At 39.9% G+C, this 121,896-nt stretch overlaps 2 protein-coding genes across 8 annotated transcripts; both read right to left on the bottom strand.

The window, feature by feature from the left end:
• RUFY3 (RUN and FYVE domain containing 3) lies at positions 5,687-99,485 on the bottom strand. 7 transcript variants are annotated; one of them, XM_018049542.1, is made up of 20 exons: positions 78,338-78,791; positions 77,989-78,176; positions 60,520-60,573; positions 39,778-39,951; positions 38,892-39,009; positions 37,963-38,064; positions 32,928-33,051; positions 31,819-31,880; positions 30,501-30,566; positions 28,198-28,267; positions 24,017-24,109; positions 22,652-22,735; positions 20,579-20,746; positions 19,751-19,848; positions 15,267-15,386; positions 13,460-13,559; positions 12,415-12,479; positions 9,910-9,937; positions 9,068-9,139; positions 6,782-7,123 (listed from the first exon to the last, which is right to left on the bottom strand). In XM_018049542.1, the coding sequence occupies exons 2-20, from the start codon at positions 78,164-78,166 to the stop codon at positions 6,980-6,982; spliced, it is 1,920 nt and encodes a 639-aa protein (XP_017905031.1). In that variant the 5' UTR covers positions 78,167-78,176; positions 78,338-78,791; the 3' UTR covers positions 6,782-6,979. The 7 variants fall into 7 exon arrangements, with proteins under 7 accessions (XP_017905030.1, XP_017905033.1, XP_017905031.1 ...); XM_018049543.1 differs by having other exon boundaries at positions 78,407-78,791; XM_018049541.1 differs by lacking the exons at positions 60,520-60,573; positions 77,989-78,176; positions 78,338-78,791 and adding an exon at positions 98,949-99,480 and having other exon boundaries at positions 5,687-7,123.
• Positions 117,173-119,993, bottom strand: UTP3 (UTP3, small subunit processome component homolog (S. cerevisiae)). Its single transcript, XM_005681730.3, has one exon. It carries the CDS (start codon positions 118,661-118,663, stop codon positions 117,239-117,241), a length of 1,425 nt encoding a protein of 474 aa, XP_005681787.1. The 5' UTR covers positions 118,664-119,993; the 3' UTR covers positions 117,173-117,238.

Here is a 121,896-nt window from a genome sequence, read left to right as displayed (position 1 = left end):
CAAACTGCCAACATCCGCTGGATCATGGAAAAAGCAAGAGAGTTCCCGAAAAACATCTATTTCTGCTTTATTGACTATGCCAAAGCCTTTGACTGTGTGGATCACAATCAACTGGAAAATTCTGAAAGAGATGGGAATACCACCAGATCACCTAACCTGCCTCTTGAGAAATCTGTATGCAGGTCAGGAAGCAGCAGTTAGAACTGGACATGGAACAACAGACTGGTTCCAAATAGGAAAAGGAGTACGTCAAGACTGTATATTGTCACCCTGCACCCTGCTTATTTAACTTATATACCGAGTACATCATGAGAAATGCTGGACTGGAGAAACACAAGCTGGAATCAAGATTGCTGGGAGAAATATCAATAACCTCAGATATGCAGATGACACCACCCTTATGGCAGAAGAGGAACTAAAAAGCCTCTTGATGAAAGTGAAAGTGGAGAGTGAAAAAGTTGGCTCAACATTCAGAAAATGAAGATCATGGCATCTGGTCCCATCACTTCATGGGAAATAGATGGGGAAACGGTGGAAACAGTGTCAGACTTTATTTTGAGGGGCTCCAAAATCACTGCAGATGGTGATTGCAGCCATGAAATTGAAAGATGCTTACTCCTTGGAAGAAATGTTATGACCAACCTAGATAGTATATTCAAAAGCAGAGACATTACTTTGCCGACTAAGGTCCGCCTAGTCAAGGCTATGGTTTTTCCTGTGGTCATGTATGGATGTGAGAGTTGGACTGTGAAGAAGGCTGAGCGCCGAAGAATTGATGCTTTTGAACTGTGGTGTTGGAGAAGACTCTTGAGAGTCCCTTGGACTGCAAGGAGATCCAACCAGTCCATTCTGAAGGAGATCAGCCCTGGGATTTCTTTGGAAGGAATGATGCTAAAGCTGAAACTCCAGTACTTTGGCCACCTCATGCGAAGAGTTAACTCATTGGAAAAGACTCTGATGCTGGGAGGGATTGTGGGCAGGAGGAGAAGGGGACAACAGAGGATGAGATGGCTGGATGGCATCACGGACTCGATGGATGCGAGTCTGAGTGAACTCCTGGAATTGGTGATGGACAGGGAAGCCTGGCATGCTGCGATTCATGGGGTCGCAAAGAGTCGGACACAACTGAGCGACTGAACTGAACTGAACTGAACTGATTTAAAAGTACTTGTTTCAGGTATACAGTAAAGTGATTCAGTTATACATGTATATCTGTATGGATAAATAGTATATATCCTTTTTTCCTTATAGGTTATCACCAAGTATTGGGGATAGTTCCCTGTGCTATACAGTAGGCCCTTGTTGGTTACCTATTTTATATGTAGTAGTATATATATGTTAATCCCAAACTCCTAATTTTATCTCTCCCCGCTGCTTTCCCTTTTGATAATCATTGTCTTCTATGTCTGTGGGTCTATTTGTGTTGTATTTTGTATATATATATTTAAGTGTTTATTTGGCTGCATCAGGTGTTAGTTATGGCCTTCAGGGTCTTCGTTGCTCCATGTGGAATCTTTAGTTGTGGAGTGCAGGCTTAGTTGCTCTGTGGCATGTGGGATCTCATTTACAGTTCCCTGCATTGCAAGGTAGATTCTTAACCACTGTGCCACCAGCGAAGTCCCTGTAAGTTAAGTTTTATCCTTTTTTTTTAAGACTCCACAAATAAGCAGTGTCATATATTTGTCTTGTATTGGTGTAGCTTACTTCCTGAGTATGATAATCTCTAGGTCCATCCTTGTAGCTGCAAAATGGCATTATTTCATTCCTTTTTATAGCTGAGTAATTTTTCATTGTGTATATATACCACACCTTCTTTATCCTTGCATCTGTCAATGGAACATTTAGGTTACTTCCATGTCTTGGCTATTGTAAATAGTGCTGCAGTGAATATTGGGGTGCATGTATCTTTTCAAATTATCATTTTAATAACTTCACTAAACAAGAAAGAGCCATGTGCTGAACTACTGATCTGATTTAAAATCTTCATGCTGAGGAAAATCTTCAGATTCTATTTGGAAATAAACTGCATTTAGGGAGTTCCTTCAAGTTCTGTAAGGTCTGACCTATATTGTTGCTTGGAGTATGAAAGCACAATTTTTTAAATTTAAATAAACTTTATTTTGGAATAGAATAGTTTGAGATACACAAAAATGTTGTGAAAGCAGAATTCTTGTAAACACTGGCCTAATTTCCCTCTTTACATTTTATATTGCTACCACACGTTTGTCATGGTTAATGTTAATACATAACCATTGACTGAATTCCACACTTTGTTCAGACTCTGTTAGCTTTTCTCTAGTATCTTTCATTCCAGGATCCCACATTATGTTAGTCTTCCTGTCTCGTTAAACACAGTCTTTGTTTTTGATGACCTGATATTTTCAGAGTACTGGTCAGATATTTCACTGAATGTCCCTCAGAGTTTTCTAAGGTTTTCTCATGGTTAGACTAGGTTTATTGGTTTTGGGAGGAAGAATACAAAGGAATTATTCTCACTGCTTTCACATCAAGGATTCTTGTTATCAACATGACATCACCACCCATGTGAATTTGATCACATGGCCGAAACAGTATTTCCCTGGTTACTATAAAGCCCGTTTATTTCTCTTTCTATACTACTTCTCTGAAGCAAATTACTAAGCACAGCCCATATTCAAAAGGTGAGGAGGTAAGCTCCACTTCTTGAAGGAATAGTAGCTACCTAAATTTCTTTGTAGGAGACATGATACTTCTCTGTCATTTATTTAATCTCATATTAATATGGACTGATTTATTCTCTGGGTAATATTCCTACATCATTTTGCTTGCATTTTTTCAGCTTTACCCACTGGAAGCTTCTAGTTTTTTCCTGTATACCTTTGCTATGCCTTCCTCCTTTTTTTTTTCTTTTTCAATAGCACTTCCTTACTTTTTGGTGTTGCAAGATGTCCCAGACCTAGAATCAGCCATTTCTCCAATGAATCTTGGTTCCTTTTATTGAAGAATGGTATTATAAACCAAGCTATGGTTTCTGATGAAAGACTGGGCATTGGATGTGCCCATTGCTACTGGGGTGTCAGCTTCCAGACCCTCTCAGCAGATGGGGATATAGGTGTGTACCCACCCATATACACGTACATATCTATTTTCTGTATCCAATTGGTGTAAAAGTTGTAAAATATACAAACACATTTTACCATTTTAATCATTTTTAAGTGTACATTTCTGTGGCATTAAGTACATTCATATTGTATGAACACCACCACCACCATCCATCACCAGAACTTTTTCATTCCCTCCCCCCAGTTGAAACCCTATCCATTTCTCACTTCCCCAAGTCCTTGGTAACCTCTTTGTCTGTCTGTCTACTGTTTGTGAATTTAACTAGATACTTCACATAGGTGGAATCCTATTTGTCCTTTTGTGACTGGCTTATCTCACGTCAGGGTCCATCCATGTTGCAGTATGTGTCAGTTTCCTTGCTTTTTAAGGCTGAATTTATCTACCATATTTTGTTTATCCATTCACTGCATCAATGAACACTTGGGTGGCTTCACCATCTGGCTACTGTGAATGATGCTGCTATGAAAGTGGGTATAACCCTGCTTTCATTTCTGGATATATATCCAGAGGTGGAACTGCTGTATTACATGGAACTTTTAATTTCTTTAGGAACTGCCATTCTGTTTTCTGTAGTGGCTGTACCATTGTACATTGCCAACAACAGTGCACAAGGATTCCAGTTTCTTTGCAAGTTTTTTTTTATTTTGACAAAGCTAACCTATTTTCTTACGTTGCTTGCATTTTTGGTCCTATCCAAAAAAGTCACTGCCAGACCAAGTGTCATGAATCTTCCTCCTCTTTGTTCTAAGAATTTAATAGTTCTAGATCTATGTTCAGATCTTTGATCCATTTCAAGTTACTTTTGTATATGGTATAAAAGTCCATCTTAGTTTTTTTGGCATGTGCATATCTAGTTTTCCCAGTATCAGTTGTGAAAATACTGTCCTTTTTTCCATTGAATAGTCTGGCACCCTTGTCAGAAATCATTTGAGTGTAGATGTGAAGGTCTCCTCCTGTGCTCTTTACTCTGATGGGTCATTATGTCTGTATGCCATTACCATTCTGCCCTCAGCACTGTAGCTCTGTAAATTTTGAAATCAGGAAGTGTGAGACATTTAACTTTTTTTCAAGATTATTTTGGCTGTTTAGGCACCTCTTGAGGTTTCATATAAATGCTTCTATTTCTGCAAAAGATATTGGGATTTTTGATAGGGGTGGCCACCTCATGCGAAGAGATGACTCATTGGAAAAGACTCTGATGCTGGGAGGGATTGGGGGCAGGAGAAGAAGGGGACGAGAGGATGAGATGGCTGGATGGCATCACCGACTCGATGAACGTGAGTCTGAGTGAACTCTGGGAGATGGTGACAGACAGGGAGGCCTGGTGTGCTGCGATTCATGGGGTCGCAAAGAGTCGGACACGACTGAGCGACTGAACTGAACTGAACTGAACTGAACTGAACATTGAATCTGTAGATGGCTGAGGTAGTATTGACATTTAAAAGATATAAACTCATTATCAACTGAGGGAATTTTTCAGAAACTAAAGGCTGTGGTCAGCGATTTTTCTTTTGGCCAGCCCACAATTGTGTTATAACACTTTGTGGGTTATTACATTCAGTAGTTACACCTGACATACCTGTAAAGTCGTCTTCAGCACTGTGAGTCTCATTTTCACTTTGTGTATTTGAATCAGTCATTAAGGCTTTGTGTGTGTGTGTAACATTCACATCATCGGAATCAGCTATATTCTGAAGAATACCATCTTCTGAGACACTAGTATGTATGTCTCTTGGACAATCAAAAGTATCTGCATAAAACCACAGAAAAATTCTTATCTCAAAACTTCATAATATGTCATTTGTTAAAGTTTTATGCTAATAAACATGTTTGTAATATACACAAGGTAGGAACAAAAACCTAACAGTAAAATGTGAATGATAATGACAATCTTCAGCTGTATAATGAACCCTTGATCAATTTTACATTCTAAAAACTCTGCACAGTGATGTTAATTGTATCACTCTTTAAAAGTGTATTTATATGTCTCTGGTCAGTAACATTTGGGTAACAAAGATGTATTAATAGGTCTGGTCAATAATGTAAGTTTTCCAATTCATGAACACGAGGTGTCTTTCTGTGTACTGGTATCTTCTTTTGGAAGTGCTTTAGTTTTCAGCGTGCAAGTCATTTGCTTCTGTGGTTAAGTGTATTCCTAATATGTTATTCTTGGTGATAGTACTGTAAACAGTGGAAACCACAATTTTTAAGGAAAAAGGCCTATCATTAAGTCAAGGTATTCATGACTTGGTCCCCTTGCTTTGTGGGCATATGCACTAAATAACAAATCTCTGGAGCTTTGGTTTTAAAAAAATAACTGAAACACTAAACAGCTTATGTGCATTTCCAAAATAAATCTCAAGTGGCTAGTTATTCCTCCTTACATTCCATGTACAGAGTGGCCTCTTCAATTTAGTTCAAAACTAATTATAAAATAACTTTTGCTAATTTAGGATAACCACCCCCCCCCATTTTCTGTAGAACCTAGAACAGTGCTAACACATATATGTAGTCAAAAATAAGGAAGATGGAGAATCACAAGCAATAGGTATTATTTAAAGAGAAAAAATGACAACAAACGACCTTGGAATTACTAATTTTATTTTTCCCTAGGACTCTTAAAAATTATATCCACCAAGTAACAGGTCAGACTTTCCTGGGCTGTCACTCTTTTCAGGAAACAAGATTTATCAAATATCATAGTTCCAGGATGTTTCCACCCCATAACTCTAAACCAGTTAACAGAATCTTATCTTCTTAGGTTAATTGGAACCAAACAATCTATGTATATGCAACATAATCCAAAGAGCATAGACCATTTCCTGCCTTCCCCTGCTGAATGCACATCTCTTTTTTTTCCCAAAAGGGTTTGTTGCTAAGAACTGTTTTGAGTATCATACTTTCCAAAAAACCTGTCTACCAGTTCTGAATCTTGGCATGGAATAAGGAATCCCTTATTCACAAAAGAATTTAACAAATATTCTCAGCTAATTATTCTCAGCCATGGACAAATTAAATTTCTTCACTCTACACCTGACATGGCTTTGCTTTAGTACTTCCTGTTTGCGAAAGTCAAACCCTATCTTTAAAACCCCTTATAATTTCCATGACCCAGAGAGGAGGGAGACTGGGGAAGAGCTGGCTTGTTGCGCAGCAGATTCTGAAAAGGGCAGGTATTTACTTTTGAAGTCACTAAATGGAAAAACGGCAAACATTCTTCCTCTTTATTTTGATAGTTAAAACATGTAGGCCAGAACTAGAAAATTCTGGTCCTAAAACTAGAATACATTATAATATTGTTTTAAGTACATTCAAAATTTATATTACTCTTTAATTTCTTTTCCCTGAGTTTGGGTTCACAGTTTGGTAGAGATCTTTTAAAGAAGAGGTAGGTAGTAGGGGTAAAGAGGAAATAAATGTTTATGTCTAGCAGCACCTGAGAGAACATGTAACCTCCATCATTTCAATTTCGGTTAACAATGATCTTTCCCTCTTGAATCTCCATATATAATAAAGGGATGATCATTTTCTTTTTTATTTTCTTCACTAAGGACCCTCTCTCCTTTAACATGCAGCTCAGTATTAATATCACTATTCATAAAAATGAATAGCCCTTCCAAAGACAAGCTATAAGATCAATGCTTCAAAGTGAGGTTGTTTAGATTTAGCAGAGAGAGGCTCAAATGAGTAACTTTTATTCATACAGTCGTTAGAGAAAACACGCAAATTTCCAGCACTGCTAACCACTGCCTTTTCTTCCTGGACCTGGTTTATTTAAAGCATTCCTATCAACTCAAGTTGGTTCTAAAGTCTGCTCTAGGGGATTCTGACATCTAACGTGGGTGGATACATTCTGGTCCAGATCTTAGCCTCCATCTTATGATGGACTGGTGGAATATTGTTTCATCAGATGCTCGTGGCAGGGATTGCAAACTCTCTCAGGCTTGATACTTGAAGGAAGAGGCAGTTCATTTGTTGAGCAGATGTTACAGAAGGTTCCTCTGCAGTTCCTACATACATTCTACAAAGAGAAAGTGAGGTCAGGTGGGTAACAGAAGAGCAGGGCATAGGTATGCATGGGATGCAGGAGGCCAAATATGACGTATGCTCAATGTCCAATAAAATACTGGCTGAGTATGTGCTGTATGCCACACAGTATCGGACCAAACGACCTGTCTACAAAGTGTACGGTCTAGTTCTTAGATCTAAATGAAGAGAAGCATTTCCAGAGTTCACGTGAACAAATAATACACAAATTGTTTATCTTCAGAATATATATACTTCCATTTATATTCACTTTTAGGTGGGCTAGTTCTAAAATTAGTTTGCTGTTACCTAAGCATACTCCAAATAAGGCAGGCGATGACCTAGCCGTGGGTTTGGTAACCAGCGAAATACTTAGAAACTTTGCTGAGCATGAACTAAAAGCATAATTTCTAATACATGATGTGTTTAATGTTTTCCTGTGATGCTCTGCAAGCACATCTTTTGGGATATTAGTGCAGCAGAGCACAGCTGCCTGCCTCCTTTCTAACTGGGAAATTAATCTATTAAGCAAAGGCTTCCCTGATGGCTCAGCAGGTAAAGAATCTGCTTGCAGTGCAAGAGACACAAGGGATGCAGGTTCAATCCCTGGGTTGGGAATATCCTCTAGTGGAGGAAAATGGCAACCCACTTAAGTAAAATTCCCTGGACAGAGGAGCCTGGTGGGCTACAGTCCAAAGAGTCGGAGACGACTGAACGACTAAGCATTTGGAGTCTTTAGTAGCCAAACTCTGGGACAGGATGTGGGTCATTATGGCCGTGTCACAAAGAGTGACAGGACAGTGCACACACAGCTCCAAGGTTCCCTATATAAAGGCTGTGAAGAATAATTTTCCCCATAAATAATGCTCCTTTCCCCCTAAACAATTCATCTTTCTGAGGGTGCAGTGGAGGTAGGGGGGAATCAATCTTATTTGAAAGCCTGGGAGGAATGTTTCCTCTGACATATTGCAATTACTTTGCAAGTCTTAGACAGGAAAAGCCAGAATTAGATTAGCAGCCTCTTCTGTTTCGGAACACATTTCTCTTAACTACAGCTTCCAGTTCTATAAAGGCAGTCCATCTTTGTTTCTGCTAATTTAAGACTAGGTCATACTACAATTTTGCTTGTTAAAATTTTAGCATGATCACAGACGCTGGCATGTAGGTTGTAACGTAGAATTTGGGCACGTTTCCATCTCCTCTCTGCACTTGTTCCTGACACTCATTTTTCTGTAACATTTCTTGAGCATCTGCTATGAACTGGGCACATATTAGATACTGGGGGATCCTACTGTGAGCAAGGCACAGCTGTGGCCATCAAAGATGCTTACTCTTCCTTGCGTGCTTCCTTCACGCTGCTGACTCTAGAATGACAAGCTGGGAAGGTGCTCAGACAGAGACCCTGAGGATCCAACGGGAAAACAAGTGGTTTGGTGGAAAGAGAGCTTGTTTTCCTTTCAGAGGGTGTTTCCCCAACTAATTCAAAAAATTCCCTTCCCTAACCTGTCTTCTCTGTTGTAAACAGGATGGAGTACTGGAAGGACTGTAGACTTTGAAGCCGAAGTCAGGCTGCATCTGAGCTTTCAGTAACTGGGAAATGCATGCGACACCTCTGAGCCCAAGGCTCTTCATAAAATGATGGCACAAAGGACATAAGCTTAACGAGACCAGGACTTCATGTACACTTTGTTCATTATCCTTTTGTAATGAACAAATTTATACATTTGTTTATTTTAAATTCTGTAGTAAATTTTGTATTTAATATTCTAATGGGGATTTACTGACATGACTTAATAGGACTGAAAATAATAGGTGCACACCCACTGCCGTTCCTTTCACTTCCCCCCGACTCTGCACTCGACATGGCGAAGTTCCTGTCATCAGCAGCAGCTAGTCATGCAGTGGGCATCCCTATGAAGAACCTGTTTTTCACCATTACCTTTGTTAGGCCGCAGTCTTCCTGGCACAGCTGACAATGCTTCTGTGGCTTTTCGGAGGGCAACGGCTGATCCTAAACCACACAGTGAGCCAGTTAGTCTCCCTTAGCCCCAGAAATATCAGTATTTTCAGAATATGCATTTTTAGTTACATAATTAATATAATCACACTGCAGACTACTGGAAACTAGAAAAACAAGTTACATATATATATATATAGTCTTACCACCTTAATACAACTCTGATAATATCATTATCCTTGTTGACCCTCTTAATTTTTATAATAAAGTAACATGCAATTTTACTGATATATGAAATTCATGTATATAAATGTAAAAAGCTCCATCCCTTTTGTGTTATTCTGTCATGAGGAATGGAAGGGAGTAGGCTTCAGTATACCTAGTAAATAAAAGACCGTGGTAACTCAGACATAGTAGCATTTTTCATCTTTCTCGTGGAGTTACCACTATATATTGTAATGTATTTCTTAACTAATGATGTTTGCGTATTTCCAAGTGATCAAGAGGTATTTTTTCTCTTCCTTTTATTTAAGGGAAAGCTAAGGGCAAGGGAGGTCTGGTGAGCTCTCTGAGGTCTCACAGTAAGTCAAACAGAATCTAAAATAGGGAGTGAGCACTGCTGGTTTACTTAGTAAATTGCTCAACACTGTCCTACTTGCTGTGAGTGTCGGGGAAATGCATGTGTAGGACATTAAAAGGATGGGGCACAGAGACTTGTATGCATTCACCTACCTCCCTTGCTGCCCTGTTTACAGCTAGGCAGGGCCCAGCCAACTACCTACCTAATGTTTTACAAGACGTTTTAGGACAGGAGACTCAGTTACCTGTTGATCCACAGGGTGAGACTGCAGCCTATAACAGGAAAGTAAAAACAGTAACTAACAGTGGCTTATATTTCCTGTATCATTTTAAAAGTACGGAGAAAGCAATACCATGGTTCTATTATGTTGTTGGGACCAAAATAATTATTAATGTTGACCTCCGAGGAGAGGAAATTTTGGTTGTTAAATCTATTACTAGGATAAGATCCTATATTAGTCTAGGTTCCTGTTTAAAAATAGACTAGAGTTATATTTTGTTTCCTTCCTACTATCAAGAAAATAGTCTTCATGTTTCCCAACCTACAAAGCCCCAGTGGCTGAGGCCATGCATTTTAATAGCTTTTCTTCCTGTCTAGTATTATGGAAACCTGCCGATTCTCATATGTCATGTATTAGTCCCTTCTCCCAAGTTATCCATTTAGATTGAACTATTTCTTCATGATACCAGCTGAACTAACCCCAATTTTCCCAACTTGGAACAGAACTTATACAAGAGAAGCAAAGCCCACATTCAATTCTGGGGAAAATGGACCAGAGATCTATAATGATTCCAATTCTCTTCAGTCGAATGGCAGTGTGACATCAATATAACCAGGTTGGCAGCAGTTCCTTGGACCACAATCCAGGGAAACTTGGGTATGTTTTAAGATGGCAGTTTTCGCCAGGCGAGGCCCTGGAAGCAGCTATTATTTAGTGCAGAGACAAAGGAAGACATGATAAAGAGAGGCAACTTGGGTCTCTGTGTGCCTCATTTTTCTCACCTGTAAAGGAGTGGATGATTGAAATTTTTTAAGGAGAAGTAAATTTGTAAGGAGACAATGAACGTGACACATTTTTTAAGCTGCAGAGTACAATACATATATAAGGTAGTACACTCATGCCTCCCGGTTTTCAGGTTCCACATCTGCAGTTAGTTAAATCCCAGAGGCACAACCCACAGATACAGCCCATTATGTTCATTACACCAGGCCATTTTTTGTAAGAGACTTGAGCATCCATGGATTTTGATATCTGAAGGGGCTCCTGGAACCCTGGATACCAAGGGATAGTCATTGTATTGTCTCTTATTTCTAGGGCCTAAAATCAGAACCTGGCATGTAAGACACTCCTGAAAGTAAATGACTTGATTTTTGTCTGGCATGAGCTGACTCTGAAAGGCCCTTTTAAGCCTTGGTTAATTTTATGGTCTAATTCCTTCCCACAGCCCATGCTGATCTGTAATGTTAGATGGACTGGAGTTTAAGGCTGGTCCTGGATCAGAGCATGTTCTCTTGGGAGTAAAGCTTAAAGGTATTGGAATCACTCTGGCCTTGGAGGCAAGGAAGGACTGTTTAGGCTAAGCACCTGCAAAATCATCCTGCTGTTGGATTGTGTGATTTATCTTCTCCAGCAGCTAGTTTTGCTCCAGATGACATATTATCTCATTCTTAGGGCATCAAAGATTGGACAGATTCAGCTGCCAAAAATGTATACTGTATAGGTCTCTCAAAACTCCTCTGTGGTATCTTTCCTTGATAAGAATCTTTTGTTATTGTTGTCATTATAATTGACTTTAATTTTTGGTGCAGTGATAGGTTCACAGCAGAGCTGAGCAGAAAGGACACAGATTTCTTATATATTCTGTTGGACCTCCCACCTTTCCGCAATATCAACATTCCACGCCAGAATGGTACCCGATGCTAACAGTTACGGAACCTAAACTGACACATTGTGAGTCATAGTTTACCTTAGGGTTCTCCCTTGGTGGTGTACATTCTGTGGGTTTGGACAAATGTATAATGACATGTATCCATCATTACAGTGTCATAGAGTATTTTCACTGCCCTATAAAATCCTTTGTGCTCTACCAATTCATCTATCCATATCCCTTAATCCCTAGCAATCACTATCTCATGGTTTTGCCTTTTCCAGAAGGTCATATAGTTGGACCTCCTTCATTTTTTAATATAGTGGCCCTGTGTAATGTTTTGTTGTTAAAGTAATTTGTTAAAAGTCAACTTCCTGGAAGTGATCCCATGTTCTTCAGTGAGCAAATGAGATGAAGAGTTAAGAAAACTAAAATTAAACTGTTTTTCTCTTTAAGAGAAAAACAAGGGAAATCAGGGAATTTATTTGAAACACAGCTGCCATTCACTTAGCACAAGGGGGAAGCAGGTCATGCTCAAGTCCATTAAGAACCCAGGAAATGCTATGATTTGTCTTTCATTCACTTGTCCTACTGATCCAGTAGAGATCAGATTAGAGCTAATCTTTTAAGTGATAGTTTGGGCATTAACCGGGAAAGAATCAGAAGACAGCCTGATCACCTTTCTTTCTTCTGAAACTGACTAAATGGGTTTGGTTCAATATGTGTTATCTGGTTTATTCCTTATTCACTCTCCCTTTAAAATGTCTTTCTGGAATATTAATATTACAAGTCAGTATCTGATCTGAGTCACTGCCAATGTATAAGAAAAGTTCCCTCTGTCTCACCACCCCAAAAGAGCTTAGCACTTTATTAATAAACACCTGTGGCTTTCTTCCAGGGGCTTGTTTAGTTTAACATTTTCTTCTTGGATTTTGTGCTTCCCATCCTGCCAAAAGAAAACAGCCCAGTTTATTAGTTGTTCAGACTGCTAAACAAGTTTAACCATGCAGATATTTTCTTCTGTGTTGTCCTAGCTTGGTACAAAGCTAAGCAGCCTTTTTTTTCTTTTTTTTTAAGGTTAGGGGAGGAATTTAACTTTCAAGATATTTGTCTTTATGCTTTGTTCCAAGTAGTTTCTTAACAAATTATTTGGATAGGACTTACAACAAATGATTTTCAGAGTAGATACTTTCTTTAATTCTTGAGATTGAAATGAAATTCAGAATATATCCTATTTACTTACAAAATGGGCCCAAGGTATCAGTTACTTCTTAGGAGAAAACCCTGTTTCCTGGGTCCCAGGGATGATCCAATTTTGGCTCTCTCACCACTATAGGTGCTAGAGGTCTCTTTCCTAACACTATTCTCTAGAAGCTTCTACTCCTGCTCCTTAAACCACTCTGTTATTTCCCATTTCCCAAGCCTAATTCCCTCTTTTTAAAATTTTCCCCAGAGAAGCACCTTGAGTATGCTAAACTTGAAATCTTCACGACTTGGAAAAAGGTGTACAGAAGCAAATCAACATTTGAGACAATTCTGTTAAAGAGGAATTCAGGATTAGGGAGGGATGGCTACCATATTATTAAAAATATCAGATACTAAAATAATCTTAACAAATGGAAAGGATTAAGATGGTCACTGTAGGACAGAGAAGTAAAGGTCAGGGAAGCCTTAGTGACTGAACAACAATGAAAAGATGGCCACTGGAAATTATGGTTATCAATCTCCTTTTCCAAATGAATTCAAGTTAGAGTGTCCTAGAGGCAGACTTAGAATCAAGCCTCCATGTGTTTACCCCAGCACCTGCCTACCACCTAGGTACTCCAGGCCATAGTAATGAAACATGTTCCATAAGAGAAAACAGCCTGGTCCATCAGGGTAACCTTTAAAAATTAAGTAAAGGAACAAGGGAATAACAAGCATTACCATTTTGGGTTCTGGCTTCTGGGATCCCTTTCCTGGGATGCTCCTGCTGTTTTGTAACCTCCTTTCTCTTTCCTGTTTTAGCTCTAACTCAAGATGATTCCTGGGATGGGTAGGAGAAAAAAAATGATGAAAATCTGGATTTCTGTACTTGTTCCTAAAGAATGCCAAACCCTTTTCTTAGAATTCAGTAATTAAATTTTAATACTTGATTAACAGCATCACTGATGCAGTGGACATGAACTTGGGCAAATCCCGGGAGACAGTGAGGTACAGGGAGGCCTGGCATGCTGCAGTCCATGGGGTGGCAAAGAGTCAGACACGACTTAGCACTTAGCAACTGAACAACAACAATGAAAACAACCATGTATATATGGACAACCAGGTTTTAAAGTGCATGTGTGCAAACTTGCTTTAATAGTGTCCAACTCTGCGACCGTGTGGACCGTAGCCCACCAGGCTCCTCTGTCCATGGGATTCTCCAGGCAAGAATACTGGAGTGGGTTGCCGTGCCCTCCTCCAGGGGATCTTCCCAATCAAGGGGATTGAACCGGCGTCTCTTTATGTCTCCTGCATTGGCAGGTGGGTTCTTTACCACTGGCGCCACCTGTATACCGGGTATATATGGACAACCAGGTTTTAAAGTAAAATACAATACAATAAAACCAGTAGTACTAGAATACATTTGACGTATTTGAGCTTCCTGAGATGGTTAAGAATTACGTTAGGATCTCCCAGTGCCTGTGGGCACTACTCTGAGTATTGACAATTAATACTAACTCTTAACGAACAGTTGTGGTCAACTGAATGCTGGTAGGATTCACTATAACTGAAAGATAGTATTTCTAAAATTCAAGATACAGTATGAAAGCACTGATGCCGTAAGTCCCATTACATTTTAATTAGCTATCTCTTTACAGTTATGCAGTCAATCCCCAGTTACACCCTCAGCCACTAGTGTCCTTAGTAGCTGTGTACTTTTATATCCAACAACAGACTTATATTTGTTTGAAATCGGTGCCTTTGGCACAGAGTTGAGTCTCATTTGAGAGATGGTATGGAAGAATTGGCTTCCCAGGTGGTGCTAGTGGGAAAGAACCCACGGGCTAATGCAGGAGATGTAAAGAGATGTAGGTTTGATCCCTGGGTTGGGAAGATTCCCTGGAGGAGAGTGTGGCAAATCACTCCAGTATTCTTGCCTGGAGAATCCCATGGACAAAGGAGCCTGACATGCTACGGTCCATAGGGTCACAAAGAGTCGGACACGACTTAGCACCCACACACGATATGCTGACTTAGCATGCACGTGCATGGAAGAATGGTTAAGGGCTTGGAGTCAGAGAAATGCTTTTCGAATGTGGCTACACATTAGCTATGTGAATTTGGACAATTTAACCCCTCTAAGGTTCCATTTCATCTGAAAGTAGGGGAGATGAGATCACAAACAGGGTTGAAGGGAAGATGTTAGGAGAAAATGCATATAAAGTGCTTAGTAAAGTACCCAGCACACAGTAAGAATTCAGGAAATCCTGTTATTATTAGTGTTGTGTTGGCCATTACGGTCTCTTACGCCATCCTATTTATCTGGGATCTTGGGTTCTAATTTCCTATTTCTTTGGTAGCAAAAGATGCTGACAAGATGTGGGGAATGCTGGTGTACATGAAGCTTTCTGAATTCTAGTTCTGGAGAAAGGACATGGCAGAAGCAGAATGGAAATGGCTGGAGCAGGAGACGCCCCCCTACCCCCTGGCTGTCTAGCATCAGTACTTCCCACGACCGCCCTGGCCAGCAAAGCTGCGCTTTCTTCACCGCTGCCTGGTGAGCGCCTCCACTTCCAGCTGCAGACTGTTGATCTTGTCTCCGAAGTCCTGCTTGAAGAGCCGGTTGTCCAGTTCAGCAGACTGGCGGCCTCGCTCAGCCTGGCGCAATCTGGATGTGAGCCATATGAACGTGTGATAAAAAAACAAAAGCCATGGCGGGGAGGAAGACCAAGTTCACAACACAAAATAAAACAACCCAAGGAAGAAGGCATGGAGATACAGAGAGAGGAAAATAAACTCTGCAGGACATGGGAAGAAATTACGGGGGGAAAAAAGATGGAGGAGGAACAAATTCTTTAAGGAAAAAAGCAAGATGAAGGTGAACCAGGCAGAGGAAAAGCTGATTTTCCATTTTTTTTTTATTCTAGTACTACAGTTTACAGCCATTAGATGATAAACAATAAAACATCACTTTTTAGAAAATCCATACCAAAGCCAACTTCAAGTACACAGTAATTAAAGTTAAATCCACTTTTTTTTTGTTTTTATTTCCTAATAGGTTTGGTACTTTATATTTCTGTTTTACACTCATAACTGGAACTTGCAAATGGGCAACTACCTTCTTACGATATGGAATTAGAACATCTTCCTTGTCCCTTTCCTTAACCACAAAGTATATTAAATCACTGGACACTATACATCAACCTTTACCCAGGCTTCGGGTTTTTACATAATGAAAAGCCTTTGTCAGAGTCTGGCCATCTCTTTCCTTTTCCATATCTACCACATAGTGTGTGACTAAGTGGACATGGATTTCAGCACTGGGCCTGCCTAAGATTCCTGACCATATTCTCTGGAAGATTCTGATCAATGTTTTCTCCCATATATCCTATAACTTTGCACCTATAAAAAGTATGTTTAGGTGAAGTATCTGGGGCTGTCTCTAATAGAATTTGGAAGCATGCTATGTGTAGTCTTTAAAATGGTTTATGTTGGTGTTTGAGCACTCCTTCCAAATACTCATAGAAAAGGCAACTCATCACCATAAAAGGTTGATGAAGATAAGAGTAGATGCAAAATTATAAGAAATAAACTAAGTTCAAAAGCACAGGAGCTTCCATGAGGTTGGCCATAGGCTTTTTGACTTGACTTTGGCTCAAGTCTTCAAGGACCTATAAAAACACACCTATAAAAATCTATCTTACCCTCTTAATTCTGGTTTTTCTAAGGTGATAAAGAATTTCAACAGCTGGAAACAAAGGGGTTATCTTTGTCCCCACTTAAGCAGCTGAAATGCTGCAAATCCCAACAGAATGAGAAAAAAGAGGAAAACAAAAAATTCGCCAAGCCTTTTTTGAAGGAATAAAGGCTTATGTAATGCCTGTCCCCCCAAATCAAGTCATTATAAAAATCAAAGTATTTATAGGATTATTACAATGTAAAGTCTAGGAAGGATTAGATCTGTGGTCACTTAGAAAAAGAAGCCCTGCTAATTACTGTTTATGAATACCTACTGGGAATCTTTATTTTTAGACTAAATAATAACAAATACAAGTTTATTTAGATTTGTCTGTTTCCTACTCTGAAATGGTTTTCTAATAGATTGTTATTTTTCTGAAAACTTAAGCAAATTCCCTTCTGAACAAAAAGTAATAGAAACTCTTAAGTAGAGGTTGTCAGCAAGAAACAAGAGGCAGGGAACCATTACTTGGATCCATGCCTTGTCATCTTTACTTCAAAAGGAAAAGCAGAATAGATTTGAAAAGTGTGTAGCATATTTTTTTATATAGGAGAGGAGTGTCTGTATTAAAATTGTTTTCTCTGAGCTACCTAAATAGGAAGTGGAATTGCAGGAAAATGGCAGAGGTAGAAGATGACAAATACTAGGAGGGTTTTCCCAAGCTTCCATATTATTATGTTATCATAAGTTACCTAATCACTAAATTTATCTCTATGACTTTAAAGAACTGGAAGGATGCTGTTTTTTTAACCCCCTGAAGTCACTAAGGCAAAAAAGTTGCAAGCAATCTCGGTTATGGAGAAGAGGACTGTAGTGAAATATTAAGTACTTATCCTTGGCTTGGGGATTAAACCTAGATAACCAAAGTGAAAAGGGGTCATGGCCTAAGAGATACAGAACTACTTTAGGAGAGTCCAAAACCGTGTGGTCGTCACCTCTACTTCATTACATCGCAACGGCAGAACAGGCTCACTGACACAGACATTGTACCTAGAAACTGGTATTACTGGGGACTGGGTTGTAAAGGCATCAATCATGTATGTACAGAGCTTCCATTCCCTAGGATTTTTTTTTTAATGGGGTGTTTATATATTGGTCAACTCAGAAGTAATTTCTCAAAGTTTATTCGGTATTTAATTAAGAACTTATACTAAATTTGCTACCTCTGGGGAGAAAATAAAGAAGAAGGAAAAAACACAGCCTATATATCAAACTGGTTTTTTTTTTTAAAGTCCAGCAAATTCAAAGTCAATTTTTGGTGACATTTTATGTAGAATCAGAGTGTAAATGCAATAGCTTTTAGATTTCTTCCTTTTACAATGAAGTCGTGATATCCAACTTGTGAGGTGACCAGCTGTAAAATGCCTAATGATGTTTTGGGATCAGTTTGTTTGCTGCACTATTTAAGGTCTTTGCCTGTTTCACCAAATCCTTTTCACTATGTTAATACAAATAGAAATAAAAATGGAGTGAAAGGGGAATGAGAAAATGAATAAATAGGAAAGACAAAAACAGCAAGAGAATAAGTCAGCTTAATATCTGAAGAGATAAGTCATTATTTCAGTTTTGTCTGCTTTAAATACCAAACCAAAAATCCACTGAAAATAATCTGACACATTTCAAAAACACAATTTACGAACACGGATATTGATTTGTTAAATCATAAACATACAAATTTTATGAGCAAGTACCTAGACAACTTTTGAGACAGCCTGATAACTGTTTCATTTACAATCAGCCAAGCCAGAGGTTTCAAGCTTATTTATTAATTTCCAATTAACTTCTGAGTCAATAATATGCAGTGCTGTTCAGGACCTACCCTGGTCAAGAACCACTTGAATAAAAGAAGTCATCTATTCCTATTCATTCACATGTCTACTCAATGAATGCTTTGGCCACTTGGCACTGTGATAGATCCAACAAGGGTCTAAAAGGATCTAAAAGGTACAGTTAACTAGCTTCAGGGAACTCACATTCTCATCAGAAGATAAGCTACATATATAAAGGTTTATAAGGTAAGACAGGAAGTGAGAAGTGCTATGAGCAGTATGGCTAGGTATAGATATAAGGCTACAGGAATTCCAACAAGGACAAACTGACAGTTTATTTCTAGCTGGGAAGAAGTATCAGAGGAAGCTTTGGATAAGTGGCATTTTAGCCTGAACATAAAAAATGTATCTGAAGAACAAGGGAGTGAAAAGAGGAAGGACATTTCTATTTGATGAAACTATTAGAAAGCACAGTCAATTCTAAAGGAAATCAACCCTGAATATTCATTGAAAGGACTGATGCTGAAGCTGAAGTTCCAGTACTTTGGCCACCTGATGTGAAGAGCCAACATTGGCTCTTCCAATGAAAAGACCCTGATTCTGGGAAAGATTGAGGGCAGGAGGAGAAGGGGACAACAGAGGAGGAGATGGTTGGATGGCATCATCGACTCGAAGGACATGAGTTTGGGCAAACTCCGGGAGATAGTGAAGGACAGGCAAGTCTGACATGCTGCAGTCCACGGGGTTTCAAAGAGCTGGATACCACTTAGTGACTGAACAACAACAACAATTAGGAAAGACATGGATGGGGAAAATGGGAAGTGGGTCCAGGGGCCAGTTAGTAGTGTAGTTTTGCTCAAGTGCAAGAAGGGTGATCAGTGGGTGTTACAGGTAGCAAAGTTTTCATGACCATAGGTACTGTGGCTCATTCAATCTTGAAGCCTTAGCCATTTCTCCTGGCAGCTGAGTCACTAGCAAGAATGTGGTGATTTCAGACAGAAAGACAAAAGAATATCATAGGAAGAAGACGTACTTTGGGCAGACTGAGTTGTAGGTACTAGTGGGAAATAGCTGATCAGGGGATGAAAATACAGAAGGAAGACAGAACTAGAGACCAACAGATCTAAGCATTGTGGGCAGGAGGTGACAGCGGAAGCTACAGAACTGTTGAGGAGAAAGCAGAGAGAATAGGGAGATGAAAAAGGAGGGAAAGAGGTTCACAGTACCCCTCCATCACCTAGCACTAAAGTCTTCAAAGACCTCAGTAATAAACAGAAACAGAATCACACACAGATTTAAAGGTCCTTTCATCCTTGTACGTATCCCTCCTCTAACACATGACACTGAAATGGTTTTTAGTCACATCTTAAAAAACAACATTTAATTGGCTTTCTTTCTACTAAGATGCCTGGTGTTAAGCAGGGTGATTTCCACATACTCTCTGTTTCTCAAATCCATAGCACGTTCTCTTCACTTCCAGGACTGAATGGGCTAAGTGTTTTACTAGAGAAACAGAAATTTTACCTTTGTTCCAGTTGTTTAATGGTAGCAGCCATCTGATTAGTCTTCTCTTCTAAGCGACTGTTCAGTTCACTTTTCTGTTTTACTCCCAAGTCCGAACTCTGTTACAGAAAAGAATTATGAGTGATATTTACATTGATATAGAACGTAAAATCCTGAAACAAGTCACACGTGCCTTTTGAACCAAATGATAAATGGGAAGTAAAGAAATAGAAATGCTTTATATTAATATCTGTCTATCAGTTAATTCCCAAACAGAGAAAAGCAGGAAGCAACATTTAATTTTAGTGTTGTTATCTGCAGTTTTGTCTCAAAAATCAACATCAGAAAGTACATCAATTTATCTATAGAACTCAGTTGGTAGGTCAGACTTGAGAGGAGGTGTGGCAATGTGAAAAGCGGCTGTGGCTTTCCAGAATAAGCACACAGGGTCCTGTGATGGTCTGATTCCTAAAGTGGCTTATTGGCAGCTAGGACTTCCCTGGTGGCTTAGACGGTAAAGCACCTGCCTGTAATGCAGGAGACCCAGGTTCAGTCCCTGGGTTGGGAAGATCCCCTGGAGAAGGAAATGGCTACCCACTTCAGTATTCTTGCTTGGAGAATCCCATGGACAGAGGAGCCCGGCGGGCTACAGTCCACTCAGACATGACTGAGTGACTAACACTTTCACTTTTCAGCCTCAAAGTGACACCACTCTTTCCTCCTGTATTTAAAGTGCGATTCTAGAGAAGAAGAGGGACAGAGGGAAGCCCTGGGATTTAGGGAGCCACTGAGCCCATTCCTTGTACGAGCCCATTCCTTGTACGAGCCCATTCCTTGTACTTCTCGTACCTGCAGCTTGAAGGCAAGTTCATGCTTAAGAGCCCTAAGATCGTCCAGCTGCTGCCGCAGAGACACCAGGGCGTCCTGCTTCTCACAGACGTCCTTCTCCAGCATCTTCATAGCCAATTCCATCTCCTGTCTCATGCTGATCTGGATTTCCAGTTCTTTTTCAACATCCTGCCCCCAGAAGGAAACAAATTACTTATTCTTTCTATCCTCAACTATGTACAAACTACAAATTTCTGCAGGAAAAGGCAGGCCTAAATTCTCAGGTCTGAAGTCTGGCAAAACAGATGTAAACCATCATTCAATACAGAGACATTAATACCAAAAATAAGAATAACCAGGATAATATAGTAATATTTACTGAATAATTTACAAATCTGAAAAACACGGTAGGCCAAAGGTAAAGCTATCTAATATGCCTAAAATACACACATACTTGAGGTACATCATTAGATATTAAAACAAACAACCGTGTCATGTCCTGTTATAAAAATATGAAGTATTACAGTAGCCAGCACAAAATTAAGCATCTGGAATTCTCTTTAGTTTGGAGGTTGTTGACATCTTCAATATCCCAAGGAACCGAAAAGATACTTTGGGTCCTCAAGGTAACATCTCAGTTACTGGGAACTGTAAATATGGCTGAGTTTTTTTCTATTTTATTTTATATTGGAGCATAGTTGATTAACAATGTGTGAGTTTCAGGTGTACAGCAAAGTGACTCAGTTATACATGTACATGGCTCTATTCTTTTTCAAATTCTTTTTCCATTTTTACAGATTAAGCTGCATTTCCTGTGTTTTATAGTAGGTCCTTGTTGGTTATCTATTTCAAATATAGCAGCTAACTCAAACATAAAAATAGGCTGAACACAGAGCTCTGTATTTAATCACTGATATCCTGCTTTTTGTATATATGCTCTAATTGAGAAAGGAGGTCAGTATGGCTGGATGAATAAAAAGAGAAGACTTCATGAAACTAAGAGAAATGAATTCAATGTCCAATGACTATCAGAATGAAAATGCAGGTGATACACAGGTCCCGAAAAAGTAAAACAGCAATTTGGACTTGACACTAAGTGGGATCCATTTCAGTGTCCTGCAAGGGAAAGTGATGCAATAAATTTGTGCTCATTTACTTCTATCATCTTGAAATTTTAAAAATATTACATGAAAAAGATGCATGTATGTTTATATGAAGCTCTCAGCATAAAACAAAGTCAAATAAGCCTTGGTTATTATTATTAAAATAAATAAATATAGTGGCTAACTGAACTTTTATATTCACTTAACATGAGGCCTGCTTTTGTTTCAACCATTATTACTGCCGTGTTATTTGGATGATCACAGATACAAAGACCTGAGGTTCTTCTGCATCCATGCTGTGCCCAGGGCACATCTAGAACCTTGCTTACTTGCTTGGTGTCTTTCTCTGTTAACAAACATTTATCATAATGTGGCATGGGAAAGTGGAAAATTTTTTGTACCATTTTTTCATTTGCTCCTTAACTGAGGCACTCCACTGTACATGGTGCCTTGACAGAAGGCAACTCAAACCGTGACTTAAAATACTGACATACATTATTTCTATGAATATCTTAAGACTAATACTGATGTCATATTTTTCTATTTATGTATAAAAACAAGAATAAATTCAGAAATAACAACTAAGAGTAAAAGAGGACAAGTCTACGCTGATGACTCTTAGTAAGGAGAAGAGGAGCTGACCTATCCGAGGAGACATATCTTTGCAGGGGTGAGGAATGAGGTAGTAAGAGAGATCATATAGTTTAAAAAGTAGGTTCTATATACCTAGCGTTTTTGCAACACAAACTATAAAGCAAAAATAAATTAAAAATGAAGATTGGCAAAATTCCATTGGTTGTTGAGAATACGCAGAACAAGGACTGAGGAAACACTGTAGGGAATATGGGTTAAAAGAATGAGAAAAAAATTCACAGGATCCATAATATTTGTTAGACTACTACTGATATTCCCTTGATCTATGAGATAAAACCCCGAAGTGGGGGTATTTTAACATGGTGCTGAACTATGAGGCCATGAAAGCCAAGTTTACCAGTCGTAGTTGGGTCTCTTCCTTTAAGTGCTTCCTGGCTTCACTCAGTGCTTGCCCTTCTGAAGTCCGGTCTGGCTTAGGACCCTTGAAAAGATAAGTAAAAGAGTACACATCTGAGGATTTAAAGAATCCAAGTTATCGGACGCTAGCACTGCTATTCAGTAAGGAAAATGATCACACCAAAGCATATATGACAATGAACGAAGACAACAAAGAAACTGCAGAGGTTCCATAAATATTCTAAGCTGAACTGGGAATTTTTTGCCATTTTGTTTCAAGTCCTTGCAGCTTACCAAACCAACTGGTGGAAGTCTCAAAATATCAGCCTCTATGAAACAAAATAGCATTCACTGTAAACTATAAATTGGGCCAAAGTTTCAAACAGTTATACAGTCCTCCTCCAAAGATCTCACGTCTGGTATCTCCACCCAGACAGTGAGATAAGAGTGAAAGATGAAGGAAAGTGAAAGTCGCTCAGTCGTGTCTGATTCTATGTGACCCCATGGACTATACAGTCCATGGAATTCTTCGGGCCAGAATACTGGAGTGGGTAGTGGTTTCCTTCTCCAGGGGATCTTCCCATCCCAGGGATCGAACTCAGGTATCCTGCTCTGCAGGCAGATTCTTTACCAGCTGAGCCACCAGGGAAAGGAACAGTTCATCAGAAAATTCTGAGCAGTCACAGTCGTTTTGTTTTGTTTTACAAAATCCATGCATTAAAGTCAAACTTTCCCTGGTGGCTCAGATGGTAAAGCACCTGCCTATAATGCGGGTGAAATGAACTTGCTCAGTTGTGTCCGACTCTTTGTGACCCCATGGACTGTAGCCTACCAGGCTCTTCCCTCCAAGGGATTCTCCCTCCATGGGATTTTCCAGGCAAGAGTACTGGAGGGGGTTGCCATTTCCTTCTCCAGGGGATTTTCCTGACCCACGGATTGAGCCCGGGTCTCCCACATTCCAGGCAAACGCTTAACCTCTGAGCCACCAGGGAAGCCCATAATGCGGGTAGACCCAGGTTAATCCCTGGGTCCCATTATTTCTAAAAATAGTACATATCATTATATAATAATGTATATAATGTATATAAAATGCAATAGTGTATATAAAAACAGACATTGAATTAGACTGCTTCTTGAAGTCTCTAAACAGATGTACATGGTGGTGAAGCCAAGCAGTGTCGATAGGAGAGAGGCATCAACCTCCCATAACCTTCATCATTCAAGCAATTTTGCACCCAAGTCTCAGGGAAAACAGTGCACTTAACATACTTAACATATGCAAAGGCTCGCTGCTTCCAAGCAGTCCTCTGGAGGGTGCCACCCAGCCACCCCCGCCCCCACTGTTAACCCAGTGACATGCTCTCACCTTCCGATTAGATTCCAATATGTAGGAGCTTTCCTCTTTAACTCGTTCCATTTCTTCTTGCAAGGTGATAATTCTGTTGTTCGCAACTGCAAGCTGTTGATAAAATTTTGAAAATAATCTTTCTTTTATTCAACACAGAATAAGATAATTCGTGATCTGCAAGGACATGATTTTCATGCTTAGGTATTCCAAAAGGAAAGAAAACTATCTATAACCCCACAAAAACTTAGGAGAGCTATCTTGAAAGACAAATATCTCCTATTACTGCTTTTTGTGTAAAATCTTTTGTTTTTCCAGTAACAAAATGTTAAGTTATGATCATTTACCTCAAGGGTGTCCCTATGTCACTCATATTTAGCTACGAAACCTACGTCTAAAATGTTTGAAAGGTCACCTCATGCTTTGGGACCCATCTTACACACCCTCCTTAAGACCTGTTTTAGGGACTTTCCTGGTGGTCCAGTGGTGTTAAGGCTCTCTTCCCTTTCAATGCAGAGGCGGGCTGGTTTGATCCAGGGAAGTAAGAGCCCAAATGCCCTGTGGCATGGCCAAAAATTAAAAAAAAAAAAAAAATACAAAAAGACCAAAGTTCTCACTCCAAAAGATGCCTTTAAACATCGAAGAGATTTTTCTGTTTCTTTTCAGTGCCTAAAGACAAGGTAATGTTATTGGCAGTGTGTCTCTGGGGGAGATGTTTATAACCCTGTCCCAAGGAGGGAAGAATGCGGTGGAAACACTCTCCTTCTCTGTATGTGTGGAGATTAGCTCCTGAGAGAATGGCGAGGGGCCTGAAGGAGGCTGGGAAAGGCACTGCGCAGCTCCTCTCAGCCACGCTGGTCTCCCTTTTTGTCCTCTCTGCTTGGTTCCTGTTCTACTGTGTAAGTACAGCAGCCAGGCTCTGGTGAGCTTTCTAAAGGTAGGTCTGACAGCCCATTTCTCTCTCTGCTCCATGGGCCTAAAATGTGTAAAGAAGTGACTCTGGGCAAGCAGGTTGGCTCTCTTGATCCAAGCGCACCTCAGATGGCTTCTTCCAAGGTCAAAGAAACATTGGCAATGACGACAGACTCAAGTGGACTTTCTAAGTCAGCTTTACCAACACAAAGTGGATATTTACTTATCCTCATCTGCTCAGTTCTTTTCATCTTGTCCTGCGCGCAAAGTCGCTTCAGTCGCATCTGACTCTTTGCGAACTTATGGACTGTAACCTGCCAGGCTCCCCTGTCCGTGGGATTTTCAAGGTAAGAATACTGGAGTGGGCAGCCATTTCCTCCTCCAGGGGATCTTCCCAACCCAGAGAATGAACCGTTTCTCTTATGTTTCCTGCATTGACAGGCAGGTTCTTTACCACTAGCACTACCTTTGTTCTACTAGTTCAGGTTTCAGGAGGGAAGAGAGGTCTTTCTAGGTTTAGTTTTTTTTTTTTTAAACTGGTCCCTTTAAATCCAAAATAGATGGAAATGAGAGAGGGAAGACCTTATTAGCCTTATCTGTTATTTATAAAGTCTACACACAGTACTTGCTCATGATTAATATTGCTGGTAAAATAAACTTAGGCCAAGAAGACAAGTCCCATGACTTAGGAAATAAAATCAACGATTTTATTTACTGAGTGCATATGATGGATGTGTCAGGCACTGATCTAGAGAAGTGTTAGTCGCTCAGTCATGTCTGACTTTGCAACCCCATGGACTGAGCCCGTCAGGCTTCTCTAAGCCACCAGGGAAGCCCCAAGAATACTGGAGTGGGTGGCCATTCCTTTCTCCAGGACCTTCCTGACCCAGGGATCGAACCTAGGTCTTCCTGCATTGCAGGCAGATTCTTTACCAGCTGAGCCACCAGGGAAGCCCACTATCCAGGCCCTTATATATTAACATCATTTAATGCACACAAAAACTTTATTATCATTCTTGGCCCCATTTTGCAGGTAAGTAAACCAAAGAACAGAAGCTTAAGTAACTGGCCCCAGATCAGAGAGCTACCAAGCACCAGATCAGGGACAGGAATCCAAAGAGCCTAGCTGTGGGGAGCATGCTTAACTGCTATCCCACATCACCCCAATATATCAGCAGTAGAATCACAGTAGAAAATTTCTGTGCAGAATGTTTCAAAAGCCTTGTGGGATAAAATTCTAAGGATCGTATCCATAAATTAAAGTTTTAATATAATTTAACAATCTATGTCCAAACATACGGTCCACAGAACTGAGCAATAAGGGAGACATTTTAAAGTTATAACAGTGAAAATGTTAGTTGTGAAAAAAATCTGATTAGATGGCATTTCTTAACTAGTGCTTTAACTTGCTTTTCTGTTTTTACTTTAGTTATTTATTTATTGGCCATGCTGCACAGCAAGTGGAATCTCAGTTTCCCAACCAGGGATTGAACCCATACACCCCACAGTGGAAACTCGGGAGTCTTAACCACTGGACCACTAGGAAAGTTCCTAACTTGTTTTTTTAAGACCAGATTATTTTTTGAAGTACAGCTGATTTACATTATATTGGTTTTAGGTGGATAGCATGGTGATTCAATATTTTTACACGTTATACTTTTGTATATATAATAGATTATATATTTTTATATATTATAACCTTAAAATTATAAAATATTGGCTATATTCCCTCTGAAAGTAAAAGTTAGTCGCATAGTTGTGTCAACTCTTTGTGATACCATGGACCGTAGCCGTCCAGGCTCCTCTGTCCACAGAATTCTCCAGGGAAGAATACTGGAGTGGGTTGCCATTTCCTTCTCCAGGGGATCTTCCTGACCCAGGAATCGAAACCGGGTCTCCTGCATTGCAGGCAGATTCTTTACCAACTGAGCCACTAGGGAAGCCATACTCCCTTTACTATATAATGTATCCTTGTAGTTTATGTATTTTATACATAATAGATATACCTGTTAATTTTCTACCCCTATCTTGCCCTCTCCCCACTGTTTACCACTAGCAAGTTCTCTATTATCTCTGAGTCTGTTTCTGTTTTGTTTTATATTCATTTTTGATTCATGTTTTAGAGTCTACATTCCACATTTAGATAACATACAGTATTTGTCTTTCTCGTACTTATTTTACTAAGCACAATAGCCTCCAGGTCCATTTATGTTGTTGTATTTAACCAACTTTATTTCACTATAGGATAGTTAGAATTTGAAAAACAGAAGACGAAGTCTTCGTCATCTGAAAAGTTTTATTTAAAGTTTCTCACAGAAACATTTAATGCTATTGAAGAAAAAAAATATATCGTTGGTAAGCTAGGGAAAAAATATTAATCAGAAGTAAACTGTGACATTATATTTTAATTCTTATTTTAGGGACTTTTTAAAAAGTTTTCACATGCATATTCTTATTTGATCTTCAGGGTAATTGTGAGGCTAAAAGGGGAAACACTCTACTTTGCCAGAGAAGGAACTGGCTCCCTTGAGGGTCAAGTGACTTACTTGCTCAGGAGCACATGACATGTTAAAGCATGACATGTAAGCAGGAGTTACTGGTCTTCTGACCAGTGTTCTTTAGGTTATATACCTCATCACCCTATCACCCCAAGGAGAAAATAAAACCTGTGAAGGGAGGAACTTGCCAATCCAGCACACACAAATCAATGCCTGGCAGAAGTGAGTCTTTGTCTATCTCTGGCACATACACAGTACCCAAAATGTTTAATGAATAAATAAATGATGAACACATTATCTTAAAAGGCTCTTCCCTGGTGGCTAAGAGGTTAAAGTGTCTGCTTCCAATGCAGGAGACCTGGGTTCGATCCCTGAGTTATCAAGATCCCCTGGAGAAGGAAATGGCAACCCACTCCAGTATTCTTGCCTGGAGAATCCCATGGACGGAGGAGCCTGGTGGGCTACAGTCCATGGGGTCGCAAAGAGTCGGACACGACTGAGTTGGACACATTATCTTACTAAACATCAACTCTAGGCTAGACCAGACAAAACATTCACACAAGAAAGCAAAATATTTGATGAAACCAGGTTGTAACCCTACATAGTCCAGCTGGATAACTAAGATACTTGAGATAAGCCAGCTGGCCACTCTTGGTCAGAACAAGGAGTACTAGGGTAGATATTATCTGAAAAATCAAGTCCTATATTTCTAAGGCTTCAGAGAAACTATTTTCCACTAATGCATTTTACTAAATTCTATTAAGTCAACTGAACAATTTCTAGAACACTTACCTCCTCTGTCAGTTTAGTGTTGGATTTTTCTAATGCATCCACTTTTGCCTGAAGGTTATTTACAGTAGCACTGTGAAGAGAAGAAAAAAATTAACAGTCTCTTTTGAGATGCAGAACAATATCCTATACTTTCTTTTAACACACCCATCATACTTATCATTTATTGTTTACTGTCTACAATTCTCAATAGGCTCACAGGCTCTAAGACAGCTTACAAGGTGATGGGTGTCTTACCTGCTACATTCTTGGCACTAAAATTTGTGGGTTTTTTTTTCTCTAGGAAGAAAAGTACTGTTTATTCAGATCTTGTTCATATTAACCATCCAGCCAAAGTATTTGGCCCCTGAGAGGTTACTTCTCTGTCAGTGAGTCAATTAGGGCTTATTCTCAGTCTATAAATAGCCTCATCCCCCAGGTCAAAATGAACACACCCAAAGGCTTTTTGTGGGGGTCATGGGGCATGTGGGATCTCAGTTCACCAACCAGGCTTTTTGTGGGGGTCATGGGGCATGTGGGATCTCAGTTCACCAACCAGGCTTTTTGTGGGGGTCATGGGGCATGTGGGATCTCAGTTCACCAACCAGGTCAATTGAACCCTCGACCCTTGCAGTGGAAGCACAGAGTCTTAACCACTGGACAGCCAGGGAAATTCCTTAAGAAGCATTTGTTGATGAAATTAAAAGGTTCATGCGCTACACTGTACTTCAAGGTTTACTTAATAATAATAATAGGCTACATGAATTATGACATGCTGGACACACACCAAGCACTCTTCTAAATGCTTTTACTTGCACTATTTCATTTACTCCTTTCAACAACCCCATGTGCTAGGCACCTCCAACTATAGATGAAGAAACAGAAGCACTGAAAAAATAAATAATACTGTCATATTTATAATTCAGGGGCTTCCTTGGGAGCTCGGCTGGTAAAGAATCTGCCTACACTGTAGGAGACCCTGGTTCTACTCCTAGATCGGGAGGAGAGAAGGGATAGGCTACCCACTCCAGTATTCTTGGGCTTCCCTGCTGGTTTAGATGGTAAAGAATCCACCTGCAACGCTGGAGACCTGAGTTCGATCCCTGGATTGGGAAGATCCCCTGGAGGAGGGAGTGGCAAGCCACTCCAGTCTTCTTGCCTGGAGAACCGCCATGGACAGAGGACCCTGATGGGCTACAGTCCATGAGGTCGCAAAGCGTTGGACACGACTGAGTGACTACGCATAGCACAGCACATTCATGGTCAACTGTAACCGTATCTTTGCTAAGCTAACATCTCCACAGTTCACTGTTAGTCATTATTAGTACTTGGTCCCCAGAAAAAATGTACTTAAATTGTTTTTGAGTTTTCTAGATTTGAGTTTTCTAGACTGTAATTTATACTGATACTGGTGTAATCACATTTTAGGTCTTAAACTAAAATGATTATCTTTCATAAGAGAACTATAAATCAGATAATTAAATGAATATATTAATTCTTATGAAGTATTCAACAGTTTTTAGACCATCAATGTACTTGAGAATACCAATAAATTTTGGACAGCTCTCCTCAGGAGAGGAGAGATTATTTTATGTTCTGGTCATGAAAAATACTTGGTGAGTACTTGGTAAATTAATGGTAGTGATGGTGAAAAGAGGGTAAATTAATACTACTGATCCCCTATATGAAAAAAATATACATATAAGGGACCAATGAGATATCATTAACCTACAGGTACTACAGCAGTGAGTGCTTCACCTAAGACATGGTCCTGAAATACATGATTGGATCTACTGAACCAAGACCTCCAATTTCAAGTGTCTATAGCACAAATTGGGCTTCCCTGGTGGCTCACAGGTTAAAGCGTCTGCCTGCAATGTGGGAGACCTCAGTTCTATCCCTGGGTTGGGAAGATCCCCTGGAGAAGGAAATAGCAACCCACTCCAGTATTCTTGCCTGGAGAATCCCATGGACGGAGGAGCCTGGTGGGCTACAGTCCACGGGGTCGCAAAGAGTCGGACACGACTGAGCGACTTCACTTTCACTTTCATGGCACAAATTTAAGAGTTCTTCACTGAGTATGTTTACATAATCACTAAAACTCTAATTGTATATTAATTTTATATTGCCTTTCATTAAAGGCCACCAGAACAGGCAAATGCCACATATCCAGTGCCTAGGCTCAGAGGTGTGCTAGCAGGAATCCTATATATATATTGTTGAGTATTGTCTGAATTTATCCTAACTGCTCATCGTCAGGCTATCCTTCCCTCCTCTTCCCCCACACCAAAATCCCCAGAAAGTAATAATATTTATTCATTCTTTACTTCAGGTGTCTGTTGAGTTCTTCTACATAGTTCTTCTGATCCAGAATTGCAGTAATCTGGCCATCTCTGAAGGGAAACGATAAAAAATAGAGAAAAAGTAAATAACATTAGAAATACCAAGATGTCCCACCTCCAATATTTTCATAAAACATAGGAAGGAAATTACGGCTGACACACTGAACCAGAAGACAGGCCTGATTAGAATTTCCTCGACACAAGAGACATGGAGGTTTAAAACTGTGAAGACCTTCCCAGCATATTCATAAAGCCCTTCTTATGGCTTATACACCTTAATAACTTAGGTTACAGGTATAATGTATAATCTATTAGAGGCATTTAAAGAAAAAAATTATCTTCTTGCAATTCAAAGATTTTTTTTCTGCTTTGCTGCTGCTGCTGCTGCTAAGTCGCTTCAGTCGTGTCCGACTCTGTGCGACCTGCTAGTATTATTTATAAGAACAATTTTCCATTTGTCATAGGAATTAAATTAGGCTTATTTGGATGAAATAATAATTGTTCTCAAAGGCAATATATTTGCCTTTAAATGCTATTTGGTTTCACAATGAATTGTTTAAAGGGCTTTCACAAATATCAGATGTTTACTATTACATGAGAAAATCAAGTGTGGAAAAAGGAGGTTCACTTCTGGGAACAGCTAATCTAGAACAGACAAAAGTTAAACAGACAGACTTTTCAACTGAATGAAAACTTCAAGGCCACATACCTCTAGGACTACTTAAAGGACAAGCAATATAATTTAGTTCAATGCCTAAGGTTAAACACTTCAGGCTAATTATGCTTTCACCTGCCACATTTATAATGGGTAAAGGGTAAGCTTGTGATTGCTAATTTGCAAGGTACCGTATGAATATTTTAAAAGCTTTCAATTTTAAAATCATTTTAGAGTTACAGAAGTTTAGTGCTGAGTTCCCATATACTCAGCTCCCCGTAACGTTGACATTTTACATAATCCCATGATGCACACGTCAGAGGGCAAATTTTAAGCAAACTGAGAATACAGTTCTTCTGGTCAAGAAGACCATGTTTTCAAATGCTACTTTTGAGAGATGGAGTGTCAGATTCCCTTTATAATACTTTTTATTTTATTTGCTCCTCAACCACATACCAGGAAAATCCACTGAACTAAAACCCCTTTTAGGGTTTAGCAGGCACAATAGGTATTTTTTTATAAGACTCTATTAGAGATATATCATCAGAAATAATTTCAGCAAATCTCTTAAAGCAGTACTGTTGTAAACTTTAAATACTATCAAACAACATCGAAGAAAAAAAGAAAACAAATTTTCTTTGCACGTACCCTTCACTACCTTTACTGCTGTTCCCATCCTTGAGATACATTGAAAAATCTATAACTCCAACCTACAGAGAGAATTTTCAGAATTTATTATAAAATTAGATACTTTTACCAAGTCGTATACATATGAATTTGCGCAAACTCTGGGAGATAGCGAAAGACTGAGGAGCCTGGCATACTATAGTCCATGGGGTTGCAAAGAGTCGGACATGACTTAGCAACTGAACAACAACAACAAACACAATGTCTCTTTCTAGGCACTTAAAAACAGCATTACAGTCATGACAATTACTAGGAAATTTTAATAAAACGTAATGCTTTTTATAATCAAGAATTGACAAGGGTTATAAGACTCAAGATCAAGTCAGTAGGATGACTAAGAAAGTCAACAGAACACTTAACATAAACCTAAGGTTTTGTTTGGCTTCCCTGGTGGCTCAGTCAGTAAAGAGCCTGCAGGCAATGCAGGAGACCTGGGTTTGATCCCTGGGTCGGGAAGATCCCCTGGAGGAGGAAATGGCAACCCACTCCAGGATTCTTGCCTGGAGAATTCCACGGACAGAGGAGCCTGGTGGACTCTAATCACTAAGTGGTGTCCGACTGTTTTGTGACCCCATGAACTGTAACCCACCAGTTACAGTTGCAGTTTCTGACCCAGGAATCAAACCCGAGTCTCCTGTTTGGCAAGCAGGTTCTTTATCACTGAGCCACCCGGGGAAGCCCAAATTTAAGGTTTACTGAATGTTAAATAAATAAATTAATTAAGGTTTAACATTTTTTTCTCTTTTGCTTTTTTCAAATATTCTACTATTAAATTTCTGTGTATATATTTTGGTTTATATGTGTGTGTGTGTATGTTTGCCACTGAACCACATAGCTATATATACACATTTTTTTTTTAACCTGTGCAAAATATTTTTAATGGGAATCACTGTTAAGACAAGAATTTGAAAAATATTCATTATGTATAATTTTTTATATTCACATCAAAATTAAAGAAAATTCTATTTATGACTCAGAATTTCTGTTAATTTGGTTGGTATAATCTGATCAATCCAAATTCTGAGATAAGTCAGAGTGACACACTAGGCCACCAAGTATCTCTCTCATACCTGAGAGTCCAAATCTTCTCCCTTCATACAGAAATTGGCATCAATGACATTCAGGCCCACCAATAGACCAGCAATTATAGCTCCTTCTTCTTCCATCATGAGGGCATTGGGTTCATAGAATTCACTGCAAGAGAAATCCATGGAATGCTCTATGTAATAAAACCTCAGGAATCCAGTGATGTAATCATGAGACAAGGAGTAAAGCATTTGTCTTGTGGTTACATATGGTCACCTATGATATAACTTGGATACTTCATTTTAGATAACAGGTTCATGAACAGACTTTAGAAAATAGTCCAGCTGAAAGAAAAGTGATCAGAACAGTGTTTTCACTGAAGTGAGCATTCATACTTTCTTACACATTTATATTTGCAATGCACCAGGGGATAATTTTTCAATCTTTCATGCATCTAAAAAAATCTGTTAAGTTTGTTTTTAAAAACTACCTTTTTATTTGATCTGCTTTAGTTTTTATCTTATTAAATATACATATTTTAATTTCTATTTTATATTGAAGTATAGTTGATTTACAATATCATGATATTCAGATACACAACAAAGTGATTTTGTAATACATATACATATACCCATTCTTTTTCAGATTCTTTTCCCATATAGGTGATTAGAGAGTACTGAGTAGAGTTCTCTGTGCTATACATCAGGTCCATGTTATCTATTTTATATGTAATAGTGTGTACATGTCAATCCAAACTCCTAATTATCCCTCCCACCTCGATCTGCTTTATTTTAAATTCTATTTAAGTACCACATTCCTTTAACATAGTGAATAAACATTTAAAAAATGTAACTGTCAAACTAGTTACATTCTTTCGCTTTTGGCTAATTAGCAGAAGTTGCCTAACAAGCATGCATAATAGGTTGAGGATAATTTAAAATGCTTGTTATCTTTTATTTAATAAAATCAGTTTTCATTACAAAAAAAAAAACAAAAAAAAAACACACACTAAAAAAAGCAGCACAAAAAGAGGTATACAAGAAACCCTGTAATTCTACCCACCAATGACCTGTTAATACCTTGATATATAATGTTTCAGATCATTTATGGAGACATATACTAATAGTCTGTCTAGTCAAGGCTATGGTTTTTCCAGTGGTCATGTATGGATGTGAGAGTTGGACTGTGAAGAAAGCTGAGCACCAAAGAATTGATGCTTTTGAACTGTGGTGTCGGAGAAGACTCTTGAGAGTCCCTTGGACTGCAAGGAGATTCAAGCAGTCCATCCTAAAGGAGATCAGTCCTGGGTGTTCATTGGAGAGACTGATGGTGAAGCTGAAACTCCAATACTTTGGCCACCTCACGTGAAAAGTTGACTCATTGGAAAAGACCGTGATGCTGGGAGGAATTGGGGGCAGGAGGAGAAGGGGATGACAGAGGACGAGATGGCTGGATGGCATCACCGACTCGATGGACATGAGCTTGGGTGAACTCTGGGAGTTGGTGCTGGACAGGGAGGCCTGGCGTGCTGCGATTCATGGGGTTGCAAAGAGTTGGACACGACTGAGTGACTGAACTGAACTGAACTGATACTTATTTTTGAGGGATACTAAAAGGGCTGCTGCTGCTGCTGCTAAGTCACTTTAGTCATGTCCAACTCTGTGCAACACCATAGACGGCAGCCCACCAGGCTCCTCCATCCCTGGGATTCTCCAGGCAAGAACACTGGAGTGGGTTGCCATTTCCTTCTGCAATGCATGAAAGTGAAAAGTCAAAGTAAATTCGCTCAGTCGTGTCTGACTCCTAGCAACCCCATGGACTGCAGCCTACCAGGCTCCTCCGCCCATGGGATTTTCCAGGCAAGAGTACTGGAGTGGGTTGCCAGTGCCTTCTCCAACGAAAAGGGCATTATACCATTAAATCATTGTGAATTTCTTTTTGGCTTAACAATATTGTGAGTATCTTTCTATTTCAATGGATAATTTTCTGCAGTTTCATTTATACTGGCTTTATACCATTCCACCATATCACTGTAGTATAAGTATATTCAGCCAAAACTCCCTTTTCCTTAGCCAACTCTCTCTAATCAACAGTTAGGCTAGTTTTGGCCTGTTCCCACGACTAATTCCACAGACCAGGCACAATGTGCTAAAAATGACTTTGAAATAAAAAAGTAAAAGAGAAAGAAAGTACTTGAATGATTCTGAATGGATAAAAATCCTAGAAGACCCCTGAATAATTAAATATTCTTTCATGATATACCCAAATTATCCATACATACAGATGAAATGACTTGAAATATTCATTTCAACCAATTTGATATCATAACTGAAACATGACTGCAATCTACTTGTTTTCAACAAAGTCACTTGGGACTGACTGTTCATGGTCAACCTCAATGATTGGTAATAATACATTTCACTGATGTGAGTTTCTCTTTTCCTTTTGATTCTCTATTAAAAATATTAACAAATGGTAAAACACTTCAAAAGCAGCACATGGATAATCTGCAAATTACCATCTCTCTCGATAACTGCACACATGTTAACAGCCTGTGAAGGAAACTAAGAATTGGAATGAACAAGGTTCTTTAACACTTTATTCTCTCCTCAAAACCATACAGTACACATTTTCCTTTGTCTGGCTTCCCTTGTGCTTTATATGTGAGATTTGTACATATTGTTGATGCAATGGTAGTTCATTTGCTTCCAATGCTGGACAGTATTCCATGGTGGAATAAACTACAGTGCATCCATTTTGTTTGCTCTTTTCCGTTATACAGTCTACAATACTTTTATGAACACTACTGCACATGCTTTTTGGTACATATACACATGCACTTCTCTTAAGACATACCCAGGGTGTGAAAGTGCTGAGTCAAAGTGATTGAAAATGTTCTGTCTAGTTCATAAGACTGAACCCATTTAACTCCGGTGCTCTGTGGATAAAGATCAAATTCTTTGGACTTCAGTTTGAATCAATAATTTTGATTCAAATAATTTTGATTGAAGACACTCCCCTGTATCCTCCCTGGTAGCTCAGTCAGTGAAGAATTTGCCTGCAGTGCAGGAGACCTGGGTTGGATCCCTGGGTTGGGAAGATCCTCTGGAGAAGGAAATGGCAACCCATTCCAGTATCCTTGCCTGGAAAATCCCATGGTCAGAGGGGCCAGGCAGGCTACAGTCCATGGGGTCACAAAGAGGCGGGCAAGATTGAGGGACTAACACTTTCTCACTTTCTTTCTACTCCCCTGTAGCTACCTACAGCTTGAACACTAGACCCTACACCTCATCAAAGCTTGATCCTTGGAAAGTTGAGCCTTCTCTTTATGGAAATAAATAAGCTTTCCCAGATGGTTCTTGTTTCTCTTTCTCCTGATTTGCTTAATTTTCTTAGGCAAGAAAACAGCAATCAATAGCATATGCAGCTGCAGCAACATTAAAACAATGCTCCATATTAGGGTCCGTAGTGCAATTTCTTGTAGAAACTAGACTCTTAGAAAATTCAATCATGTCTTCAAATTCTGTTACTTGTTCTTATACTATTTCTCAGAGGCAATATGCTCTATTTGTATTTCTTTCAGTAAATATTAAAGTCCTATAAGGTACATAAGGACAAGTACACAAATCATACAATACGGCAGACTGTGTTTTCATAAAGAGAGCATACCCATGCAACCACCACATTAAAAAACAGTACGATTATCAGAACCTCCAAAACCACGTTATGCTCCCTTCTGCTCCTGATTTTGTATCCTCACCCCACCAATGGTAGCCCTTTCCTGACTTCTTCTACCATGAAAGGTAAGTTGTGTATGTTTCTGAACTTTATATAAATGGAATAATACACAGAATATTTTCCAAGTATTTTCCATGTCTGGTTTCCAACAAAACCAGATTAATCCATTGGCTGTGTGTAGCCGCTATATGGTATTTCACTGTATGAGTACACCATAATTTACTTACCCATTCTACTGTGAATAGATACTCAGGGTCTATTATAAATATTTGGGGCTGGTACAAACATTCTAATAGATATGAACATTCCTGTTCATGTCTTTTGTTAAACATAACTATACATTTTTTATTGGATATAATAACTAGAAGTGGGATACTTGGTCACAAGAAATGCTTATGATCAGCTTTTACAGACAATGGCAGTTTTTTTTTAAGTTTCTATATTAATTAACTCACCAGCAGAGTTACTATACATCTTCTCCAACACTTGGCATTATCTATCTTTTTCAGTTTTGCCATTCTGGTGGTTGTGTGAGGTTATCACACCCTTGTTTTAACTTATATGTACAAATGGCTAGTGAAGTTAGGTATCTTCTCATGTGTTTACTGGCCATTTCAATTTCTTCTTTTGTGAAATGTTTGTTCAAGTCCTTTATCATTTTTATATTTGCTCATTTGCCTTTTTCTTTTTGGACTGAAAGACTGAGTTCTTTATATACCCTGAATATGCATCATTTGTTGAATATATGTATTACATATCACAAATATCTCCTTTAGAGTAATGAGTTGCCTTTCACTCTTAAAGAGTGTCTTGATAAACAGAAGTTCTTTATTTTAAGGTAACTAATTTATTCTTTTTTTTTTTTTCCTTTATAGGTAGAACTTTTTGTGTCCTGTTTGAGAAATTTTGGTATACTTTATGTGTCTTCTAAAAGTTTTATTGTTTTCTCTTTTCCATCTGTACCTATGACCCAACTTGAAACTATTTTGCGTGCTGCATTGGAATTTAATGTTACATATCAACTTCTTGTCTTACAGAGCCTGGGTATATGGGAAGGTGTCAAAGCCTTTCCTGCTTTTCTGAAGGTGTTAAGTTTTGACCTGTCCTGCAAAGGACCATACCTATGCCACAGCCAACAGGTGGAACACACTTTATAGAAAAGCATCTAATCTTAAGTATGTGTGTGTGTTTGATGTGGGAGAAGGCATTAGCTGAACTATGTAAAACTGTCATGAATCAACTGTTTCTGATCCACAAAAATGATAAATTTATATGATTCAACCTAATATGATACAGAACATATCGAGAAAAGGAGAAAGTTCAACAAGAAGATCTTCATACCTGAGAAGTTCCTTCTTATTGATCAAAGCTTTCATGTATTCTGAAAGTTTCTTTTGCATTAGTGCCAGACGAAGCCAGGCTCTTCCTCTGCCTACAGGTGTTCTACGAAAACACAAAAACCAAAAGACTAGTAGAAGCAGTGACGGAGGCCACAGTGGGACAGGCTCATTTACTCTTGCTAATGATCCCTCAGTACAGTGTGTGTACGAGGCGCTCCTGACACATAGCCCCTCTGTCACCACATTCCTATGTGAGGAGTTCTATGAGGGCTGGTGGGGGCCAGGAGTGTGCTGGGACAAATGCTCTTGTGAGGAATTAATTACTGAACGAGACTACAATTTGAAGACCTCTGGGAGGCCAAACTGAAAATGTCCCATCAGATTTGTTTTGGTAAATCCTAAGTTTAGTGTGGATCGTGTAAGTACCCAAATAACCATAATGAGGACACAGGCCATTCAGACCTCTACCTGATTAAAATTAGACCAATCTAATTTGGGAAGGCAATCAGCTACTCTTTTTCAAGTTTCAAGGCAGGTTATGGATATCAGTCAGTTCCTGCAGTTCACTTGACAACTGTTTCAATCGTGGTTCTCAAAATCCATAAGCCAAGTCTAAGATGCCACCTCCCCAGATCTAATTTCTTGAGACTCACTAGCTGATACCCGCAAGTGCTTTGAAAAAAATAAGAGAACGTTTCATATTTTAACATGAAGACAACCTCTCTTAGATCAATAATAATTATCCCTCAAACTTCTCAATATTCTACACTACCAGGGCCCTCCTAACAATGTCTATTCATAACAATATTATGCATTTTGGATTGTTATGAAATACATTATTATGGTCATCATTGTCTTCAGTCTCACTCCTAAAGGAAGTAGTTGAGAAGAATGTTTTCCTGGACACATAGAATTCAACCTTAAACTTACTTAAGTCCTGGAAGATCTTTAACACTTGCTGTTATCTCTGCAGCTTCTGGAACAAGCTTTTCTACCAGTTCTAGAGGCCCCCAGAAGGATTTATTTTGTCCAAGAAAAGTTTTCTTAGCTAAGGTGATAAAAACAAAGCAGTAGTTTAATATTTTTTATATAAGCATATTCTCAATATACACATACCCTACTAGCTATTCAGTGTGTTTTTCAGGGAATTAATCCCAGATTATTAGACAGTCTTAAAATTATTCATGCTTTCAGAATTGATAACATTTCATAAAAATAAAGAATTCCTACTTCCCAAGATTCAGTTCTTCCTCTTTTAGGAGGAATTTATGGCCCACTTGTATATGAACAATAAAATATTTTAATAATATTGTGCTTTAAGCTGTGTGGTATTAGTGAAGAAAAGTCTAGTGGTAAAGAATATATAACTCAGGAGCAGGTTATCAAAGACTGGGGAGGAAAAGAATCAAAGGTGAATAACACCAGGTCCTGCCCTTGAAAGCTTATGGTTAAGTGGGAAGAGCATGCAAGCAAGAGTCAGGACATCAGAGTTCTAGCACTTGCTTTGCCCCTACTTGCTGTGGGATTTTGAGCAAATCATGCCCCACTCTAGACCTGTATCCACCAGTGAAACACAACTGTCATCTTGAATAGATACTTGTAACAGTGCTTCCAGCTCTAGCTTTTCAGGATCTGTATTTTTTAAGCCTTATACCATCAAAGATATTTCTGTACCCACATAGGTCGTATCCCAGTGGATTAATATGAGTTCAAGAGGCTTCTTATTCTTTGGCTCCATAAGGACAGCTTCTCTTCTTGAACACGTATTGCTGGGAAACAGGTGCATGCACACTCTCATTTTGAGGCCACGGCCTACCTTTCAAGCCGTGTTTCAGGCAGTGCTCCATCACCACAAAGAACTGCTGCAGAGGTGCGTAGTCAGAATCCAGAGTTCTCCCCAGGTTCAGAGCAGATTCGATCAAGCCCTTGATACTCAGCTTGGCCATGTTCATCAGGTTCATGCGTTCGTTAGCCATGAGATAATTAGGATCTGCAAACCCAAGGGGGAGAGCGTGGAGCCTGGTTACTGGAAATAGAACATTTAAAAACTCAGTCTAATTTCACTACGTTGACATCTGCATTGATGGTGCAAAAGTCACAGTGGGTAAGACTACTGGGTGTCTTGGCAAGAATCAAGGCAGTGACACCAAATTATAGTAATAGTTGCTGTGTTCTTCTCCGCCATGCACTTGCTATTTAAAAAAAAAAAAAAAAAGAGATGCCAATCTTCCTTGGGAATATTCTTGGCAGAACACTAAAAGGTGTATTCATTTTATGAAAATTTAAACCTTGAGTACAGTCTTTTAATATTCTCACCACCACCTTTGCCACTACCCTGACCTAGGCTGGTCATAACTCAGTACTGCACAGCGCCCACACGGGCCACTTCTACCCTGGCCCCGCCCCATCCATTCTCTACAGCTTGTGAAGCTCAAAAAAAATAAAGCCACTGTAAAAAAAAAAGGATAAAGGGCTTAAACTTTGTTCCCAACATGCTATTTGCATTATTAGTATTTATACTAGGTAGAATTATTATTTAAACTGAGCATTCTTAAATGAACTAATTAACATTATCAGTATAATGCAGTCTTAGAAATTAACCAACTGCAAAATTATTTTTAAGACTTAACATAGACTTAACGTGGCTCTCATCAACTAAATACACCATCTGGGGAAAGAGACGAAATACCACATTTCACCTGACAAAAGTCTGAATCATCTTTGTTCCACAGGTGCATACCCTGTGTCTGGTCCTGTAGGTTCTTACAATGATGACCTCAGTACCTCCTCACTGCACTTTAGGAGACAGTTACACCAAGAGCACAGATTGATAGGGAAGAGAAATAAGGCTCAGAGAATAAAGGAGCTGACCCCAGGCACAGCCAGTACTACATGACGGAGCCAGAGTCTACACTCTGTCTCTCTGACTTCAAACCACGTGCTCCTGACAACTATCATCCACTTAAAAATGCATCAGTGACTCCAAATAATGTGCATCCTTCCCTTCTGCTGACCATTCTTTTACACAGTTATCTTATTTAATTCTTGTGACTCCATCATTTAAGTGCTATTCCCCTTTCCAGGTGCTAAAGCCAGCCTATAACGGTTTAGAGATCCAAGGCCAAACACTTCCTAAGTGGCAGAATATAGACCTGGATGTATTATAGCATGAAATGCTCTTTAATGCACTTTCCTAGAGAGCTATGAAATGTTTTACCTTTTTAGGAGGACTAAAAGTAATACTAATAAAAGCCCCTGCTCCCATAATAGAAACAAAGCAGAGATCATTTTATTCAAATTGTTCCAAGTAATTTTCTTCACACAATGTTTTCATTTACATCTGCTTTCATGCTTAAATGGAACAGAATCAACTGGCTAAATTCTAAGCTCACTTTCTTTTCCGTTAAGTTTAAGAACTTGAGGTTCATACAAATTTTGGTTTGTTGTACTGTTCTCCGAGGTAATTTCTTTAGAGGATAGTTTATTAGGAAGGTCAGAACTTCTATGTTGCCATTAATTCTTGCACACCAATAAATGTTTTAGGACCATGGCTCAAACCTGGTTTCTCTGTTCACTACAGGTCAAACTTGTCAAGAATGGAATAATCTCCCAAGGGACAATGAAATACATAAAAAAAACTATCCCTGAAAAAAAGCCATGAAGAACTTTATCAGATATTAATTTCCAACACTATGACCAGCATTTATGTGCAATGTACTGTATCTGACCTTCCACAACCTCTGGGAGAAAGGAATAGGGCAGGGGTGTGTGGGCTTGCATGGATGTCTGTGGAGAGCTACTGGAGTCCCCACTGAATGCAGGAAAACATGGCTGGAGTTGGGTTATCTGGTGGTCCATAAGGTACCACTCTCTTGGCCTCAGGTCTGTAGACCACTGTCAGGAAGCATTTAACAGCAGGCTTCCTGTGTGCTATTTTGGATCTGTCATGATCCCTCTGTTCCTTATTAATTCCTGAATATTCAGGAATTAAGAGGGGTGGCAAACCGCTCCCGGGGCTGAGGAATGCATGCATTTCCTTCGTTAGTTTTTCCATACAGTGATAAGTAACTATTTACCACCCTCTTCCTTTCTATGAACCATATGGTAAAAGTGATTATTTACAACCCTCTCTTTTTGATACGGATTGCCTTATGTTTCCTTGATAATCTGTAAGTCTGGACTTCTGATCTTTATCTTTGCTGAAAATAGCTACCTTGTAAGACAGTATATATACCCAAGCTATATGGCTCCCACAGTAAAGCGTCTGCCCACAATGCAGGAGACCCGGGTTCGTTTCCTGGGTCGGGAAAGTCCCCTGGAGAAGGAAATAGCAATCCACTCCAGCACTCTTGCCTGGAAAATCCCATGGACAGAGGAGCCTGATAGGCTATAGTCCATGGTGTCGCAAAGAGTCGGACATGACTGAGCAACTTCACTTCACTTATGTTGAATAAAACACCTTTGCTCCATCAGAGCTTGGGTCCCCGTGTCTTTCTTTCTCTCTCTCTCTCCAGCTAATTCTCTGGAGCCTAGAAACCCGTTGTGCTCATTCTCCTGCCCAGGCTTCTAAGACCCTCTTGAGAAGGCGCACTGTGCCTTCACCGCCTCGAGAGGATACCCGGTGCCTTCGTGAGTGACGCAAGCTCTGCGTCAAGGACTTTATTGGTTTTCTGGGTAAACCAGGGAATATCAGCCTCTCTCTCTCTCCTTTACTCTCTTATCCTCGACTCCGGACCACTAAAGGACCCCAACAGACCATTAATTCAGGGCCCTAACAACAAAATTAAACAATACTGCTAGTCAACATACACAAGCTAACTCCAACCTGGTGACAACCAGTCACATGGGGAGAGCTGGATTTGGAACAAGTACAAAACCCCAGGCTTTGAGGCTTTTTTCAAAAGTGGTGGTACCAGCTCTTCTACATTGCCTCATCTCGTTGTAATCAGTAGCAGAAACGTTTAAGACAACTGATTATAGTGTCTAGGATGCATAAGCTACAGAAAGAAATTAAATTCCTAATAACGCAGTTTGCTTGCTGCTGCAATTTGCTTAGGGAAATTAAATTCCCAATACTTTAGACTCCCGTTAGTATGCTACTATAACCTGCTTGAATTAACATGCATCAAACACAAACAGCCCTCCCATTCTTTAGGAAATATTACTCTCAACCTTGGCACTACTAATATTTTGGGCCAGATAACTCCTTCTTGTGTGGGGCTGTTTGGTGAATTAAATTTAGCCATAACGGATGCCTTTGCCCTATAGATGTCAGTAGCACCCTCTAGGCATGGCAACCCCAAATATCTCCAGATATGGCCAAGAGTCTGCTGAAAGACATCTTCTCCCTGTGGAGAACTATTATTCTGAACAAATGAAAGCAAGCCAAACAAAAATCAGGGTAATTTGACAACTAGACCTAAAAGCTCAAAAGAATTTATTGCTCATTATTAATTACTTAATTAATGCAAAAGTCAAATGATTATTTCATGCTTTATTATCAACATTTTTGTGTTAGCAGTATATAAGAGTAGGGTCATTACAATTAAGTTTGTTTCCTCGTTAACTACTGAAAATAATTAGTACTTATAAATTTTCTCCATTTTATAACTCTGGCTACTAACGATGAATATTACATCATTAGCTTGATTTGTCATAAGAAATTCTCTAGTCAGTTTGTTACTTGTCTTGAATTGTACTGAAGTATAAAATGATTTTGTGTAACTAATGTATGCTGTTAAAAAGGGCTGCAATGACTGAAAGAGAGTATGGCGGGACTTATGAAGGGGAGGTAAAGTTCTGCTTTTAATATGGTGTTAGCTTTGTGAACTTGGTGAGTATGTGAAAAACCACTGAGCCGCAGCCATAATAAAGAACGAAATAATGCCATTTGCAGCAACATGGGTGGACCTGGAGATTATTACTCCAAGTGAAGTCAGACAGAGAAAGGCAAATATCATGTGATATCACCTCTGTGCAGAATCTAAAAAAAATGATACCAATGAACTTATCTATGAAACAGAAACAGACTCACAGACTTAGAGAAAAAACTTCTGGTTTACCAGGAAGAGCTGGGCAGAGGGATAGAGTTTGGGACTGACATATGCACTTTGCTCTATTTAAGACAAACAACTAGGAACCTCCCTGGCAGTCCAATGGTTGGGACTTCCCCTTCCAAAGTGGGGCGGTGTAGATTTGATCCCTGGTTGGGAGCTAAGACCCCACATCCATCACAGAAAAAAACCACCAATACACTATTGTAAAGTAAAATAAAGTAAAATTTAAAAAAAATAAAAAATAAAAAAATTTAAAGAAAAAGAAAAAAACTAAGAACATAAAACAGAAGCAATATTGTGCCAAATTCAATAAAGACTTTAAAAAAATAGTCCACATCAAAATGTGCTTTAAAAAATAAAATAGATAGCCAATAGGGACCTAAAACATTAATTAATTTTAAAAAAAAAGAAATGTGTAAGTAGATTAAGATTCTAGCTGTCCTCTCTGAGGCCAGACATTAAAAAAATTTCCCCAAATATAACACATGACACCTTCTTGCAACATTTTGGGGGAAGAAATACAGTTTTCATGAAAAGTAAGTTATCTATGTTAATAACATGTAAAGGGTTAGTTATTAAATGAATAAATATTTTTTAAAAATTCATTGAGCTGAATACTTATAATGTGATCTTTTCTATTTTAGGCTTATAACTGTAAAAGGTTTTTAAAAGTTCTGTTTTTATTGTATAGACCAAAAATTATTTCTAAATGCATAACTTTCACAATGTTGTTAGTCATACTTTTTCTACGAGAAAAAAAGAATTAAAATTTTAATTCTTCACAATGCTAACATTCAACACTATTTCTCCAAAACTGAACTTTTGTTTATTCATTCATTTGTTCAATAAATATTGAGCATCTACTGGGTGTTAGACACTGTATTTAATGCTGGGAACCCAGAGATAAAAGACCTAGTCCTCAACACTGAAGTGCTTACTATTCATCAAACTTGGGTAAATAGATGTCTAAAGAACAAAACTGGGCAGCTTACAGCGAATGCTTGAAATTTCAGAATAAACATTAACGTTTTCAACAAAGATTAACTTTATTACAGGACAACTAAAATGTCTTCATGTTAAGCCATATACACCCATTTTATGGAATCAAATGTAAATTTTATATATATTTAAAGCTAAGATAGTGAAAGTGAGAGTTGATCAGTTGTGTCCGACTCTTTGCGACCCCATGGACTATAACCCACCAGGCTGTCCACGGAATTCTCCAGGCAAGAATACTGGAGTGGGTAGTCATTCCCACTCCAGTGGAATGACCCAAGTCATTCCCTTGTCCAGGGGGTTGGTGGCTGAGCTGGTAAAGACAGTAGATATGATATTAATGTAGGATTTCAGGCAAGCTGTAAGTCCAATACGATTTCCTCGGCCATTGGTTGTATTCTCCAGAAAAGTTTAATACCTATTACCCATGCCTATTACATAACATTGGACTGAGGTTGGCAGACCACTGCAATTAGAGAAGACAAAGAAACATAACCTGTAAAACCGTGGATCATGTATTATTGCTCTCATACAATCTAATGTTACACCCAGAAAATCACACTAAAATTTTTACAGAAACGTAATAATTCACAGAGGTACCAGAGCACAAAATTAATATATAGAAACCACTAGATGCCACTAGAAACCACTAGAGGATGAGACTTTTAAGTTCAGTCTTAAAGGATAAAGAGAAACTAGGCAAGGAAGGGTTAGGAGGAGAGATATGAAAGGAGCAGAAATGAAGTACAGCTAGGGTGAAGGCACAGAAATATGAAAAAACATAGCATGTGGAGGTAAACAAAATTGAAGAAAATGCAGTAAGTTCATAATACACAAAAATAAGACCTGTGAGATGAGACAAGGGAAATAGGTAAGGAAGAGATGCTAAGGACTTTGTTCAAGGAACATGGATTTTACCTTAAAGCCAGTGAAGATTTTGATGTGAGGTGTAATGTCACAGATCTGAATTTTAGAGAAGCTGTTCTAGCAACCTTGTAGAAGATGGATCAGAAGGAACTAAGAACTCAGAGCTCAAGACCAAGTAAGGGTTTACTGCAAAAGTTGAGGACAGAAATTATGATCAGGGATGGAACTAGAGCAGTGGGTGCTGTGTGGAGAAGAGGGAGTTGGCTTTGAGACTTCCAGAGGTAGAATGTCTGGATTTCACGACTTGATGACCATGTGGATTGAAAGAAGAAAGAGAAAGAATGGAGAGTAACTTCTGTGTTTCTTGTTTTGGTGATTATCTGATTGTTTCTAGATTTGGATGGTGGTATGAGAGATGGGAATACCAGATCACCTGACCTGCCTCTTGAGAAATCTGTATGCAGGTCAGGAAGCAACAGTTAGAACTGGACATGGAACAATAGAAGGGCTCCAAATAGGAAAAGGAGTACGTCAAGCCTGTATATTGTCACCCTGCTTATTTAACTTATATGCAGAGTACATCATGAGAAACGCTGGACTGGAAGAAACACAAACTGGAACCAAGATTGCTGGGAGAAATATCAATAACCTCAGACATGCAGATGACATCACCCTTATGGCAGAAAGTGAAGAGGAACTCAAAAGCCTCATGATGAAAGTGAAAGAGGAGAGTCAAAAAGTTGGCTTAAAACTCAACATTCAGAAAACGAAGATCATGACATCTGGTCCCATCACTTCATGGCAAATAGATGGGGAAACAGTGGAAACAGTGTCAGACTTTATTTTGGGGGCTCCAAAATCACTGCCGATGGTGACTGCAGCCATGAAATTAAAAGACGCTTACTCCTTGGAAGAAATGTTATGACCAACCTAGATAGCATATTCAAAAGCAGAGACATTACTTTGCCGACTAAGGTCCGTCTAGTCAAGGCTATGGTTTTTCCTGTGGTCATGTATTGATGTGAGAGTTGGACTGTAAAGAAAGCTGAGCACCAAAGAATTGATGCTTTTGAACTGTGGTGTTGGAGAAGACTCTTGAGAGTCCCTTGGACTGCAAGGAGATCCAACCAGTCCATTCTGAAGATCAGCCCAGGATTTCTTTGGAAGGAATGATGCTAAAGCTGAAACTCCAGTACTTTGGCCACCTCATGTGAAGAGTTGACTCATTGGAAAAGACTTTGATGCTGGGAGGCATTGGGGACAGGAGGAGAAGGGGACAACAGAGGATGACATGGCTGGATGGCATCACGGACTCGATGGACGTGAATCTGAGTCAACTCCGGGAGTTGGTGATGGACAGGGAGGCCTGGCGTGCTGTGATTCATGGGGTCGCAAAGAGTCAGACATGACTGAGTGACTGAACTGAACTGATACACAGTCTTGATGGGAAATATAGCAGGAGCAGTGGACTAAAGAAACCCTGTAGAAATGACTGCAGTTATAATAAACTATATTGGTTTTCAAATCAAAGTCCTTTTAAGATCATATGGGTCTTGGCTACACCTCTTTAAGGCTGCTAATTTCCATATGAGGAAGTTTTCATAAATTTTACAGTCATGTGGCTCATCTAATCAATAGTGATGACAAAAATGGACCCAGAGTCTCATCGCTGAGTGACATTTAGTCTCACTATTCTGCAAATCAATCGTCTCTCCAAGATCCTATTTTACCTCCTTATAGTGCAATGATGGGTTTCCCAGGCGGCTCAGCTGGTAAAGAATCCACTTGCAGTACGGGAGACCTGTGTTCGATTGCTGGGTTGGGAAGATACCATGGAAAAGGGGACGACTACCCACTCTAGTATTCTGGCCTGGAGAATTCCATGGGCTGTGTAGTCCATGGGGTTGCAAAGAGCTGGACATGACTGAGTGACCTTCATTTTCACAATGCAATGATGAACGTGCATATGGAGAAATACTGAAATGTTTTATTAATAACTGAAGGAAAGTAAATTATATTTAACATTATGTTAATATGAAGTATGCTACATCATACCAAATTCTTGGTAAAGTGGGAATGATTCATATGTAGTACAACAATAACTTTTATCTTAAATGTGACACAAAACAGTTATCATAGAGACATTTCCCAATGATACCTAAAAGCATTAATATGAGATTTAAAATGACCAACTAACAGAAAGATATTGAAAGGAAAGCTTACTTGAAGTTCAAAATGACTGAAGACCAATAATTCCTAAATAAAGCTATTTTGAACTTCTGTTGTAACAGTTCTTAAGAGTATAAAATTAAGCATAAAATGAATTGTCCATTACAGTGAAAGAAATTACTGAAAGTATTAAAAAGACCTTGTAATAAAACACCATTTAACTAATCTGATGACAAATTTATACAAAATAATTATGAATTTTTACTCAATCTTCATCTAAAAATAATCAATATGGAAGATAGTATGGAGATTCCTTAAAAAACTAGGAATAAAACCACCATATGACCCAGCAATCCCACTCATACGTTTATGAGGAAATCAAAATAGAAAAAGACACATGTATCCCATTGTTTTTTGCAGCACTATTTACAATAGCTAGAACATGGAAGCAATCTAGATGTCCCATCGACAGATGAATGGATAAAGAAACTGTGGTATGTATAAACAATGGGATGTTACTCAGCCATAAAAAGGAATGCATCTGAGTCAGCTCTGATGAGGTGGATGAACCTAGAACCTATTATACAGAGTGAAATAGTCAGACAGAGAAAGATAAATACCGTATTCTAACATATATATACAGAATCTACAAAAATGGTACTTAAGAATTTATTTAAGGGGCAGCAATAGAAAAAATGGAAAAACAGACATAGAGGCTAGATTTATGGACATGGGGAGAGAGGTGGAGAGGGTGAGATGTATGGAAAAAGTAACATGGAAACTTACATTACCATATGTAAAACAGATAGCCAACGGTAATTTGCTATATGGCTCAGGAAACTCAAACAGGGGCTTGGTATTAATACAGAGGAGTGGGATGGTGAGGGAGATGGTAGAGAGTTTCAAAAGGGAGAGTATATATGTATATCTATGGCTGATTCAGTTGAGGTTTGACAGAAAACAACAAAATCCTGTAAAGCAATTATCTTTCAATTAAAAAAGAAATTAAAAAAAATAATCAATAAAGTCTTAGGGCCCTTAGATTATCTATGTATCTATATCTGTATCTATTCTCCTTAATGTCATTTGAGATATCAAATAAGCTTCTACTCTCAAGAATAATAAAGAGGAAATTCACTTAAGTAATATTTTCTCTGGGTTGAAATCCGTTAAAGGAGTTAATAAAATTTAACTAGAGGGACTTCCCTGGTGGTCCAGTGGTTAAGACTGCATGCTTCCATGTTGTCAGTTTACCTGCCTGAAATATTTTCAGAACTAGTTTTGACAGTTTCTACATTACGTTAAAATGAATTTTTTTTTTTTTTAAAGACTCCATGCTTCCACTCCTGGGGACATGGGTTCAGTCCCTGGCTGGGGAACTAGGATCCCACATGCTGTGTGGTAGGGCTAAAAAATAAATAAATAAAATAAATTTATTTATCCTGATTGCTACCTTTTCTTAGTAATAGCATACTCAAAGATATACTTTGCTAAAATTAAGCCTTATCAGCAGAAAGACTATATCCACCCAATAGCCTTACTCTATTTGACCTGAATCATCTGTGCTAATTAGCTTATTATATGATGCCAGGCAGGGAATCTTACTTCTTTGAGGCCTCAGTTTCCTCAACTGTAAAATTACTTGTTCAGTAATTTTTTTTTTAAAGAGACATCACATACCTGTATCACTCATAACTAATCACAGCACTAATTCTCAAGCAGGGGGCACACTAATATGCCTGGAATGGGGAGAAACAACATGGCTTGAAAAAACCCACTAACAACTCTGATACCAAATGACCTAGATTCTGACCACTCCAAGTGTGGTCCTAGAACATCAACACTGGCATTGCCTGGAAGCAAAATGGGAAAACTTGCCCTCCAATGTTACAATGGAATCAGATTCTGCACTTTAACCAAAACCTAAACCAATTGGTATACGCATTGATGTTTGTGAAGCAGTGAACTAGTGCTTCTAGCTCCAGCATGTCCTAATTCCATGATTTCATAGATAGATTCCTCAAGGGCAATCAATAAATACATTTATCAGTAAAAGGCCCTAAGGAGAAAAGAATAATAAAGATTAGAGCAGAAATCAATAACAAATAAAACTACTGAGAAAAATTAATGAAACTCAAAGTTGACTCTGAAAAGATCAGTAACACTGACAAATGGATAGACTGCCCAACAGAAAAAGAATTACTAAAATTAGAAATGAAGAGGAGACACTACTCTTGACCTCACAGAAACAAAAAGGATTGTATGCGCAGTTGTATGCCTACATATTAGATAACCTAGATAAACAGGACAATTTTTAAGAAAGATAAACTACCAAAACTGACTCAAGAGGAAAGAGAAAGTCTGAATAGAACTATATAGTAAGTAAAGATATTAAATTCATAATAAAAAGCACATCCTGTAAAGAAGAGGCCAAAACCAGATTGTTTCACTATTGAAATTTACCAGACATTTAAAGAATTAACGCCAATTTTTCATAAACATTATATGAAATGTCCGGAAGAGGCAAATCTATAGAAACAGGAAGTAGGTTAGTACAGTTGTCAGGAACTGGGAGGAAGGGTGAATAGGGAGTGAATGCTGATGGGTACAGAGTGTCTTTATAGGGCGATGAAAATATTCTGGGATTAGACAGTGTTGATGAATGCCCAGCTTCGTGAATATACTAACAACCACTGAACTGTACAGTTTAAAGTGGTAACCCTTAATGATATGTGAATTATACCTCAATAAAGCTTTAATTAAAAAAAAAACTAAAACTTGAGACATAATAAAATATAGCATATGGATCCTGATTTTTAAAAACTGACAACAGACTTTGAAAATGTGCTGAATAGTACATACTATTAGGAAATTATTAATTTTGTTAGGTGTCGTACTCAATATTTACAGGTAATAAACCAAAGTTTAGAGTTTGCTTTAAAATACTCTAGAAAAATGTGGGGGGGTGATAGATGAAATAAGATCAGCATACAGTGATAATAATTGAAGCTGAGTGATGGAAAAGTTAAGAGTTTCTTATGTTATTCTCTCTACTTTATGTACTTGGAAAATTCCATAATTAAAAATAGTTTCTGCTTTCTCTTGCTTCAGGTCGTGGTTTACCTGCTAGCTTCCAGTAAGAATTTAGTGCTGTTCTCTTCTTCCCTGAACATAACCAAAAAATACCCTTTTGACTGCCATTAGCATTGAAATGAATAAGTTTTTCTGGATATTTAGTATTCCAAAGCCACTCACCTGTATACTCTTACTCATTTTTAATCAGGTATTGTGAAATAAAGAGATCAATCAATCTCTCTCTCTCTGTCCACACTTCCTAATACAGAGCTCTTAAAATCTTAATAATTTTCCAAGTGATAAGAGCCATAGGAGCATCTTTTGTTATATTCTGTTTCTTTCTAGTTCCTGAAATAGCTCCACATCAAAGGTAAAAGGAGTATCTTTGTTATTCCTAACAACTTCCTCTCAATCAGAGTTTATGCTAGTGAGGTGTATTTTAGAAAGCCTCCGAAGGACTTGGGTGTGGGGGTGGGATAGGGGGTGGGGGTGTTGGGGGGGCTGGTGGCCAGGGGAAACCAGTGGTGTGATAAGTTGGGACTTTCAGCCATCACTTCCCACCTACAAATCCAGGGAGGGGAGGGGCGGGAGATTGGAGAGTGCAATCATAAGAGGAGTAGTAGTAGTAGTAGTCGCTCAGTTGTGTCTCAGTCGTGTCTGACTTTGTGACCCCACAGACCGTGGCCCACCAGGCTCCTCTGTCCATGGGATTCTCCAGGCAAGAATGGGTGGAGTGGGTCATCATTCCCTTCTCCAGAGGATCTTTCCGACCCAGGGATGGAACCTGGGTCTCCTGCATTGCAGGCAGATTCTTTACCATCTGAGCTGCAAGGAACCAGGTTTTAATCAATGATTAAATCATAATCATTTGAGGCCTACATAATGAGGCTCCATAAAAACCATAATGAAAGGGTTCAGAGAGCTTCTGAACATACTGAGGTGATGGGAGGGTGATGTGCCCAGAGAAGGTATGAAGTTTTGTGCTCCTATGCATCTCTTTCATCTGGCTATTCTTGAGTTGTGTTATGTTAGAACCCACCTGTAATCTAGCAAGTAAACTCTTCCTGAGTTGTGTGAACTGGTCTAGCAAATTATAAAACTTGAGGAGGGGGCCATGAAAACCTCTAACTTAGAGCTGGTGGATCAGAGCATGGGTGACAATTTAGGATAACTGACTCAATGAAAGTAAAGTGCTGAAGAAGAAACTATTGGGCATCATTGGAGAGAGAAACTGACTTAGATTTTTGTTCAGTGTGACCAGATCTACCAAGGACAATACTGATTTAAGAAGAAATAGAAAATCTGAATAGAACTACAGTAAGTAAAGATATTAAATTCATAATAAAAAGCGCATCCCATGAAGAAGAGGCCAAAACCAGATTCACTATTGAAATTTACCAGACATTTAAAGAATTAATGCCAATTCTTCACAAACATTATATGCAATGTCCAGAAGAGGCAAATCTATAGAAACATGAAGTAGGTCAGTATAGTTGTCAGGAACTGGGAGGAAGGGTGAATAGGGAGTGAATGCTGATGACAACTTAGACTTGTGATCCGTACTGAAAGTGAGGGGGCGTCTTGTGGGGCCTGTGTTAACCCCAGGGAGATAGAGTCCGAATTGAAGTGATGTTGGAGAACTGGTGGGTGTGAGAAAAAGAAAAAACCCGCATTCAGAGTCAGAACATTGTGAGCAATAGAGGAAAACACTGCTTTCTTTTAGGTAACCATTTCTAATTTTTAAAAGATGTTCATTTCTAATCCAGCTTGTCCAAGAGTTCCCTAGGAAATCACACTGATCTCCTCTTCACTGGGCTCCCATAGGATACTATAATCAAGTTTAGTTTCGGCAAGTTTCCCAGGCTTCTTCAAGTACCTTTACCTGAAGAATTCCTTCCACACCACTGAAGAATACCCAGATTATTTCTGGGAACATCTAGAAGTTGGGACAATTGTCAATCTGCTTTGTTTTGATGCAACATAAGAAATTTAGGTGCTAAGTACAAATTCAAGAGTTCTTTGCTCTGCTCAATTTATTCCACAGAAATAATTTAAATATTAGGGGGCACATTGTGACTTAGAACAGTTAGATCTCTGATCTAGAAGAATTAGAGCTGTCTTTCTCACATCCCCTGAGTGATGCTGGGGAAATTTCTCATGCTTTTTTATCTAACTTGTAAGATACGGAGAGAGGACAATCCTTCTGGGACTTCCTGCACTACTGTAAGTCTTCATGGGTTGTATCAAGACTGCCAGGCCCTGATTGCTCTATTTCCCAGGCCATTTCCTTGGCTTGCTTCTGCAACTGATCATCCCGAGAGATGATGAGTTCTGCAACTGATCATCCCGAGAGATGATGAGGCTTTCCTGCGCTTCCTATAAAAGTATCTGTTCCCCAAACTTAGTGTTCCTCAGCTGCAACATAGAAACACCATGCACACAGCATCTTCCTGATGCTCCCAGGTGCAATTCTTATGCAAGAGGAACTGATACTAATGTGCTGATGCTGCCCACTGTGTCATGGATAATAGAGTCTTTCATTCCTTTACCAGTATCCAAGAAACAGTAATAGGATGGTTTTTTAGTTTGTAAGCAGAGTAAATCCCAACCTTGACAAAATACAGGAATAATCTCTACCCTTAATTTAACTTCCTGGAATACTGTACACTTGTGCTCCAAATGAGACAATACCAAAAGCAATATAAAGATAAAAGCATGGTAACTGCAGTACAGGATTTGAGGCAGAACCTAAATATAAACTCACAGACAACATGGGAGAAAGTATTCCATGTGGTGGGAATGGGAATGTGAAATGAGGCGAGGGAGATAAGAACCCAGTGGGGAGCTCTTGCTGGGGACAATTAGAAAACAGGAAGGGTAGAGTTAAATGATGGGTCTGTAACACTACACTTCCTGCATATCCAGGAAGCAGGCAATGGGAACCCACTGTGGGTTCTGAGCAGGGAAGTCATATGATTAAAACGCTGTTTGAGGATGATTGCATGCGTGCTAAGTCACTTGTTGTGTCTGACTCTTTGCGACCCTGTGGACTGTAGCCCACCAGCCTCTGTCCATGGGATTTTCCAGGCAAAAATACTGGAGTGAGCTGCCATGCCCTTCTCCAGGGGATCTTCCCGACCCAGGCATCAAATTCGCATCGTTTACATCTCTTGCATTGGTAGGCGGGTTCTTTACCATTAGTGTCACCTGGGAAGCTCCTTAAAGGATTATGCACAGTAAATCTGAAGAATTTTGGGGAGAGGATCAAAATGGCTTAACCTGTTAAGGAAACAGGAGTGAAGAATAACCTAACATTTTCACCCTGTGAGCCTGGAATACTGTGCTAAAAATGGAAATGAAAAACACTGAATAACTGTTTTGGAAGTAAAGGGTTAAAAAAAAAAAGGATCCAATGATGTGGAAGCATTCTATAATAATTTTTATCACACAGTTGTAAATACAAACTAAAGTTTGGGGTTGGATAATTACTAGCAGAGGGATAATGGGTGCAATGATTAGAAATAAGATGTTTTCATCAGAGGAGATGATTTAAAGCAAAATAGAAGGATGCAAGATCACTGGCCCAGCCTTTAAAGGGTTTCAACAATTATAGGCTGGAACAGAACGCAACATACTGGCAATGCTGGAAGAGCTCTTTAGCTTATATCTTGGTAGCGAGAGCTAAAATGGGTATATAACAGAGAGGCAGTACAGGAAACTGGACTATCAAACTAAAGTTCACAACTCCTTGCTGCTGCTACTGCTAAGTCGCTTCAGTTGTGTCCGACTCCGTGCAACCCCATAGACGGCAGCCCACCAGGCTCCCCCATCCCTGGGATTATCCAGGCAAGAATACTGGAGTGGGTTGCCATGTCCTTCTCCAATGCATGAAAGTGAAAAGTGAAAGTGAAGTTGCTCAGTCGTGTCCGACTCTTAGCGACCCCATGGACTGCAGCCTGCCAGGCTCCTCCATCCATGGGATTTTCCAGGCAAGAGTACTGGAGTGGGGTGCCATTGCCACAACTCCTTACTGGGGTATAAAAAGTCGATTTATTATAGTATGTCCCATATATTAAGGTTATGTGTTGTTTCATGAAACTTTTGTAGAAAGAAATGATGTGTGTGTGGAGTTCTGATGAAAAGTATTTTTGAGAGTCAACTAGGTTTGAACTTTGGTATAGTGGATGAGCACAGCGCTGCAACTAGTTTGCTGGCATTTGAATTTTTCCCTTAGCTGTGTAACCCTAAGCAAGTTTCTTTTTTCCTTCCTGTGTTTTGCACTTACATTTTGAGATAATTGTAGCTTCACAAGCAGTTGTAAGACATAATAGAGAGATACTGTGTACACTTAACCTAATTCTCCCAAAGGTAAGATTTTGCAAAACTAGAGTAATTTATGATGACCAGGATGTGACATTGAACTGTGTCACAAGGATCCCGCATTTTGACTTTTTATAGCCACAAGCATTTCCCTCCTGCCTCCTACCCTGTTATAACCCAGGGCAACTACTAATCTATTTTCCATTTCTGTAGTGCTGTCATTTCAAGAATGTTATATAAATGGAATCAAACAATATGTAACTTTTAAAATTGGCTTTATTTTTTGTTTTCACTCAGCATAATTCTTGAGGGATCCATCCAGGTTATCAATAGTTTGTTCCTTTTTATTGCTGGGTAGTACTCCACTGTGAAAATTTCTTAACTCTGCAGGCCTTACTTCTTTTACCCATAAGATGAAGATAGGGTTCTGAAGATTAAACAAGTTCATGTGTGTTAAATATTTAGAAATGCTTAGGCTGTACTAAGAATAAAAAATTGTTAGCTTTCAAAAGTATAATGGTCCTCCATAGATAAATCAAACAATTTTATTTAATTTAAAATAAGCCTTCAGAGACTGCCCTGGTGGTTCAGTAGTTAAGAATTCCCCTGTCAATGCAGGGGCTGCTGCTGCTAAGTCGCTTCAGTCGTGTCTGACTCTGTGAGACCCCATAGACGGCAGCCCACCAGGCTCCTCTTTCCATGGGATTTTCCAGGCGAGAGTACTGGAGTGGGTTGACATTTCCTTCTTCAATGCATGAAAGGAAAAGTGAAAGTGAAGTTGCTCAGTTGTGTCCGACTCTTCGCGACCCCATGGACTGCAGCCCACCAGGCTCCTCCGTCCATGGGATTTTCCAGGCGAGAGTACTGGAGTGGGTTGCCATTGCCTTCTCCTCCAGTGCAGGGGATTTGTGTTCAATTCCTGGTCTAGGAAGATACCACATGCCCCGGAGTAACTAAGCCCATGTGATACAACTACTGACCCCATGTGCCCGAGAGACTGTGCTCCACCAGAGCAGCCTCTGCAATGGGAAACCCAAGCACCGCAAGTAGAAGAACAGTCCCTGCTCACAGCAACTAGAAAAATAACACAGCAATAAAGACCTAGTGCAGCCAAAACTAACTAAATAAAAATTTTAAAAAATAAACCTTCATTGAACATATGTGTGATACAGTACTAAATGCTAAAACAAATCTCTTAGATATAGTCCTTCCATTTTTCAAGGTGACGGACATCAAGTCTTAACTCATGAAATACATCAAGGGACCAGCAAGCCATCTTGATCAGGTATTATTTCACACAAGTATATTATTTCCCTAATTCAAATAAGATCCCAGCCACTCCAGTGCTCAGAGAGAAGAGTAATCTGGGTAACTGCAAATATATAGAATTTGTTTAAAAGGTTTGTAATAAGTACAGATAGGAATTCAGTGTTTAGTGAGAAACTAAAGAGGGTAAACCATGTGCTTTTATTGTTGCGTTTAGTCTTCATAATATTTTAGTGAGTTTCAAAACTTTTCAACCTGAATTAATAGCACATAATGAGATGATATGTGAGATAATTAACCAATGTTGTAAACATGATACAATTCTGTCCTAAGAAGACATTACATATTCTACCAGACGTAAGTTATAGACACGTTGACTGTAAAACCAATCATCACTGTTCGAAATCAGTTCACTGGAAAAACCTTCAATCTTGCCAAAATCAACCAAAACACAAGAAAAATCAAACCCCAAAATGAACAGTTCAAATCTGTGACCTCCTAGAGCTTGGTATTTTAAAAAGCAGTTTTTCAGGAAAATGGAAGCTAGTGTTAACATTTTGCCTATTAAAAAGCCTCCTCTTTTGACACAGCCATAATAACTGATAAGAAATATAATTTAAAAAGCTCAGCAGTGAAGGGTCTCCTGAAAAGATCTGAGCCTACCATACATCAGTAGCTTTCTCCAGGTCTGACTGTAGGCTCCTCTCCCGACCCTGAGCTGCTATGGGTGTTAAGTGTGGGTAATACTCCATAGTGAAAGTCAAAGTGTTAGTCACTCAGTTGGGTCCAACTCTTTGTGGCTGCGTGGACTGTAGCCTGCCAGGCTCCTCTGTCCATGCGATTTCCCAGGCAAGAATACTGGAGTGGGTTACCACGCCCTCCTCCAGGGGATCTTCTTGACCCAAGGATTGAACCAGTGTCTCCTGCATTGCAGGCAGATTCTTTACCATCTGAGCCATCAGGGAAGCCTGACACACGAATTCTAGTATTTCATATAACTGAAACGAGACACAAGATGCAGAAAATTCTATACAAAAGGCAAGGATGAAATGACTCAAAAGAGTTAACAAGTAAAGCCATTTTCCTTCCCTGACTCTGATTTTCTTTTTTAAGCTATACTGCAGTAAGACTTTCCTGTAAATAGGTTCTTGGCTAACATTACCATATTCCACTTTACTGGTAGGGATCATCAAAGTAATACAACTCACATCTTCTTACATGCACCCTTATATTCATAGCAGCATTATTCACAATAGCCAAGAAATGGAAGCAACCTAAGTGTCCAACAACAGAGGAGTGAATAAATAAGATGTGGTACATACATACAATGGAATATTACTAAGCCATAAAAAAGAATGAAATAATGTTCTCTGCAGCTATAAAAAAAGCACAAAATAATGCTATTTGCTATTTGGATTCAACTAGAGATTATCACACTAAGTCAATCAGAAAAACAAATACCATGTGACATCACTTATTATTTGTGGAACCTAAAATATGACACAAAGTAACCTATTTATGAAACAGAAACAGAATCAGGGACACTGAAAACAAACTGGTGATTGCCAAAGGGGAGGGGCTTGGCGGGGGGATGGAGTGGGCGTCTGGGATCAGCAGAGGCAAACCCGCATGCATGGAATGGATAAACAACAAGGCCCTACTGTATAGCACGGCAAACTATATTCAGATTCCTGCGGTAAACCATAATCAAAAAGAATATGAAAAAGGATGTGCATATATATATCCATATATACGTATGGACTTCCCTGGTGGCTCAGACAGTAAGGCGTCTGCCTACAATGCGGGAGACCAGGGTTCGATCCCTGGGTCAGGAAGATCCCCTGGAGAAAGAAACGGCAACCCACTCCAGTGTTCTTGCCTAGAGAATCCCATGGATGGGGGAGCCTGCTGGGCTATAGTCCATGGGGTCGCAAACAGTCGGACATGACTGAGCAACTTCACTTTCACGTTCACTTTATATGTATAACTGAGTCACTTTGCCATAGAGCAGTAATTAACACAATATAGTTCAGTTATACTTCAAAAAAATTTATATCTTGTTTTTTTTTCCCTTTCTGATTTCCCCTCTAATGATTCACAAAAATTTCATCAAAAAAGAAATGAAAAAGAGGGGGCTGACTCACACAGTAGGCTTGATTCTTACAGCAGTAATTCATATTAAAGAAACAGAATTTTGCCAGGACTAAGTCATAAAGAAGTCTCTTAAGAAGGACACAGATTTGTTGGCTTTTATGTATGAAGTCTATTAAAGGCATCAAAACCTTAAACCTGATTAGTGTCTGGTAAATAATAATCATAATCAAAATGGCAGCTAACACAGTAGACAGTACTCACTCAATGAATCAACACGGCTCTCTATTTTCCTTGTCTAGAAACTCTCAGGACTAGACCATACTGATCTGTTTTTTTCTTTAGAAGACATATAGCTAACTATATTAAAAGTAAAACCTAAGATGGAATAAAAAGATAGTTTGATTCTAGGAAATGGCGTGAAACTCAGGATAATTGACTCATTGAAAATAAAGTGCTGAAGAAGAAACTATTGGGCATCATTGGAGAGAGAAACTGACTTAGATTTTTGTTCAGTGTGACCAAATCTACCAAGGACAATACTGTCCCAAGTTGATATGAGTACCAAGAATTTTAAGACAATCTCTGCTCTCAAGGATTTTACACTTTAGCTAACAATGTAAACACACAAGAAGGAGAGAACAAGTGAAAAACCTTAAGCTCCAAGTTCTACAGGACTTGAGTTTATTGAAAAATGAACTGTGTCAAAGCTGTCAGGGAGTGCTTCCAGGTGCGGGGTTGGGGGCAGGGAGAAGGGGAGTGAATGTTCTGGTTGGGATGTCACGGGAACAAGGCAGGAGAGGAGGCTGAGTGCAGCTCATGCAGTCAGTGGAAAGGCCAGTGTGGGCAGAGTGGTGGGTGGGTGTGCGCTAAGAGAATGTACACTGAAGCTGGGGGGCTTTCAGTTGCCCAGCCAAAGTGGGAGAAAGTACAATGATACAGTGAAGTGGAGCCAGACTTGAATTTTTCTTGTAAAAAGTGTAAATCACCTTGAGCTCGTTAAAGTAAGGTACCAATTATGGAAGAAATAATTACTGGTTTGGGAGCCTTCATGCATTAAAATGTATGTGCTACTTGTCAAAGAAATTCTACCAGAAAGGAATGCTGCAAGATGACTAACCTCAAGGTGCTTACTGTGATGGAAATCTACAAATCAGAGCAACATTCAGACAAAATACTTGAAGTTCCTGGGGTCTGTTTCTAAACTGTTTGTGGAATTCATAGAAATAGGTATATATATATATATACACACACATACACACACACATATATATATATACATACACACATATATATACATACACACATATGTATATATACATTTTTAAATGAATGATATAAAAACATTTACATTTTCCTAAGAAACAAATGAAAAAATAGACATAGAAAAAATTGATACAATCTTGAAATAAAAGTCCCCTTTGAACATGTCATTTAACAAATATCCTAAAGGAACAGCATAAACATATTAATGCCACTTTACTTGGAACCATAAAGATTTTAAATGCAAGACTCTGAAAACCCTACTCCTGTATGAAGCACCTGCATGGACAATCTGGCAAACATGCTTACTGCTCCAGCTACTGTCAATGGGAAATAAAACCTAAAGTGGACACTTCCTCTTATGGAAAACGATCAAAAGGTGGTTAGAAAATTAAAAGAAAGAAAAAGAAAGAAAGAAAAAAAAAAAAGCTGAAAGATGCTGGTGTGGCACGCACCTTCTGTATCATCGCGCATTTGCTCCACCAAATCTGTCAAATCCTCCCAAGAGTCTTTGCAAACGGCAAAAAGAAAGGAAAAGAAAGATAAAATGTCATGCAAGCCAAGAAAGAAAAGTGTTATCAAAAACAAGGTATCAAAAGGGGTAACTGAAAGGGGGACTCCTAGAACTCTTTGGGCGTAACCAGGAGATTAGCAGTGAAAAGTGCTGGGAACGAACCCAAGGAGCCGTGTGACACTAACCAAGCAGAGATATCAACTGTGACTGTTAAACATGTCTCAAAGCTAAGATTAACAATTTCAAAGCTTCTCATCAGAGGAGAGAAAGATGGCCCCATAAAAAGTAACAGATTTTTTTTCCCACCAAAAATCAAGATTTGCATTCTAAGTGTGAATACCACTGACCTCATTTAATATTTATTTTGACCGTCTGTGAAGCTGAAACACATGTGGAGTGTTTTTAGACTCAAGCCAAATATCATGATGGAAAACTAGTGACTTTTCTTAAAATAAATGGTGGCTTAGACAGTAAAAATAATTAAAGAATAATCTAAATACTTGTCCCAAGCCCTCCACCCCGATGGTTCTCCTTCCTCAAAACAAAAATAAAGGAAAAATTGCTGTTTTGAAGACAAAATAAATCACTTATAATTCAGTAAAGATAGACGTTTAATGTATAGTACTCTTTCCTCTTGCTATAAATTCAATGTTTTTTAAAATTAAATTTGATTAGCATATAGTTGCTTTACAATGTTGTGTTAGTTTCTTCTGTACAGCAAAGTGAATCAGCTATATGTATACAGATCCTCATTTTTGGATTTCCTTCCCCACTATAAATTTAATATTCTTGTATACAGAATATTCCATGTGAGGCAAAAGGACAAGAATGTCAAGATTTCAAATATAAAAGATACTTCATTATAGCTTCTTCTAACAGTGTCTTAAGCTGTAAGATCATTATCTGTTCTATAAAATTTGAGACCCTACAGAAATTTTTTACAAAATGGATTAGCTTCATCCTTCAGAAACTCTGAAACTATTACACACAACTGCAACATTCATACTTAAACTCACAAAATCATGTGAATTTTATATGTATAAATACTTAGCAAATAAAAGTAAGTTCTCAGAGGATAAAGCATAACAAAAAAAAGAAAGTAAGCAAAGAATACTTTGCCCATGATAAGCCCTCTTTCTTAAAAAATTTATCATGGAAGTCAGCATTGGATCTGAAGCAATAACTTGAAATAACCATCTAGAAAAAGAAGTTTATCATTTGTCCTATTCTCACAAGTTTATTAAATTATCACTATAATTAAACTGGTTAACTTTGGTTCTCATGTGGCATAGTGATTTTCAAGTGGCATGTAAGGGTATATTCCAGTGTCAAATATATGGTCAGTTATCCTGTAAAAATGTACCCAAAAAACCAAAAATATATAAAAAGTTTAAATTTAAATTCAGAAAACAGGGAAGCAGATGGGGATCTAGTAAGGTGACATGTGATGAAAATGGAATGAAAACTACATATATAAAGATTATTGTTAGGTCAGACCCAAAGATAGCTAATATAAAAAGCAAGCAAGTATCTCTATTCTATTACATTTGTATTGTCTTTCCATCAATGACTTTGCCCAGGCTCACATCCCAGCTCTACCCCTCACTGCCTGTTACGACCTTGGTCCAGAGACTTTATCTCTTTCTTCTGAGTCTCCTCATCCATAAAACACAGACAAGAACAGTATCTATCTTACAGCACTGTTGCAACGAGTGAAAGAGTAAACATCAGTCCAAAATCTTTTATCTGATTATTTTCTGGCCAAATGAACTTTGAAATTCAGAATTTTATTTTTTTAGAAAGGTGAAATGGCAATACCGAGGCCAACAAACATGCAGAACTAGCAGGGCCTGGGGCAGCACGTCACAAGCAAGCAGATTAGTATTTCTTCAGGAAATCAATGGATATTCAAATTAAATAGAATCAATAAAGACTATAAATAGCTGCAAGTAAATTTAGGTCGTATTTCAGCACCAAATAAGTTCAGGCAAACTTATGAAAAACACTTTCAGAGCTTTTACTAGATTTTATAATTGTGGATCAGTATGTGTAGAACACTCAGAAAGTGTCTCATACAGAAAAAAGCATAATTCTATTATTTTACAATGGATTTGTGTTAAAATATATCATATACAGATATCTTTGCATATATGATTTTCAAGTATAATCCTCTGAAAATATAATGTGCTACAGATTTATATTGTGTAGGTTTAAAGATTTATAAGAACCTATTTTTCTAACAATCATGATATTTTTCTATATAGACTTGCTACACGACCTTATGAAAATCAGTGACTATTCTTATTTTAGTCTGCATTTCTTTAACCAAAAACTGTATTTGTCACCTAACAGAAGTCTATCTTATTAAGCAAAATATACAGAACCTCCAAGATCTATGCAAAGAGTTCAGGAAAGTGAATTCCTAGGTAGAAATGGGTGGTGAGTACAAGAGGTCTCTCTGACTTTCCCCTGGCATGTCTCATCTAGAGCACTTTTCTGTTCCATCCAGACTTACTTTGTTTTATTTCTAAAACAACATTTAAAATCATGAGTGCCAGAGTGATAGAATCAGTTTAAAAGAGACAGCCCTGCTCCCCGGAAGGTAACAGGTATGTTTTCTCTTTTTAAAGTTGTTCCCCATTTACCTTGGCATGCTTAGAATTATACTGTAATAAAGAATGCATACTGCAATATTCTTTTATAACCCCAAACAAGAATTTATAAAAGATTTCTTTAAAAAATTGTGCCCTCTGGAATATGTTCAACTTGTTAAAACAACAACGATAACAAAAACAAAAGCATCTAATACATGAATCAGAGGTGGGAGGCAGTAGAGCCAACTCCTGTCTCTTTCCCAGAACATTTCCTTTTTTGGAGGAGTAGTAGTTTGTTGCCTCGAGTATGTTTCACCTGATCTAAAAAGCTATATTACCTTAAATTTTTGTCATAATACATATTCACAGATTACAAAGAAGAGTAATATAGAACCTTACTGGTTGATACAGAAGATAAGGTCTGGATTAAATTTTGCTCTAGACAAAGCATAGTTCAGAGCTGTGGAGATCAGAATTGTGCCAGACGTGCACTCTAAATGTTAAGTGGTAAACGGGTGCTTCCAAAGTTACGCTAGCTACTCAGTTCTCACTCAGAACACTGACTCACAAGGAAAGGGGTGTGGATTGTCATAGGGTTGCTGCCATGAGACCAACGCAATGTCAGGACCACCACTCCACTCTAAACACTTGGATTAAATGGCAAAATGCTGCTCCTAACAGTCTCTATCACCTTATTTTTAAGATCCATTTGAATGAAGACATACTTTAAGTCAAGAGACAAGAGATAGGCTGCAACTGTACAAAGGCTCTGAATTTTCAAGGAAGCATAGCTTATTTCCTGGCTAAATGAGCAGACTAATTTACTTGAATTAAATATTTAATTTAGTGATACTGTAAGACAGTTGCTCTTATGGTACATGGTGACTCAGTGATGATGCAGTGTGTCTGGGAAAAGAGGCCCTGGCTTTGATGTTGGGCCTTGCATAGCTACTCCTTCTCTCTCTCAGTGATGGAGGGGGCGGGGGGGGTGGGGGGGGTGGGGAGGGCTGAAGCTCCCTTCCTCCTGAGAAGCACTGGAATAGCCACAAAGTGCCTCTCCACTGTTTATGTACCCATGCTCGTGAGATCTCTCTTCTTGATATACTCTCTCTTCAGTATTATTACTATAGGGTCTGTCCTATAGACAACTGAGTTACAGTCCCGTTTAGAGACAAGTTACACTGTCTCCTTGAGGCTAGCTGTGTTTCCTTTTTTCTTTTCATTTTATTGAGGGTATAACTGCTTTACAATGTTGTGTTAGTTTCTGCTATACAATGAAGTGAATTTGCTATATGCATACGTCTATCCCCTCCCTCTTGGGTCTCCCTCCACCCCACTCAATTCAGGTCACCACAGAGCACTGAGCTCGCTGTGCTATACAAAAGGATTCCACATATATGGGTCAAGATATGTTTTTCTCTTTCTGACCTACTTCACTCTGTGTGACACACTCTTAGGTCCTTCCAGATCTCTACAAATGATCCAATGTCGTTCCTTTTAATAGGTGAGTAATATTCCATTGTGTGTGTGTGTGTGTGTGTGTGTGTGTGTATACACAGACATATACACACACACACACACACAACATCTTCTTTATCCATTCATCTGTTGATGGACATTTAGGGTGCTTCCATAGTGTCTTTGATTTAGAGTGTTACTTTTTGAAAGTTTATTACAGTTTCTTGAGGGGAAATCCTTCCTGAAACCCAATCACTGATCACAAATAACTCTTTGAAGGACTGTTGTGAACATAATTGTTACTTAAGAGTACCTGTACTTAGTACATCATAGGTAATAAATGTCAACTTGACATTTACAAGAAACCAACGCATGTCCTCTATTTTGATTTGGCTATAAACTGGAGTCCTCTAAGTATTTGCCATACTTATTTAAAGGAGATAGAGAAGACTGGATTGAAAAAAATAAATAACAGTAATTGGGTTGATAACATAATAATAAATATTAGCAAAGGAACTATCAAGCTAACATAAAAAAAAAAAAAAAAGCTAAGAGGTCCTGTTATAATCAACCAGTAAGTTAGGCCAAGGTCTATTTTATTCCCAAAGTATAGTTAAAAAAAAAAAAACTATTATCAGGAAAATACAAACAATCCTGGAAAAAGTAATATTAAGTTATTGTGATACTGTGATTTATAATAATAAACATATATTTGGTTTTAACTTCCAGTTCCTAACACAGGCTCCTGAAATCTTATAAACTCCTAAGTGATAAGAACACTAGGAACATCTTTTGTTCTAATGAGATTACTCTGAGGATCTCTCAAATGGGAGTTGGTTCCCATAATTAAAAGTTTGGAATTATCAGCACCCCACTCCCACTTCTCTGGAGAGACAAGAGGGGCTGAAAATGGAGTTAATAACGGGTCATGTGTGGCTTAGAGGGTAAAGCATCTGCTTGCAATGCAAGAGACCCAGGTTTGATCCCTGGGTCGGGAAGATCCCCTGGAGAAGGAAATGGCACCCCACTCCAGTACTCTTGCCTGGAAAATCCCATGGACGGAGGAGCCTGGTAGGCTGCAGTCCATGGGGTCACAAAGAGTCGGACACGACTGAGTGACGACACCTTATCCATATGAGGAAGCCTCCTTAAAATCCCAATAGTATGGGGTTTGAAAACTTTCAGGCTGGTGAACACATTCATGAACCAGGAGGGTGATGTACATCAACTAGAAAGGGACAGAAGCTTCTGTGCTCTGGGCCTTCCAGACCTCACTCTACATGTCTCTTCATCTGGCTGTATGTTTGTATCCTCCAACACATCCTGTCATAAACTAGGAACATAAGTAAGGGTTTCCCTGAGTTGTATGAGCTGTTTAGCAAGTAACTGAATTCAAGAGAGAGAAGGTCATGGGAACCTCTGATTTGTAGCCCAGTCAGCTAGAAATGGTGGGTAACCTGGGGACCTGCCTCTTGCAGCCCAAGTCTGTGTGTGGTGGGGGTCAGGGAGTAGTCTTGAGGATCTGAGCCCTTGACCTGTGGGATCTGATGCTATCTCCAGGGGAACAGAGTTAGAAATGAGTTAAACTGTGGGACACCCTGCCCTTGTTAAAGAATTGCTGGGTAGCTACTGCCCATAGAACAGGACACGGTGACAATCTCAGATAAGACAGAGTATATCTAAGAAATATCCTAAGTTTTACAGCTCTAGAAGAAAGGAAAAAAAAAGCCCCAGCAGCTTTTTTAACCCCAGAAAGTAAATGCTAGCAATCTTAGAGAAGCATGGAATTTCTCAGTGTACAATCAGAAGTAAAACTCATCCCCTTCTGCATAGAACATTGTCACTAGCTTAAAGAAAACAGAAAAACAGATAAAATGTGACTCAGTTTACAGCTCCTGAATCAACTGTCCTAAAAAACCACACTGTTTCCTTGGAGAGTTCAGATTTTAATCAGTGTGAGAAACCACAACCAACTACAGCAGTCACAGATAAAAATGAGTTGCAAGGAGGTAGCCAATGGGAACATTCATGATACCATGGCATTAAATTTTTTTAATGTTTATGGCAGCTTGGAAATGTGTATAAAAAATTAAAATACATTACTATTTGAGCCAGAAATTCCACTTCGAAAAATGAATATTGTTCAAGTCAGAAAGAATGTTTGTGGTAGCCTAATTAGAAATAACCTAAACGCTTATAATAAGGGAATAAAGAATTTATGGCACATCCAAACAACTAAGGCATTAAAGGAGGTGGTACAGATTTCCATCTACTGATGTGGAGAGAAAAAAGGCAGGTCACACAACACAGGTATACACACAACTTATGTGTATAAAATTGCGTGAGTTTGTAAATGAACTCCATGTGTATATATTAAACAAGAGAATCTGGTTACTAAATCTCACTACTGGTTATTGATAGGCGCTAGAATTGTAGATGAATTGTTTTATATTTTTTACTTTTCTGTATTCTGTGACCTTTTAAATGTGAATATATTATTTTTTAATTAGAAAAATAAAGTTTTCACTAAAATATTACATAGTAATACTAAATATATTTTCTAGATGAACCCCATTAATTTTAATACACTGATTTAATTTTAATTATGGGGAAAAATATTTACTTAGAGGCTATTTCACAATAAGTCTGTTTCACTGTCCCTCTACACATGTATTTCTAAGCTCATCAAATTCTTCTATTTCTTCTCTGACAAAGTTCAAATAGGAAAAACTGCAAGGGAAATAATTTAATATTTACTTCCCTGTACTCAAGAGCACTTCATAGCAATCCAAGTGACTGGTGGGGGCTGGTACAATCACAGTGGAAAATCGTGCCCCATTATATTCTCTACCTTCTCCAAAAGGGGCACAACCAAAAAACCCCAAATAATACAGAACCAGAAGTGAAGAGGGGGCTTCCCTGGTGGCTCAGTTGTAAAGAATCTGCCTGCCAACGAAGAAGATAAGGGTTCAATTCCTGGGTTGGCAAGATCCTCTGGAGAAGGAAATGGCAACCCACTCTAGTATTCTTGCCTGGGAAATCCCATGGACAGAGGAGCCTGGCAGGCTACAGTCCAAGGGGTCACAAAAGAGTCAGATACTACTGAGCGACTAAACAAGTGAAGAGCAGAGAATACTGTGGGTTCTCCCAAATGACAGCCGTGCTCTCTTCCCAGTCAGGTCTCAGGTGCCCAGGCCTGGGCATCCAACAACTTGGATTCCTGAGCTCCATCACTGAGTACTAGTTACCTAATCCGGTATAGCATTTACCTCTGGAAAATGATACATAACGTCTGTGATTACCTTAGGACAAGTTCTGGCACTGGAAGCTGATGAGGCACAGAAGAGTTATTAATGATGTGAACTACAAAGAAAGGCATACATTAAAGGAAAAGCTCCATCCAAAAAAGGTCCAGAAAAAGCTCACCAACATGGAGCAAAGACAGTAGAGATGCACCGTGATTAACGACCATGCCCTAAAGCAGATGCCAGTGACAGGAGTAATAAGGAGCTGGGAAGAAACTGAAAGTACACCTGAGGAAAGGTAATTTTAGGGAGAGCAGGTTACCATCAGCTCAGAGGCAGCACGGAGCTGTTCTATTGCTTCATTTGTGGATTGGGGTGCAAAGAGAACCCTGCTGATATTTCTCCCCAATTCAGGATTCTATAAAATCCCAGAGGCAAGTGGGTAAGGCAACTTACCATACAAGGGAGACTAGCCAGGCTATTTCCAGATCAGAGCAACAAGGAATAAACCTTGTCCAGAAAACTTTGTCTGGCAGGCTTCTGAGATGGCCATAGAATCTATAATCTATTCACTGTGAGAATTTCACAAAGACTGCCCTGTACACACATAATCACAACTCAGAGAACCTGACCATGTAAACTTGAGGCTAACCGGCTGGTAGCAACAAATGTTCTAGTAATCTCACTGAGAGCAGATTACAAAAGGAGGCGTGCCAAAGGAAAGAACAGTAACATGATTCTAGACAATCCTACTCACTGCAGCCCTGAAATTAAAAGACGCTCCTTGCTCCTTGGAAGAAAAGCTATGACCAACCTAGACAGCATATTAAAAAGCAGAGACATTACTTTGCTAACAAAGGTCCGTCTAGTCAAAGCTATGGTTTTTCCAGTAGTCATGTGTGGATGTGAGAGCTGGAGTACAAGGAAAGCTGAGCGCTGAAGAATTGATGCTTTTGAATTGTAGCATTGGAGAAGACTCTTGAGAGTCCCTTGGACTGCAAGGAGATCAAACCAGTCATTCCTAAAGGAAATTCTCAATATTCTTTGGAAGGATTGATGCTGAAGCTGAAACTCCAATACTTTGGCCACCTGATGAGAAGAACTGGCTCACTGGAAAAGACCCTGATGCTGGGAAAGATTGAAGGTGGAAGAAGGGGGTGACAGAGGATTAGATGGTTGGATGGCATCATCGACTCAATGGATATGAGTTTGACTAAGTTCTGGGAGTTGGTGATGGATAGGGAAGCCTGACATGCTGCAGTCCATGGGGTCACAAAGAGTTGGACATGACTGAGCGACTGAACAGAACTAACCCACTCAGGTTTTATTTTCTGAGCATAGGATAGGAGTAAATTAAATGCTGTACTGAATGCACCCAAGTCTAGACACTGTGGGCCACACGTGCACTGTATGCAGCATATAGTCAGCTTTGAAAACAAAGTATGCCAAAAAAGTAATGTTTTTTTGGCCTGTTACCTGGAAAAGCTCAAAATGTCTAACTAGAAATATTAAAAAATTATATTGGACATTGAATCCAAAGCAGTAGTCCTGCTTTTAGAGCTATGGTTCCTGTTCGTGGATGTGGGAAACTCTGTCACGGAAGATACTTAACTCTGAGGTAGACAGACGGATGACTATACAAGTATAGTTTTCATAAAGCTTTTTTCTTTACAGAAAAAATAGCACAGTATCCTGATTATAGTAATATATCCTCTTATAGGATATTAGGGGGCAACAGGATGAGATGGTTGGATAGCATCATTGACTCAATGGACATGAGTTTGAGCAAGCTCTGGGAGATAGTGAAGGACAGGGAAGCCTGACGTGCGGCAATCCATGGGGTCACAAACAGTCAGACACAACTAAGTGACTGAACAATAACAAGAATATTTGGAAGACATGAAGAAGTATGAAGAATATAAAAATCCTCTGTTGTTCCACTCTCCAGAGAAGACCACTTTTTACATTTTTGGTAGATTTCCTTTCACTTGGGTGTACATGTATCTATATTTAAATCAATTTGTGATCACACTGTGTATGTGGCTTGGGAGACAGCTTTCAAAACTTACTATACTTTAAACAATACCCTAGACCACTAAATATTCTTCCACAACACCATTATCAATGTTTGTGGTACTGATGCTCTATAATTTATTGAATAATTTTCCTGTTAGGTTATTTAAGTTATGTTTAAAGTTTTGCTACTATAAATCATAATACTGTGATGATTATACATACTTGTATATTTTGCCCATATCTCTGATTATTTCCTTAGGATACATGTCTGGTATAACCATTGGAACTTAATTTTTGAGGCACCTCATTCACACTGATAGAGTGATTTTCAAAAAGGCTGTGCCAATGAATATTCTACTAGCACCTGAATTTTCCTATATTTTCATCAGCACTGAACATTAGTCACAGATATGTTCAACAAAAAGTTACTTGTTATACTGAACTTCTATTTTCAAAATAAAATATAATGAGTCTGAATTATGAGCTAAGTGATTTCAAAAAAAATTTTTAAATATCCAGAAACCATAAGTTGTGTGTAATGGAAGGTAAGGTGTTACAATAGTCATTTTTTTTTTAAAGTGATCATTTTCTGGGGATTAAGGGGCATTTGTGCGTGTGTGCTCAGATGCTCAGCCGTGTCTGACTCTTGGCAACCCCATGGATTGTAGCCTGCCAGGCTCCTCTGTCCATGGGATTCTCTGAAAATAGTAGAGTGGGCTGCCATTTCCTCCTCCAGGGGATCTTCCCCATCCAAGGATGGAACTCGAGTCTGTTAGGTCTCCTGCACTGACAGGTGGACTTTTTACCACTAGTGCCATATGGGCGTTGAGGTCACCTCAAGTGTATTAGATGGCTACCATAAATATTATACACAGTAATATGAGGCCTTCCTAATGGTACAAAACAAAAGTTTTCCCCTAAAGAACTTTCTGTATAATTTTATAAAAGTATGAATCACATAGGCTAAAATAAATCATCAGAGGATGATTTCAAGTGTATTCAATCAAGTGATGGAGACAGAACCCAACGATTCAGGAGATGAAGGATACTGGACATGTTAAAAAAGGTTCAGGGATGAAGGGAGTCAGGGGTCCTTTCTGGTTTCTAATTTAATGTCAGTGAGAAGAATTTAAAGCAGAAATAGTATTAACAACAAGAATAATCACTTTTTCGGTGAAGTACAGAATCACAGCCTGGTTGAAATAGGCAAGTATTGAGAAGGAGTTTGAAAAAAACATTTGATAAGTAAAATTATCCAAAAGAAGGGCATGGGAATAGTTGGCTAAAGAATAAGGATTCAACAGAGTTATTGTTTCTGACGATCCATAATCATGAACATTACTGCTACCACAAATAGCTTTCCACGTCACTTTGCACATTCATTTGAGAAACATTTAAAATTTAGCACATACAGGTGCCACCTGCCCACCAGGTCAGTCTCAGCAGTGTATTATTTTTATTGTTTGACAGCATCTGTACAATCATATAAATATTTTCACATACTTTATAAAAATGGATGGAAAGAGAAAAAAGAAAAACAAGTGGATAAAATGCTAATTTAACTGATGGCAATTGCCAAGTATGCCCCAAATGGCCTGCTTTTGGCCACATTTGGGTGCTCCCTGAACATAAGCTGGCCAATGCCATGTTCCACTGTGTATAAAATGGATGGAAATATGTCACCAGAGACTGGGAAGAAGACGTCCCTTATTATGTGCAGGTCTATTGCTGGACTTACACGCACTGAATTCTGGTATAGGAGAGTTGCATGTAGGTTGGATCCAGGCTGCCCGAACGAGTCCTAGCTCCACCACTTACTACATCTGTCAGTCTGTAAAATGGGAATGATAGTACCTAGGCTCGATGGGTTTTTGTACAGATTAAATGAGGTAATACATATAAACATTACTTAGAGCAAACAGGTCCTGGCAAAAAGTAGCTGTTCAATGAAAAGACAGCATCTCTTCCTACACCACTGTCGCCATCACTTTTTCAAGAATATTCTACATTCAATATAAAGACTGTCTGAAACAGACTCTTGTACAAGAATGAAAAGTTTATTTTCACGAAGAATTACTTGGCAATTTTATAAAGGATGAATCAGTGTAATAGGAAGAGAAATGGCTTGGAGAAAAGCTGAAAGTAGGTGTGGGAATCTGGATGTGACACAGTTAGATCCTGGTAGTTGTGGAAATGAAAAGGGAAGACAAAATTAAGTCTCTGTAGTGGAAAAGAGCACCTCTCTCTCTTTTATGCCCTAACACATATAGTACTATTTGTTTAATCATAATAGAAAACTATGATAGCTGGATGCCTTCAATCCAGTTTATATAATTTCATACATACACACACACACAAATGCAGAAAAGATGATTTATATATAGCTAAGTGATACTTTGGATATCATTAACATATGTTTACTTATGAAAATAACTGAAGCCTTGATTTTTCATCAACTTCAGTTAAAGCGGTTTCATTTAAGAATCTTTGAGCTTCACATGGTTTATAATTTTCTTAGTAGAAAATACATGTTCAGCATAAAAAATATAAGGGAAGGTTCACACATAAATATGCAAAAATAGAAAGTCTTCTCACAAACTTGCATGTTACTGGTATTCAATGTTAGGAGTAATGATTGTTTTACTTTTCTGTTAATTGGGAGAAACTCTTATTTAAGTCTTATTCAAGAGGGCTATTAAAATTCACATATTATATGATGATTTAATATATACTTATTTTATTAAAGCATGGAAATAAACACACACACTAATGAACTTATTCACTATTAAAACACTTCAGATTTTACTGTTAAAAAATAACATTATACACAATCAGAAAAGAAGAAATATACTATTTCATCACTAACCCTAACATTTTGTCCCTGGTAGAGCATGTAGTTTTATTAGTATTTCTTCTCAAAGAAGTGAAAAGTTACTGGAAAGAAAATTTGGAGAGACTAAAAATCTTTCAGCTCTGGTATCTGGGTCTCTGCAAATGCTGTCTCCTCCCCATTCCCCACCCCTAACGTCCCTTGCCTCCAGTTTATAATCAGATTAACTCTTGCACATCCTTTAGGTCTTAGTTCAAACATTACTTACTTCAACTGGAAAATTTCCCTGGACCTTCCTAATAAAACATGCTTGGCTCTATACCATAGCACTCATGCATGGATGCTCAGGCATATCTGACTCTTTGTGACCCTATGGACTGTAGCCTTTCAGTCTCCTCTGCCTATGGAATTTTCCTGGCAAGAATACTGGAGTGGGTTGCCATTTCCTCATCCAGGGGATCTTCCCAGTCCAGGAATCAAACCCGCATCTCCTGTGTTGGCAGGCAGACTCTTTAGCGCTGAGCCACCTGGGAAGCCATTTTATCAATACTTGTTGAAGCACCCCACCTCCTGCTTGTCAATAAGCTCAGAAAATACAGAGGAGCAGGCTTGGGCACTGTGCTATACCTCAGGACCTAGCATAGCGCGGAGCATAAATTACAGGTGGGATACTTGAGTGTGTGCTGAATGAAGGGCCAAGGGTCTGATCTTATGATTAAAATTATGCGTGATTTTCTAAACATTTATTTTCGTTGGGGGTTCTAATGGTCCCTAAGGTTTTTTCTTCCCCAGGAAAAATAAAGTACAGATAAAAAATTATATATATAATTTTCTGGATCATCTTCCCAGGTTTAGAAGCCCTGCACTAGACTGTAGTTGAGTTGATGCTATGAAGTTTCTTGGTCAACAGCCATTTGGCTTCCCCTGCCAAAATGCCCACTGGGTCATGCACTTGTTTCATTAAAACATATGCAGCTCCCAGGCAGAATGGGGTTTTACTCTTGTGCAATGATATAAATGAGTAAAAGTACATTAGTAAATGTCAATGGAGTTATCTCAGAACCAGACACTTTCAGTAGTCACCAAAAAACAAACACTTTCTATTTCATCTTCAGGGGATTATTTTCCTTCCTTATTATAATCAGCAGATTATTCCCTACTATATGGGAAAGTCTGATCTGAAATCTACACCCATACTGTCCCTTGGGAAGTATGGTCACTAGGGATTAGAATTCCATGTCCAGTTCCTACAAAACGTGATTGTCCTTTTGCAACTAAGTAGTTCATACTTGTTTTACAGCAGCCTCTGACATCATTGTTTCATCTTTTTTCCTTGACTGTGAATTCACTCAGGGCAAGGGCCATTATTTCTTAGTCTTTAGAATTGGATTTTGCATCAAGGGATGCTCAGTAAATATTTCTGATCAACTGACAGACCAAACACATGTAGTACAGTAGTACAGGATCCTTACATGTAGTACAGTATCGTTACTACAGTCACAGATGTTACATACAAGCTAACTCCTTATACATTACTGTGTAAGTGCCAGACACTCTAAACGAACACTAAAGCAAATTGTGACTACCAGGGGAAAACTGGACACTAATGCAGTAACAGTGTGTCTGAAGTTGGTCATCACACACAGTCTGTAACTTGAAAATCAAAGGCTTGACCAGAGGTTCTCTTCTTAATGTGTCTGCTGCTGTATCATTTCTTCGTCGTCTGCCTCTTACTATCTGTATTTGAAAAAGGTATTTTCTAAGTCAAAAACTAATTCAAATCTTAAGAGTTACCTTTGTAACCAAATGGTCTATTTTACTGTACTAAACTGATCTATTTCACTTCTCAATGTCGGATTCCTCTTCTTTAAAAGAAAGTTAATGGGAAAACAAGTATTTCTTGATAACCGACTTTTGTTTTTAACCAATTATTTTCCTGTTTGCAAAGGCCCAAGAAAGGGCAATGCTGAAATGTGAATTTAAGCTATTAACCACCTTTAGTCTGTCTGGCAAACAACTAGCTTAGACTATTCCAAAAGGTTACAAAAACAGAAACAAAACTAGAAATACATACTAAAAAGGCAAGAGACCTAACAATGGGGCTTACAACTGTTGAAGCTCAAACCACTGTCTCATGAATAACTATTACACAAATAACTAACATTTATAGGGCACAGAGGATGAGATGGCTGGATGGCATCACTGACTCGATGGACACGAGTTTGAGTAAACTCAGGGAGTTGGTGATAGACAGGGAGGCCTGGCATGCTGCGATTCATGGGGTCACAGAGTCGGACACGACTGAGCAACTGAACTGAACTTACATTAAACATCTTAGTTAATGCTCCTAACTTACTATCGTGGCTACCACTCCTAACAACTTACTATAGTCCAGCCCAGCATCTCACTGTGTGCTGTTGACATGTCCCTTCCAGTTCCCCCCATAACAATATCTGCCTGTGATTCTACAGTTAGCATACAAGGTGGAGCCAAGTCCAAGCGTCACTTCCTGGAGGAAGCCTTTCTTGAACCTTCTTCTTGCAATCAATGATTTGGACATTTGTTCCAGGTTTTTACAAAACTGTACTAAAAGAAATGAGAGATAGCTGATCTCCTTGACTACCAGTAAGTACTGAACTAATGAAGTGAGTTTTTATTCCCATGTATTTAAGAGTTAAGGTGGGCTGAAACTCTGGGTCTGGTCTACACTGTGGGCAGCAGAGTGAAGACAAGAGCTGTTTTCAGAAAACAAAAGTTGGAAACCTCAAAGCTTCTACTAATGAGGCCACAATGAGATTATCGTCTTAAGAAGATACAGGACGTTTTTGCCCATTTTCTTTCATGGGAGTCGGGGGCCCCAGCGCAGAATTTGCACAGTCAGATGTCCTTCCTTCTGTCTACAAATCAACTGGGGAGTGTTCTGTGCACACTCTCTGTGTCTGGGCACCAAGTGCTCCATTTTTGTTAACACAGTAAGGTTCCTGTTATCACCTTTCCAGCAATCACCACTTACAGGTTAATAGCTAAATTACATTTAACAACTGTCTCTAGCATTACTATTCAGGCAGACATTTCTTGGGTTTAAGTCACTGTTTAGACATCCAGAGTTAGCCAGTAGAATAAAATCCCTGTCTTTTATTTACCTGCCTTCCTAGATCACTAAACCTATGGATGTTTTCTTGGGCCTGGACTTTCTTTTATTACTTCTAGTACTAATAATTTGAAATTGTTGCTTCTTTTACCCAGTTGAAGGCAGAATTCCAAAATTCATTTGCCAGCCTCTCTCTATTTTCCTCCACCCCTTCTCCAGCTGATTCTAAGGTGCTGGAAACTTTCTATTTGTCTGTTTCCTCTAACCCAAGGATGTGTCACTTGAGCTTAGGTTGCAGCCCTCATGTTTCCATTACAGATTTCTCTATAGAGAATTCAAACAGCACCACTACAAATGCTTACGTGACACAAGCAGCTCACTTTTGCTTACTCACAGGAATCTTGCTCAAAAAACAAATAGGTATGCAAACGATTGTTACTATTGTTCAGCCACTAAGTAGAGTCTGACTCTTCCTGATCCCCACAAGACTGTACCCCACCAGGCTCCTTTGTCCATGGGGTTTCCCAGGCAAGGATACAGGAGTGGGTTGCCATTTCCTTCTCCAAGGGATCTTCCTGACCCAGAGATTGAACCTGTGTCTCTTGCATTGGCAGGCAGATTCTTTACCACTGAGCCACCTGGGAAGCCCATTCAAATGATTAAGTTTGCTCAAAATTAAAGACAATGACACACTAAATTTTATAATTAAGGGAATATATGATATTGTGTGACTTTCAAAATAAATATTTTTAAAAACAAAATATGCAGACTGAGGCATCCGCTGAAAAGACTTCTTGGTAGCATTCTCAAAATGTACTTTTATTCCCTAAAGATTTTTAAAGCTCGAGAGGCTGTTCTAAACAGTACTGGCATTGTATGTGCCTCCAGTTGATGTCTCCTGACCGCCATGCAGCACATTCTGAAACTCAGAGCCAAAGGAAGCTGTCCAACAGACAAACGAATTGTTAAAGGGTGAAAAGGGCCTTAGAAACTACTTAAACATTGCCCTTAAAGACACACCCAAATGACTGCTTTGTGCTTCGATGTTAACCCTCCCTAAAAGTGGCTAACTGGGAAAATAAAATCCTTTTCAGACACAAAGAGTGAAATCTGAGTCATGATAAGATTGCAATGCTTGGTCAAGGGCAAGAAATCACTTTTTCTAACCCAACTGCTAGGTGCAATTCACCTTGTGCCCTCTGCCCTGCAGTATGCCTAAACACTGGGCAGATTTTATGTAAAATTTATTCTCATATGTGAGCATTTCTTTCTTCATTATTTTAACGGTAGAGAACAAACCCTAGCTAAGAGGCCAGTGCACAAAAGTACAAAACAATTTGATTCAAATTAATTTTCTTCCTTATGGTATTAAGTTCACAAAATTTAGGGATAGAAGATAAAAGCCTCTCAGAATTTAGAAAAGGTTCTGGGAGAAAGTCACAAGTCAAGAGACTACAAAGGTCTCAAAGGGACTGACAGTGGAGATTTCACATGGGTCAACAGTTACCACAAACAACTTATAAAAAGCAATCCGAATAGGTTCCATGGGTAGGAATTACCTTATCAATCATGCTTAACCTTTTAAGGTATTATGCTTTTTTGAGACCATATTCATTAAATAAGCACTGAATGTAAAACTGCTTTCTCATCTAATCTTACAATCTATGTTATTTTAAAGAAAGAATGTTTGACCGTGTATTTTCTAGATACCACAGCCTGTTTAACATTATATCCTGATGATAGGATACCCTTCGTGAGTGCTTCAACTATACCACGTACACTCCTATAATTAATTAGTCATGCAATTTTACCTTACTCTATTAAAAATAACTATAATTTCTATAATATGTTAGCATCTAATCAGAATTAATAGCTTTTCCATTGGTTGATTAGGGTCAGATGTGATAAGTGATCTCAAATGTTCTTTAGAGTCTTCAAGACAAAGAACTCTAAGCAAGCACCAGCATCTTTTGAAAGGATACCTCAGAGGGCAGGGAAAAAATATTTTCCCCCAGTAAAGTAGAGAAGGGGAGCTGGTGGTAGGTTTAAGGATGAAAGGTTTTCAGGGCCATTAGCTAGTTTAGAGTATGGGTTCCTCCTGCTTCTCCCTGACCCTCCCAGCCTGATTAACAATGAGGATGCTGGTGAGATACTGGAGGACGGGTTCTGACCATACCTTCATGGGTAGGCTCTGGGTCAGGTGTAAGTGAGATGTCATCCAGCTCTCGCAGGCAGAGCCATTCTCCATCCATAGACACTCGGAATTTGCAAAGGTAGATGGTCTCCATGGCAGCCTGTGTGATCTTGTCAGTGGTGGGGGTTGGCATGTCGGTTGGAGGCGTCAGAGCAGACATGATGACTCAGCTGGGACCACAATACACACACACACACACACACACACACACCAAAAAAATAAATAAATAAAAACCCTCCTCAACAAAAACCCCCAAATCCGAAGCTCTGCAACAAAGCTCTCAAGAAAAGGGGCAGGTGAGGGTTTTAAAAAAAAAAAGACAGAAAAATACCTATCCTTTAAGCACCAAGTGTTCAAGATAAATAATTCTATGCTATGTTTTCTCAGAGGCAGTTCCTACCACATAGCAAAATAAGATGATGCTTATCTTCTTCCAGGTTCTCTCCTGTTATCTTCCCTTCCCTACCCCCTTCTTTTTCAGCTGAGGCAGAGGCTTGAAATCCTGCACAGTCGATGCTACCTTAGTTGGCTTTTAAAAAAAACTGGCCTCTGTATGAGTAAGTGAAAAATCCTCCTTCTTTTTACAGAAAAAAAAAAAAATACAAAGGAAAAAAATGAACAAAAAATAAACCAATATTTTCTGTTTAGCTTTAAAAAAAAAATCCTGAATTGCAGAAATCACTTCCAGGATCTGCTCAGAGGAGCCGGGATGCTGAGTTCTAATAGGATTGGTTGTGCGCAGTAAAGCAGGGTGTTGACCAAAATGGCTGACTAATGAACTGAACTGAAAATTCAAGCTCATGTGACCAGCTGCTCTGAACGTAGGGCGAGCAATTCCCAGGATGCTTTATAGATGCTGCTGATGCAGGGAGAGCAATTAGGCTGCCTGCTCTCATCGTGCACAACCCACTTCCAGACTGTGCTAGTCAAACTGTGATCAGACATAACACAATGCACGTATTCTCATCAATTTCCCTTGCTGTAGGATAAAAGGGCTGGGTAACAGGAGGACAATTAATACTGGGTAAAACGCTGCACAGCAAAAATGGTAAAAGAGGTAGTTAGATTAATTTAACAAACACATAATTCACTTCTTTTATCCTTACATACTTAGCTATCAAAATTCTTTGCTCTGCTAAAGGTGGTGTTTTAAAAAAATCTAAAGCAGATTTTTTATTTAAACATACTTTCAGGCATTCATAATTTTCTTCTCCAAAGTACAAAGACTTAATTTTTCAGACTGGACAGAAGTGCAAGAAAAACAAACAAACAAAAAAAAACCCTAGAAGTTAAATCCTTCCTGATTTATGGCAGTCCCTCCTTCACTTCTGACACAGCTGTATTCACCAAGTTTCTACATTAGACTGTTTCTAATAAGAGGATAAAACTATGCTATATCTTAAAATTTCTCCCACCCTGGAACATCCTCAGTGCACATTATCATATTCTCTCTATTTTGCACATTTTATTTTTCTATCTTTTGGCCACACCACAAGGCTTGTAGGGTCTTAGTTCGCTGACCAGGCATTGATCCTGAGCTCCCTGCACTGGGAATGTGGAGTTCTAACCACTGGACCACTAGGGAAGTCCTATCATATTATCTTAAACCAATCAACCAGTTTGTGCATCTATATATCTATATTATCTAATGAGGCCTTTATGCCTTGGAAGTGAAAACTTAGGTACTTGCTTTCTGAGCTACAAAAATAACAAAGAGATAAGGGATGACAGAGATTTTCTTTGAAAATGCTTTGGATGGTTGAAAACAATTTTTTTTTTCTTTTGCTGGAGGGTCTGGTTTTAAGAAGGAACATAAAACTTCAAGAAATATGTCCCAAGATGATTTATTCTGTTCTAGGATTTCTTATGAGAGGGATATCTAACAGCTGAAAGAAAAATTTCTTCTTGAGTTTATTAAAACATCATGTTACATATATATAAAAAACTGAATCACTTTGCTGTATATCTGAACGTAACACAACATTACAATTCAACTATATTTCAACAACAACAAAAATTCTTTAAAAAGTAAATGAAAAGGAAAGCCGTACTGGAATAAAGTGTTTACAGCAAATACAAAAAAATTTGTAAATGCCTCCACTCTAATTTGAGATTGAGCTCAAAGGAAAAAATACTAAGAACCAGATTCTGTAGGTAAACAGGCATTTTTACACTGTTAGAGGGAAGGCAAAGTGGCAAAATGTAAGAATGCATATACGAATATACTTATTTATAATCAGGAAGAAAATCAGCAAGTTATAAGGAAAACAAAATATTCCAGGTAGGTTTATTCCTTTCTGTTTAAATCTCTTCCAACATTACCTCTACATCTGGACCAGACCTGTTCCTTCATTCATTCAGTAAATATTCACTAAGAGTACTCCACATGGCAGGCACTCGGCATGGAACAGTAAGATCAGAACACTTTTTCTTTTTTTTTTTAAGATCACTTTCTCAAGGAAGCAAACTGCAGCCATGAAATTAAGAGACCCTTGCTCCTAGGAAAGGAACGCTATGACAAATCTGTGAGAGTGAAAGTCGCATCCAACTCTGTAGAGTCCATGGAATCCTCCAGGCCAGAATACTGGAGTGGGTAGCTTTTCCCTTCTCCAGGGGATCTTCCCAGAACAGAGATCGAACCCAGGTCTCCCGCATTACAGGCGGATACTTTACCAGCTGAGCCACAAGTGACAAACCTAGATAGCTTTTTAAAAAGCAAAGACATCACTTTGCTGACAAAAGTCCAGATAGTCAAAGCTATGGTTTTTTCCAGGAGTCATGTATATCACATCTGTAGATGTGAGAGTTGAACCATAAAGGAGGCCGAGCACCAACAATCTGCGGTGCTGGAAGACTCTTAAGAGTCCCTTGGATTGTAAGGATATCAAACCAGTCAATCCAAAAGGAAATCAACCCTGAATATTCATTGGAAGGACTGATGTTGAAGCTGAAGCTCCAATACTTTGGCTACCTGATGCAAAGAGCCAACTCGTTGGGCAAGATCCTGATTCTGGGCAAGACTGAAGGCAAATGAAAAGGGGGCGGCCAAGGATGAAATGGTTAGATAGCATTACTGACTCAATGGACATGAATTTCAGCAAACTCCAGGAGACAGTGGAGGACAGTGGAGCCTGGCATGCTGCAGTCCATGGGGTCTCAAAGAACTGGACACAATTTAGAGACTAAACTTAATTTCCAAATACGGAATATAAGCTTTCATTTAACACATTCACATTTGATTATAGCACAATTCCTTTCTAGCCAGACAATTTTCCATCTTTATATATTAAAACATAAGGGAGATACTTTATACTTTGAATTTTAAGCCATGCAACACTTTAAAACATAGTTAAGGAGTCATTAAAATCTTCAATCTAATCCCAAAGAAAGGCAATGCCAAAGAATTGCACTCATCTCACACGCGAGTAAAGTAATGCTCAAAATTCTCCAAGCCAGGCTTCAGCAATATATGAACTGCGAACTTCCAGATGTTCAAGCTGGTTTTAGAAAAGGCAGAGGGACCAGAGATCAAATTGCCAGAAAAAACATCTATTTCTGCTTTATTGACTATGTCAAAGCCTTTGACTGTATGGATCACAATAAATTGTGGAAAATTCTGAAAGAGTTGGGAATACCAGACCACCTGACTTGCCTCTTGAGAAATCTGTATGCAGGTCAGGAGGCAAGGGTTAGACATGGAACAACAGACTGGTTCCAAATAGGAAGAAGAGTACAACAAGGCTGTATATTGTCACCTTGCTTATTTAACTTATATGCAGAGTACATCATGAGAAACACTGGGCTGGATGAAGCACAAACTGGAATCAAGATTGCCAGGAGAAATATCAATAACCTCAGATATGCAGATGACACCACCCTTATGGCAGAAAAGTGAAGAGGAACTAAAACGCCTCTTGATGAAAGTGAAAGAGGAGAGTGAAAACGTTGGCTTAAAGCTCAACATTCAGAAAACAGATCATGCATGGCATCTGGTCCCATCACTTCATGGGAAATAGATGGGGAAACAGTGGAAACAGTGTCAGACTTTATTTTGGGGGGCTCCAAAATCACTGCATATGGTGACTGCAGCCATGAAATTAAAAGACGCTTACTCCTTGGAAGGAAAGTTATGGATAAAAAAAAGAATGCGCTTACTCCTTGGAAGGAAAGTTATGACCAACCTAGACAGCATATTAAAAAGCAGAGACATTACTTTGTCAACAAAGGTCCATCTAGTCAAGGCTATGGTTTTTCCAGTAGTCATGTATGGATGAGAATTGGACTATAAAGAAAGATGAGCACAGAAGAATTGATGCTTTTTTGAACTGTGGTGTTGGAGAAGATTCTTGAGAGTCCCTTGGACTGCAAGATCCAACCAGTCCATCCTAAAGGAGATCAGTCCTGGGTGTTCGTTGGAAGGACTGATGTTGAAGCTGAAACTCCAACAATTTGGCCACCTGATGTGAAGAGCTGACTCATTTGAAAAGACCCTGATGATGGGAAAGATTGGGGCAGGAGGAGAAGGGGACTACAGAGGATGAGATGGCTGGATGGCATCACCGACTTGATGGAAGTGAGTTTGAGTGAACTCTGGGAGTTGGTGATGGAAAGGGAGGCCTGGCGTGCTGTGATTCATGGGGTCGCAAAGAGTCGGACACGACTGAGTGACTGAAGTGAACAGAAAATCTTCAAAGATACACTAAATAGTTCCTGGAACCACAATATCAAACAGCCCTGGCTATCTGTACATATGATATCAAGATTCTAGGTCACTGATACATTCTTAAAACATAGGACAGGAACAGGAACGTCGCTCAGTGGTGTCCGACTGAATATATAAATTAATCTGAATGCTCTGGGATCGCCTGTGTTGGGCTTCCCAGGTGGTACCAGCAGGTAAAAAAAAAAACACCTGCCAATGCAGGAGACCTAAGAGACATGGCTTCAATCCCTGGGTGGGGAAGATTCCCTGGAGGAGGAAGTGGCAACCCACTCCAGGGTTCTTGCCTGGAGAGTCCCATGGACAGAGGAGCCTACGGTCCACAGGGTCGCAGAAAGTCAGACATGACTGAGTGACTAAGCACAGTACACCAACATATGAATCCAGCAGGTCACAAACAGTGATGGACAATCTTCCCATCAACCAAACAATAAAGCATTTATTTAACCCTGAACAGGAGATTTGGCCTGATTACAACATAGCGGCACAAAAAGAACATCTATGTCAACAAGCAGAGTACCTTGGTTAACATTCCTTCCAAGGTCCTTCTCTTTAGGTGGAGGATATAGGGAGCAAAGTCCAAAGCAACTAAAACTTTGGCCCAGGAGAGAAAAATCTGTACACACTGGTTACCCTTGAGTTTCCCATATCTACCAGTCTGAGGAGGTGTTAACACTTATTTCAGAAATAAGAACTGTGGATGGGCAGGAAAACCTGTACTTCTATGAAGTTACACCTGTTTGCAGGTAAACACTCTTGAGCCTTCAACATGACAGTTGCTCATTGTTCATAAGCAATACATTTACTATGAAAACCAGCACAATTTATAGAGAACTATGCTCAGTCGCTCAGTTGTGTCAAACCCTTTGTGACCCCACGGACTGTAGCCTGCCAGGCCAGGCTCCCCTGTCCATGGGATTCTCCAGGTAAGAATACTGGAGTGGGCTGCCATTTCCTTCTCCAATAAATAAAAGTAATTTAAATTATTGCTTAGTCATGTTTTCACATTTGGGTCTTTACTAAGTAAACATATTAGCTTAGAACATAAAGGCAATATTAAGTCATTGGCAAGACACACAAACTTTGAACTTTTTTCTCATAAACATACTACTTATGAACTGTATTCGACTATTTTCTCATGTGAGTGCACTTGTGAATAACAGCATATATTTGTAAAATAGTTGTGAGGGGCTGGGGTACAGTCTGTGGCCGTAAAACAGAATTAACAAGACTATGTAAAGTTTAAATTCAAAATAATGATCTGAATAATACCTATGTTCTAGCTGTTTACACAGCTCGAATTTTCCACATTATGATTGAAAGCAAATGAGATTCATATTTCAAAGTTAGTAGTTACATTCCTTTAAAGTATATTTACTCAGCTCCTAGGACAAAGACTGATTTGTCATGCTCAGTGTCCCTGTTATATAATGTGGAAAAATTATTACTACTTAAAGCTCAACATTCAGAAAACTAAGATCATGGCATCTGGTCCCATCACTTCATGGGAAATAGATGGGGAAATAGTGGAAACAGTGGCAGATTTTATTTTGGGGGGCTCCAAAATCACTGCAGATGGTGACTGCAGTCATGAAATTAAAAGACGCTCACTCCTTGGAAGGAAAGTTATGACCAACCTAGACAGCATATTCAAAAGCAGAGACATTACTTTGCCAACAAAGGTCCATCTAGTCAAGGCTATGGTTTTTCCTGTGGTCACGTATGGATGTGAGAGTTGGACTGTGAAGAAAGCTGAGCACCAAAGAATTGATGCTTTTGAGTTGTGGTGTTGGAGAAGACTCTTGAGAGTCCCTTGGACTGCAAGGAGATCCAATCAGTCCATCCTAAAGGAGATCAGTTCTGGGTGTTCATCGGAAGGACTCATGCTGAAGCTGAAACTCCAATACTGTGGCCACCTGATGCGAAGAGTTGACTCATTGGAAAAGACTCTGATGCTGGGAGGGATTGGGGGCAGGAGAAGAAGGGGACGACAGAGGATGAGATGGCTAGATGGCATCATCGACTCGATGGACATGAGTCTGAGTGAACTCCGGGAGTTGGTGATGGACAGGGAGGCCTAGTGTGCCGTGATTCATGGGGTCACAAAGAGTCAGACACGACTGAGTGACTGAACTGAACTGGACTGAAGTTACTATCATTTATTGGATTTCTTTTTTCTGTTAGGTGCTTCATACATAAATATTATAGCAAGTCCTCACAAGACTCCTGCAAAATAGATATTGATATGCCTTCTTACATTCAAGGAAGCCAGGCGGAGCCACGTAACTGGTCTAAGACCACACAATTAACAAGTGGCAGATCTGGGATTTCCAGCTGCTTCTAAAATGCCCCTAAAGTCCATGTTTTCTTCTATACTTTGCAACTTCAGCACTTCACCGCAAGGATCACAGGGAAAATAAAAGGAAATAAAAGCAAAAACAAAGTAACACAGGCAACGTACTCTTGAAATTTCCTAAACATCAATTTCAACAAAGTTAAGATTTGAAGAACAGAAAAATGTTATCAGCTTTCATACTTTACACCTTAATGTTTTACAAACTATATATTCTACTTGCTGCTAAGTCGCTTCAGTCATGTCCGACTCTGTGCGACCCCATAGACGGCAGCCCACCAGGCTCCCCCGTCCCTGGGATTCTCTAGGCAAGAATACTGGAGTGGGTTGCCATTTCCTTCTCCAATGCATGACTTAGTCGACCCTTATATAGCTAGTTTAGGTTTTTAACAAGTGGGCCTTTTTTCTTTACCTCTTTTTTTTTGGCCATGGAGTGTGGCTTGTGAGATCTTATTTTGAGGATCAGGAATTGAACCCAGGTCCCAGCAGTGAAAGTACCAAGTTCTAATCACTGGACCCCCAGGGAATTCCCAAGTGAGCATTTTTTGAACAGCTCCAGAATGGATCTTTCTGCTTGTGCTGGCAAAGGGTCAACCGAATTCTTCCTGACTATCGTGAAGGATGTCACTTGCTTACTGTACCACCACTCTGAGAACTGAAAAAACCACCTTGCCAAGTTTCTGCCACATTTACTTAACTCAGGTGAACATGTTAAGAGTACCTGATACATTCAGAAGTGTGAGAAGATAAATGAAGGGGGGAACTATTTTCTAAAATGACTCATTTCAGAACATCTTTAAACAAGAAACATCAATGTATAATTTTAAGTCTTAAAAAATAATTAATAAATTATAAAAATAATTAATATCCATGAAACCATTGCTCAGCTGGAGAAACAGACCAGTGTCTCACATTTACACGTGCCTTCTTTCTTCTGATAACTTCCCCGACTGCTCAGTTGTTAAATGAAACCATCTGCAATGCAGGAGACCCTGGTTCCCGCTGGAGAAGGAATAGGCTACCTACTCCAGTATTCTCCGGCTTCCCTTGTGGCTTGGCTGGTAAAGCATCTGCCTGCAATGACCTGGGTTTGAACCCTGGGTTGGGAAGATTCCCTGGAGAAGGGAAAGGCTATCCACTCCAGTATTCTGGCCTGAACACAACTGAGCGACTTTCACTTTTCTCTTTTGAAGTCTGAATTTCTGCCTCCCCTTTTGAGACAACTACTTCTGAATTTTGTGTAAACCATTCAGTTCAGTTCAGTTCAGTCGCTCAGTTGTGTCTGACTCTTTGTGACCCCATGAATCACAGCACGCCAGGCCTCCCTGTCCATCACCAACTCTCGGAGTTCACTCAGACTCAGGTCCATCGAGTCCGTGATGCCATCCAGCCATCTCATCCTCTGTAGTCCCCTTCTCCTCCTGCCCCCAATCCCTCCCAGCATCAGTCTTTTCCAATGAGTTAACTCTTCGCATGAGGTGGCCAAAGTACAGGAGTTTCAGCTTTAGCATCATTCCTTCCAAAGAAATCCCAGGGCTGATCTCCTTTAGGATGGACTGGTTGGATCTCCTTGCAGTCCAAGGGACTCTCAAGAGTCTTCTCCAACACCACAGTTCAAAAGCATCAATTCTTCGGCGCTCAGCCTTCTTTACAGTCCAACTCTCACATCAATACATGACTACTGGAAAACCATAGCCTTGACTAGACGGACCTTTCTTGGCAAAGTAATGTCTCTGCTTTTGAATATGCTATCTAGGTTGGTCATACCTTTTCTTCCAAGGAGCAAGCGTCTTTTAATTTCATGACTGCAGTCACCATCGGCAGTGATTTTGGAGTCCCCAAAAATAAAGTCTGATACTGTTTCCACTGTTTCCCCATCTATTTGCCATGAAGTGATGGGACCAGATGCCATGATCTTAGTTTTCTGCATGTTGAGCTTTAAGCCAACTTTTTCACTCTCCTCTTTCACTTTCATCAAGAGGCTTTTGAGTTCCTCTTCACTTTCTGTCATAAGGGTGGTGTCGTCTGCATATCTGAGGTTATTGATATTTCTCCCAGCAATCTTGATCCAAGCTTGTGTTTTTTCCAGTCCAGCGTTTCTCTTGATGTACTCTGCTTATAAGTTAAATAAGCAGGGTGACAATATACAGCCTTGATGTACTCCTTTTCCTATTTGGAACCAGTCTGTTGTTCCATGTCCAGTTTTAACTGTTGCTTCCTGACCTGCATACCGATTTCTCAAGAGCCAGGTCAGGTGGTCTGGTATTCCCATCTTTTTCAGAATTTTCCACAGTTTATTGTGATCCACACAGTCAAAGGCTTTGGCATAGTCAATAAAGCAGAAACAGATGTTTTTCGGGAACTCTCTTGCTTTTTCGATGGTCCAGTGGATGTTGGCAATTTGATCCCTGTTCCTCTGCCTTTTCTAAAACCAGCTTGAACATCTGGAAGTTCATGGTTCATGTACTGCTGAAGCCTGGCTTGGAGAATTTTGAGCATTACCTTACTAGCATGTGAGATTAGTGCAATTGTGCAGTAGTTTGAGCATTCTTTGGCATTGCCTTTCTTTGGGATTGGAATGAAAACTGACCTTTTCCAGTCCTATGGCCACTGCTGAGTTTTCCAAATATGCTGGCATATTGAGTGCAGCACTTTCACAGCATCATCTTTCAGGATTTGAAATAGCTCAACTGGAATTCCATCACCTCCACTAGCTTTGTCCGAAACCATTACCTTATTTTAAAACTATTCTTACAAATAATAGATGCCTAAACAATATCTTGCGGTTCCCAGGTAGCTCAAATGGTAAAGAATCTGCCTGCAATGTGGGAGACGTGGGTTTGATCCCTGGGTCAGGAAGATCCCCTGGAGAAGGGAATGGCTATCCACTCCAGTATTTTGGACTGGAGAATTCCACGGACAGAGGAGCCTGGCAGGCAATACAGTCCATGGGATCACAAAAAGTTGGACACGACTGAGTAACTAACACTTTCTTTAAAGTAGTATTTCAGCTTCAGTTTTTTAACTTCAGCAAAAAGGGGTTCCTACTATATATAATCTAAGCCTTTCACTCAATATTGCATTTTCTAAGATTTCTCTGGTGGCTCAGACCATAAGGAATCTGCCTGCAGTGTCAGAGACTGGGGTTTTATCCCTGGGTCAGAAAGATCCCCTGGAGAGGGAATGGCAACCCACTCCAGTATTCTTGCCTGGAGAATTCCATGAACAGAGGAGCCTTGCAGGTTACAGTCCATGGGGTTGCAAAGAGTTGGACATGACTGAACGTCTAACACACTTTTACTCAAAAGTGCATTTTCTAAGATGTATCCATATTGTAGTGTGTAGCTGTACTTTACCTTTTGGGCTGCTGATTATAAGGTAATAGTCCATCCTATATATAAACAATTTTTTACCCATTTTCACGCTGGTGAGCATTTGGCTTATTTCTAATAAATTTTCATTTTTAAATGATATTATTTAGATGCTTTTCAGAAATAGATTTCTGGTAGGTATGCCAATTATTCTCCAACAGCTTTGAACGTAAGAGATCACTTCACTTATTCTTTTTATAGTTAGCTGACTACTCCTATTACGGAGTTCCTATTCTACACACAATAGCGCTTCTTAAAATTAGTCAACTTGTGCAACTAAATCAGTTTGTAAAGCTCACAAATACTGTTTCCCAAGGCTTCCTGGGTCATGGTTTTACAATTTAAGAAGAAATGTCTTACCCTCCCTCAAATTTCACTAATTGCTGTTAGCACAAAAGTGTTTCCTCGATGAATTATTATCCTGATGACAAGTGGGAAAGACCAGATGTTTCTGCTAAATTATAAGATTATCCAATTGAATGATCATGATTTTGTCACATGCTCCCATCCTCCCTCCACTTCCTTCCCTCTCCCAGACAAAGCTCCGTTATATCTACCGCTAATGTTGGGATTGTTGCAAGTTTAGGTTTATGCATTTGGCAAGCTCAGTACTACTTGGTTAGATATTAGCCAAGAATGACATTATATACAATGAATATACCTGAGAAGCTGAGTCATGACTGCCAGACTATGGCTGCCAAACACCACCAGGAATAATATTACAATGCACATTTTCCTTGTTAAAATTAACCAACATAAGACAAAAATAACTCCTGCCTTAATAACTTAAGTGGATTTCATGGCTAAGTGGCAGGAGGTAATAATTTACAGATATAAAGCTACCAACTGCTTAGTAGGCCATTTTGAGAATTTTATCCTCCTCCTATCTCAATTTATTTAGGTATTAAAAAGGAAATTAACTAGCTTCACGAAGACCACAGGCTTTGTAAGAACTTGGCCTGTTTTGCACACCTTTACACAGTTGCTTAAAATAGTACCTTCCCAATAGCAGACTCTCAATAGATACTTGTCGGTATAGATATGAAACTTTAAAGTACTCTATATTTTTGCAATGGTATATTTCCACCCTCCTGTTTCACTTCAATCATGAAAACCCCAAGTTCTACAAAATCAAGCTATATTTATGCCCCAAAAGATACTTCATTCTAACACAGGCTTTATTCGTTTATACATAACAAATTCAGTCATTGAACAAGTATTGTTGTTGTTCAGTCGCTCAGTTGTGCCGACTCTGTGACCACAAGGACTGCAGCATGCCAGGCTTCCCTGTCCTTCACTATCTCCCAGAGTTTGTTCAAACTCATATCCATTGAGTCGATGATGCCATACAATGTATAAGGTATTATGTGCTAGTCACTATGGATATGAAGAAAGAACAAAGGCAATGGACAAGAAACAGAAAATTATGGGTGTTTAAGGAATTCCGAAGTCCCTGTCACACATGTGGCTAATTCAGTGTTGCTTATACATACAACTGTTTTTTCTATCACACTGATATCTTATGAATTTCATATTCACTTTTTTTTTCTTTTTCTTTTTTTTAGCAAATAGGGCTTTGCTGGGCAGAACAAGAAACTTGAGAGCCACTGCTGCCTAAGGAGGAGCCTCCAGTTTAGAATGTGATTCCAGTTATGGGAGACAGCATGTAAACTCAAGTCAGAATGCCCACAGTGAATCCTAGTCCACCACTTAGAAGCTGAGTAACCTTGGCAAAGTATTTGTTTTGGAGCCTGTTTCTTCACTGACAAAATGGGGATACTCCTATTAACTACTTCAGAGTTAGATGAAATAATGTAAGTAAAATGCTCAGCATGGCACTTTGCACAAAGCAGACAGTCACTACATGGCAGCCATTATCATCATTTTCACAAGTGATTTTGCCTTTGAGAGTTCTGGTAAAAAAGAAAAGAGGAAGGGGATATATGTATATACATAGCTGATTCACGCTGCTGTACAACAGAAACTAACACAGCACTGAAAAGCAATTATACTCTAATATAAATAAAAACCTATCATCACATGAAATAAAAGTCAGTAAGGATCAATGTTCAAGGGACTAAGGTAGAGGAAAGTAAAAAGGTGATCTGAACAAAGGGTACGCTGGGGTATCTCTTGAGCCTTGAGGAAGGAAGAGGAGAGGGGTCAGAGTTTTACCAAACCTTCACATCCAGTGATTGTATCTCCTAAGTTCATAAAAAAAGGCAGGGGAAGCAGATAAATGTCTGTGGTGAGCCCCTAAAAGATTGTATGGTTAGAGAGAGGAACCTCATTTTAAAAGGTAACACGCTGAACCAATTAATTTCTTCTGCTTCCTATGTGCCACTTGGCACAGTCTGCCAATCTCTCCTTTCCTTATGGATTGTCAGGTTTCAGAACTTCCCACCTCTGCCCCACCCATTCACGCCACTCTCCCGACACATGCGGAGTTTCATGTCTACTCCGTATAGAGCAAGTCTAGAACCACACACTTAAGATGTTCATTGCAAAGAGTAAGATCTTGGCCCAGCAGCGCCTGTTTCCTGATCTGTTGTTTTAGGAAGACTATGAATTAACTTTGCACAGTTATTCAAATACCTACAGTAGAGGACATGACCATATTGATACGTACCCTCTCAAGTACCACTGCTTTTGTAAATCTAAAAGCGTTTCTTTTCACATAATTTCATATCAATTCTTTAATGCTTCGGTATACTACTAAATTATTCCCAGAATGAATTTAAAAGCTCATATTTGAGCTACTTTGCACTGTAGAAGACATTATAATGTTAGTAAGATTTGCATAGAAATGTGATAGGTGTGACATTCTGCAAAGTTCATTAAAATGTGATTCTACTTTTATTTATGATGGCTACCAGTTGCCTGTGTAATGACAGAGAAGCAGCATGTCTTATATGTAACTTGTTTATTTCAGGAATTTTCAAAAATATTAGCTGACAAGGAGTTATCATCATTTCATCCAGTTAATAAGGCTAAACTCTTATCATCATCCACCTAGACTTTTTACTACCTATGACCTACACTAGAAAAATATGTTCTCTTAGCTTCTGAAGGTGGGAGGGAGGTTGAAGTGGGAGGGCCCATATGTATACCTATGGCTGATTCATGTTGATGTATGGCAGAAACCAACACAATATTGTAAAGCAATTATCCTCCACTTAAAAATAAATAAATTTTAAAAAGTCACAAAGGGAAAAGATGTGAGACAAAATACATTCTGGTGAACATGTTTTGAGGCCAATACTATTCTTTCAGTCTGAAAAGCTGCTTTCTTTGTCACCCTTCCTCTGCTGTCTCTCCCACCCAGCAACTATTTTTACTGCCCTCTCTCCAAAATGGTTTCTTTAAGGCCTTGGTGAGGGAGCATACTGTGATTAACTACATGAGCTTTGGATACCCAGACTATTCAGGAATGTGAATTCATTCTATATCTTTCAGTTTTAAAAAAAGCAATATATACAAATACTGAATTAACAAGTTGTGTACCTGAAACTAACATAATATGTCAATAATAGTTACCAAGGGAGGATGGGTGGGGAGAGGGTTAGATTGGGGGTTTGGGATTGACATGTACACACTGCCATATTTATAGCAGATAATCAACAAAGACCTACTGTGCAGCACAGGGAACTCTGCTCAATATTCTGTAATCATCCAAATGGGAAAAGACTTTGAAAAACAACAGATACACGTATACGTATAACTGAATCACTTTGCTGTACACCAGAAACTAACACAACATTGTTAATCAACTATAATATAAAATAAAAAATGTCAATTATACCTTAGTAAAAACAGAAAACAAAACAAAACAAAACACACACACACACACACACTTCTAGGGACAGGGCCAGAAATCTGTTAACAAGACCTCCAGGTGATTCTGATGTGTGTTGATGTTTGAGATAAGCTCCCCAAAACCAAAAAATCAGTATCTCCAGAATATAATCTTCTAAATCCAAGGTTACTATCAGAATTTATTTTATGTAATAGTTTTGATCAGGCACTTAAAGAGATTGAGTCAAATACTCCAATCACAAACATCTGTTGCACCCATCTATCTCCCTGTATGAATTCTATAGGCACTACTCCTCCCCGTTTTTTCTTTTCAGCTTTCATTGTTAAGTGAGTAGTTTTGTGTATTGGCTCTTCTATCTGATGGAAATTCTAAGAAATACCTCATAAATATAACCCCCCAAACTGGTAAGTACTGATACATGTGTAGTTTTTGCCTGCCTGCCTAGCACATAAAAATATTCTATTCATAGAAATGGTAGCCACTAAGTACCATGACTCGGAGAAGGCAATGGCACCCCACTCCAGTACTCTGGCCTGGAAAATCCCATGGATGGAGGAGCCTGGTGGGCTGCAGTCCATGGGGTCGCTAAGAGTCGGACACGACTAAGCAACTTCACTTTCACTTTTCACTTTCATGCATTGGAGAAGGAAATGGCAACCCACTCCAGTGTTCTTGCCTAGAGAATCCTGGGGACGGGGGAGCCTAGTGGGCTGCCGTCTATGGGGTCGCACAGAGTCGGACATGACTGAGGTGACTTAGCAGCAGCAGCAGCAGCAGCAGCAAGTACCATGACTATCTTGCTAGTCACATTCTTTATTCATAATTGTCTGGGTATGGAGAATAAAAGAAATAATAATAATTGTCTGGGTTATAGAACTACAGTAAAATTTTTGTCATCTAATGAACAGCCTTTTAGGATCCTATAGTATCTAGAATGAAGCTAAGATCAGAACTAAGAAATAAGAAAACTCTGAATGAACGAACCCATGATTATCACTAGCAGAGCAGCCAAAACAAAGTCAAAGGCTCAGAGATTACATCTAATATTCTGAAACTGTTGCTTTGTCCATTAAAAGCCTAACAGGATTTTTTGATAATGCCAGGCCAGAAGAACAGGTAAAAGAAAAGAAAGTAGGCAGAAAAGAAGGGGAGAAGATGGCTGGGGAGACAACTGCGACAGTCCAGGCAGCAGTGGTGATGAAAGTTACATCAGGAGGCAAGAGCCAGACACTAATTTAGTCATGAGGCAGGAACTGGGGCACAACCCAGTGCCTGAAATGCTCAGGATCCCAGGTCATTTCAACTGTGTGTAGAAAAGACCCACCGGGATTTATTAATAGATACTCTTAAGCACTAAACTGGAAAAGGGCATGGCAACGCACTCCAGTATTGTTACCTGGAAAATCCCATGGATAGAGAAGGCTGGCGGGCTACAGTCCACGGAGTCGCAAAGAATCGGACAGGACTTAGCAACTGAGCAAGGTCAAGAGTTAAACTACAGGTCTCTGGTGGTAGCCACTAAGCTACAAACAATTACACACTGAAGATGCTGCATTTCTGAGGTTTTCCCCCTTTTCTTATGAGTCCTTATAACTGCCATTTGACAAAACAGCCTTTAATGGATCAGAAAGTGGCTCCTTGCATTCTGAACACAGTTGGAAAAAAGCTGATGGTCATAGATTTGTGAATTACAAGGCTGTAAAGAAAGGCACTGCTTTACATTGATTATAACAAAAGGCTTCTTTTTAAAAGTCACAAATCAAGCAAAAACCTACTAATGAGGTGAATGCGCAGAACTTTTCCGTTCTCACGGCTGGACCCTTCCCTTCATACCTCTGGATTTGGGGCAGAGGCCTCTATATTTGCAAAACCAGAAAAAGTACTTTTGTCTTTTCAAAGTTTAAAAAGCAAAAAGCAGATGAACTGATTAATGTGTATTCAACTCCTAACCAGGTATAATGTTTTCTACAGTACTGTTGAACAATGAAAAAAGGAGAGAGACATAATAATAGAAATATCCATGTTGAATAAACTAAAGTCAATGAATACATACATACACAAATAATGTATATATGCACACTTACATATATAGTATATACATATCTTTATACAGTAAATGTGTATACGAAACTAGGAACATAAAATTGACTTTCTCCCCTTAAATACACATTCCTGGTTTTATATGTAAATACGAAAGTTCCTTCCCTAAATCATGGACTCTTAAAGTGCCTCTGTGAAAAACAGCTGAATGCTTCTAGAAGTCTCGTCCTCTGCACTTTCCAGGGCTCAACCAAGGCATTCACTGTTACTTATACTCAACTTTGAAGTGGGTAGTCATAGTAACGCTGCCCGTCCTCCCCAAGGCTTTTTCTCCCTTCTTTCTATTCCTTTCCTAGCCCTCCTCCCATCTCAAAACAGCACACACAAATACAGAAAGGAAACTGCTTCTATGAGAGTGTAACTTTTTTTGTACACTGCTGTACTTGAGAGAGAAAAAGGCAGAGATGTGGGCTATTTGCATGGCACTGCCTTAAACACCAATGTATGTGGTGGGTCTGAGAGCTGAAAGAGGAAAAGAGCTGTCAGCAGAAGCTGATAACCATGCAGATGGCAGGGGTGCCTTTTCCTTCCGACTAAGGAAGGAGAAGCCATCTCCTGTCCATTCTGTCCACCCACAAGACAACTCAAAAGTTAAGATGGAAAAGGAAGGCATTAAAAGTGTTATTGGAAAAATAAAATAAAATAAAAATAAAAGTGTTATTGGTGTGCCCTTGGCACAGAAAGCCAAACTCTGGTCACAGGTGTTTGAAACAAGGTATGGGTTTATTTGCAGGATGCCAAGTAAGCAAAATGGGCAGCTCATGCCCACAAGACCTGAACTCCTGGATGGCTTTCAGCAAGAGGAGAGGGTCACAGGATGCATGATCAGCTCAAGAACCTTCTGATTGGCTGATAACATGCTTCTGTTTCAGGAATCTCAACTTTCTGGTTCCAACCAGTCTGGGGTCTACTATGCTTGAGATATGCATGTGGTGGACATCTTCCACCTGGGTGGGGGTCTTAGTTTCTACAGGACAATTCAAAGGTATGTGTCAGATTGTTATCTATATCCCTTCAGGAGAAACTAGGAATGGAATCCTGCAACTCTACTGTCCTCTTTATTAACCTGTCCTTGGGTTGAGTCTGCTCTTTGGCACTCAGGAAAGGCCTAAGAGTCTAAAGGCTTTTTTTTTTTTTACAAACAAGAAATGGGGGACACAGAATGACTTTTGTGCCTGGAAAGGCCCCACAGGGTCCTGCTTGGTTTCAATCCCCCCTTTTCTTTGATACTGTTTAATCCTGAGGGGAACAGTTGTGGGACAAGAAAGAGAATGAAGTCTTCAATAGAGGGTTTAACCATAAGCTCAGCATAAGAATTGTGTTTTAGGGGGACTTGGTTTCAAAAATATTGGGTTGTGGCATGCAAGAAGCTCCTTCTCAGAGAGCTGATGAAAAATTGGAATGAACAGTCATACGCCAAGGGGAGAATGCCCCATGAAATATGAACATACACAGTTGTGTGAATGCCTGCAAAAGTTCTGGAAGAAAACTCACCAAACTCAAAGGTGGTATTCTCTGATAATAAACTATGGTGTTGATGGAAGAAGTCGGGGGACAGGAGGGCTTGAGGGCCCACAAGAGGAAAGTTCACTTCGTGCTCAATGTACTTTTTAATTTTTTTGGTGCTCAATGTACTTTTGCACTATGAAACATTTAAAGAGTAAGAACAGATGCATGCATTACTTGTAATTTTTATTTTTAAAAAAAAGGCATGATAGAATTTTGAGACTTAAAAGCTAGAAGCATAAAAATTTAGCAGATTGTTAGCACACAGAGTCAGAATCTGACACAATCTGACAAGGAACATCAGAAAAGTTTCATATTGCATTTAAGCTCATTGAGTTTTTTTATAGACCATATATCCTGCAAGATTTTACACTGAAACCTTATATATCATGATTCCTGCACAGTTAGGCTACTTCCTCTGCACACATTTTTGCTATTCTTCATCGGTGTCATTTACAACAAAGCTCCTAAACACAAATGTAAAGGTTAATTTTTTAAATCTCTGAGTACAGTCAAGATTTCTAAAATGAAGAAAAAATAATACGTTAATACACACCCTGTCAAAATTATTGTATATGTATACAATTCTGGCAAATACATTAGCAAGAGTTAAAAATTTGGTGTTCAAGAAGCAAATATTCATTAGGTTGAGGTTGAGTTTGAGTCTAAGTACTTGCCCTGGTAACTGAAGTGAGAAGTCTTTTAAAAACAGTTGGTCTGAGGTTGCTCAAATGAGGAATAAGAAGACCCCAGGTTCTGATATCCAAGTACATTACACAAAGCAATACTGCACTGACTCTACAGAGTAGCAACAAGGAAGTATTTTTATTAATATCTAGGGTATTCCTTTTTCTAAGTATGTGTATTCTAAAGTATATATTAAAATAACAGGTAAAAATAAAAACAGTACAAAATAAGAACCACTTTAAGATAATGTATAGTTGAATAACGTAAGTATCAGTGATCTTTTACAATATAAACTGTCCCTCAGTGACTGGTCTATAAAAAGTGTTAAGTGGGACACATATTTTCCCAATAATTTTTCTGGGTATTTACACATGTATAAACTATTTCGGAAATTAAGACCAGGAGAACTTTATGTGCGGACAAATTATGCCACATATCTCCTATTGTAAGGTAGAGACCAAGGAATCACAGTTACAAAATTTAAGCTTTAAATTCTCACTGCTGATCTTGATCAAGCTAAGGCCCCAATTTTTTGAAAATACTTTTAAAAAAAGTCAGCCCTTGTAAGAGGAAGGAATCCAAATAATCAATTGAAATTCAGGTAATGCCCATAACTGATACTGGCCAATAACTGAAAATTTTTTCTACATTATACCTTCTACCACAACTGTTACAGAGTTATAAAGAACTGAGAGGAGGATCTTTATTCTACAATGAGTGGTTAATAAGCAGTATACAAAAATACAGTTTTAGGAAGCAGAAGGCAATGCTTAAAGAACAAATCAGAAAGCAGATTACTTAGAAAATGAAAACTAGTGTTGAGAATATTCTTACCTTCACCTCCCCTGCTTATAAAAAGACTCATTTCTGACAATATTAGTTATATTAGACACTCCCTTTTGGAGATTAGTGGATTACTGAAACACCCAAAAGAAGATTTTACTAAGACTCTTAGTCAATGGTTAGTGTTGGCCCCCACTCTAGGTAAGTAAAACAGAGAAGCTAACAAAGGACTCCCTCTAGGTGAACCCAATGGACCCTAATTTAGGAAAGAACCATCCAATCACAGTTTTGGACTTCTGCTCTTCGCTCAAAGAGCGTTGGACGCAGTAGGCAAAGAACCTGGTCAACTTCATTCCTTCTCTCACACTGTTACTTAGGACAAATCACTTAAAAACACTGATTTTCAGCTTCCTCACCTGAAAAAGCCGCATACTGACTTATAGCGATGTGAGCGTTAACTGTGATCATCGCACCACAGGCACACAGAAAATATTCAACTAATGTTAATCTTTTTCTAGGGGACGGATCAGAGGGAGAAAGGGCAATGTCAGGGTTTCTTGGCAGTGCAGAACATTAAACTGTTTGCTTTGGTGCTAAAAAAGAAATTTCTAGTTCTGAGACAGACCTGAGACAGACACAGACTGATTCTCTCTTCGCCTTAGGCAAGTCTCCCTTTTCAGAACTCAAACAAGCCAAGTTTTAGGCAATTATTTCATGTCTTGTTTCCTCAGTCACATTTTCACACTCTAAGATCCTGTCGTCTTAAACCAGACTTCACACTCCCGCAAGTCTTGTGTACACACTGCCTCCTCTAGGGCCGCGCTCACTAGCAAGGAGCGCCAGACATTTCTGGACCGATCCAGCACAAAGTGGGTCCTCTGCATTCAGAGGGCTCCGGTGACAGTGTTCTTAAAAAGGTGGAGGCCTCTTCCTGTCAAACGAGATCATCCCAAGAGGTGCCCTCCCCAAGCCACACTTTCCCTTCTCATCACCCCGCGCACAGTTCCTGATTTCTCTTCCCACTGTGGGAGGACGGATCGGTGATATTTACGCGTGTAGACTGAACGCTCGTAAAAAATTCAGTGGTCCAACCGAGGCCACGCGGGCGGCGGCGGCGGCGCAGCAGCCACACCTACTCGGCGGCCGCGGCGCTGGGAGCCCGCAGCCGGCTGACCTGCCCGCGGCCCAGGCTCCGGGCGCCGCCCCCTCCTCGACTCCTCCGGGGACGACTCCCACCCGAAACCCGGGGCTGAGATCCGCGAGCACGTGGGAGGCTGGCAAGGACTAACGCCCGGCCCAGGAGGGGAGTGGTGGGGAGGCCGGGAGGGAGCCTGCGGCCTGGGGAGACTCGGAGGTAAACAGTCCGGCGCCCGGACCGCGGCCGTCCCCCCCACCTCCGCCACCCCTGCACCCCGGGACGCGAGCTTCCCGAGAGCCGCCCCCAGCGCCCCTTCCTCCCCGCTGGCCCGGCGCCCCGCTCCGCTCCGGGGAGCCAGCGGGAGGCGGAGCTCCGCGCAGCCTGACTGGCCCTTCACGGCCGAGGCCCCCCTTCCCCGCCGGCATCTCCCTTCCCCGCCGGCATCTGCCTTCCCCGCCGCCACTCACGGTGTTTGCCGCCGCCGCCGCCCCCGCTCGGGTAGTTCAGCAGCAGGAAGGGCAGCGGGGAGCCCGGCGACGGCGGGGTCCTCCAGGAGCGCTGCTGCTGCGGCGGCGGGCGCGCTACGAAGCCGGCGCCTCCATCGCCCGGGTAGAGCAGGAAGAAGGGGGCGGCCACCGGAGAGCCGGGCTCCGATTGCCCCGCGGGGGAGGCCAGCGGCGGCCCCGCCTCGTCCTCCCGGTCCGCACCCCCGGCTGGAGCGCGGCGCGGCTCCTCTGGCCGCTGCTTCCCACCCCTCGCCGGCTCCTCGCTACAACTTTCCGCGCCGGCGGTGGGCGGCGGCGAGGTCTCAGCCATGCTGGCTCCTTCCTTCGCCGCCGCCTCGGACTCGCGCCCGGACCTGGGCGGGGGAGCAGAGGGTCACGGCGGGCAGCCGCCGCCCCGTCCCGTCCGCGCCGCCGCCCCCTTTCTCCCTGGGTTACGGGCCGGCGTCCGGGCCCTGCCGCTCCGTCTACGGCCCGCCCCGCCGGGGTCCGAGCCAGCTGGAGGGCCGGCCCCGCCCGACGGCGCGGTCTCCCTACCGGCCGCCTCCTCCCGCCCGCCCCTCCCGCTCCGGCCCCGGGCCTGCGGCGCGGCTCCCCTAGGGGGCGACCTCCTCCTCTTCCCAGTGCCCACCTTCCGCCCGGCTCCCGCGGCGCTGAGCTCCCTCCCGCCCCGGGGGAGGAGACGGCGCCCGGAGCCCGGTCCTTACCCGCCCCCGGCGCGGCCCTCCTAAGCGGTCAGGTGTGTGTGTACCCCCGGTGCTTGAACGATGGGAGACCCGGCGAAATAGCTGGCGGCGCTTGTGTGTGTAACCGCCCAACTTCATCAGTAGCACGGAGGCACAAAGATCTGGGTTGAAGAAGAGGCGAGAGCTAATTTTAAATAGGAACCTACCCGCTCCCCTCACCCTCTTATTAAACTGTACCGTTTGCCTTGCACACACTATAACTTGAACCGTTCATTCAAGGTTTTGATTTATGAGATTTTTATGTGAGAAACCAGAGGTGGGTGTCCACCTTCCCCCACCTCTATTGTTCGCTGTCATGTGCCCTGTATAAAAATCTTATATTTGCTTTGACTTTAACTCCCTGGTTTTCCGGTGTTCCGGGTGCGCATGAATGCGTGTTAAACCAAACAGCTTAGAATTTATATGACAAGCGTCTATTACAGGTAGACAGTTTTCACTTTCATATCACCCGTGTCTCGCTAGCAATTGGCCACTGTTGCTTTATCTTGAATATCTGAATCAACGATTACTGATCCAGTAATTCCCATAAATAAACATTTCCGTCTTGAATAAAGACAATTTCCAGTTACTATTGCTATTCCTTACGCTAGATTCCGTGAACGTGCCCGAGTATTTCCCAGCTGTTTAGCTTTGTGTTCAGACTGCAAAATGCTGGCATAGAATCCATGTTGACTCGTAATTAAAAATCACTGTTGTGTAACATTTTGTCCACCTGGTTTTCCTTCTTTCTCTGGTCTGCTTTTCCCTCTGTAGTTATCCCTCTCTGAAAGGGAAAGTAAACCTTTCTATTGTTGTTATTCTCTGAAAATCACTCTTAAAATTACAAGAAATTATCGTGAGACTTCTAATACTATCAACAAATCTTTTGAACAAAACATTTTAAAAAGAGGTGTTTATAAGCTAACTTCAAGAAGTTAGTGGTTTTTCAGTTTCTGGCATTTTCCTGACCTGTTGATTCCAGTGCTACTACTAAATTATTTGTCCTCTGAACCTGGATTCCTGTTCTGGAATAGGGTGAAATAATTGTTATTATTAACTATGTATTATTGTTTTCTTAAAACAACATACAACCTGCGATAATAAAAACAAAATGGGGGAAAGCGTCTTCATCCTATTTGTATCATTTTGGAAATTTGCTGGGCCTTTCCTTTTCAGTCTGAGGGTGGAGTCTTGATAAAAAAATAAAATTGCCTTTTAAGAATTATAAACTATAATACCTTGAAGAGAACAACTATAACATTCCAGATATATTATTTTATTACCCATTCTTAACTGCTTTTTTTTTTTTAGTTGAAATATAGTTGATTTACAATGTTGTGCTCATTTCTTCTGTATAACAAAGTGATCCTTAACTGGCTCTCTTACCATGTTTTTGCATGCAGAAATTTATAAGTATCATATTCTTGTCAGGTTCCTTCACAAAGATATTTTGCAGTTTTTCAGTAAAGAATTTAACAATAATATGTACCAATCCCATTGTAGGTAGAAGAAAAGAGATCAGACTTTTGAGAAAGGCCAGTTGTAGCCAAGGGAGTCACCAAGTTAACATGTTAAAATGTTATCTAGTCTAAATTACCAGCTTTCTCCTTTCCAGTTAGCCAGGTTACCTACAGGTGTTAGAAACATTGATATGCTATGGAATCTTGCAGTATATTGAGTCTTTCGTGCCTCTTTACTTTTAAAACAGTTCTATTTATGCTTTATGTCAACAATTACAATGAATTAGCTAAAAGAGTTCACCATGTACATTCTATATAAATGAATATAGAAAATCAGCTGACATATGAGTCCTTTAAAATTTACAGGCAACGCTGTTTATAAGCATTTTCTTTAAAGGTGGATGATATTCAGGTTCCTAGTTTCTTATGCTTTTAGCTTTTGGATCAATATTATAATCACAGCTCTACATAAGGTTTAGTGACATATAGGGCTGAGTTAGCTGGAACATTTAGGGAAGCTCAGGTTATAAAATGAGGCTAATCTTGATGCTCCTTTCTGAAGTGAACATCTTCCTATACTGTTTTAAAATCCAAGCCACTGTAAGAATCAAGTTCTATTAATTTTGCTGTGAAATAAAGCAAAAGGTGTTTTTCAATTTTATTTGCATTTTGTTTTTAGTTATTCATGTTTGGTTTTCTGAAACCCTTTGGTGATCTTAAGGATGGACACAGAATATATTAAAACTTTTATAAGATCAATGTCATGGATGTTCTTTTCAGTTCAGTTCAGTTCAGTTCAGTCCCTCAGTCTTGTCCAACTCTGCAACCCCATGAATCGCAGCACGCCAGGCCTCCCTGTCCATCACCAACTCCCGGAGTTCACTCAGACTCACGTCCATCAAGTCAGTGATGCCATCCAGCCATCTCATCCTCAGTTGTCCCCTTCTCCTCCTGTCCCCAATCCCTCCCAGCATCAGAGTCTTTTCCAGTGAGTCAACTCTTCGCATGATGTGGCCAAAGTACTGGAGCTTCAGCTTTAGCATCATTCCTTCCAAAGAAATCCCAGGGCTGATCTCCTTCAGAATGGACTGGTTGGATCTCCTTCCAGTCCAAGTGAGGCTAAGCTTTTTAGAACTGTGATAGGAAAAAAGATATCACTTGGGAAGGGATAATATTCCTTTTCAAATTGCAGTCTTCTTAAATTTATTGAGACTTATTTTGTAGCTTAGCATGTGATCTATCCCATATGTATTTGAAAAGAATGTATATTCTGCTGTTTTCATAAGGAATATTCTATAAATAGCTAATAAGTTTATCTGTACCAATGTGTCATTTAAGGCCATTGTTTCCTTATTGATTTTTTGTCTGGATGTTCTGTCAATTGATGTAAAATTCCTCCTAGTGGGTGTTAAATTTCCCCTAGTATTATTGTATTATTGTCAGTTTTTCATTTTGTATGTTGATATTTGCATTATATATCTAGGTGATCCTATGTTGGGTGCATATATATTTATAATTGTTACATCTTCTTGTTGGATTGATTCCTTTATCATACTAAATGTCCTTCTTTGCAGTCTTTGCTTTAAAGTCTATTTTGTCTGATACAGGTGTTGCTGCCCCAGCTGTCTTTTAATTTCCATTTGAATGGAATACCTTTTCCATTCTCACATGTTCAGTACATGTAGGTGAGATAATTTTCTTTCATACTTTTTATATTTGCAGTAGTAGCGGCCTTTTCTTTTTGGCTTAGAGAAGGCCCTTTAAGGTTTCTTTTAAAGCTGGTTTCAGTTCATTTCAGTTCAGTCGCTCAGTCGTGTCCGACTCTTTGTGACCCCATGAATCGCAGCACGCCAGGCCTCCCTGTCCATCACCAACTCCCGGAGTTCACTCAGATTCACATCCATCGAGTCAGTGATGCCATCCAGCCATCTCATCCTCGGTCGTCCCCTTCTCCTCCTGCCCCCAATCCCTCCCAACATCAGAATCTTTTCCAATGGGTCAGCTCTTTGCATGAGGTGGCCAAAGTACTGGAGTTTCAGCTTTAGCATCATTCCTTCCAAAGAACACCCAGAACACCCAGGACTGAACACCACAGTTCAAAAGCAACAATTCTTCGCTGCTCAGCTTTCTTCACAGTTCAACTCTCACATCCATACATGACCACTGGAAAAACCATAGCCTTGACTAGACGGACCTTCTTTGGCAAAGTAATGTGTCTGCTTTTGAATTGCTGTCTAGGTTGGTCATAACTTTCCTTCCAAGGAGTAAGCGTCTTTTAATTTCATGGCTGCAGTCACCATCTGCAGTGATTTTGGAGTCCAAAAATATAAAGTCTGACACTGTTTCCCCATCTATTTCCCAGTGGTGGTGAACTCTGTTAGCTATTGCTTGTCTGTTAAATTCTATCTCTTCTTCAAATCTGAATGATAACTTTTCTGGGTAGAGTATTCTTGGTTGTAGGTTTGTGTGTGTGTGTGTGTGTGTGTGCCTTCTGGCTTGCAAAGTTTTTGTTGAAAAACTTTACAGCCTTATGAAAGTCCCCTTGTATGTACCTAGTTACTTTTCTCCTGCTGCTTTTAAGATTCTCTCTCTTCATCTTTAATTCCGGATTTTAATTTTAATGTACCTTTGTGTGGACCTCTTTGGGCCCACCATGTTTGGGACTCTGTATTTCCTGCACCTGAATATCTGTTTGCTTACCCAGGTTAGGGTAGTTTTCAGCTGTTATTTCTTCAGGTAAGTTCTCTGCCCCTTTCTCTTCTTCTGGGATGCTTATAAAAGTATGCTTGATGCTCTCATAGAGGTCTCTTAACATACCCTCATTTTAAAAACTTTTTTTCTGTTTGGCTTGAGTAACGCTACTCTAGATCACTCATCCATTTCTCTGTATTATCTGATCTACTGTTGATTCCTTCTAGTGTATTTTTATTTCAGTTATTATCTTCTTCAGCTCTGTTTGGGTCTTCTGTATGGTTTCTCTTTGTTAAAATTCTGTGTTTCTCTATCCTCCTCCCCAGTTCGGTGAACATCTCTGTGGTCTTATCTTGAACTCTTTATTAGGTTGGTGGCTTCCCTGGTGGCTCAGATGGTAAAGAGTCTGCCTGCTAATTCAGGAGACTTGGGTTTGATCCCTGGGTCAGGAAGATCACCTGGAGAAGTAAATAGCAACCCACTCCAGTATTCTCTGGAGAATCCCATGGACAGAGGAGCCTGGCAGGCTAGTCCATGGGCACACGACTGAGCTACTAACACACACACACACACACACACACACACACACATACACACACACACACACTTTATTCGATTGATTGCTTATCTCTACTTCATTTAGTTTTTTCTGAGGTTATGCCTCTTTGTTTGAAACGTTTGCTTCTGTCTCCTCATTTTGCCTCTGTCTCCTCAACTCCCTATGCTTATTTCCTATGTGTCAGGTAGGTTGTTAAATTTCCTGATCTTTTTTTTTTTTTTTTTGGCTTTGTAGTGAAGCTTGTGGAATTCAGTTCCCCGATCAGGGGTTGAACCCAGGCTGTGACAGTGAAGGCGCCAGATCCTAACCGCTGGACACCAGGGAGCTCCCTACATTTCCTGATCTCTGAGAAGTGGCCTTCTGTAAAAGAAACCCTGTGAAGTCCAACAACATGCTCCCCTCTGGTCACCAGAGCGCTCTAGCGGTGCCCGCTCCACGTGGACTGTGTGTGCCCTTCTAAATGACTCCTGCGGGTGTACGGTCGGAAGTGCTGGCCCCCAGCCCATTCAGCTTCAAGGCTGTGTGTGGCTGCTGTGGCCCCCTGTAAGGCAGGGCTGGGTCTCTGGTGCTAATAAGCTAGAGGGAAGATTCCAAAATTGAACAGCACCGATGTTATCACAGTAGAACGAGCTCCCCGAATGGTTGCTGCCATTGTCTCTATCTCAAAGGGAAGTCCCAGTTTCCTCCTGCCTCACCAAGGTTTGAGCCTCACTAACTGGGTTTGATCCAAGTTCATTTCAGACTACTGCCTCTGTGCTGGAACTTGGAACATGTGAGATATTGCACATGACCTTTAAGAGTCCAGTCTGTTTCCTATAAGCCTCTGGCTCTACTGATCATAAGCCCTGCTGGTTTTCAAAGTCAGAAATGCTGGGGGCTCATCTTACTGATCCATGACAACCAGGCTGGGGAGCTTGATGCAAGCCTCAGACTCCTCACTCTTTGGGGAAAGACCTCTGTGATTAAAATATTCCTCTTGTTTGTGGGTCACCAGACCCAGGGGATGTGGGTCCTGACTATACTGCATATCTACCCTTCCTGTCTCATTGTGGCTCCTTCTTTATGTCTTTAGCTGTGGGAAATCTTCCCTGCTAATCTTAAGGTTGTTGTCCTAGGTCACTACTCTTTCAGTTCAGTCACTCAGTCCTGTCTGACTATTTGCGACCCCATGAATTGGAGCACACCAGGCCTCCCTGTCCATCACCAACTCCAGGAGTTCACTCAGACTCACGTCCATCCAGTCAGTGATGCTATCCAGCCATCTCATCCTCAGTTGTCCCCTTCTCCTCCTGCCCTCAATGCCTCCCAGCATCAGAGTCTTTCCCAGTGAGTCAACTCTTTGCATGAGGTGGCCAAAGTACTGGAGTTTCAGCTTTAGCATCATTCCTTCCAAAGAAATCCCAGGGCTGATCTTCAGAATGGACTGGTTGGATCGCCTTGCAGTCCAAGGGACTCTCAAGAGGCTTCTCCAACACCACAGTTCAAAAGCATCAATTCTTTGGCACTCAGCCTTCTTCACAGTCCAACTGTCACATCCATACATGACCACAGGAAAAACCATAGCCTTGACTAGATGGACCTTAGTCGGCAAAGTAATGTCTCTGCTTTTGAATATGCTATCTAGGTTGCTCATAACTTTTCTTCCAAGGAGTAAGCGTCTTTTAATTTCATGGCTGCAGTCACCATCTGCAGTGATTTTGGAGCCCCCCAAAATAAAGCCTGACACTGTTTCCACTGTTTCCCCATCTATTTCCCATGAAGTGATGGGACCGGATGCCATGATCTTCGTTTTCTGAATGTTGAGCTTTAAGCCAACTTTTTCACTCTCCTCTTTCATCAAGAGGCTTTTTAGTTCCTCTTCACTTTCTGCCATAAGGGTGGTGTCATCTGCATATCTGAGGTTATTGGTATTTCTCCTGGCAATCTTGATTCTAGCTTGTGTTTCTTCCAGTCCAGTGTTTCTCATGATGTACTCTGCATATAAGTTAAATAAGCACGAACAAAGCTAGTGGAGGTGATGGAATTCCAGTTGAGCTATTTCAAATCCTGAAAGATGATGCTGTGAAAGTGCTGCACTCAATATGCCAGCAAATTTGGAAAACTCAGCAGTGGCCACAGGACTGGAAAATGTCAGTTTTCATTCCAATCCCAAAGAAAGGCAATGCCAAAGAATGCTCAAACCACCACACAATTATACTCATCTCACATGCTAGTAAAGTAATGCTCAAAATTCTCCAAGCCAGGCTTCAGCAATACATGAACCGTGAACTTCCTGATGTTCAAGCTGGTTTTAGAAAAGGCAGAGGAACCAGAGATCAAATTGCCAACATCTGCTGGATCATGGAAAAAGCAAGAGAGTTCCAGAAAAACATCTATTTCTGCTTTATTGACTATGCCAAAGCCTTTGACTGTGTGGATCACACTAAACTGTGGAAAATTCTGAAAGAGATGGGAATACCAGACCACCTGACCTGCCTCTTGAGAAATCTGTATGCAGGTCAGGAAGCAACAGTTAGAACTAGACATGGAACAACAGACTGCTTTCAAATAGGAAAAGGAGTACGTGAAGACTGTATATTGTCACCCTGTTTATTAAGAGTACGATGGCCTCTAAAGAAATATATTTCTCTTAAGTAATATATTTGTGTGTCACTCAGTTATGTCCAACTCTTGACCCCATTGATTCATGACCCCATTGCCTATTCCCCACCAGGCTCCTCTGTCCATGGAATTTTTTGGGCAAGAATACTGGAGTGGGTTGCCATTTCCTCCTCCAGGGGATCTTCCCAACCCAGGGATCAAACCTGCATCTCCTGTATTGGCAGGCAGATTCTTTACCACTGTGCCACTTGGAAAACCCAAGCAATATATTTAATCAAGATCAAACAATGGCCCTTTTCTTTGGGTGGTAGAAATATGGATGTGTTTTTCCATTTTTCTACTTTTCTGCATTTTTAAGAAGTCTATAATGAATATATTACTTTTATAATAGAAAATAAAATGCTGAATGACTTTTATTAATAGATTGATAATTATATCTTTTTAATAATCTATTCACAGCAAAATTGTGTTGAGTATACTGTGGAACTCGAGAGGCACCCTAGAGGAGCTTATCATTATTTTGTGTCTATTTAGATTTTCAATATCTTAATAGAATTCATGAAACTACGTGGCTACTTGGTTTTGCTGACCTTTGTTACTTTGCTTTGTGGCTTTTCCCACACTTTGTTCCAATTTTCATTCTTTTTTTCCAAGTTTCCTTCGAAATTTCTCTCAAATCTTTCCTTGAATCTGTCCTCTTTGTTTTAATTGAAATTTTCATCTCTTCTTGCCTCTGTTATTGAAAAGGACTCCTAGCTGGTTTTCATCCCCCTGTTTTTAATCTAACTCCATTGGTATACAGCAGTTAGAATGAGTAATTTACTTTTCTGAAGGTTGATCTAATTATGTTAGACTGATTCTTAAAAACCTTGGTTGCCTTCTCTATATTATCTAAGGAATATTATCTAAGCTCCTTAAGATCATTCCTGATCTAACCCTCCCCGACTTTTCCAATATTATCTTTCTACCCTTGCTTTTGGCACTAGTGGTAAAGAACCCACCTGCCAAAGCAGGAGATACAAGAGGCACAGGTTCAATCCCTGGGTTGGGAAGATCTGGAGGAGGGCATGGCAACCCACTTCAGTATTCTTGCCTGGAGAATCCCATGGACAGAGGAGCCTGGCAGATGTCCATAGGCTCGCAAGGAATCTGACAACACTGAAGCAATTTAGCACACATCCACCCTTGCCTCACCCTTGCCTCTGGATAAATGTTTAACTTGTTTGACATTCCTTATATTGCCACACCCTCTCTTCCCTCCATATTGAAAAGCAGAGACATTACTTTGTCAACAAAAGTCCATCTAGTCAAGGCTATGGTTTTTCCTGTGGTCATATATGGATGTGAGAGTTGGACTGTGAAGAAAGCTGAGCGCCAAAGAATTGATGTTTTTGAACTGTGGTGTTGGAGAAGACTCTTGAGAATCTCTTGGACTGCAAGGAGATCCAACCAGTCCATTCTAAAGGAGATCAGCCCTGGGATTTCTTTGGAAGGAATGATGCTAAAGCTGAAACTCCAGTACTTTGGCCACCTGATGCGAAGTGTTGACTCATTGGAAAAGACTCTGATGCTGGGGGGGATTGGGGGCAGGGGGAGAAGGGGATGACAGAGGATGAGATGGCTGGGTGGCATCACGGACTCGATGGACATGAGTCTGAGTGAACTCCGGGAGTTGGTGATAGACAGGGAGGCCTGGCGTGCTGCCATTCATGGGATCACAAACAGCTGGGAGACGACTGAGCGACTGAACTGAGCTGAACTGAACACTTCCCTCCTGATTCTACATAGATCTTCCCTGCCCTCTGTAAGTAGAGGTACAAGCTTCTTTTGAGGTCCCAGTGTATGCTGTTAATGGCTGCCCCATAGGGCAGTTAATGGCTCTAAATGTATTATATGTCTCTTTCACCAATGTATCTACTCCCAAAGTTGACATCTTCTAGTTTTTCCTTTTCACAGTGCACAAAATTTACTTTAAAAAAATAGTTCCCATGTCCCTACCTCCTTTCCACACCCTTTTTCAATTAACAATTTTCATTTTTTAAAATTTCCTTTCTAAAATCCTACCAAAATTTGATTCTGTGGCTATCAGAGACCTTGAATAGAAGTGATTCAGAAAATTTGGACTGAATATGAAGCTTAAGGTATAAACATTCATTTGGCTGCAGTTTCTTTTTGTGTATGTGCAAGCATGATATGATTAGAAACATAAGTGAAAGTGACAGTCACTCCGTTGTGTCCAACTTTGTGACCCCCATGGACTATATAGTCCATGGAATTCTCCAGGACAGAATACTGGAGTGAGTAGCCATTCCCTTCTCCAGGGGATCTTCCCAACTCAGCTCTCCCACATTACAGGCAGATTCTTTATCAGCTGAGCCATCAAGGAAGTCCCCAAGAAACATAAGTACTGTATGTTTAAAAGAGCTTGCTTAATAAATATGAAGAATTTTAGGAGCTAATAAAATTTTGTTCAGTCTTCTACTTTGAGTATATATATTTATATATATAGAGAGAGAGAGACACACACACACACATGCGCGCGCGCGCACGCACATACATACAGGGGCCATATAAAGCAATGCTTAAAGGTTAAAGGAACAGTCCTTTTGAGTTTCCCATGAGGTCCAAGGATTTCTAGCTTCAGGGAGTCCAGGAGCCCAATGACATGGTACGTAAAATGTTGTGATTATATTCTAGGGAAGAAAAAATCTGACTCCATATTGGTGTGTTTCTTTTACTTTAGCCTTTGTAGTCTATTGCTTTTGCTACAAGAATGTTGCCTAGCCAACTCTCAAGTTTCTGACCTTTAAAAATGTAACATTTTTCTATTCATATATTGCAAGGGAAAGAGCCAGACAGATCTCCAGATTTTTATCTGCTTACATCTATGATTGACCTCTGAATCATACGTACCTAGAATAGACTCAGCCCAGCCCAACTAATGGCTTCCCAGGTGGTGCTAGTGGTAAAGAACCCACCTGCCAGTGCAGGAGAACTAAGAGATACAGTTTGAATTTGGGGGTCAGGAAGATCCCTGGAGGAGGGCATGGTCATCCATTCCAGTATTCTTGCCTGGAAAATCCCTGGAGCCTGGCAGGCTATAGTCCATAGGGTTGCTAAGAGTCAGACACAACTTAAGTGACGTAGCACATTCACATGGAGATAAAATCTGCAGAACAGAGACTAACATTTGCCTTTGTATGTATGGGCTTGTGTGCTCAGTCGTGTCTCTTTTGTGACCCCGTGGACTGTAGCCCGCCAGGCTCCTCTGTCCAGGGGATTTCCCAGCCAGGAATGCTGGAGTGCGTTGCCATTTCCTTCTCCAGGGAACATTTGTCTTTTTGGAGCTTTGTAGGAACTCTGTGATCTGACCTATGAAGATAGTTTCAAAAGCAAAGGATTCCCACATTAAGAAGTTTGTGACAACCAACTACACCCCTCCTTTTTTAGTAAAGAAGAAGCCTACATTCTAACTTGGGTAAGGTATTTCCTTGGACACCATCTTCTTGGTCTGACAGCTTTCCGAACAGTTAAATAAAGTTGCTATTCCTTACCTCAACAAGTCCTCTCTTGATTTATCAGCCTATCCTGTTGTATGAGCTTGGACTCAGTAACAATTAGGCCTATGTTATTGTTCTGAGGTGAAGGTCTGTTCCTTTCAACAGAGTCTCTACCCTAGAGTTTTTATAGTCTCATGATGCATAATACCACATCATATTTCATTTTGGTAATTAATTTCACTCACATGCCTATAAGTGAAGAGAAACCTAAAAAGCTGTGTGCTCAGAGCAGTGTTTCATGTTTTACTGATCTTTTACGTTAGCATCCTCAGAGGTGTCTCTTAAAAATACAGATTCCTGGGTCCACACCAGGATTGCTAAATAAGCAGTTGTGGAGGTGGGGCACAGGTATCTGCATGTTAAACTTACCAATTGGTCCCTAGGCATTCTGGTTTAAGAACCATTATGATAAAAACAAAAAGAAAATGAACTCTTTCATGGGGAGTAAATTCTTTTTTTCTTGATGGTTTAATGGTAACAATAAACACTTACTACATGCCGAGTGCTGTCCTAAATGTATATGGTTTAATTACTTAAATGGTTATATAACAATCATATATTATTCAAGGTGAGGAAATTGAGACAGAGAGAGGTTAAATAGACCAAAGACACAGAGTCAGTGGTAAAAGTGGGATTTAAACTCTGTCCTGACTCCAGAGGTCATTGTTTCACTTAAGAGAGTACATTTTTATTACTTTCCTTCAAGTTTTTATTTTATAGTTTTAAAAAATGTTCATTCTTAATTTTACTGTTACTCAAAGCTTCCCTTTGAAGCAAATATAAAAGATCAGTTTTTCTTCACAACTGACTAGCTTAAAGAATAAATATGAAAGAAAACATTTTCTGGAATACATAGCTAAGGCAACTACATCCAATTAAAAACTTCAATATGAGACTAAGCAAAATTTAAAACACATTTATATTTGTTGATGTGGGTAGTGTTAAATTTTCTATAGTGTTTCTATGTTTAAACTTGTGATGGCAGACCATAAATGTTTTCAGAAGAATCAATATTTAAAATATTTTTTAAAACTTTGATTATTACCTGAAACAATATTGTTCACATGGTTTGAACTCTAGTTGAATTTTACATGATTTTTTTGGATCACCTACAATCCAGACAGTGGTTACATGTTCATCGTGACCAGAGATTACATACTGATTTTCGCCTTTCCTGAATTACTTTGGTAGTGTTAAATTACTTTAACATATTAAAATTCTTTTACTTCATACAACAGTAAGAAAAAATAAGCAACTCTTATCTACTTCTCAGATACATCAACTATTTTGTCAGGTATGTGAATATATTTATTTACATTACCTAAGCTACGTTTTATTTTTAAAATCACAGAAAGTAATTTCTCAGTTTACCAAAAGTTTTGGCATTCAAGGTGGTTTTAGAAGTCTGACAAATTTACTTCTGTAAGAGAAATTAAAGGGATATGTTTATTTAGCTCCATAAATAAGACAGGTGAGAAACTATGGCTTGGAGAACTGACTAGCCCGAAGAAAGCTAGTCAGCTGGCTAGTGGCAGAGTAAGTTACTGGATCAGTATTTTGACATTTTCTTCTTTAATCTTTAATATTTTGCATTTTCAATAGCTGCCTATAGCTTACAATGGTGACATAAAACCAACAGGTTGTTGCTTTGTGCTGATGCCCAATACCGGAAATCTATTTTATTGGAACTCTTATCCATGAGACTCTACAGTTCATGAAGTGAGTCTGTGAAAAATGGTCACATTGAATATTTAACAATTTATTATTCATGTGTTAGGACAGTATCCAGCACATCTCAGTGCTCTTTAAATGTTTAAGTGAATACAAAATTTGGAAGATGTAAATATTAAATGCAGTAATTTCTGTTCCTTCATTTACTGTTAATTCACCTCTGACAAAGTCACTTTAGGATAGTACCATCTTGTCCTAGTTATTAGAATGAGTTCATATTTAAAGTGTTGTGATCATTGAAAAAGCAAGAGTTCCAGAAAAACATCTATTTCTGCTTTATTGACTATGCCACAGCCTTTGACTGTGTGGATCACAATAAACTGTGGAAAATTCTGAAAAAGATGAGAATATCAGATCACCTGACCTGCCTCTTGAGAAACCTGTAGGCAGGTCAGGAAGCAACAGTTAGAACTGGACATGGAACAACAGACTGGTTCCAAATAGGAAAAGGAGTATGTCAAGGCTGTATATTGTCACCCTGCTTTTTTTTAACTTACATGCAGGGTACATCATGAGAAACGCTGGGCTGGAAGCACAAGCTGGAATCAAGATTGCCGGGAGAAATACCAATAACCTCAGATATGCAGATGACACCAGCCTTATGGCAGAAAGTGAAGAGGAACTAAAAAGCCTCTTGATGAAAGTGAAAGAGGAGAGTGAAAAAGTTTGCTTAAAGCTCAACATTCAGAAAACGAAGATCATGGCACTTCACGGGGAATAGATGGGGAAACAGTGGAAACAGTGTTAGACTTTATTTTTTTGGCTCCAAAATCACTGAAAATGGTGATTGCAGCCATGAAATTAAAAGATGCTTACTCCTTGGAAGGAAAGTTATGACCAACCTAGATAGCATATTCAAAAGCAGAGACATTACTTTGCCAACAAAGGTCTGTCTAGTCAAGGCTATGGTTTTTCCAGTGGTCATGTATTGGATGTGAGAGTTGGGCTGTGAAGAAAGCTGAGTGCCAAAGAATTGATGCTTTTGAACTGTGGTGTTGGAGAAGACTCTTGAGAATCCCCTGGACTGAGAGGAGATCCAACCAGTCCATTCTAAAGGAGATCAGTCCTGGGTGTCCATTGGAAGGACTGATGCTAAAGCTGAAACTCCAATAGTTTGGCTACCTCATGCGAAGAGTTGACTCATTGGAAAAGACTCTGATGCTGGGAAGGATTGGGGGCAGGAGGAGAAGGGGATGACAGAGGACGAGATGGCTGGATGGCATCACCGACTCAATAGACATGAGTTTGGGTGAACTCCCGGAGTTGGTGATGGAGAGGGAGGCCTGGTGTGCTGCGATTCATGGGGTTGCAAAGAGTCGGACACGATTGAGTGACTGAACTGAAGTCTCTCTCCCCTCTTGCTTCACACTTAGAATATTAATTTCTTAAGAAGCATTTTTACATAGACAAGTACACTTTATTCTCTATGTTCCTGTAATGAACAAGAATCACTATGCTATTAGTTGTAATTTGTTTAGTATCTGCCTGTCAGATGTGGATCCTCACAACCTGTAATAAGAACCAATACCTACCATGTGTTTGCTGCCTAACAGGCATTGTCCTAAGTGGTTTGTGTATATGTGCTTAGTCCTGTCTAACTCTTTGCGACCTCATGGACTGTAGCCGGCCAGGCTCCTCTGTCCATGGAATTTTCCAGGCAAGAGTACTGGAGCAGATTGTCATTTCCTCCTCCAGGGGATCTTCCTGACCCAGGGATCGACCCCAGGTCTCTTGCATTGGCAGGCAGATTCTTTACCAGTGTGCCACTTGGGAAGCCCCTAAGTGCTTTAAGCTTCCCTTGTGGCTCAGCTGGGTAAGAATCTGCCCGCAATGTGGGAAGACCTGGGTTCAATCCCTGGGTTGGGATGATACAGTGGAGAAGAGAAAGGTTTTAAATATACTAATTTTTCAAGTGTTTTAAATATACTAATTCACTTTACCCTAATAACTATGAAGTATGTATGTACTACTATCCCCAGTTTAGATGGAAAGACACAGAGATCAAGGACCTTGCCCCAAGTCACAGGTACTAACTGATAAAACTGGAGTAGGAGTCTGGGTAAAGCCTGCTCTCGAATTAGAAAAACCACTTTCCCCCTGTGTTTCTCCTTTATTGTCACACTATTATCACTCATAACACTTCTGACACCATGTTTCCCCACCAAGTAATTCTCTGCACACCAGCTGGAGGTAGCATCAGATCCCATAGGTTAAGGCCTCAGTCCCACAAGACTGCCCCTTCCCCACTTCAGATGCCAATCTCAAGCCCAGGTTGCTACCTGTGCTTCTTTTAGTCTGTGAGTGCATGCTAAGTTGCTTCAATCATATCTCTTTGTGACAATATGGACCATAGCCCACCAGGCTCCTCTGTCCATGGGATTCTCCAGGCAAGAATACTGGAGTGGGTTGCCATGCCCTCCTCCAGGGGATCTTCCTGATCCAGACCCAAGGATTGAACCCATGGCTCTTTAACATCTACTGCAGTGACACCTGGGAAGTCTGAGGTTGGGTTCGATTCATTTGCTAGTGTGGCTCACAGAACTCAGGGAAACACTTAATGTTCACACGTTACTAAAGGAAATGATCTGGAGGAGGATATGGCAACCCACTCTAGTATTCTTCCCTAGAAAATTCCATGGAAAGAGGAGCCTCACAGGCTATACAGTCCTTGGGGTCGCAGAGTCAGACAAGGCTGAACATGCACATGCGTCCACAAAGGACATGATAAATACAGACGAACAGCTGGATAAATAAGTACATAGGGTAAAGACTGGGAAGATCCCCTTTACAGGAGTTTCTGTCCCCATGAAGTTGGGTACCTCATCCTCTCAATATGAGGATGTGTTCACCATCCTGGCATGTCCCCAAACCTCCTACTATAGGGATTTTGTGGAGACTTCCTCACATAGACATGACCAATTAATAAACTTCATCTCTAGCCCCTCTGGGAGAAGGCGATGGCACCCTACTCCAGTACTCTTGCCTGGAAAATCCCATGGACATGGATGGAGGAGCCTGGTAGGCTGCAGTCCATGGGGTCTCGAAGAGTCAGACAGGACTGAGTGACTTCACTTTCACTTTCGTGCATTGGAGAAGGAAATGGCAACCCAGTCGTGTTCTTGCCTGGAGAATCCCAGGGATGGGGGAGCCTGGTGGGCTGCTGTCTATGGGGTCACACAGAGTCAGACATGACTGAAGTGACTTAGCAGCAGCAGCTAGCCCCTCTCCACTCTCTGAAATGTGAAGGTCTGGGGCTGAAAACTGCAAGCTATTAATCATGGCTTGGTGTTTCTGGTGATCCGTTCCCATCTAGAAGCTCACCTAGAGTCCTCTCATTGTAACTAATGATATTCCCAGTGCTCCTGTTACTTAGGAATTTACAAAGCTTTTAGGAATTCTGTGCCAGAAACAAATATATGTATTTTCCAGTATCTAACAGCTCTTAACCAATTACATATATATACCTATGCCTAAGGTAGGTATAATAGTACCATACAGAATAAGAAAATGAGTCAGAAATCAGGTACTTAACTCAAAATCACCCTAGTAACTTAATTCCAAGACCTGTACTTTTTCTACTATATCAGAAAAGGAAATACAAGATAGGGCTCTTAATCCAGAAAGGCTAGAATGAAATCCGTTTTTCCACTTAATAGCTACATGACCTTGAGAAAGTTACTTCTCTTTGCCAGTTTCTTCATCTCTAAAGTATGGATACTAGAAGTTACTACATGAGTTGTGAAGAATAAGGAGATAAATGCTTATAAAAGTATCTTCATACTCAATATAAACTTCCAATTTTCCTTTTTTATTTATAGTAATTTGGCACATGTGCTATGCTGGCAGCAGCTGTAAGCCAGAGGTTAAAATAATGAAGGCTCAAGGTAAGCCATCTTGGGTCCAAATCCCAAACACAATGTCCTTTAGAAAGTTAATCTGGAATTTTGGCATCCTCATCTCTGATAAAGTTATGGCAAATGTTTTAATAAATATTAACCACTGACATCTCTGCATTTCTAGCAGCTAGCACAACATTTAATGAATAAACAGTTAAGAGGTCCTTTGTGCTCCTTTACTAGTCTTCTCATTTTCTCCCTGGCATCATCCTAAGAATTTTTAAGTTCACCATATCATCATCTTTCCCCTACTGTAAAGATCAGATTATATATATATATATATATATATATAATGTAATTTTGAAGTTACCACTTACTTAGTAGTAATCTTATCAGATTTTCTGCAAGTGGAAAGTACAAAGACCAACCAACAGTATGGAAGAAGAAATGGAATTTTTATCTTATGACATTAAGCACTATGAAAAAATATTCACTATTAATGTAATTAAGGCATATCTCTATTTTCAACTAAGTTCCCCTTCTTTCCTAAGCTTTTACCACAATAAAATGTACAAAAATACTTAACATTAAACCCATTATTAGTAACTTTCTGGCTCAAGAATTATAGGCAATGAAACATCAAAACTACTTTATATCCTAGCTTACAAATAAGATACTACCAAAGCTGCATTCTCTTCACTTTACATGGAAAATTACAAAAGTACTCTAAGTATAAATAAAAGACTGATACATGAAAAAAAAAAGTACTCTTAAGTCTGTTGCTCCACAACTAGCTATGTAATTTCCCCAGGCTACTGTTTGACAGAAGAGTGGAGAACTTTTTCCATCACCACCTCTTTCCCCACACATCTTCATATTGTTCCCACAGTTCTCTGTATGACCTGATTACAAATTAAAACACAAATAAACTGAGCAATAACCCTCAATAGGGTTATATAGGAAATTTTCCTATTGTCAGAATTTTTAACGTTTGAGGCTAAGCATTAAGTATTAATACACTCATCACCAGTTAAAAATAAAAATTTATTAATCCAAAATTATTGCCAAAAGACTTAAGCTAAGCAAAAACTTTACTTAAGCTTAATGCTCTTTTTAACTCCTGCACGAATGCCAGACAGTTCACCAGTATAACGTTGCTCTTCCCTACGAACTTCACGAACCTGGCCTCTTCTGCGAATTTTGGCTTTTCTGAACTTCTCCCGGTGTTTGACTCTGGGATTCCGATCAATCTTCTTTCTCCTAGGTGTAAGTCCCCTATTTTTAGCAATCTGATAAGTAATGGCTCTCTTTGCATTTTGATCTTCAAGAGCCTTTTCTTCGGTACTATTTTCTTCTTTCTTTCTCTTTAATTTTTGTCTCTCTTCCATTTCTTTATAGTATTTCAGTGCAGCTTCTTCATCAAAATCAGAATCATCAGAAAGGTCTCTAACAGCCAAGGCAGCAGCAGAAGTCTCTGAAACTGATTTTGGCTTGGTCTTCATGGATTTTGCTTTTAAATTCAGTTCTTTCTTTCCAGCACCATCTTTAAGTGTGAGCAGATGACGAATTTCAGAGGACAGCTTCTGATCCACAACTGACAACTTGTTGATCAAATTTCGGTAGGTAACAAGCCTTTCAATGACAGGATGTCCATGTACAGGGACTCTCCTAGCTTTCAGGATCAGATAAAAACTAATGTTGGAGCAGTAGTTCAAATAGAGATTGTATTTGGTCCTCAGGTACTGGCTTCCTTTTCCACGGGGGATGATCTTTTGCTCCACTAACTGTAGCAATGGCTCCAGCTCATCCTTCATCTCTGTCAACTTAACTTTCAAGTCGTCTATCAGCTCCAAGAGCTCTGGAGATTCCTTTCGCAGCATTTTCAGCTTCTCTTTCACGGAAACTTTCGCCAAATCCTTCACGACACGTGTCTCAGCCTCATTTACCTGAGGTACTGGTTTTGCAAAAGCCTCCACCCAGCTAACTCCAAAATCGTCCTCTTGCAGGGCTTGGGCTAAGCGCCGCTGAATGAGCTGTGCCTCCGCCTCCTCCTCTCTTTCCTCTTCCTCTACTTCTTGTTGACTCTGCCGGCCTCGGGACTTGGAGCCATAGTCCGTGTCGTAGTAAAGTTTTTTCCTCTGACCCCACGACAAACTGGGATCCACAGAAGCCTCAGTCTCACTCTGCACGGAGCTCCCACCATCATCATCGTCACCCTCCTCACTCTCTCCATCTTCATCGTCCTCATCGGCAACATCTAAGGCAAGCACCTCCTCCTCCTCATCGCCATCCTCCTCGTCCCCACTCTCCATTTCGCTCCAGCCCTTAGCCAAGGCGGCCCGAGATCGGGCCTCATGGAAATCATCTACCTTATCTTGGTAGTAGCTCGAGTCCCCCGGTGATGGTGGAGATTCTAAGTCCTCTCCATTGTCGTCCGCTGGGTCGCGACTTGCCTTAGCTCGCACAGCTGCCCACTTGGCCGCTCCGCGCGCGCGCCGCCCGGATCTTCCCACCATAGTTCGCGGTCTCAGCTTCTACACCGACGTCAGGCTTTCAGCCACCTCTGACCTCTGCGCACGAGCCACGCGCTCCAGCAACACGCCACTGTAACAGCCACGCGATCTCTCAGCACGCTGGTCCTGCGGGCTCTCCAGTCGGATACGGCAGTTTCACCTCCTTCCGGTCTCCAGGATGCTCTCCGTGGAGCGTTTGCACCAGGACTTCCGGTTGGTCATTCGGGCCTTTCCGTGTGGGAACAGTAGGTAATGAAGTTCGGTTCCGGGACCCCTTTGGTCCTGTTCTTACTCTCGCGAGCCTGGGCGTGGCTAGGGTGACGGCCCCGTTAACCGCATGTGAAGTAGCAGTGACCGTTAGAGGGCGCTCTACCTCTGCGCCTAGAAGAGGCAGCCAGGCGGTGCCGTGAGTTGTCCTGCTCTTGTACGGACGTCACCGGCCCGGAGCCGAGGGCAGGTGTATAAGATTTTCTTGTTTGCTGAAGTCTTGTCTTCGCTTATCTGTCAGGAAGTTAATCAGACTGTTTTTGTCTACGCAACGTCCAAATGTGACATTTCTGGGCACGGTAGGCGGAGGTGGCGGCGGCGCCGCGGCTGACTGGAGCAATCGCGTGCGGGCGCCGGGAAGGGCACAGGCCTCCGGCAGGTGGCAGCTCGTCTCCAGCCCCCTGCCCGCAGGCCTCGGTGACTTCAGGGAATTGGAGTCCCCGAGGAGTTTCTGAGGGGTGGTGACGGTGGGGAGGCAGAGCTGTGCTCTGTCTGCAGTCTGACTGTTTCCGAGGAACTCAAGTTGCCTGCAGGAGGCGCTGCGATTTCTCTTCCTTCTAGTGGAAGAAGTTCATTCTTCAAGGTATTTTGGAAATGACACGTTAACCCTCAGGAGCGGCCCTTTATAAATTCTTCAGCCCTTAATAAGCACGAGGCAGCGTGTTAGGCTCCGGGAGAACGATGATGGGCAAGAGCAGACGCTGTTCTCGCAATGATGGAACAGGTGGTTTAGTTAAACCAAATCATCACGCGAAACGTGCCAGATCATAAGTGGGATGAGTACTGTGAACACTTATCCTGTGTTTCCCAGCCTTCAGCTGCTGAGGACACTCAACGTGCCTTTCACATCGCTGTCTTTTGGTACATGCCATCCAACCCCCTTACTAAGAAGAGTTTAGTGCTCCCGGCCAAATTTGAGAAATTCTGCTGTATTGAAGAGACAGTCTAAGCATCACTTGTTGGACTTTTCTTTAACTCCCTTACTGCCTTTTTCTCAGCTGTTTTGTATCACGTCGTAGATCTCAACAGAACTGTAATATTGCAAGCACGCAGCACAGCGTTTGGCACAGAGTAAGTGTTCAGTGAAGATTTGTTTAATGAATAAGTATTGAAGTTACAGTACTTGATCATGTGTTGATCTCAGGTGCTAAATAAATGGAGTGAATGAATGATGCCTAAACCTGCGAACATCCCTACCTGCTAACATCCCTACCTGCGAACATCCCTACGGGAGATAACCTGAGCTGGAATGGATTTTAGAAATCATTAATTCCAGTTCCAGTATCTTCATTGTCTACATGTGGAAACAGAGACTTGGGAAGATTAGGTTAGCAAATTTAGCACAGAAATCTGAGACAGGGCTCCCACACCAGGCCCTCACACCCAGCTGTTAACAGTCCTTTGCCAGTTCAATGTGAATTGAGTTTCAGACCTTTTCCAGAGGGTAGGCTGTACTGGGTGGATGAAAGAAACTTTAAGAGCTCAGATGAAAGTATTTCAAGAGAAAGAGTGGTAATAAGGAAAAAATTAGCCAGATTTGTCAGTAGAAGTTTTTGTAGGGCTATAAGTGTGAAAGGACTGCCTCACAATCTTAGAGTAATTCAAGGTTTTAAGTTTTCAGACATTACATATGGTCAGTTCATATTCACTATATATTTTAGACATTATGCTTCCTTCAAATGTAGATAGTTTAAAGGTGAACTGTAATAAGTTGTTAAAGTTAATGGTGACATACAGGTTCTTTGTAGAAAGTGCAGTCTCATTAGGTTATAAAAAATAATAAAATTTTTTAGGAAAGTGACATTTTGAACTAAAATATTTTTAAAGTGCTACAAGTTATTATAAGCATTTAAAAACCTGTACAGGATTTTAGGAAGTACAATTTAATGAATAAAAAATACGTAGGTAAAAGTCTTTATGTTCTGATGCTAAGTGCAGAATTCATTTTTGAATGTAGACTTTAATAGATTTTTTGTCATCAGCAAATATTAACTGCTTATTAATTGTTGCAGAATGCTATATGCTGTAGTAGATTCAAAGGTGAATTAGCCATAGTCTCTTCTAATGATTTGGTGATGGACAGGGAGGCCTGTCATGCAGCAGTCCATGGGGTTGCAGAGTTGGACATGACTGGCCGACTGAACTGAACTTTTAATGAGCTTCCCAGGTGGCGCTAGTGGTAAAGAATCTGCCTGCCAATGCAGGAGCATGAGAGATGAAGATTCAGTCCCTGGGTGGGGAAGATCCCCTGGAGAAGGTAATGGCAACCCACTCTGGTATTCTTGCCTGGAGAATCCCATGGACAGAGGAGCCAGGCAGGCTATAGTCCATGAGCTCCTAAAGAGTCGGACACCACTGAGCGACTACATCTTCTTATGAGGTAGAAAAGAAGATATGCATACAGATTATACTAAAATACAAGGCAGTATGTGATGTAAACACAGTGCTGTGAGAGATCAGAAGGGTGAGAGATCATCTCTGGATTTTGTTCTGGAAATATTGCTTAAAAGAGTGTGGCATCTAAGCTAGGACTGTAATTATATCCTTGCTTTAAATGTATTAAATTTGCGTTATATCTAAGCAATTTTTTCTGCTCATTTTTATTGCTAATTATTTAAGAATTGTAGTCATACTCAACAAAATACATACACTGTTATAGAGAAGATAGAAACTTATTTTGGAAATTTTTAAGGGAATGATCACATTGCTCTAATATTTATTTGGTTTATACTATACATTTCCTAACTATATATGAAATAATATAATAATATCCAGGGTATATTCACAGAGTGTTGTATTCTAACAGTCTCAGATATTTTTGATGAACAGTTCAGAAGTCAGTTCTTCAATTCCAGCAGCTCCTGTAGTATAAACTTCCATAAACGGATCTTGGAATTATTTGCCATTTAGGTGAGGAAATTGTTTCCTTAAAAATTTATATCACTGAAAAGACATATTAATGCTTTATT

Source organism: Capra hircus, chromosome 6 (assembly GCF_001704415.2).
Source record: "Capra hircus breed San Clemente chromosome 6, ASM170441v1, whole genome shotgun sequence".
In the NCBI taxonomy this organism is placed as follows: Eukaryota; Metazoa; Chordata; class Mammalia; order Artiodactyla; family Bovidae; genus Capra; species Capra hircus.
This window is presented reverse-complemented; position numbering and strand designations above follow the sequence as displayed.

What these genes read in the sequence shown, in the direction of transcription:
- RUFY3 (XM_018049541.1), bottom strand. Translation starts at nt 99,297, where the DNA reads ATGGCTGAGACCTCGCCGCCGCCCACCGCCGGCGCGGAAAGTTGTAGC. An exon ending in GAGAAGATTTGGACTCTCAG is followed by an intron (nt 31,881 to 32,927) that starts GTATGAGAGAGA and finishes TTCTCTCTGTAG; the next exon opens with GTTGGAGTTATAGATTTTTC. An exon ending in AAGACTGCGGCCTAACAAAG is followed by an intron (nt 7,124 to 9,067) that starts GTAATGGTGAAA and finishes TTCTCTTTGTAG; the next exon opens with AATGTATGTAGGAACTGCAG.
- UTP3 (XM_005681730.3), bottom strand. Translation starts at nt 118,663, where the DNA reads ATGGTGGGAAGATCCGGGCGGCGCGCGCGCGGAGCGGCCAAGTGGGCA.